Source organism: Cricetulus griseus (genome assembly GCF_003668045.3).
Source record: "Cricetulus griseus strain 17A/GY chromosome 1 unlocalized genomic scaffold, alternate assembly CriGri-PICRH-1.0 chr1_1, whole genome shotgun sequence".
NCBI classification, from domain to species: domain Eukaryota; kingdom Metazoa; phylum Chordata; class Mammalia; order Rodentia; family Cricetidae; genus Cricetulus; species Cricetulus griseus.
The window spans coordinates 201428906-201573084 of NW_023276807.1; the positions used below are offsets into that span (position 1 = coordinate 201428906).

Consider the following 144179-nt stretch of genomic DNA (forward strand, 5'->3'; position numbering starts at 1 on the left):
ACTCTGGAGACCAGGCTGGCCTCCAACTCACAGAGATCCACCTGCCTCTGCCTCCCGAGTGCTGGGATTAAAAGGCGTGAGCCACCAACGCCCAGCTGCTTTGAAGGTATTTTTAATTGTAGCATGGAAATAATCTGGTAGTTCACAGACAGAGTTTAACATTGAAAAACAGTATCTATTCCAGAGTCCAGGGATCCAATGGAATCTATTAGTGTGATATTTCCTTTTAAAGTGTTTTTGGTTTGTTGGTTTGTTGGTTTGTTTGGCTGGTTTTGGTTTTTTGAGACAGGGTTTCTTTGAGTAGCTTTGGAGCCTGTCCTGGAACTTGCTCTGTAGACCAGGCTTGCCTTGAACTCAGAACTCACAGAGATCCACCTGCCTCTGCTTCCCAAGTGCTGGAATTAAAGGCTTGCACCACCACCGCCTGGCTTATTTTTCTTTAATAAAGGGTTATGTCTCCCTGCCTTCCTAATCTGGAAATGTCATTTGTGATACGTACTGTGAGTTTGATGTAAATGCTTAGGTTAAGGTTTGTTTGCAGAAAACAGATTTGTAGCTAAACCTGTATGAGCTGTGGTTTTCCTGCTAGGCCCCCTTTAGGTCCATTCACAGTCCTGAGCATGATGCATGCTCTTAGGAGGCTTCGCTTAGCCAGCTGTCACACCTCTCCTTGTCCTCATACACTCCTGACCTAAGTGGTCCTCTTTCCCTATGCAGTCAGCAGACACCTCAGACTCTTGTCTGAATAAGCTGTGACAAACAGCTTAATCCAAGTTAGAGATGGCCTTGGAAATTAGAGCCAGATCTGGTTTTCTCCTAATTAATTCATAACATAAAATCCAAGAGCATGAGCTAAAAACTCGTTAAGGAGAAAACGCTGAAGTCACTGGGCACAGGCTTTCCCTACATATGCTGTCTTTGGATTTACTTAATATATTTTGTAGAAAACAGTAATAATGCAATTAGGGTTGATTTCTCCCATATTAAGCTCTAGCTTTGCTTTTCTAGAAAGAGGAGCGTTTGATTAAACTGCTCTTCATGTGAAGATCACACTGGATGGGGAAGTCCCATTAAGTGAACAAAGATGAATACACTGAGCAGTCAGCTGGGACCAGAGACTCACATGATGTCACACACATAACCGAGGAGAACATGTCTTATCTGAAATCCTTTGTTATGCCTGTAAGGCGGTCTGCTTAAAATGACTTATCACAGAATATTCTGGGGTGGGGGTGTCCAGCAATGGAAGTCACACAGGGAGTGGTATGTGGAATATGGTCATTTTTGGCTGACTCATATGGCACGGGTTTCCTGCAGATGAGATTGGAGAAGGTCCACACCATGGAGGAAATTAATGGGATTTCTGAACCAAGCTTTGCATGTGTGACTATATGTTGTGTATGAGGGTGTGTGTGAGTATGTATGTGTCAGTATATGTGAGTGTGTGTTGTGTATGAGTGAGTGTGAGTGTGTATCAGTATCCATGAGTGTGTGTGTAGAGTATGTGGTATGTTCGTGAGTGTGTGATTGTGTGTGAATACGTGTGTGTGTGTGTGTGTGTGTGTGTGTGTGTGTGTGGTATGTATACATGTGTGATCGTGAGAGTGTGTGTGCAGATATGTGAGTGTGTGTTGTGTGTTTGTGTGAGAGTGTGGTATGTGTCAGTGAGTGTGGTATATATGTGTGGTATTTGTGTGTGTGAGGGGGAGATTATGAGTATGAGTGTATGTGTGTGTTTGACTGTGAGGGTATATGTAAAAGAGAGAGAATATGTATGTATTTGGGGGGATCAACCCAAGGCTTTGCTTAGTCTAGACAAATGCTCCCTCACTGAGTTATACCCGAAGCCTGAGTTACTGAAATGCATTTTTTTGGGGAACAATGAAAAGAACTTAGTTTTTTAAAAAAGAAAAGGAGTGAGTTTAAGTTAAAACCTGATTGGGAAAGGCATACACGTATGGTGTTTACTAATTAGAAATCTCTAGAAGTCAATACTCCCTTTGTGGGAAAAAGACTTGTTTATTAGATTAGGTGTTACTTAGAAAACTTGATCACATAAAATAATTGCATTTTAGAAGCTGGATGTAGTGGCACATGGGAAAGAAAGAGGCAAAAGGATGAGGAGTTCAAGGCTAGCCTCAGCTGCATACGACCCTGTCTCAGAAAACAAAACAAATGAGGAAATGGCCACTTGAAAAACAAAAGACCATTATTAACTTTAGAAACAAACTAATAGGGGCCTAATAAAAGCCAGGAAGTTACTAATAAAGTTTATGAAGACAAATGGCACAGTTGCCCCATCCAGTCAGCACTGTCTTGTTCTGGAAACCCAAACATCTTTGAGCCCAAGGGAGGCCAGCTGACTAGGTGTGACACATTTCTGATGAAACAAAGGTCCCCAGGCACATCTCCAGACATTTACAGGTCAGATGTGATTCTCCTGTCTGGCAGCTCATTTCCCTTAGTGAGAGCCACTCATACTTCCTTGGATGCCCCCCCCCCCTTTTCTCATGGCCTGAAGGGAATAAACCATTTCCCTTTTGAAAGAGGCTGTAGAGAGTAGTGAGTGGCTAGGGAGAGGTCCTGACTTTTTCCTTCCTTCTTCTGCAAGTGGTTTTCTCCTCCTTAATTTACCTGGAAGCCAGAAAGACCGTCCCTCACTTCCTTCCACAGAGGCAGCCTCTGCAATGAGTCACGCAGACACATGCTCCAGCCTCCTGGGTGTTTTCTCTGCTCAGCACAGGCGGGTTGCTTAGCACCAGCATCTACAGCATCAGCAGACTCCTCCAGTTTCCCAGAGCAGGTCTAGACTACGCCCTGGTGCGATGCCCCCACTCCCCCCCAAAACCAAGGCACAGTGTCCTGCCGAGTGGGAGGGAATGAGAATAACTCTGTCTGATGAGTTTATTTCACAAGAGTAGCAGGGCTGTGAGTGTGTGTGGTACTGCTTAAGACTGCATTACCAAACCATCACCACTACTCCATCTGTTTCTTTCCTAAGACTTTTCAAGTTAGCTCTCACACGAAAGTCTTCAATCCGTGCTGAATTAATATCTTATATGTGGTATAAGGCCAGAGTCCAGTTTCATTCTACTGCATGTGGTTATCCAGTTAGAATTTACACCTCGCCTTCTAGATTGCCGTTCACGTTTCCATAGATTTTTAAAATCTATGCATCCATCACTATTTTTTTTTCTCAAGGGACAACATCTAGCATAAAGGTTATCAGCCCCGGTCCTTCGAAGGGGTCTGCCACACTTGGGTGTGCCTCTCATGTGTGCCTGTGAAGGAGGTGTGTCCTGAGTGAAGGCTACTCAGTCTTCAGGGCCTGTCTGAGAGGGGAGCAATGTAGTTCTCGTGGAGAGGGGTTGTTTTCAGGGAATAAGCTTGGCTCCTCAGCCGCCTCTTTGGCATCTCTGCACGCACAGATCTCTCTCACCACTGTGAGGACCTCACCATAGCTGAGCTCACCCTCCTGCAGTGTGAGCTCAATAAGCCTCTTTTTAAATAACACTACCTAGTCTCAGCTGTTTAGTTATAAGTGGGAAACTAACCCATTCTTTTTTTCTTCCCTCGTGAGGCACACCTTCCTCTAGAATAATGATGCAAGTAGGAATAATAAAAAGCATTGGTTACTCACATGTCTGTGTGAGTTCATTCGTTCATTCACAATACTGCTTCCCCCCAGTTAATCAGCTAAAAGGGGAATTTTATCTTCAACCCCCCCCATACACACCTTCCTCCCTTTTTTCTTTTGAGACAAAGTCTGTGTATCTCTAACTGGGTTCAAACTTGCTATGTAGCCAACCGTGGCCTTAACTTCTGGAACCTCCTGCCTCTACCTCCCAATTATGTAAGCCACCAGATTGGTTTTATGTGCTGTTCAGGTTTGAACTCAGGACTCCGAGCATGCTAGGGAAGCGTCCTGGAAATGCTCCACATCCCTACATTCTTTCTATTTCTTAGACAGGCTCTCACCATTGTTGTCCAGGCTGATTCGTCTGCTCTCTCCGCCTTGGACTCTGACCTGCTTCCTTTTGTCTTTTCCTTTGTCAAGTTCTGGGGATAAGTGAACAGATGGGGACAAATGCTGCTTTAGGGATAAGTCCATATTCCACGGAGGCCAGGCCTGGGTGTGAGGCCACCATGGTCACTCTGAGGCAGCAAGTACCCCTGACAGACCCAGGATAGAGGACCAAGCTCCAGAAGGGGAAGTAGGAGGTCTAAAGATAGACTCTGCACCCAGCTGTACCAGAAAGAGGCACTAGGATGTGTTAAGAATCCCGAGATGTGCTGGGACCCGCCCTTTAATGTTTATTTTTAAGCTGGTCAGGCATCAGTACTTGCTTTTCCAGGCCAAGAAACACTGCTGTTAGTATTATCTGAATAGCTGACTTTTAAGGGAAACCTGAAAAGACTATAGTGCTAAAAACCTCTAACTTTTTTCTTCCTGTGACTTCTAACACATGTGTGCACAAGGCAATTCTGTTTTAGGGAAAGGTGAGTTGGCATAATTTTATAATCTAATTGAATTAATTAATTCCATTTAACAACAACAACAACAAAAAAAAAAGGAGATGAGGAGGAGTTGATATGGGCTTTTACTATGTGGCCTCTTCTTGGGGACTTGCTTTGCAGTCCAGGCTGGCTTAAACTTACAAATCTTCCTGTGTAAGACTTCCAGGTTCTGTGACTCCTGGTGTCTGGTTAATAGCATGTATGTATGTATGTATGTATGTATGTATGTATGTATGTATGTACTTGGCTATTCTGGAATTCATTATGTAGACCAGGCTAATCTAGAACTCACAGAGATCTACCTGCTTCTGTCTCCTACATTCTGGGATTAAAAGCACTGGGCTACCATGCCCACTGAATAGCAGATATTTAAAATGTGGATGAGTTACCAATATTGGGGCTAATACTTCAATTGTCTGTTTATAGCTTTCAAAAATGTGATGTCCTTAGAGGGCCAGAGTCTGGCATTTTTATCTTGGAAGCATCTCTACTACATAGAAGAAATAGGTAGTTCTAAGTTTTGTTTTGGAGCCCATTGTGGTGATACACCAGCAGGCCCAGCCTTGAGTAGTAGAGACAGATGGATCATGAGTTCAAAGGCATTCTCAGCTATGTAATGAGTTCCAGGCTAGCCTGGGCTATGGGAGGCTGCCTAAAACAACAGTAACAACAAAAACAAAAACTAACCAAGAGCTGTGTTTACCTCTGATGTTCCTTTTACTTGAGTTATATTCAGAATTTGTATGTCATTAATATCTTGTTAATCATTCATTTGGCCATGAAGAGCTCAGCTGTTATTACATGTCAGACTCACGCCATCCAGGCCAAAAGGACTCCTCTGCTACGTTCCTTCTGACAGCTTCCTCTATATTGTGCAGCTAGCCATGCCTCTCTTGTTGGTTTCCATGCTGTTATAAAAGTTGACTTGAGACTTGTGTACAGGATGTCAGAAACCGCTCTAGCTAAGGCTTGTTCTCTAACAAATCACCTGACTGCTTCTGAAACCAGGAGAGGCTTTTGTTATCATTAGGAAGCTGGGGTTTCCCCTTCCCATTATCACCCACTCAGTATCTACTCTTTTTAGGTTGTCCAGTGCTTCATGAACTCAAATCTTGTGAAATGGTACTCCTCTGCAGACTGTGTGGCCCACCTCTTGACAAGATGATTTTGAAAATACACTGGTCTGGGGAGATGGCTCCTGGTTAAAAGCACTCACTATACAAGTGTGAGGATTTGAATTTGGGTGCCCAGAAACCCTTGTAAATGCTGGGTGGACATGGAGGTCTGCATGTAATTCCAGCCTTGGAAACTGGAGATGAAATTACTGCAACAAGCTGGCTGGCAAGGTGAGCCATACTGGTGATCACTGGGTGTGATGGAGAGACCCTGCCTCCATCACACTCAGTGTGGAAGGATGATTGAGAAAGATCCATGATATCATCCCTGAGCCTCTATATGCACAGTGTATGAATACACACACACACACACACACACACACACACACACACACACACACACACACACACACACACACACACACCTGTATATACATATCTTCATATGCACACCACAAACAAATGGAATAATGGTGGAAGACTTTCATTTATGACTCACAATTTGCAATTTAGGCCATGCTATCAAAACAGAAATTCCTGTAGCAAACTTCTGTGGTTCAGACAGGTAAGGCCGCATTCGAAAAAAACGGTGCTTGGTGGTCCACACCTTTAATCCCAGAACTTGGGAGGCAGATGCAGGCAGCTCTCTGTGAGTTTGAGACCATCCCTAGTCTACATAGTGAGTTCCAAGATACCCAAGGCTAAAAAGTGAGATCCTGTGTCAACAAATAAATAAATAAGATAAAACCTTAAAAAGTCTGATTCAATTTACCAAAACAAAACAAATTCTATTATCCTCCAAAGAAGATCCTTTCTTATAGAGACAACAGACATTTGTAAAGAAGGAAGGTGAGTCAAAAGGGAAACAACAGTATTTTCAACAAATAGTTCACAAGTATTTATATGCCCACAAATTAAATCCAAAAAACTCACCAGGGCCAGTTATTATGGCTCAGTTGGTACAGTGCTTGCCTACCATTCCTCCCTGGGTTCGATCCCCAGTATGAAATGCACCACATAGGGTGAGTGGTACCTGCCTATAATCCCAGAATTTGGGAGGCAGAGGCAGGAGGATCAAAAGTGAAAGTCTTCCTTGGCTACATTGAGAGTAGAGGCCAGCCTGGGCTAGATGAGCTAGCTCCAATGTCAAAATAACAAATACATCTCAAAACAGAAGAGCACATTTGACCAACTCCTTATATCAATGGACAAAGATTAGCTTAAGATAGGTGTTAGACTCAAATGAGAGAAATAAAAATATGATTCTTTTCTTTCTTTCTTTTCCTGAGACAGGGTCTTGCTACGTGTCCCAGACTGGTCTCAGATCTACAATCCTCTGCTTCTGCCTGCAGAGTAGACCCATCATGGTGGGGTGTTGTACTGTGAAGCTGTGAAACTTTAGAAAGGACACAGAGACCTTTCTCATGAACTGAGGAGAGGCAGCTATTTTTAGGTAGGAATCAGAAAATAATGACATCCCCCAAAGAAAACATTATAAATTAGGCCTCTTCAAAATTAAATATTTCTAGTTATCAGAATCACCCTTAAGAAAAACAAACAATCCACAACCTAGAAGAAGATATGGACACATATCCAGTAAAGGGTTCGTTTCCTGAATGGATAAAGACCTCTGTTCCACCGGAGAACGAATTCAGGAATGGAGACAACCACTTTTTCAAGAATGGGCAAGCATGAGACACTTCCCATGGAAAGGCACCTGTGTTGTCAGCAAACTCCTGAAAAAGATGCCCAGAATCCTTTCTCACCAGGGAAATGCAAATTATAGTCACTTCACGCCATTAGGGTGGCTAAAATGGAAGAAGACTGACAAGCTCAAATGTGGGTAACCCAACAGTGTCTGAGGAGACATTTAAAACAGTGCATCTGAGCCAGGTGGTGGAGGCTCACACCTTTAATCCCAGCACTCAGGAGGCAGAGGCAGGCAGAGCTCTGTGAGTTCCAGGCCAGCCTGCTTTGCAGAGTGAGTTCTAGGTCAGGCTTCAAAGTTACACAGAGAAACCCTGTCTCGAAAAAAACAGTGTGTCTGTTACCTCCCAACCGTTGAACCTCCTATTAGGGGTAAGTTCTTTTTCCTTGATGTCACAAAGCCAGGAAGATAAAATGAAGTTGGGTAGTGCAAGTTCATTCAACTGGCCAAGGAGTGGAGGAACAGCAGGCAAGGCCCACAACGCCTTCTCTAGCTCTTGGAGGAAGGGACGCTGTAGATACAAAGCAGAAGATGGGGAGGGTGGGCTGGTGGAAGAGAGCATAGGCCCTTCTTTCCTTGGTGGTAGGGTCATCTGCAACTCCTGTTATGGTCTGGGGTTTCTTGTCCTGGCAGCTGGCAGGTGTAGTGACTTAAGATGGAAATTAGATAAAAATGAGGTTGGAAGTTATTTGGTGGTCACTCTGGCCTCATCTTACATCCAATTGGTTTTGCCTAGGCTACCTGAAGAGGAACTTCTGCCCTGCAGACAACTTGTCCTCAGTGTAGGCAAGATTAGGGCAGGGTAGAAATCCAGCCAGCTCACCTAGGCAAAACTCTGTAGTCGGACTTTCTTTGGACCACCAGTAACCAAATAGTAACAGAGAGACTTCTTATTAAGTGTGAAAGCATTGCCTTAGCTTAAGGTTACTCCCAACTAGCTCTTATAATTTAAATTAACTAGTTATTATTAATCTACATTCTGCCTTCTGGCTTGTTACTGTTCCTCCATACTGTACATCTGGTTGGCTCTGTGTCTTGATGGCAAAATTCACCCCCCCCCCAGATCCTTCCCCCAAGTTCCTCTCTCTCTCCCTGGAAGTCCCATCTATCCTCTCCTGCCGAGCTATTGGCTGTTCAGCTCTTTATTAAACCAATCAGAAGTTGTCTAGGCAGGCAAGGTAAAACAGTGACACATTTTCATACAGTGTGATCAAATATTCTAAAACAGGACACAGGTAACATGTCCATTTTAGAAAATGTTTAGGGCTTTGATGTAAAGCAAACATATATCTTCCTCCCAATTTACAGTTTTCATTCCCAAATGAAAACACATGGAGATATACATACAGGGGGAGAGAGGGTAGGGGTGAAAGAGGGTAAAGAGAGGAACAAGTGAGAGATAGAAAGGACAAGGGAGTGAGAACAAGCTTGGACAAGAGGTTTTAATCATAACAGGCCAGATTGGAAGCATCTGGGTATCAAAAGCACAAAGCACAAACGATGATCATTCAACAATAGTGGGTAAGTCTATCAAATACACTGAAAAAAGAATGGAGACAGGGAATACTTGGTAAAAGAAACCAGAGACAAGAACTCATACAATAGGAAGATGAAGGCAGATGAAGGAGATGACCTCATAGTAGTTGCCTTTGGTATGAGGAAAAATGACTAGGAAGGGACTCTGGGGTACTTTCTGGGGGGTGAGAGAAATACTTAAAATAAAAGTGAGCAAATGAGTTAAATAGATTTTCTTTTCTTTTTTTCTTTTTCTTTTCTTTTCTTTCTTTTTCTTTTTTTTTAATGAATACAGTATTCTGTCTGCATATATCCCTGCAGGCCAGAAGAGGCACCATATCTTATTATGGATGGTTGTGAGCCATCATGTGGTTTCTGGGAACTGAACTCAAGACCTCAGGAAGAGCAGCCAGTGCTCTTAACCTCCGAGCCATCTCTCCAGCTCCCGTTAAATCGATTTTCAAAGGTGAAATACAAATGACCAACAAGCATGAAATAATGAATAACATAGAATAAAATTACAGAATTCATTTGGAAACACAAAAGACTCCAAAATAACCGAATCACTCTTGGAGGAAAAGAACAAAGCTGGAGACATTAAACTATTGATTTCTAAATATACTACAGAACCACAACAAAGCAGCATGAGTCAGACACGGAGACCAATGGGTAGACTAGAAAATCCAGCAGGGCGGCAGCAGCAGCAGCGCACACCTTTAATCTAGTACTGGGAAGCAGAGGCAGGCAGATCTCTGTGAGTTTTGAGGCCAGCCTGGTCTCCAGAGTGAGTTCCAGGACAGCTAGGGCTACACAGAGAAACACTGTCTCAAAAAACTAAAAACTAAACTACATAAATAAGGAAAGAAAACCCAGACATGAGCCTAGATGTCTACAGCCAAGTGGTGTCTACAGAGGTGTCCAACACACACATCTGAGACAGGACAGCACCTTCAAAAACAACGTTGCTGGAAAACAAGATGTCCCATTGCCACCTTGCTTTTGACTGGGATATTTTAAAAGAGCTGTCTCCCAGGTCAGTCTAATGCTTTACCTGGTCTATTGTAGAGACCTTCACCTGTGTGTTTTATTTGACTATGGAGAGCTTTGTTTCCTTTTCAAAACAACTCTCTTTGCTGAGTCTCCCAGTGGCGCCCAGTATCTTCATCACTTCATCGAACTGCTGGTCTGTGTTCGTTTGTATATTGTTGAGTTGTTCTGTCGTAATTGATACTTAGACATATGGTAGATAGGAGCTGTCTGCAGCTTTTGTGGGGAAGTCATCTTAGTAAGTGGTTTTCTGATGAAAGTCTGTCTTGGAGCATCCATTCATTAGGCAGTGTTGGCTTTGGAGAATAGTCTCTTACAGCTTTCAGGGTTGCTTATTAGATTTTAGACACAGCACAGATGTAATGTGTTGCTAGAGGGACCTGATGCCGCTATGGACTCTTCCAGCAGGACTTCTTTTAAAAAATATTTTTATTAATTTATTTTTTACATTCCAATCCCAGTTCCTCCTCCCTCCTCTCCTCCTGCTTCCCCCCACCACCACCCATCTGCTCCTTGTAGAGGGTAAGGCCTCCCCTAGGACGTCTACTAAGTCTATCCCATCATCTCCTTGAGTCAGGACCAAGGCACCTCTCCATCCTCCACACCCCTGTGTCTAGGCTGAGCAAGGTATCTCTCCATATAGAATGGGCTCCACTAAGTTAGTCTGGGCATTAGAGTTAGATCTTGGACCCTGACAGTGGCCTCATTTATTGTCCCAGTCACATCATTGTCACTTATATTAAGGAAGTCTAGTTTGGTCTTATACAGGATCCCCATTTGTCAGACCTGAGTCACTGATCTTTCACTAGCTCTAGTCAACTGATTCTGTGGGTTTCTCCATCATGGTCTTGACTCCTTTGTTCATATTATCACTCCTCCCTCACTTTGATTATACTTCAGGAGCTTGGCCCATTGGTTAGTTGTGGATTTCTGCATCTGCTTTCATCTGTTTCTGGAAGAGGTCTAGCTTCTCTGGGGTTGTGGATTGTAGACTGGGTGTCTTTTGCTTTTTGTCTGGTATCCACTTATGAGTGAGTACATACTATATTTGTCTTTCTGGTTTTGGGTTACCTCACTCAGGATGTTTTTTTCTAGTTCTGTCCATTTTCCTGTGAATTTTAGGATGTCATTGTTTCTTACTGCTGAGTAGTACTCCATTGTGTAAATATACCACATTTTCTATATCCATTCTTCAGTTGAGAGGCATCTAGGTTGTCATTGGTATTTTTGATCTTAGCCTTTCTGATCAGTGTAAGATGGACTCTCAGAGTGGTTTTGATTTGCATTTCCCTGATGACTAAGGATGTTGAGCATTTCCTTAAGTGACTTTCTACCATTTGAGATTGTTCTGTTGAGAGTTCTCCATTCAGATCTATAACCCATTTTTCAATTGGATTATTTGGTAGTTTGATGTCTAGTTCTTGAGTTCTTCGTATATTTTGGAGATCAGCTCTCTGTCAGATGTGGAGTTGGTGAAGATCTTTTCCTATTCTGTAGGGAGCTGTTTTGTCTTGTTGACTGTGTTCTTTGCTTTACAGAAGCTTCTCAGTTTCAGGAGGTCCCATTTATTAATTGTTGATCTCAGTGTCTGTGCTACTGGTGTTTTATTTAGGAAGTGGTCTCCTGTGTCTATGTGTTCAAGAGTATTTCCCACTTTCTCTTCTATGAGGTTGAGTATAGATGACTTTATATTGAGGTCTTTGATCCATTTGGACTTGAGTTTTGTGGCAGGCACTCCCTCCCTGAGCCAAGCTGCCAGGCCTGCCTTAACACCTAGAGACCTGACAGAAAGATACCTGACCCAGAGACACCAATGAGGAAAGGACATGCAGCAGAGTCAGACGCCTAAGCCAATAGGACGCTGGGAGGGGATATAAGGGCAGGTCCTACTTCCTGATTAAATGAGTCTGCAGCATGCTCTGCTACTCACTGACTCCCAGGGTCCGAATCCTTGGTGCTGTGTCTTCTCACCCTCTTCCCCAAGGGTGTCCAAGTAGGGTAACCCACAACATTCTGTGAATAATTACGTTGGGATTTTGATGGGGATTGCATTGAATCTGTAGATTACTTTTGGTAGGATTGCCATTTTTACTGTGTTGATCCTACCTATCCAAGAACATGGGAGATCTTTCCATTTTCTGGTATATTCTTTAATTTCTTTCTTTAAAAACTTGAAGTTCTTGTCATACAGGTCTTTCACTTGTTTGGTTAGAGTTACCCCAAGATATTTTATGTTGTTGTGGCTATTGTAAAGGGTGATGTTTCTCTGATTTCTTTCTCATCCCATTTGTCGTTTATATATAGGAGAGCTACTGATTTTTTTTTTTTTGAGTTAATCTTGTATCCTGCTACATTACTGAAGGTGTTTTTCAGTTGTAGGAATTCTCTTGTAGAATTTTTGAGGTCACTTATGTATTCTATCATATCATCAGCAAATGACGAGAGTTTGACATTTTCTTTTCAAATTTTTATTCCTTTGATCTCCTTTTGTTGTCTTATTGCTCTAGTGAGAAATTTGAGTACTATACTCAATAGATAGGGAGAGAGTGGACAGCCTTGTCTTGTTCCTAATTTTAGTGCGATTGCTTTGAGTTTCTTTCCATTAATTTGATGTTGGCTGTTGGGTTACTGTATATTGCCTTTATTATGTTTAGGCATGTTCCTTGTATCCCTATTTTCTCCAAGACCTTTATCATGAAGGGGTGTTGAATTTTGTTGAAGTCTTTTTCATCATCTAGCTAGATGATCATGTGGTTTTTTTTTTTTTTTTCTTTCAGTTTGTTTATATGGTGGATTGCATTGATGGATTTTCATATGTTGAACCATCCCTGCATCTCTGGGATGAATCCTACTTGGTCATGGTGGATGATTTTTCTGATATATTTTTGATATTGGTCTGTAATTCTCTTTCTTAGTTGTGTCTTTGTGTGGTTTGCATATCAGGGTAACTGTAGCCTGATAAAAAGAGTTTTTCCTTCTGTTCCTATTGTGTGGAATAATTTGAGGAGTATTGGTATTAGATCTTCTTTGAACATCTGGTAGAAGTCTGCACTGAATCCATCTGGCCCTGGGCTGTTTTGGGGGGGGCGGGTTGGGAGACTATTGATAACTGTTTCTGTTTCCTTAGAGGTTATAGATGTATTTAAGTTGTTTATCTGTTCTTGATTTTTTTTTTTTTTTTTGAGACAGGGTTTCTCTGTGGCTTTGGAGGCTGTCCTGGAACTAGCTCTTGTAGACCAGGCTGGTCTCCAACTCATGGAGATCCGCCTGCCTCTGCCTCCCGAGTGCTGGGATTGAAGGCATGTGACACCAATGCCGGGCCTGTTCTTGATTTAACTTTGGTATATGGTACTTATCTAGAAAATTGTCCATCTCCTTAAAGTTTTCCAATTTTATGGAGTACAGGTTTTTGAAGTATGACCTGATGATTCTCTGGATTTCCTTAGTCTCTGTTGCTATGACCTCCTTTTTTGTTTGTGATTTTGTTATTTGGATATTCTCTGTTGTTTGGTTAATTTGAATAAAGGTTTGTCTGTTTTGCCGAATTTCTCAAAGAACCAACTCTTTGTCTTATTGACTCTTTGCACTGTTTTCTTTCTGTTTTATTGATTTGAGTCCTCAATTTGACTATTTCTTGCCATCTACTCCTTCTGGGTGAATTTGCTTCTTTTTGTTTTAGGGCTTTCAGTTGTTCTGCTACTTCACTAATGTGCGTTTTTTCCAGCTTCTTTATGTAGGCATTTATATATGCTGTGAACTTTCCTCTCAGCATTGCTTTCATTGTGCCCCATAAGTTTGGGTATGATGTGAGGTCATTTTCATTAAATTTTAAGGAAGTCTTTTTATTTATTTCTTTATTTCTTCCTTGACCCAGTGGTGGTGCAGTTGATCATTGTTCAATTTCCGTGTGTTTGTGGGCATTCTGATATTAATGTTGCTATTGAATTCTAACTTTAAGCTGTGGTGATGTGATAGGATACAGGTGTTTATTCAATTTTTTTTTTTTTTTTTTGTATCTGTTGAGGTTTGCTTTGTTACTGAGTGTGTGGTCTATTTTTGAGAAGGTTCCATGAGGTGCTGAAAACAAAGTATATTCTTTTGTGTTTGGGTGGAATGTTCTATAAATGCCTATTAAATTCATTTGAGTCATAACTTCTGTTAGTTCTCTTATTTCTCTTATGGCAGATCTGTCTAGTGGTGAGAGTGGGGTGTTGAAGTCTCCCACTATTAGTATGTGGGACTTGATTTGTGACTTAAGCTTTAGTAATGTGTCTTTTACAAATGCAGAAGCCCTTGTGTTTGGCTCATAAATGTTCAGAATTGAGATTTCCTCTCGATGGATTTTTCCTGTGATGAATATGAAATGCCCTTCTTTATCTTTTTTGATTGATTTTAGTTTGAAGTCTATTTTGTTAGATATTAGGATAGCTACACCAGCTTGTTTCTTAGGTCCATTTGAGTGGGAATTTTTTTCCTAACCCTTTACTCTGAGGTAATGTCTGTCTGTGAGTTTGAGTTGTGTTTCTTGTATGCACAGAATGATGGATTCTGTTTCATATCCAGTCTGTTAGCCTGTGTCTTTGAATTGAGACCATTTATATTAATGGATATTAATGGCCAGTGATTGCTAGTACCTGTTATTTTTGTTTTTGTTCTTGGTGATGGCATTGTGTGTTCAATTCCCTTCTTTGGGGTTTGCTGCTATAAGCTCATCTATTTCCTGTGTTCTTGTGGATGTAGGTGATTTCCTTGGGTTGGCAGTTTCCTTCTAGTACTTTCTGTGGGGCTGGATTTGTGAATAGGTATTGTTTAAATTTTATTTTATCACGGAATGTCTTGTTTTCTCCATCTATGGTTATTGAAGCTTTGCTGGGTAAAGAAGTGTGGGCTGGCATACATGGTCCCTTAGTGTCTGCATAACCTCTGACCAGGACCTTCTGGCTTTCATTGTTTTCATTGAGAAGTTAGGTATAATTCTGATAGGTCTGCCTTTATACCTGGCCTTTCTCCTTTGCAGCTCTTAATATTCTTTCTTTATTCTGTATGTTTATTGTTTTGTTATTATGTTGCCAGGGGACTTATTTATTTATTTTTTTTGGGGGGTGTCCAGTCTATTTGGTGTTCTATAAGCCTCTTATATCTCTTTAGGTTGGGGAAGTTTTCTTCTATGATTTTGTTGAATATATGTTTTGTGCCTTTGAGTTGGACTTCTTCTCCTTCTTCTGTCCCTATTATGCTTAGGTTTGGTCTTTTCATGGTGTCCCAGATTTCCTGCATGCTTTGTGTTAAGAATTTGTTGGATTTAACATTTTCTTTGACTGATGACTCTTTCCTCCAGATTATCTTCAGTGCCTGAAATTGTCTCTTCCATCTCTTGTATTCCTTCCCCCCCCCCCAGACAGGGTTTCTCTGAGCCTATCCTGGAACTCGCTCTTGTAGACCAGGCTGGCCTCGAACTCACAGAGATTTGCCTCCCTCTGCCTCCTGAGTGCTGGTATTAAAGGCGTGCGCCACCAACGCCCAGCTTTCTTGGTTTTCTTTAAGGGATTTGTTGGTATCTTCCAATTTTTTGTTTGTATTTTCCTCCATTTCTTTAAGGGATTTTTTTCATTTCTTCTTTAAGAGCTTCAATCATCCTCATAACATTTTTTAGGTCATTTTCTTCTGCTTCATGGAATGTTTCTTCTGTCTTGGAATGTTCAGGTCTTGCTGTTGTTGCACTACTAGTTTCTAGTGGTGCCTTACTGCTCTTTATATTGTTGAGTGTGTTCTTACCTTTTTGTCTATGCATCTCTTCCTCTAATTTGTATAGGTGGAGCTTGTGCTTCAGGGGTTCTCTCTTTCTCCAACTGGTATAGTTGGGGACTGTGGCTCTGTTGACCACTCCTTCAGGCACAAGTAGAGCAGAGCTTCTGGTGAATGCTTTTCCTGGTGGAAGTGGACTGAATGCTCAGGTGGTCACTCCTTGAGGTACAGGCGGGGCTACAGCTCCAGTGGATGCTCCTCCTTTTGGAAGTGTAGATGGGGCTGAGGGTCCAGTGGTCGATGTAGTAATGGTATCTCCAACTGAGAAAAGGCAGTTGATGCTGACTGGGACGTAGGTGCTCTTTCCCAGAGGAAATTTTTGCAACAGTTTCTGGAAGCTACTGCTGGAAACTGCTGCTGTCGTTTCACCAGGCGATCACTCCTTGATCCTGGGCCTGAGGCTGGGACCTCTCTCTGACACTGCTCCTAGGTCTGGGGCTCATGGCTCCCTTGACACTGCTCCAGGCCTGAAGCTTAGGCTCCCTCTCCCAATGTGACTTCCTAGCAGTCCAGGCAGGTGTGGTGTAGACAACAGTGGGGGTTGGGTCATCCCAGGGGAACGGTGGCCCCTTTGAGGTGATAGGGAAGTCTTGGGTACTGTTTATGCTGCTCTTGTATCAATAAGGGTCTCTGGTAGTACAGCCCTGGCACTGATGGGGAGCCAGTGGCACTTGATCTCTGATGGGCTGGTAGTGCAGGCCCAAATGCTGCCAGGGTGGGGGACTGGGGAGCTAGAGTTACTTCCTTTTGGTACTCGTACATTCCTGACAGCAGTGTTTAGGTAGACCAGATACCTGGATGGGGAAGTGGGAACCACAAAGGCAGGGTGGCAACAGGAACTGGTGTCCCTCACCCCTGACTAGGAGCAGGACTATGACTAATGCCTCATAAATCTCCTGGCAGGGGCCATGCTTTTGCTTGGCTTTACCTCATCCTTCAGCTAGTGTCCCTTCCTAGGAGTGAGTATGTGCTGAGCACAGACTGGGCAAAGTCGCTCTCTGTGCCCTCTAGCTGTGCACATCCAAGGATAGCTGAAGATTTGCTCAAGGTCTCCAAGTGTGCACCTGTGAGCAGGCCATCAGCAGGAGCTGCTTCTTGGCAGCAATACGTGCCTGAACCTGGGGTGGGGTGCGGAAGGTGGGAGCATATGGACCACAAGCACACCTGCTCTCAGTCCTGGCACTGGTACAGTGACACACACAGTTGGCTACACCCTTATCCTAAGAGGGCAAGTACCCAGATGTCTTGGTTCTCAACGAGGGTGTCCCCTACAAGGCAGCACACATACTGGGCTGAGGTCTCAGTCTTTCTCCTGGGTAGCTAACTGTCCCTGGAGCCAGAACAGTGAAAGCTGCACTGAGACCCCACAGGTAGGAATATGCAGGGGTTTCTGGCCAGAAGAGACACCTAAGCTCAGATCATAAGCTCAGTCATCAACATGGTTTCTAGCTACAGCTCCTGCTGTGAGGGTGGAGTCCAGTGGGGGATGACGGGAGATCTTTCCAGAGGCCAGACTGGTGCTCGGAAATCAGGGTACTGACCCAGGTGCACTGACTGTGAGCCCATGAGGAACGGACCCCTGTCCCCTTCCTGGGCTGTGGAGCCCTGCGGCGGTGGATGCCAGGCTGTTTTGTTTTCCTTTCTGTGCTGTGGCTCTGATTCTAATCAGGTTTGTCTGCTGATTTGTGTTCATCTCAGAATGCAGCCATATACCTTAGTTTGGTTCCTCCTTTGAATTTGGAGATGAGTGTTAGTCATCTCTTTTAGCCATCTGTAATTTTAAAAAAATGTACTCCTAAATGCCTTCAGAAATCCTTTGCTAATGAAGGCACGGCTTTCAGATGCTTGTGGAATGGGTGTGCTACAGTCCCATGGAAATTTCACCTGGGAGGAAGTTAGAAAAGGGTTTGTAGTGGGCTCCTCTTTGGGACTTTAACTTGAGAATAAATGCCTCCATTCAGATGAAAGTGCAGTTTTGTTTTCCTAGAACTCACTTTGAAGACCAGGTTGGCTTCACACTCAGACATTTTTGCCTGCCTCTGCCTCCTGAGTGCTGGGATTAAAGGCATGCACCGCCTTTTTCCATAACAGGATAACCCACAAGATCCCTGGTTTTTTGTTTGTTTGTTTGTTTTCCTTGTTTGCTTTTGAATTTAACTTATGTTTTCTGTTGGAAGCACCTGCCTCCAAAGAGCTCTGATTGGGCTATTATTTAAATTAGCTCAATTTCCTGACTTCAAAACAGTAGCAGAGAGGGAAGTCTAAGATTTTTGAATCTAAAAATAACAGAAAAACAAAATATTCCTAGTTGGCTAACAAAAAGCCAAGTATAAAGCTGTGTTCAAACTCGGGCCTGAATGCATTTTGCTCTGAACTAGCTTCTGGCTAGTTCTGGGATGGAACCCAGGACCTTGAAAGAGCTAGGTTCTCAGCAGATACACAGACCTGCAGTCAGGATGCTTTCTTACAGCTGATCGATTCTCTTCTTTGTGTCTGGGTCCTGGCCTTCCTTCACTCCAGAAGTTTGTGTTGAGCCACTTCTGCATGCCCGGCTGTCAGGCCCTGGGCATGTGTGGCCTGGAGGTCTGCTTCCTACTTTCCTGGTGGAGATACACTGAGTGGATAGTAATGCCTTGCAGGACACCTCATGGCGGTTGTCAGTGACGGTTTCTTAAGACGTCATGAGCACAGAGCCTGTCTGGTGATGAGAGCTGTTTTTTCTAGGTTTGATTTCTTTTGAGTCTACATGGAATGTGCTAGAAAGAGCTGGCTTTGAAGACTTATTTATGACAGTAGTCTTTCTCAGTCACCTCAGAAGTTTCCCTGAGCAAAAAGGACATGACTTCTTTTAGAAGAGCAGTTAGGCACAGCTGCTCTGGGTCTAAGGTCCCTGCACCCTCCTCCTATTGTGAGATTCCCACGATGCTCTGTCTCCTGGCAGGGCTGTGATCCCTTCCCCTCTGCCCCCCGCCCCCAGGATGCACTCTTGGGTGTGATGTCCCTCATCCTCAGTGGAGAGTGTCTCTGAAAAATGCAAGCTGGCTTTCCCACGGGGCTCCTGCTGCATCTTGCTTCTGGAGCCTCTGCTCGAGGCTCCTGTATCTCAGTCATAAGAACTTTCTGGCTGCCTTGTCTTTGATGTTCCTTCACCACCTCTTAAAACCACAGGCATTTAAGTTGACTCGGGTTATAGCTGATGTTCACATGGATGGACGATTGAGATCGGCCTTGTTTCTCCAGGATGATTTTTTAATGGCTCCACTCCCTGGAATTCTGGTTTTCCCATCTGTACTTCAGAAACAGCTAAATTTAGCTGCATTTCAATAACTCAGACATTCCTCACTAGTCCCCATAATTTCTTTTTCTTTCTGTTCTTTCAAGTGTTCACTGAGGTTTTGAGGGCTATTTCTTGAGATTCTCCATTTCCTGGGGGATGGGCTTTGGGTTTGCTTGTTTCCTGCCATCTGGTCTCCATACCCTCCCTGCATGGCTTCCCTTGGGTCATTGGTCACAAGTGTCCCCTTGGTCACACAGTTTTCCCAGGGCTGTGCCTCGTGAGCACTTATCGTCCTCATCACAGCTGTAGTTAGTCATTAACGGCCGGCTGTGAGGCTGTGACAGGAGTCACACTGCAGCCCTTCTTACAGTCTTTTTGTCTCTGAGCCGCACAGGCTTTCACAGTTTCTCCTCCTGCACACACGCAGAAATTTATCAGAAAATTTCCTTGCTTCTTTCCCCACCTTCAGTGGTCGTGACATATTTGGGTCTGAATGCAGAGATCTTTGGGAGAATGAGCTGAGATCTCTGGGAACAAAGTGAACTGGCTGCTTCTTTAGTGACCTGTGACCTTGCTTAGAGACGGCACCCAAATAACCAGGTATCAAAGTTACTTCGTCCCAACCCATTCAGAAAAGAGAACTGCCTAACCTACTGCCACAGGCCAGGCCCTCAGGCTTTGCTAGGACCCAGCTTCTCAGCCCGGTTGCTCAAAGTATCAAAGAGGAGGGGTTCTAACCACACTTCATGGGTTTAGAAATAATTTTTGTTCAGAGATCAACACAAGCCGTTTTTAGGGTTAGAGGAAATGCTGCTGGACCCATGTTGTTCACTTAAACAAAAACCCTAACAGAAAGTGCTTACAGGACCTCCATTTGTCTTAAGTAGTGGAGATGAAAGGGGACATCTGTCCAGTTTCCTTTTTAAAGATCTTCACAGGGAGAATTTGGGGCATGAAAAAGAGGTCAGGCTCCCAGTGTGGGCCCCATCCACCATACAGCAAGCACTGCCTGGAATTCAGTTATACTTTCTAGGGCAAGAAGGTCCCCCGAGCTGTGTGAGAGGCTGCAAGAGATGTCAGCAGTTTCAGTGATTTCTCAGCTCTGGCTTAGGTGGTTTTGTCAGGTTTGTGGTGATTCCCACATCGCTTGGGAAGACAGCCACTGTATGTTGAGGCAAAGTTTGAACTTGTTTTCCCAACGGAGTCAGCCGTGCTCTTCCGATTGTCCTGCTGGTCTGTGACTTTCGTGGGGTCTTGATATAGCCTGTGAGTATGAAGCAAAGCAAGGACAACTGGACCTTGAAGAACTGAACCCCTGATCCCAGGCTTATTAGCTAGCTCTCTTCCTAAACCACAGCAGTCAGGCAACCCACTGATTAGAGATTCACTTGGAAGCAAAGGCCAGAACTGGGAAAAGGCATCCAGGAGCAGAGGGGCTGCTGCTGAGAGGCACTCACTTGCCCTGGTCTTTGGTGACTTAGTGCCACTCTGTTACATAAGGGACATCAGAACTAAAAAGTCTTTCAGTATGGTTTGGAGGCTGTCAAGATGGTGAGTGGGGTGAAATGCCTGTCACTCGAGCCTAAGAACCTTAGATTCTGGAACCCATGTAAGGGTGGAAGGGGAGGACTGTCAGGTGCTCATCCCTTCCTTCTCAACAATAATGAAAATTCAAAAGCATTGTCCTCTACAGTGACAAACACTTGCCACTTCTCATTTGCTTCACAGTTTGAAACCCTGAATGTTTAAAAGCTAACCACATTATGCTTTCTGCCAGCTGGAACATGTAATTCTTGGTTCTACTGTTACATATCTTTGTTTCCAAGTCATTGCTGCTTTATGTAGTGAGCTCCATGGGTTTTTTGTTTGTTTTTTGTTTGTTTGTTTGTTGTTTTCTTCAGCATTAGACATTGAACATAGGACTCTGCATGTCAGGCAAGCACTCTACCACTGAGCTACATTGCCAGTTTGCTCTTTTTCTTTCCCTCCTTCCTTTTTTGGGGGTGGGTTTGGGGTGGGGTACAGGAAATGGGGAAGAGATGCCTAGTTAGCTTAGGCTGATCTTGAACTCCTGATCCCACTGTCTCTACATCCCAGGTGCCAGAGTCACACAATTACACACAGGTGTTCAGAAAGTCTGATTTGCTCAGGCTGGCATTTGTGATTCTCCTGCTTCAGGAGATGGGATCACAGACCCGTGCCACCGCACGGCTCTGCATGTCCTAGAGCATGGTTCCCGGGGAGCGTGAATATGCACTTCCTTTCTTCAGATACATACATTCCTAATAATGGGGTCGAGATCCTCGGCTGTGTGCGTGATTTTACCAGGAGACAACAGATGCTTCTAGTGATACTACAATTTAAAATTGCACCAATAAATATCTTTATCCTAGCAACGCTTGACACTGTCAGATCCTCACTGTTACTAATATGATAGGCAATAGACTACAGTTGGTGGCACTGGGGATGGAGCAGTGTGGTAGAGCCTGTGTCTATTGCATATCTGGGTTGGTGCAGTCCTCAATACTCACAAAGTGCCCATTTTCCAGAATACTGTGAAGTGGGCAGCTTTTCATTTCAGGCTTCCACTCTTGAGAAGTGACTATCTTAGGGTTTGGTCCATTTCCTTTTGGACTGGTCTGTGTGAGCACAGACACGTGTGCTTATGTTTATAGTGTGAGTGCTTATCTTCAGTCAATTATGTTACAGTACCTTCCCCACATTTTTTTTGTTTTTGTTTTTTTCAGGTTTTCGAGACAGGGTTTTCTCTGTGGCTTTGGAGCCTGTCCTGGAACTAGCTCTTGTAGACCAGGCTGGTCTTGAACTCACAGAGATCTGACGGCCTCTGCCTCAGGAGTGCGGGGATTAAAGGTGTGCACCACCATCGCCCAGCTTTTATTTCTTGTTTTGAGACAAAATTTTACTACACAGTCCACGCTGGCTTTAAATTCATCATCTTCCTGACTTTTTTTTTTTTTTTTTTTTTTTTTGCCTTAAACCCTATAGTTTAGTGTTCCTCACAATGTAATTAGCTCGCACTGTGTACTGTCCACAGGATCTTATACCAATATACTTTAACTCAGACCATGAGAGCATTTTGCTGTACAAATTTCAGTCCTTGATCCACCTGGAACTGATTTGGATAACTGCATAATTAGATGAGGTTGTGGTCCAAACCCTTTAGGGAAATCTTTTGTGATGATCTCAGAAAGAAGTTCCTCTGCACACAGTTCCAAGTCTTTCGACTCTTTCAGTGTCTCTATCATCTGTGTCGACACCATGCTTTTTGTTGTTGTCTGTGGTTTTCTTTTTGAGTCAGAGTCTCACTGTGTAGCCCTGGAACTCACTATTGTAGATCAGACTGGCCTCTGCTTGTTAGGGTGCTGGGGTCAAAGGCAGGCAAGGTGTGTACCACCACACTCAGCACTTTCTGTGTTTTTCTAACTTTTAATTTTTAAAGTTAGGATATAACTTATTCAAACTGGAAGGTGGAGTTGTTAATGGTATTTTTGTATCCATGTTTTATGCTTTGTTCTCACTCCTGTCCCGAACTGCCCTCCCTCAATAGGGCTTTATGTTAATTGCTATTTGGCAAAGCTGGTCCCCTCTGCTGTTATTTCTCTGGAGCATTTTGGCTCTTCCAAGTGTTCTGAGTGCTGAGTTCGTAATTAGGCAAGAAGCTGAAAGGCTGTATGTATAGCTATGAGGAGGATTCAGAGTGGATGTGTTCACCTAATTTTCTTGGAAGCTTAGAAACCTGAGGTCAGAATTCCATGCTCAATGTTTTCTTTTCATGAACTGGCCACATTTGATCAGACATGACTTTAAACTTGTTTGGTTCATTGTGCTGTTTGTAATCACAAATTTAATTAACATTGAGCTTGGACCTGTTCCCGGAGCAGTAATATGAATAATGCCTGACCAGTGAAGCCACAGGAGACTATAATTAGATCTCATGAAATAATGGTCTCAAATTATTTTTAAGTGCTTGTAATTTTTAGTAATACTTAGGCCCAGGCACAAACAACCAAAGGGAAACTGAACTGGGAGTGAATCTACTAAGAGAAGGGGCACTTGACATGTGTGTGCTCAGCCTGGGAAACTTTATACTGTTTAATTAAGTAGAGGAATTCTGCACAGTGGGAAATACGGTCACTAGATAAGCTTCTGGCTTCTGTTTCCTGTTCTGGGTGGCTCTGCAATCCACTGAGAGTTTCACTGCCCTTACTCTGATTTCCCATTTCCTGTCAATCCCCCGCTTCTTGAGCTGCCAGATAAAGACTCAGTTAATTTGCTGAACAGCTCAGAGCTCCCAGGAAGGGACAGCTTCCTGAATTGCTGTGTAAAGGGCACTGGTGGTTCTTCTGCAGAATAAAAACTGGATCTGTTTCTCTTATACCAGCCTTTTAGGTCTACCCCCATAAAGCAGGTCAACTCATCCTTGCCTCTGTGCTGAGGCTACATGGCTACAAAGAGAGGAGGTGGTACAGTGGCCGCCACCACAAATGTGTTTTGGACATGGCAAAATTTAGCCAGGGTACATGGTGGTTGGGCAGATCATGCTCTCTGGACAGGCAGTCCCGATATGTGATGTGAAGCAAAGGGACAGATTTAGAAAGCTCTCTCATGTTAAGGACAGTCCCGTGTTCCAAGTGACTTGGATACGGGCATAGAACAGAGAAGTGGAAAAACATGCTTTACTATTGTGTTCACTACCGCTAGTGTTCACACCAAAACACCAAACCCTCTTTTAGTTAAGGGACAGGACTGGGGAGGCTGGCCTCATCCTTCCTTATTACTGCTAATTTTTAAGACTTATTTTTTTTTTTTTTTTTTGAGACAGGGTTTCTCTATGTAGCCCTGGCTGTCCTGGACCCTGCTCTGTAGACCAGGCTGGCCTCAAACTCAAGAGATTCACCAGTCTCTACCTCCAAAGTGCTGGGATCAAAGGTGTGTGTTACCACTGCCCAGCTTAAAACCTTTTAGTAAGACATAAACCACAACTAAACAACACAACAAGAAATGGTCTGCCCTGTCTTTGCCTTTTGGACGTGTGACATTGGAGAGTTAAAAACTGCAAATGTCTTTCTTTCAAGGTTACAAAGAAGTAGTTGGTCAGGGTTGACATGACTGTCAGGAGCATCTAACAGGCCACCAGCCTGTGGACTGAGAACAAGATTTGGATGGAGCTCGGCTAGTCCCTGTTCCTGTGCCTTTGTGAACTTTAATCACAGGGAACACAAACTCAAAGGTAGGTTTCTGGGCATCCTAGCCAGTGTTCTTGCAAAGTGCCTTTCCTGTTTGAGGCTGCGGCCCATAGGCTTCTCTGGGGCTCAGGTGGCTTGCTTTCCTCATGACTGGACAGAGGGATAGGAACCTGGGCCCCAGTCAAGCTCTGCCCTGGCATCCATTAAATACAGCTGGCAGCTCAGAGAAGGCAAAGAGCACACTTGGCTCCAAGGCAACTTAGAAGTATTAGGAAGAAAAACTACAAACAGTAAAATTTCTAAAGGCAGGAAAATTCAGACAGGCGAAGAGTAGGTGCAGGGCTGGGGATAGTACGGACGATGGGGTGAAATGTCAAGAGCAGCAGTTAGTTCTGACCCATGGGTCTTAACCCTTTAGGGGTCAAATGATCTTTTCACAGGGGTCACTAAAGACCATCAGAAAACACAGATATTTCCATTATGATTCATAACAGTAGCAAAATTATAGTTATGGGGTAACAATAAAAATAGTTTTATGGTTGGGGGTCAGCATGACACGAGGAACTATATTAAAGCGTCACAGCATTAGGAAGGTGGAGAACCACATTAGGTTTAGGTTTTTGCTTCATGTGTATTAGAGAAAAAGCAATAGGCTGACAGGGTCAAGGGAAGGTACACAATTCAAAGTTTGGAGTCTAAATGGAGAACAGCAAAGAATGCACCTTAGAGACAAAGACTTCATCTGGGACCTGGTCTAGCACCGGTGGCCATTCTAACAACACAGAGGTAGGTAGTGTTGAGAGATCAGAAGCACAAAAAGAACATGTTAAATAAAAGGTTTTGCTTTTATTTAAAATAAAATGCATTTATACAGTCTTTAAGTCATGGATTATTGGACAATACTGGTAAGTCTACCCCTTCTGGCGCCCTCTGGGCTTGTGAGCTAGGAGTTTTCTAACTAGCACCAATGCAGACTGTAACAGCGCAACAGACCAGAGCACAGCCAGTCCAGGGGCAGAGCTAAGGGCATCACGGCAAGTCATGACCATCATGAAGGCATTCTTAATTTAGCAGATACTGAAACTGCATATTAATTATACACTTTAAAAGCATTTAATTAATGCAACGATGCTACATTTAAGCCATTTCCTAGTTGTGAATAGTTTTTAAAAAACTGTACAATTTTATAAAATTTGTGTTTGTACATTAGTTACACAAAATGCATACTTCATAGAACTTTACTTCATATTGTAACACAAAGGTTGCATATTTTAGGCAGATAGTGAATATGCTGGTGAATACTAAGAGTGTTGTAATACAGTATGGTGTAAAAATAAACACAAAACAATGTACAACATGCTTATTCAAGGACAAACCCAGTCAAGCACAACAACAGATCAACAGCACTTCCTTCAAGGTCAATGACATCATCGAATACCAAGCATCTACTGCAGACCCGATTTTATATTAGGAGAGGGGACTGATTGGCTACCAGAAGTAGGGTATTTTAAGAGAGGGCATCAAATGAAACATACATTAAACACATGCATTATACATGATAAATAGACTTCATATAGGTTACACCCTGGATAACTTGGTAGTAGATGGCTTGTTTCTTAGTTTGGCTAGTGTCAATCAGCGACAGCTGGCTCCTGATTCACCCATTACTTCAGATTTCAATTCATGGCCTGAGGAATGTTCGGTATTCCACAGTCCACATACTGCATCACGGTAGCAGATTAATAACCGTGCTTGTTAGTGCACATATTAACCGGTCTGATAAGGCAAAGAGTTTTCATGATAAAATGATAAATTTCAAGCTTACTTTATTAAGCAGCATATAGGAAACAATAGCTTTAAAGTTAAATATTGTTATGGCTGTGGAGTTTCATTACACAGTTTTCCTATTCACACCCAACCACTGGTGAGTTTGTAAAACATCTCCTCATCTAAACTCTCATTCTGGTCTTTTGCACGAGTCGAGAGAAATATGTAACCACCAATGAACTCATGGACCACCTTACAGTCTACTTCAGTACAGATGAAGGACAACCGGACCTCGTCTGCAAACTCCACAGTGACCTGGAACAGAGACAAAGAATCATCAGTGTCCCCAGGAGCTTCTGTAAGTTCATTTTGTAGGTGTCCACTGAATTGCTGCCACTCCCCAGATAATTATCCAAGAACAGCAATAATGTCTGTGTAACTAACAGTAAGAAAACTGAAAACTGTATCATCCCTTCCCCCATTCCTTTAGTTTGCAAGTTCTCAAGGGGTTTAAGCCATTAAGTTCCCAAGTGGTCTATGGTAATGCAATTATTGAGAATGTCTTTCTTCAGGTCCTGGGAGAAAATCTACTTCCTGTGTTTTATTTAACATTTGCTCCAGTATTTAACCTTTAGGTATCATGTTTAAATATTTCAGAAAGATGAGTTTTTCTGTTAGCAACTGATACAACATATCCAATCTGCCAAGCCAAACACCTCTACCAGGTAAGACTGTTTCATATGATGTCCATGTGAAAAAGAAAAAGGGCACCATAGTGGCTACATAGTGGTACATGCACCAGGATTCAGAGACCAAAAACAAACTGTTTGAACACTGAGCCAATCACTAAGTGTGGGCATGGATAATAACCATGTTAGGCTTTGAGATGAGGATAAATGCAAACATTTAGTGTCATGCCTGGCCCAAAGAGGCATGGGACACAAACTCTGCTGCTATAAGGGATTTAGTTATTATGGAGAGATAGCATCATGGTCTACACTTGAATCCTAAGGATTGGGCTTTTTTTTTTTTACTATTCATATTTTAAGACAGTCTTCCATAGCCCATGCTGGCCTCTAAGTTGCTATGCAGTGGAAGTGACCTGGCACTCTGTTCCCTCCAAGATGCTCCACCAACCAGGGCTTCAGGAATGCTAGGCAAGTGCTATCCCTAGGGCTTTTTTTTTTTTTTTTTTTTTCTGTTTTGTCTGCATACATGTCTATGAGGCCAGATGAGGGTGTCAGATCCCCTGGAACTGGTTGTGGGTGCTGGGAATTGAACCTAGGTCCTTTGGAAGAACAGCAAGTGCTCTTAGCTGCTGAGCCATCTCTCCACTCCAATTTATTTGTAAACAAACAGAGACTACCCTGTGCAGAGCCTCATTTGGATGAGGCTGGAGTCTTGGAAGCTTGGCTTCCTACCTAATGGTGGCCTTTGAAAGCTTGTTTGAAGGTTGTAGAGCATGGGAGCACAGCTGCTCGTATACCCTTGGCAGAAAGAAGGCTGGCTGTATTCTCCCACTAACAAGTATGAGAGGTGAAGGGGGGCACCAGAACTCACTAGCCACACAAGCCGAATGCGCCCTAGCAGTTAATGGGGGTATAAAGTATCACAGCCAAATTACCTCACATAACCCAATCTCCAGGATTTAAGACTCCCCCTTTTTGTTTTTCTGAAGTGTGGGGGAACAAATCCAGATCCACTGAACTATGAGTGCACCCTCAGCGGCAGAAACCCATTGCTAGTTTACCATCTTGATCTCCCAGTTGACATTCCACTGCTTCATGTTGCTGAACCGCCATGTTTTGATGGCGTCTCCCGTGCTGGCGTCCATCCGAATCAATCTGTTGTATGCAATTCCAATAAGTTCTTCTCTCTTGCCGCCTTGGAATCTGTAATTTTGAAGAAAAACCCCTCAGAATAGGGGAGGGAGGTTTTCCCCAACCCTAAGAACAACTGAACAAATAAAGATAGAAACACGATACTCTGAGTTGTTAATGAGAAAATGAACAGCCTAGAACAGACCATTTTGAAGTTTTGCTGTAGAAGAGGTTAGTGTGTCTAATGAGCTTTGCTTTCCATGTTTAAGATGTGAGTACATGAAATAGGTAAACAACATACAGAGATTACAGCAGCACACTGACCTCGCAATGAAGTGTGTGATGCCGAATTCAGGCAGAGACTGCCAAGCTTGAATGAATCTCATCTTGGCTTCAATCAGACTCATTTGGGCTACATTCTGATGGGCCTCCAATATTCTTGCTGTTATCTAAACACGATCAAGTAAACAATTAGATTATATCTTTTGTGATAGAAACAAGATAAAAATCTAATTATGTACCCCATAAGTCATATTGAATTGGAATTAAAAGTATCCAAAGGTTCATTTGGGCATTTCAATAAAGCAACAATGTTAATTTCAGCTTTGTGTATCACACAAGAAGCATTGTTCTAGTGTATGACTAGCAGGATTGAGAAATGTTCCAAGTGGACAGACACTGGTGAGCGATGACAAGAAAACACATTCAGATGCATATACAGATGCTTGTTGAAGTTTAGCAACAATATGCATGGGGCTCCAGTCTAGAGACCGAACATGAAAAGATAGTGAGTGCCATCCATGTGTCTATTATAGCAGTCAACCAGAATTGAACTAATTTATCTGTATGCACTAGGATGAATTCTCCCATGGTGGGGTAAGGGACCAGATAGGAGTGGCTTTGAGTGTGGCTTTACAATGTTGAATTTCTGTCTCTTTGTAAATATCTCCATATTACCAACTTACCAAATCTCTTACATAGCCTGGCTGTAGATGGCAATGCGAGGAAAGAAAAAGGGAGCAGAAAGAAAAAAAAAGAGGCGATCAGGAAAACAGCAATGAAGCAAAGAAAAGGTTGCAGCAGCTGCACGCCAAAATTCCAGCAGAAAACCATGCAGAAAGAAGACCACTCAGGTGGAATGCAAGTCAATGCAAGAATGAGAATGAAAAGGAGGAAGTAGCAATTACTATCCATTCAAATACAGAGAAGTGCAACACTGCAGATGTAAGTGTCACTCAGATTAAAGATGGAAGCTCACAGAAGGAAACGGGCAAGTCCCTCTTTCTCCCCTCAGGTGCCAGTTCTTATGGTGAAGGTAAAGCTAATTATTTTAGTAGCAAAATAAAAACCACTAATCAAAAGCCATGACAGCTTTCTCAGGTTTAGTAAGATGACATGGCACATGCTCAGCTCCTCAGAAGGGAGCTAAGGGCTGCATTAAGAGCTCAGCGACCACACTGTTCCTTTATTTGCACAAAAGGGCTGCAGGCCCCAATTACCATCTGCTTTTTGCATCCTTTTTCCTGGAAGGAGAAACAAAAAGTTTGCCAAACAGGGCCCTAGGAGCTGTGGCCACGCATGTCTTTTCAGTTTGGGATGACAGAATAATTCTTTTATTTACAGTTAAAAATTCATACCCACTCAAAAGAATCCTGGAAAGTTTAGCTAATATATGCATAATTAGGGGAAGAAAAGCAGATTAAGTATCAGAGACTATGCTGAAGGAGCCTCCGCTGTGGCAGGGTCCCCTGCAGCCAATAATCTATCTTATCTCCTGCCTGGAAGCCATGCAAAGGGGATAAAGCTCAGAGGCTACTCAGACAGGTCTGAGTATTTTACTCAGTAAGACCAAAGCCCGGAACAGTCCTTAACCACAGGCCATACACTGATTTCCTGACACTGACGACAGACAGAGGATTTTAGGTCACATTTTGTCTACAACTCAAAGACAGAAAACTATCATCTCTGGATACCTGACATCAAAATAACAGAACCGCTAAGGTTTGAAATCATTTGAAGGTAAATGAGTTCACTTACAGAAACTAGTCTCTTGGCACACAGCTCTTCAGTGAGTTGGAAGAAAGCCGGTGCCTCCTCCCCCTCCTTTCTAACATATCTGCATTCCACAAGGCTCCCCGGGGCGGGGCAGCATGTCCGCCATTCCTCACCACTCACTCCCAAAGCCCATGACTCTGGGGTAAACAATGTCCCTGTCGAGGAAATGGCCTTAACCACACAGACAGACCATTCCCGATCAACGTTCTGAACATTTCTGTGGAAAGCGAAACTGTTTCAGATTCATTTAAGAAAACTATGCTTAAATTTAAGGAAGGTAATGCTCTGTTTAATTTGGACTTTAATGTTTTAGAATGATTCCTTAAAGATAAAAACAAAGCTCAATAAAAATGACTTATTTATTTTAGAGGTCTTCTCTGCTCCCTGTCCGATCTGAAGCCTTTCCTTTTATGGCTTGCTGTTCAGTGTAGAGAATCCTAGGGGCTCTCCAGTTGAATTTCCCTGCTGAGGACCTTGTGTGGTTACCAAAGTGCCATTTTCCTGAATAGCAAACCTTTTATGGTATTAATTTCCAGAACAGGAATTCCAAAGAGGGTGGACAAAGGCCATAAATTTTAAGTTAAAATTCATCAAACTTTGTAACTCTGTGTCAGATTTGTTAGGTTCTATTAGTGTTAAGACAGTGATGGAGGACAAACTATCTCTACCACGTAACATTTTATTTCTAAAAGCCAGTTAATCTACCTCAGCTATACAAGTATTAAAGATACTCTGGGGAAGTGCTGACGTGCTTTTCTGTCATATCCATAGGGAACCAAAGAATCGGGGCCCTTAAGACTGGTTCAGTTCTTGACAGTCCTTTCTTTGAGAGTGACCTCGTGGGGTTGTGTAGAATAAACAGGCTCTTGGCACCGCTTCCCAGTATCTAGCCTATTAACTTTATAGAAGATTAACAACCAGTTTAAACTGACCTCCCCCATTTCCTGTTTTATGTTCTACAACGCCGGTAACTTTCATTTAAGAGCAGAAACAGTATTTAAAGCATGTGAGTAAAATTATAAAACCAGCAAATTAAGTAGAACGAGATACCTGTTTGTTCTTATACTTCTTTAGGTATCGAGGGGATACCAGACACTCAGGATTGATGTCGGTTGTGATCTGTTCTGGGATTAGCTGGGGATCTGGGTTCAGATGCTGCATCTTCAGGAAGGAGAGAATGTTCTGAACCTCTAAGTTGTAAGAACTGTCTGCCATGGTCTTGCCTTTGGAAGCTAATCTGCAGGCTGCCATCCAGTGTGCATACTGCTTCTCCTGTGGAAAAGAAACGCGGAGGGATGAAGCCACATGGTGCTCCGGACCTAGGTATACAATGTAGGGACAGCTGGCCAGCTCTCACGGGAGTTAAAGAAAGGTGAGGTTTAATTGGAAAACTTACATTATCACAACGAAGCCAAATTTCATTCATGCCCTCTGCAACCGGAATTAGGAGTTTAATGTTAAATTTTTGGCCCGAAATGTTCACATCTGGGGTAACTTCACATCCTGTAATAATAAATTTAATTATAAAAGTGCATAAAGGAAATCCTGAGCCAACATAATAGCCTCATTTTGTGAGATTTTATTTGCTGAACTCTGCCACAATATTTTAAGAACACCTTCATCCGGTGGAAGGTGACCAATGCAGCTTTGGTACTGAAATGATACTCTAGAGCTAAGGATTCAGAAATACATACAGTTATGAACTATAAGAATCCAAATGGCCACTTTGTTTAAAGTGCTAAAGGAAAGAGTACTTTAGGTAAAGAGTTCTCTCTTCTTTCCAGGGACATTACTACATACCAACAGTTGCCCTTTGTAGAACTTTTCAAACAAGGGGGAAGTTGTGTGGTGAAATTAAGACAGACGTGTGAAGATACACAAATCTGACTGGTTTCTCAAGGTGATTTAGAGCTCATAATTCTGTAATTATCCCCCAAAAGATATCAAAAACGGAACCATGGATTTGCCTTGACCCATTCTCCACATTTTAACTATTCTCTCCCTAAACCCTGTTCTATTCCAACCTCATATCCCTTTTCTTCCCAGATGCACCAGCTCGGAGTGTCTGCTTGGAAGGCTCTTTCCAGCAGCTGGCTGGCTGTCTTTGCTCCTCAGGCAGGCTTCCTGCAGATTTATTTTATTTACTTTGGTGTTCAGGTGGAACCCAGGGCCTCTCACACATTCCCAGCACACCCTTTACAAGTGAACTCTACTACGATCTCTTTGCATCTTGAGCCAGACCCCATTTACACAATGACACTCACACCCTCACTTATGGAAGAATAAAAAGCATCAACTCTCACCAGCTCCTTCCTTCTGACTCTTTCTAAATCACCACCACCCAAACTGGCAGTGATTTCCAAAGGGTGCTGGGAACTGAACCCAGGGTCTCACACATACCAGACAAACACTCCTAAATACCACTTCCAGTTCCCCATATGGAGAGGTAAGACTCCTTCCACCCGAGCCAGGAGAAAGAAATGAAGTGACAGAGACCACCAAAAATGCCAAATGAAGCTCTAGCTCCAGTCACAGGCCTGAATGAATAAAAGATCCAGCTAGGGGCTGGAGGAGGCACAGCTCAGCAGTTAAGGATACATACGGACAGGAGGCTTGCAAAGAATAAGAATTCAGTTCCCAAATTACTGCCTCTTATTCCAGCTCTGGTGGGTTTGATACCCTCTTGTAGACTACTCAGGTACCTGTACACACACACACACACACACACACACACACACACACACACACACACACACACACACACACGATAAAGCTTTAAAAAATATTAAGTAAAAAAAGAGCACTAACAGCTCAGCCCTCACTGAAGAGTGGCCCAGGCTGCAGCTGCTCAGTGAGGAGACTCATGCCTCCAATTCCAGCTGGAGGAGAGAAAAGTAAAGACAAAAGAACTGGATGAGGAAGTGGGAGATTGGAGCCACCTCCCTAAAGACACTGTGCCAGGGAAATAGGTTAAAAGCTCTGCAGTAATCAAGGGTGAAGAATCAGCAGCGACAAGGGAGAAACAAGAAATGCAGACACAACAGCTGCACGGCTGCAGGTGAGGGAACCCTAATGTTCTTAATGCTCAAGATGAGAAAAGAACATCATAATTTACTTGACAAGTGAGGTAAATGTCATGTGCTTCAGCTTGGGTCCGCCCAGAGATCACAACAAAATAGCCACGTACAAAGTGGAGAATCAAAAATACTGCTAAGACCCCAAAGATGTAAAGAGAGCGCTAAGTGGCCCTGCCAAGTGAAGTGTATTGAGGACCAACTGACAGATGTCTCACAGGTCACACAAGGCTCCATACCTCTCAGGTTCATCTGGTGAGCAGGTGTACCGCTGGACTCCTCTCGGCTCTTATAGCAGGAAATGGACGTGTCTTTGAAGGTGCACCAGTACTGCTTGTACCCTTTTAAAGTCAGCTTTTTAGGCCTACGTGGCAAACAGTTGAGACAATAACCACTTGAAGTAACTCTGTCAAGGCTGTTTTAGCAGTTAAATTTCTCAGTGCTGAGAAACACGGGCCAATTTTACTGGCCTTTGGCCAGTGTTTTCCTGCAGACTGTGTGTTCAAACAGCGGGAGGATAGAGCACCCACAGCCCCACACTTGTCACTTAAAGCTGTCCATTTGGAAAGGTCCATGGCCACCACCAAACCCCTGCACATGCAGTGGTGTCCACAGCATTATTGCTGCTGAATCCTCTACATCATATGTGCTCAGCATGACTGCAGTGAAAGAAGAGTCAGTCACAGCACAGACATGCCACTCCAGGGCCAAACACAGATGGCGGCACAGTGAAGGTACAGGTAACCGGAAAGCGAGGAAAAGGGAAGTTTTGAACTCTTGCCCTTGTCTCAGAAGCGTATTATACTGGGAGCTGTGGTATTTTCAGCCTTAGGAAATGCTTTATACCGTCCATTTCCCAGAGCACCCAGCAGGAAAGCGGCACCACATCTGTCTCCCAGCATCTGTCTCCCACCTGCTTCACTGCTCAGTTCTCGGTTTTGAGGATTACAAGTGGACTCCTTAAAAGTCTAGAAAAATTCACTGGGACCATACAGGAAAGGGCCCAGCAGCTTATGAACATAAGCCAATGGAGTCTGGATCTCTGAGCAAAGACACCACTTTTAACACAGACCCCTACTACCAACTGTAGGATACAATCAGCCCTGCGGATTTTAAGATCAAATAAAATAATGATTGTAGTGGTTTTGGTTTGGTTAACATGAATATCTTAGTGTTTTTTTTTTTTTTTTCCCCTGAGACAGGGTTTCTCTGTGTAGCTTTGGAGCCTATCCTGGCACTTGCTCTGGAGACCAGGCTGGCCTGGAACTCACAGAGATCCGCCTGCCTCTGCCTCCCGAGTGACAGGATTAAAGGCTTGTGCCACCAACACCCAGCATGAATATCTTAGTTTTAAGTATTTATCTAATTGGTAAATCTTACAGATTTGTTTTACAAATAATTGACAAAATTACTGTAAATTTAAATGTGAACATGACTATAAAACTGACAGCTCTTATTGTTATTTGAAGTCCCTCCCACTTTAGTACTTACTTGAAAACTTTAATATAGTCAGCAAGTTCTGGAATTGATGTAATATCACCCTAGGTAAAGAATTAAAATAATATTTTTCTTAATCTTTCAAATTTAGTTTGGTATCTGATTTTAAAAACTGCTTATTTAATATTCAAAATACAGATGCTAAAGATACTAATGATATGATCATATTACATGGTCTTGTTACAAAGGCAATGACATTTGTATAGCCCCCAAGAATGTATTGTTACTTCTAAATTATAGCTGAAATGTTCTATAGCAACATATGGAAATGTTGTAACTCATAATGGCACCAAGAAAAATGTTTCTTCAGCAATAACTCCTTCCTTAGTTTTAAAAACCAGAAGTATTTAGGGGACAGAGAGGCTCATTTCTCCTTTCTTTAGTGTATCAAGACTACTTTAGAGACTTGATGCTGCCTTTCCTAGAGGAATGCCTTCCCACCACTCACAAAACAATGTTTAGACAGAGTTTCAGTGTGGGAAGCTCTAGGGGCTAGTGACACTATTTCCTCAGGAGGTTTCCTGGGGTGGAGAGTGGGGCCCTGGGTTGATCCTCCCACCACAAAAAAAACTCTGAAAAATCTATGACAGACTTCTGTAAAGAACTGAACACTTTTCTCCACCTTCCAGGTCCCTTTTCTGGCAATGGAAAACCCAAAAAGGTAAGCTTTAATTAAAGTCATTAGCTAAAGATCCACCCTACCAGAATTGTTGATGTTTTCCCGCCTTCCAAAGTGATCTCCAGATCAGAAAGGGCAGCATCAACTTCATCAACGTCTTTGTCACTGTTGTTCAGATGATTTTCTGAGGTCATGATTGATAGTTTATTGATATGATACTGAAACCAGAATAACATGTTGTTGAAATGACTGTTCAGTTGCAGAACTTTAAGATGAAAATATCCTGACTCTATATTGGATATTTTTTAGCATCTGATTTGTAAAGATAAGGCATCTGGGGGAGGATGCTGGACAGATGATGGCTCAGTGGCTAAAAGCACTGCTGCTCTTATAGGAAACCCAAGAACAGGGCCTCGTACAGAAGCAAATCCCACTAGGGCTCAGGCCAGGCGTGAAGTCTTCTGTGGGGATGAACTCACCTGCTTGTCTCACATCCTAGAGAAAATTAACCCTCACTGGCCTACAGTCCAAATCACTTGGGGAAAAGTACTAACTACCATGATAATAACTTCAGGAGAAGCGGAAGCTAGCGCCACTCTCCCCAGTTCATAGTCTCAGCTATCTAAGAATAAGAAACTGTTCATATGTGTGAACAGAGAATGTGTGAGTGCAGTTAGACAACATATCTGTCCAGCTAGGAAACAGTCTTTGGTATAGAATTTTCTAAAGTATAAAACAGTTGCTTTAAATACACTTGGTGAGTCAAAAATATTAAAAATCTATTAAGTTTTAATGTCAAGCCTGAGAGGTTTTATGGAGAGATCAACAGAACCTGATGTTACTCTCATTATCTGCTTCTCAAAGCACAAGCGACCATGAACTTCTGAAGCATCCATCTATGTGATGTGGGGATACTCAATGCATGGACCCGAGGCCAATTACCAGTGTCCTGCATTCTAAGACTCAGTAGTAAGTGGTTATACCTTCAAGTTGGGAAAATATGACATCTTTGGTGATAACCAATGAGAACAAGGTAGGTATCACTGTCAGGCATGGCCTCAAAAGTTGAGACTATTAGAATCATGTGGCCCTCCTCTTCCCCCTCCACCCTAGCGATCCTGACTCAGCAACTCTGAGACTCAGTCTGAAATCTGCATTTTTCAAAGCACTGGACAGATCTTGACACAAAAAGGTCCTGTTATTATCTTATTAACTTGATAACTGTATTTTTTATCCACAGTTTATTCCAAATTATCTTCTTTCTTCTTGCTATAGTAAGCCTATTTTCTAGGGGATCTGGGTGCCCCAAGAACAGAGCGGTTCAAGGTGTCGGCTGCAGGTTTCTCACCATACTTTCTTTTCAATGCCAAAGAGCAGAAACATAAGTCCTATTCAGTGTGGTCACACTGGGAAGGACAACAGTCTGTCTTCCTTTTACCAAGATGGCTCCAACAGCCATGTGTGTCAGTCTTTGGATTTGCACTCCGAAAGTCCCTCCCTCCCTTACCCCCTCTCTATATATTATATGTAGATATATAATCTACCTACCTACCCATCTACAAAAATGGTCCAAGAGGGCTATGCTTTGAGGCCCTTCAATTACTGTGGATAGAATCTAAGTCTTGCTGGGATATAGCCCAGTGGTACAATGCTCACTTAGCATGTGCAAGACTTTGGGCTATGAACACTGCTATAAATCTATGGCTTTTTACAGATAGATATTGTGTGTCTTAATCTTGCTTTTGGGAAAACTTCTACCAGAAAATAATGAGTCTGTATCCAAAGTACAAAAGATATATTTAAAGAGTTGCTCAAGTAGGAGACTCACAGGGAACCGTGCTGATATTTAATTCGGGAAGCCCTCCAGATAGTCAAAATGACCCGGAAACAGGGTAAGATTCTTAACCAGCTGCTTAGTCAACTCTCTGGAATAGCTGATGAATTGGCCCCCACCCTCCCACTAGCAAGGACTTGCCCTGTGCCCTCTACTTTCCAACAGTGACCTTGGGCTGTAACTGAACTTCCTGGTGCGCTGGTGCATTTGGAAGGCCGAGACGCTTTTCTGTTCTGAGTAAAGAAGTGAAATCCTCAGGGTGAGGGCCAGCCTTGCTTCTCCCATTTCTATTTAAAGAATATCAATTGCACTGGGACCTTAGGGAAGACTAGAATCCCATTACAGGCCAGGAATGCTTGCCAAAGCCCCACTCAGGCACACTGACATCTGAAGAGAGTCAGTCTGGTGACAATGGACCTCACTGCTTCTAAGCACACTGATTTGTCTAAAGCCATTCCACTGGAGGGTGGATCAGTAATGGGAATTAATTTTTTAATAAGTAATAATATAATTCTGAAGCATGTGGTATCCAAAGCCCACATGTGGAAAAATATTAGTTTAAAGAAACATTAGCTTTCTGCTTAATAATTAATATTGTAAAAACATTTATGTTTATCCTTGTCTCTTGAACTCTTATTATTTAAAGGTGTTATATCTGCCACCGCCAGTTTGCAATGTGCCTTATCATCAATTTAATATTATTAGCATTTTATTTCTAAGAGAAAACTGAGTTAGCTTCAAGTTACTATACACTGGGGGGAGGGGAAAAGACCAATTTTTCTACAAGATATAGGAAAGTAACCAAACGCACCACTGACTCATATATGTATATATGAATATATATATATATATATATATATATATATATATATATATATATATATGTTTATTTATTATAAGCCAGGTGGTAGTGGTGCACGCCTTTAATTCCAGCACTCAAGAAGCAGAGGCAGGTGGATCTCTGTGAGTTTGAGGCCAGCCTGGTCTACAGAGTGAGTTTCAGGACAGCCTCCAAAGCTAGAGAGAAACCCTGTCTTTTGGGGAGGGGGGTTATTAATTATGTATGCAGTGTTCTGCTGGCATGTATGCCTGCATGCCAGAAGAGGGCACCAGATCTCATTACAGAGGGCTGTGAGCCACCATGTGGTTGCTGGGACTTGAACTCAGGACCTCTGGAAGAGCACCCAGTACTCTTAACCTCTGAGCCATCTCTCCAGCCCCTATTCTTAAATATTTTTAAACAACAAAAAAATAGTCATTAGCTGGGTCGTGGTGGCACACACCTTTCATCCCAGAACTAGGGAGGCAGAGCAGGTGGATCTCTGAGTTTGAGGTCAGTCGGGGATACAGTGAGTTTCAGGACAGCCAAGGCTACAATAGAGAACCCTGTTTAGAACCCCCCCCCCCAAAAAAAAAGAGGGAGAAGAAGAAAATCACGTTTACTTTTGTAAATGTCCACTTTTAATGTTTAAAAATTTTCATCTATTTAGTATGTGCATGCATGTGCCATTCATGTGTGCACATGAAGGTGAGAGGACAGCATTAAAAAAAGAGTCTCACTATGTAGCCCTAGCTACCCCAGACTCACAGAGAACTGCCTGCCTCTGCTTCCCCAGGGCTGGGATTAAAGGCGTGCCATTATGCCCAGCCTCAGCAGATTTTTGGGAGCTGGTCCTCTCCTTCCACCAAGTAGGTACTAGATATCAAACTTGAGTTACCATGCTTGGTAGCAAGCATCTGCTTGCTGGGCCATCTTGCCAGCCCCACGTGCCACTTTAACACCACTCTCCCCTTCCCTGCTAAGAATCATCCACTCTGTCTTCCTTACCTGCAAGGCTGCAAACATCATCATTTCTTCTTCAGTGCATTCAATCTCTTCCAGGAGAAGAGCCCACTTGGCCTGCTCGTAAAGCTGATTGATTCTGATAGCATCATACTGCCGAAGGAAGGAAACACGGGCTTTAACAAACAGTCTTCAATACCAGAAAGTTCTCAATGGGAACTATTCATTTCTGAGGCTGGAGAGATGGCTCAGCAGTTAAGAGTGCTACTGTAGAGGAACAGAGTTCAGTTCCTAGCACCCATGTAAGACGGCTCATAATTGTCTGTAATTACAGCTCCTAAGGGGTTCTGCTATCTATGGCCTCTGTGGGCACCTGAACTCACATACACCTAAATCTTAATAGTAAGTCTCTAAATAAAATTGTTTTATCTTATGAGTGTTTTGCTCCTGTGCACATGTGTACACTGCATGCATGCCTGGTGTCTGTTTGGTCCCCTGGAACTGGAGTTACGGATGCTTGTAAGCTACTGAGAGGGTGCTGAGAAGTAAACCCGGGTCCTCTGCAAGAGCTCTTCTTAACCAGTGACCCACCTCTCTAGCACCCCCTCCCCACCTTTTCCGCATAGCCTTAGTTGGTCTGCAACTTTCTGTTTACACTAACAAGTCTTCAATTCAGAGATCCTCCTGCCTCTGCCTCCTGGGTGTTGCCATTAAAAGCCTGCACCACAACACCCAGCTAAATACTCATGTTTAAAGCACGACAAAAAGTGAATAAAATTACATATTCATTATCAAATGGTTAATTCTAAAAAAGGAAGAGATCTATTAGTGTCAGATATGACTATAGATACATCTAATTTTCTATTCAAAATGACATAAAATGACAAGAAAATACTCAGGGATGTAGCTCAGTAGGTGGAAGGGGTTGCCTGACATGAGAGAGGATTTGATCCCTCGCACTGAAGGAAAAAAGGGGGTTGGTTCATGTAACAACTCAGTGTTACAGTTTCAGTCTAAGAAGTCTAACTTGAAGGAAGACATGGTGGTCCATGACTGCTGTGCTGGCACTGGGAAAGCTAACGCAGGGGATCCTTCATTTCTAGGCCAACTAGGCTGCCCAGCGAGGTCCTGTCTCAAAACAAAGCCCACAAAACTGGGTACTGACACAGTGTTGTAATCAGCACCCAGAGTCTGAGGGATCAGAAGTCTGAGGCCAGCCTGGGTTTCATACTAAGTTCCAAGCAGCCTATGCAGAATGGATGGATTCTGTCTCAAAGTGCAGGCAGTGGAGAAAGAGGGAGGAGAGAGGAAAATGAGAAATCTAGTTGAAAATAATTAAAATAAGGTACAAATACAGATTTTAACACTGTTATTCTAACTTGCCACAACAGAACCCAGTATGAGAGCAAATTAATTACTTTGGGAAATACCTCACTCACAGAGGAGAAATACCAAAGAGATAGGCCCTGGGAGGAGGGGCTATTTTAAATATCCAAAACAGACAGTACAGACACACTTTTGGCAAGTATATGTATCTATGTCATGAGACTGTCCATTTAATTATATTAGCAAAAAGCAACGTTCTCTTAAAATGCTAACCAAACATTCTAATCCCCAACCTACAACTAAAAGCAGATACGATATGGCCTGAAAATACAACATTTATAGTTCTATTACATGCAGTTTGCTGTATCTATGTTATATAAAGAATTATTTGAGCACACAATGAAAGATAGGACACTAGATCAGTTGTTCTCAACCTGTAGGTCCTGATCCCTTTGGGGTTTGAATAACCCTTTCACAGGGATGGCCCACAACCATCAGAAAATGGATATTTATATTATGATTCATAACAGTATCAAAATTAGTTATGAAGTAGCAATGAAAATAATTTTATGGTTGGGGGTTGCCACAACATGAGGAACTGTATTGAAGGGTCACAGCATTGGAAGGTTGAGAACCACTGCTCTAGATAGAGTAAGTACCATTCAGACATGAAGGCGACAGCAGGGAGCCAGGACAGGCCCTCTCCCCTAAAGAGGCAAACCTCTGTGCCCATCACTGGGGAGAAACAACGACAGACTTTCACTGTGTTAAATTGTAGAGGAAAAGTGAAGTTATAGCAGAGCAGACTCACCAGTCACAGAAACTAAGTAACAATGGTTAGCTATCAGATAAAATAAAATGTAGACTATAAAACAATATAAAGCCCAGTTTGGTGGCGCTCGCCTTTAATCCTAGCACTCGGAAGGCAGAGGCAGCAGATCTCTGAGTTCAAGGCCAGCCTGGTCTACAGAGCGAGTTCCAGGACAGGTTCTAAAGCAATACACAGAAACCCTGTTTTGAAAAACCAAACCAAACCAACAAACATACAAAGAGTACTTTTTCAGAAAAATATTTTGGAGCCTGTCCTGGAACTTGCTTTGTAGACCAGGCTGGTCTTAAAATAACTGAGATCCACCTGCCTCTGCCTCCCGAGTGCTGGGAGTAAAGGTGTGTGCCACCACTGCCCAACTTAGAAAACTATTCTTTGCCTTACAATATAATTGTAGATGTTAAATTTTTTAAAAAGTAACCAGTACCTTTGAAACACGTCAAAGAAATTGTAATTACCTTATCAAAAGAGAAAAAAGTTTAACCATTCTTCCAACCTAGGGAAATATTAATTTTATTCAGAATACAAACACCTTTGCCTAAAGGTCTGGGTTTTGAATATTATTCAAAACTTGCCACAGTTTCTTAACAGTCAAATGAGAAGAGAAACAGAGGCAGAAAAGATCCCGTTAGGTCCTTGGTACCTTTGGATTCAAATCAAAAAAGCTGTAGTACTTGAACCGGAGCAGCAAGGCCTCATTTTCCTTCACATCTTGTTCCATTAGCGATCTTGAGGAGTCAAGCCACCTGGATGAATTGGAGAAGAGCGCTGAGCAAAGCAAACAAAGTTAGCCAAACATTCCACACCCACCAGGAACATTCTCTGCTGTGCCTGGCCTCTTAAAACTTACCCTTGGCTAGGCCTGGTGATGTATGCCTTTTAAATCCCAGCACTCAGGAGGCGGAGACAGGCGGATCTCTGTGAGTTCAAGGCCAGCCTGATCTACACAGAGAGTTCCAGGACAGCAAGGGCTACAGAGAGACATCCTGTCTCAAAAACCCAAAAACTTACCCTTGGTTGGTTTTTGCTTTATCAAGAAGAGCTTGAGGCTTGAACATCTTTGCCAATATTTCTGGTGATGTTACCGGCTGACTGACAGCAAGTATCCCGGGATTGCCTTCTGACAGGGCACTGTCACCAAACCAAGCGGAAGTTGGTGACAAGGGGCTTCCATCATGAGCATCGTAAGTGGGGGTCATGGTTTTACTGTAAAGTCCGGGGCTTGAGTATATGCTTCCTAGTGAGTGAGAAGAGGAGGCTGTGAGGCCAGGCTCAGACTCAGCTCAGTGAGGACACACACTACGGCAGGAAGCACAATGAGCCACAAGCTTCAATCTGGAAGGAAAGCTTAGCACATTATTTACCTGCCTCAAACACAAAATAACTCTGCTCATACAACAGAACACGTGGTACCAAAGCCGTGATATGATTAAAGTGGCAGCGATTCTGAGGAGAAAGCCGCTTGGAAGGAACTAGGAAATAAAGCTCTAGCTGAAGCGCATAGACCAACACTGTGTGTGTGATTGTGGTGAGGCTCACCTTTCAGAGGACCAATGTAAAGAACATCGATGCCTATAGGAAAGGAAAGAGAGGAATTCAGAAGGCAAAGGAGAGGCAACAACAGAAGACAAAAGAATGAAGAGGAAAATAGGAAAAGGGGGAAACAGACTCGCCCCAACTGTGAACCAAGAGTAAGTGCATCAAAACCTCAGGAGCTTCAACATAAACACCACAATATTTTGTCCGATGCAAAATGAAGCTGTGCTTTGATCAAGCCTACCGTGACTTGGTTTATATACAGCTGAACTAAAGTCAGCGGCGTTACCTCATTTATCTAAGGACCCCTCAGTATGACAGGGCTAGGCATACAGCAGGGACTATGTAAATAAAACACACTAGCTAATGATATAATACATGCTCATTCACTTGAATAACAGAACTAAGGCTATCAAAGACACCAAGTAAAAACCTGTCTAACTTTGCCTGTTTTGTAAGACAGGGTCTCACACCGTGGTCCTCATACTTAGAGCGATCCTCTTGACTCGTTCTCTGGCTAAGATCATGCTTTTAAAAAAGAAAACATGCAATTGCTGCCACACTGTCACTGGATGTGGAAAGAAGAGGATTAATAACTCTCCCGGTTGTCTAACTGAAGGATATATGAGCACAGAAGCAGTAAGAATGCACGTGAATGGAAAGGACTTTTACTGAGCATAGTGAATCTTGTCAGCCATCCATATCTGACCCAATAGCCCTGTGTCCTGGGTTGTCCATCGGAATGCTATGGGGCCCAGAGTGGAACTATGAACTCTGCTTCAGCCTTTAAAGGAGATCCTGGGACACAGTTCTCTAGCGGAGTGAGTCATTGTTAAACTTAAAATCACGACACTGAAAGGGCAATGGTGCCCATACTTACCAAAGGCAGGAATCACTTCTCCAGCTCATCTGGGCAGACAGTGATTCTGCTAAGGGAGTACATATAAATGCAGTATAATGGGAAAATATTGACTAATAGGCAGAAACCTGTTTACTTTATAAAAAAAAAAACATTTGTTGAATAAACCCTTCATGAAGAATGCCAGAATATTGACATTTTTTCCTAGTATGATGAACTAGAATTATTTAGAGCCAAGTAAAGGTAAAATTGACAACTCTATGAAGTTCTCAATACAGAAAGTATGTTAATGGAGCCCATTTTTAACCCTAGACTGCATTTTACTTATTATAGTTCCTATTTGTCTTATGGATACTACAGGATAACAACTCATTTAGTGTCCCAACAAATCTGTTTTCACCCTGGAGGACAAAACTGAGACACACAGGCTAAAGGACTTGTTCACAGTCAAGAGACGGCAAGCTGCGGGGCCATGACAGGAATTAGCCAGTCTCGGTTGCTTGCACACTGCCTTCATGCAGTACAACTCAGACCATTCTCAACCCATGTGTGTCTGATTGCTTAGACTCTTGGTGGCAAGGCAAGCGAAGCTTCAGTAGTTTTGTACTTATTTCTCAATTCTAGTTGCACTGCTGGGTCAGAGGGCATGCATAGTTTAAATTCCTTCAGGGCCAGCTCAAAGGCTAACCCTAACTTGTTTTTCTATTTGCCTGCTTTTATATCTATTTCAGGCAGAAGTCAAACAGAGTAAGATGAAGTAACAGATTCAGTCAGCAACAAAATATGGAGGGATAGCTTAAAAACTAAACAGAACTAGTTCAAAAGGAAAACCGTCCAAAGAGCACTATATTCTGGTGTTCTACACTACACACAATTCACTGCAGATAGTAAGTCTCGTGTGGCTCTTGGGAGGGCTGCTGTATTGGAACACATTAAATGCTTATGTGCAGGTGAGACTCTCTAACATAAGGATAATATCACTAAAGACTGAAAAACAAATAAGCAGTATCAGTCTAGGCACATGAAAAATCAATAAAATAAGAAGAGCTAGGGGCTTATATATGAAACCTCATTCTACCATTCCAGTGTTTATAGCACCTATCAAGGAAATGAGGCTACAGTAACCCTGAAATACCGTTTGTCAAATGGTAAAAAGATGTATAAAGATTCACAATACTCAACACTTCGAAGAGGGAATGTAAAGGGTCTATTCATATGTGACTGATGGGAACATCAAGTACAGCAACGTTCTGCAGTTTATGTGGTAAGATAATACCACGCAGTAGATAAGAGATAGTTTTTACACAAGCAGCTTTTGAGAGAGAGAACTCTCTGCTTTGCTATAGAAAAAGCATCAAAATACTGGTCAGTGAAAAAAAAATAATCAGACTGAAGAACAATATGCAGTATATATTAGTCTTTTATGGTAATATATTGTTTATGATTTAATAAAGCTTGCCTGAAGACCAGGAAAGCAAAGCAGCCAGTCAGCAGTTTTTACCTCTCCCAAGGCTGAAATGGAGATCCTGTCTTCCCTGTGACTGGAAACTGAATGCCAGAATCCAAGACCCTGCTCCTATCTTATATACCTCTCTGGTGCTACGATTAAAGGCGTGAACTCTGTTTCACTCGTGTGTATGTGTGTGGGGGGGGGGGTGAGCAGTTTTGCATCATCTCAGCCAGCTTTCTTATATTCTGTCACTATTAGCATAATTGGGGTTAGCAGGGGGAAAAGAGCCTAAATAATAAACTACAACTGTATTACCTAATGTTTCTGACTCTGCCGATATCTACATAAACAGGGTTTTCTCATCTTTCTCATACTCAGAAGCTATTTCTAGCCACCTCTGGATAACTGAAACAATTGTATGTCTTAGAATTCCTTGCACACGTGTAGTCACTATTGATTGGCTACTGGGCTACAAAGCTAACTCAGCTTCCCAGATTCTAGTACCCGAGACTGACAAGATCTTCCATGTTGCAGTTTTCAATGTGGGTGACCTCAAACTGTTCTGATTGATACACACACTATACAATACAATATGGATTCCTTAAGGAATTGAAATTTCTTTTTCTTTAAAGTAATCAAAGTTTAAAAAATAATGAGTAAAAGCTAGATTCTGGCCTTTGGCTACTGGAACCCTGCCTGCTAAAATGAGGGCCTTTATGTCCTCAGTAAGGAGGCAGAGGCATGTGGCTAGATGGTCAGAGCTTAAGGGTGCACTGACGGAAACCTTGGCTCTCCCTTTCCTGGGTGTCTGATTCCAGGCAACTGATTCAGTTTGAATTTCTCATGCTACCTATTAGTCAGAACAGAGGCTAGAGGTAGACATTAGCAATGCATGTCCTGTTTGGGAAATTAAGTAGCTCTAGGAGAGGCCTTCAACAGTAGCAATCTTTCAATGTTACTCTGGCTTTCCTTTCCTAAAAAGATTTCCTGAATGGGCCACAGAGATGGCTCAGTGGGAAAGACTGAGCACACATGGTAGCTTGTCTCTAACTCCAGTGCCAGTGGCTTTGACACCTTCTTCTGGCCTCTGTGAGCCCTGCACACACATGGTGTTCGCAAAACATGCATGAAGGCATGACACCCCCCCCCCCACACACAAAATTACATAAATCTCAAAATGAAAATAAAAATTCAGGTCTCTTGCAAAGCTGTCCAGTAGTGTCCTTAGGACACTCAGAGATGTCTGAAGGCAAGCTTGAGGGGAGAACTGAAGAATGACACACAGTCCAGAAATAAATAGCAGCTGTGGTCAGAGTGGAAAGGAACTAGCCAGAAGCTGGGGGGGGGGGTCATGAATTCTAAACTAGAGTGAAACCCCACTTTCTCCCACTGCCCCCAATATAAAACAACAACAAAAAACAACAAAACAAGTGACTCTGTACACCCAAACTATTCAAGCCAGTATAATTGTTGGAGTAAAGTTGGAAAATACAAATGCAAAAAGAGTCTAGGTCAGCTGAGTTAATTGCTCTGGGTATATGATTAAAACAAAAAACAAAACAAACTAAAACAACGTCCCCGATGGTGTGGCAGCTCAGGCCTGCAGGCTGCAGAGGGTTAGGGCTACCACTGAGGTATGTGTGAGATCAGAATGATCTGCACAGCAAGGCTCCACTCACCTGAAACAAAACTAACTTACTGAATTAAGTGAGGAACAGCAATTACAAAAGACTGTGAATAAAGAGATGTAAAAATCTGGACTTTGGTGACTGGAGAGAGAGCTCAGTGCTTCAGAACTCTTTACTGCTCTGCTCTTCCAGTTCCTGGCACCCATGCAGGGTGGCTTACAACCAGCAGTGACTCTAGGCTCTGGAGATCTGACTCAGTGTTCTGGCATCTTTGGGCATTGCACATGTGTAACCCCCCCCCCCCACACACACACACACTTATATAAAAGGATTCAGAACTCTGGCCAGCAGACACATACTAAAGGGCTTTTAGCCCTATATTAAAAAAAGTGAAAAAAGGGAGTATGTATGTATTTATACTTTGAAGACATTATTTGGCCCAAAAGTATCCCTCATTTTGGTTGGAAGAGATCTTCCACAGTTATCTGCTAACACTGGGTGACTTCTGGGGCCACGCGCAGTCCATGTGCTCACCTGAGCTTTTAATCCCAGCTCTAGATCAGAGTGCTATGACCGTCTTTATAATATGCTAGAGTGGCTAAAGCACTCTGAAACTCTCTCACTACATCACTAATTCATAACAAAAGGAATCTATTCAGGCACAGGCAGATGGAAGCTACACGGTGGCTACATCCTCTCTCTGGGAACACTCCTCACAGTACCTGGGTAAGTTCACCAACCTGGAAGCCCCAACCACTTTTCTTTTGGGTTTTGAGAGGCTTAATTACAAAGGCAGGAGAGTTCCTGGTTATCACCATGGTTTTGTTGTGGTGTTGTGACTGTTCTTCAGGGACAAAAGGGGTGAGTTTGTCCCAATGTGGTGGCATTAAGAAGTAGTAGTACTAGACCCTTAAGAGACAGTGACTAGTCCTGAGTTATTCAGGCCACTGGTGCACCGCCTCCAGAAGGAAATGAGATAATGTTTGTAGAATTCTGGGAAGTTCTTTTGAGGGGGTTGTTTTAAAAGTCTAACCCCTTGAGTCTTACTCTGGTATCTTTTCCTTCATGCATGGTAATGAATGTCATCAGCCACAAGATCTTTAACCATGTTTGCATCATGCCCTTGAACCACCACACTATCAGCTAAAAAAATGTGTTTTATGAGCTACCAGCCACAGGTATTTCATAACTGTAACAATGCTCAACTCAGCCTCCAGCCCTTTTCCCTTCCACAAGATGTCTGGGAGGTGTGGGTGGTAGCAAGCCTCTAATCACAGAGTTGATTTATCAGATAACCAGTCCCATCCTTTAGGACTTCCCAAAAGTTACCTCATTAGCACAGACTCGGTATGGTTAGAAGGTGCATGCTGTTGCACAATCTCCTTTGTGGCTTTTATTACAAGAGTTTTAGTGCCTCTATCAGAAATACGGACGGAGGACCAACATGTCTTTTTAAAACTTATGTCACAACTAGTCTCTTTTACTGTGTGTGAGCTACCACCCATTTCCTCCTCCAAAATGATTAGAAATAAACTCAACAATCTTTCTAAAATCTTTTCTTTGTAAACAATTCAGAAACCAGTTGTTCTATAACACATCCTTTGTGCAAGGAATGCACAATTATTAGGAGACACAAATCAGTATATTAAACACCAAAGAGTCTAAAGATAGGAGAATACCCAATTCAGCTTGGGGAAGGAATGGGTGGGATTGTGAGATCGCATCTCCAAAGAATGACTCCTAAAAGAAAAAGGTAGGGATGCAAAGAGACCAGGATATACACACCACAGAAGAGGTCTTAAGTAATTAAGTAAGGTTTTAGGTACCAATGTATCAACAAAATAGTGATTTTTTCCCCAACAGTCTACCTACAAAAAAGCTTTCAATTTTTGCAAACTAAAAAACTAAGTCCAATTATGGCACTATCCTTTCCAGACCTGAGCAAAGAACCAGGTTTCTTCTTCACTGATTCAGTTACTAACATATGATATGACCAGCACAGAAGAGGACCTACATGGCACTAGTATGACTGAGAAGAGAGGGTGAAGAGGGCTGGACCACTCTCTGGACCTATATGCCTCATGTACCCTTAACAACACACACACAATGCAGGGCCCTCACGCTCTGCCTTTGTTTAGTCAGGGTCTCACCTGATCCGGGAGTGATAAGCGGTCCTTCCAATTCAAGTGCTTCATCTTCAGACTGGTCATCTAGCTTTTTCTTTTTTTTCTTTGTGGGATCTCTGGGTTTTTTTAAGAGAGAAAGTTCTTCAGGGTGTCTTATATCTGTTAAGGAATGGATTAAGTGAAAGAAGTTAGCACAGTAAGTTTACTTAATCTACTGAGATGTGAATTTGCCATTTCCTTCAGCCTATGTGGATATTGGTGTTCTGCCCAGCACTGATACCACATGAAAGAGTGATGGATGACATGCTAAAAATCCCCAAAAACTACAGCAAGAGGATGTTTGGCTAGTTTACACAAGGCCCTGGGTTCCATTCCAGGACTGGAGAAAACAAAACCAAAAAATCTACTCTACGCAAAGCACTCTTAATTCATGACTAGCTAACAATGTGATGGCCTCAAAGCGGAGGGAGAATACACTAGGGCACAGAAGGGAAACCCACTGGAGTAGATGGTTCATGCTTTTAATCTCAGGAAGGTGGATTATGTGACTGTAAGGCCAGTTTGGTTTCCATAGCAAGTTCCAGGACAGCCAGGACATGTCTAAAAAACACTTTTCAAAACCAGAAAGAAAATCCTAGAAATTTTATTCATATACTCATTTTTATTTAAGAATTTATATTATCTGGTATCGATCATTCTCTGTCATAAGATACATGTGGTACATGAAGCATGTGTAATGATTACATTAATGAACAGGTATTTTCTTTTAACTTTATGTGTATGGCTATTTTGCCTGCATGTATATCTGTGCACTGCTTATGGGTGAGTTACCCTATGAATGCTGGGAATTGAACCCTAGTCCTCTGGAAGACCAGCCAGCGCTCTTAGCATGGGCCATTTTTCCTGACTCAAGCTGGTATTAGATACAGTATATTTTCCAGAATTGCAAGACTCAACATTATCCCTTCCCCCAAATCAAACCTCTGTCAACTCAACCCATGGTTGATAAGCAGGTTGAAAACTGTGTGTGTGTGCATGCGGACGCACACCTGTGAGTGCATGTGTGAAGACCAGCAGTCAGTCAACATCAGCTATCTTCCTTAATCGTTCTCTAACTTATTTTTTCTACAATACAGTATTTTTATTGACTTTTTGAGAATTTCACAGCATGTACCCCAAATCACACTTACTTCCTAGTCCACCCAGATCCACACACCCCATCTTTGTGACTCCCCCCACCAGCCAAAAAAGAAAAGAAAAAAAAGTCACAAAAAAACACAAACAAAACAAAAAAAAAAACCAAGTCCAACTTGTGTTGCCCATGCATGGTCAAACTCGAGGTAGCCAGCCCCTTAAAGAAAACTGATTCCCTACCTGCACTCATACCAAAAGCCCTCAAATGTGGAGAGCTACACGTATTGCTTAAGAAGGACAGTGGAAGTCTGAATGAGCTCCTCCTGACAACATCACATTTTGAACACCTGGTCCCAGCTGGTGCCTCTGGTGGAGGTTGCGGGCCTTTCGTGCTGTGGAGCCTTGATAAAGGACTGTATCACTTCGAGGCGGCACTCACTGAGGGCTTTGAGGGTCTACAGCCTTGCCCCACCTCCAGCTCCCCCTCCGCTTCACGTGTGTGTAAAGATGTCATCAGCCAGCCTCCTGATTCTACCATCCACCAGGCCTGCTCCTGCTGCCTTGCCTCCCCGAATGATGGACTCATCCCTCTGGAACCATAGCCAGAATAAATGCTGTCATCTGTAAGGTGCTTTTGGGCATGGTATTTTGTCACAGCCGCAGAAAAGTAACTAATACAGATACAAACTCTCCCATCCGCCCATGTATTGCCTTTGGAGCTGGAGAAATGGCTCAGCAGTTAAGAGCTGTTCCTGTTCTCATAGAAGACCCATGTTTAGTTCCCTGTACCCATACTAGGTAGCTCACAATTACCTGTAACACTAGTTCCAGGAGATCTGATGCCCTCTTGTGGCCTCTGATGGAACTGGCACACATGTGATACATATACACATATGCAGGCAGGCACTCACACATAAAATAAAAATGTATAAATCTTCCTCTGTAATTCTGATTCCAGGGATTTATTTAATATCTTCTCCTGGCCTCTGAGGGGACCACATGCATTTGGTACACAGACATATGCAAAGGCAAAACACATACAAATAAAATAAAAATAAATGAATTTTAAAAATTAACCAACCTTCTCTTTGAAAGGTACTGTTCAGAAAATAGAGAAGCAATATACTGACATAAAATATTTGCAAGTATATCTATAAAACTTGTATTCAAAATATATGAAAAATATATGCAACTCCAGAATAAGGCCACTGGGCTACCAACTGGGACAAGCCCTTCATCAAAGAATGGCCCAGAAGTACGTGAAAAGATAATGAATCACCACTCATCAAAGAAAAAAGTGAATTAAACTATAATGAGGTAGCACTATACCCATCAAAGCAAAGCACCTTCAAAAACACACAGGGTGGGAACTATGACACACGAGGAGAGGGCCATCCATCTGCAGCTCACATACCTAGCTAGCTGGAATGGGAACTGACAAAGTATGTGGAAATGGTCCTTCAGTTTCTTATAGTTTAAACATGCAGCTAACACAAAATTGGATAGCCCAGAAAGTGAGAGGAACATTTACAGCACTGTGCTCATAAAACCCAACTGGGAGTAGCTCAAGGGGATAAGCAAAACATGTGGAACTTGCATATCACTGGAAATAATGCTCACACAATGGAGTCCATTCATCAGCAGAAAGAAGCAACCTATTGACACACAGAATAAAGTCAATGAATCAAATTATGTGGAAGAAGCTAATTTGAAAGGAGAAAATTCACGATTAAAATCTATGATTCTACCAGCAAAATTCCACAGAATGCCAACAAATCTCAATGATGGGGGAGAGCCACTGAGCGCTACCAATAGGGAATCTGAGAGAGGATGGAAACATGCAGAAGCATGGCCCGGGCTGTAGCGTGAGTTCCAGAGTGAGACCCTCTCAAAAGAACCAAACACTGGCCAGGCGTTGGTGGCGCACGCCTTTAATACCAGCACTCAGGAGGCAGAGGCAGGTGGATCTCTGTGAGTTCGAGGCCAGCCTGGTCTCCAGAGCGAGTGCCAGGATAGGCTCCAAAGCTACACAGAGAAACCCTGTCTTGAAAAACAAAACAAACAAGAAACCAAACACTTCAAAGTCTTACATTTTAAATGGTTACAGACAGTTGTATATTGGTTGCATCACAATCTATTTAATTAAAAAACTAAAGGGTCAGGTATGTCAGTGTAGGCGTTTAATCTTAGCACTGAGGAGACAGAGAACTCTGTGAGTTCAAGATCAGCCTGGTTTACATAGCGTGTTCCAGGCCATCCACAGTTACCTAGTGAGACCATACCTTAAAAAAGAAAAGGCAAAGCACAGAGAGTTGGAAAAGCCAAAAACGAGGAAAGAGAGCAGCAGAAAGCAGGCTGTCACAGCCGGCTCAATCGCAGTACCAAGGACTTTCTAGTGGCAGTTTTCCAGCTTCAGGAGCTCACAAAGCTACATCTGACCCTCTAGGAAGATTCAGGAAGCTATTTCAAGGAAACAAGACATTAATATCTAAGGGCTGAGAGACACAATTAAAAAAAAAAAAAAAGACTTATTTGTTATGTATATAGTGTTTTGTCTGCATGTTTGCCTGCAGGCCAGAAGAGGGCATCAGATCTCATTATAGATGGTTGTGGGCCATCGTGTGGTTGCTGGGTATTGAACTCAGGACCTCTGGAAGAATGGTCAATGCTCAACCTGAGTCATCTCTCCAGCCTGAGAGACACAATTTAAGGTAAGAGACACATAGCCAGATTACCTGAATTCAAACCCCAGATCCATGTTTACTGGAACGCAGGGAAGCTACCCGGCTCTCGAGGGTCTGGGCTTCCGGGGCTGCTATAAAAATTATGGGACAAGAACTATTTTGCCTTAGACATTTTACAAGTCTCCTTTTGTCCATGAAACACGCATTCCACAACTCCAATGGATACCCTGCAACTGCAGATGGTATCAAATTCTAAGTACATATTCCTGTACATACATATCTATAAGAAAACATACTTCTAAATAAGGCACAGTAAGAGATTAAGTGGCAACCAATAACAAAACAGAACAATTACTACATAGACTCTAACAAAAGTTACATACAGTGTTGCCAATATCTGTGTTTGTTTTCCTATGGTATCTGAGATAGTTCTTCAAAGGCACTTTTCAGGCTTCTTTGCCCACCCAAATTTCCAGCATTGTGCCTCTTGCACTCTGAGACCACTAAAATAAAGGCTAAATATGAACTATGACAACTGAGCTGGAACCTTGATGGCTCTTGGGTGACTAAGAGCAGGGGTGTGTATATACGGAAGACACATTGGGCAAAGGGTCATTTACCACCAGTGAGGCAAGATGGGACTTAACTACGCTGCTCAGAAGGGTACAAAACTTACAGCTGTCAATTTCTAGAACTTTCTATTGGATATTATAGAACTGTGTCTGACCACTGGTAAATGGAATTTTGGGAAGTGAAACCACAGGTGGTGTGGCAGAATCACCTCATGTAATGTTTTCTTCTATTGTAAAAAAAAAAATACATAGCTGTGATAAAATTTGAAAATAGAAAAAGTATGAATTATTTATGGTTTTTTTTTAAAGATTTATTTATTATGTATACAGTGTTCTGTCTGCATGTATGCCTGCAGGCCAGAAGAGGACACTAGATCTCATTACAGATGGTTGTGAGCAACCATGCGGTTGCTGGGAATTGAACTCAGGACCCCTGGAAGAGCAGTCAGTCCTCTTAACCTCTGAGCCATCTCTCCAGCCCTATGGGATTTTTTTTCTGAGACAAGATCTTGCTGTGTAGATGGACTGTCATAGAACTCACTATGTAGACCAGGCTGGACTTGAATGCAGAGATCCACCTGCCTCTGCCTCCCTTTAAGCCATTTTCTTATTGAAGCATAACTATGTAGATAATAATTTCAACACCTATATAGTATTCTGTGTAAATATAATGACCATTTCTTCTAATACTGATGTCATTATAAATAATATTTCTATGAACACCTATCTTTTTCCATACCATATTTCCTTTGCAATTCATTTTTGTGAATTACTGGATTATTACTAGAGCCATGCTAGTTTTAAGATAAAAGTGAAACAATAAGGCATGTATCTTTTCTTTTCTTTTTGGGTTTTTCAAGACAGGGTTTCTCTGTGGCTTTGGAGGCTGTCCTGGAACTAGCTCTTGTTGACCAGGCTGGTCTCAAACTCACAGAGATCCTCTTGCTTCTACCTCCCGAGTGCTGGGATTAAAGGTGTGCACCACCACTGCCTGATTGTATCTTATTTTTAAGCTGGCTTTTAACTCTGTACCTAGCTGAGGAGGACTTTTAACTTCAGGTCCTTCTGCATCTTCTGCCTTCCAAGGGCTGGATGATGGCAGGTGTGACAGCTACTTGTAACTGTTAACTTGACACAACCTAAAATTGCTCTGGTTTCTCTTTAGATTGCTGGGTTTCTTTTGTTTTTGTTTTTGTTTTGTTTTGTTTTATTTTGTCTTTTTAGAATAACCTGGGAAGAATCTCAGTGAATGACTGTCTGTATCAAGCTGGCCTATAGACATGTCTGTGGGGAATTGTCACAATTGATGTGGAAACACACAGCCCCCTGTGGGCAGCACCATTCTCTTGGTCTGGGTCCTGGAAAGTCTCATTTGACAGGGGCTTAGTATTTAGAATATTTAAAAAACTCAAGCATTAAATGCTTCCCTTAAATCATCCAATCAAAAATGGGCAAATGAATTCCATAGAAGAAATACAGAGAGGGCTGGGGAGGTGGCTCTGTGGTTAAGAACACTGGCTGCTTTTCCAGAGGACCTGGGTTTAATTCCCAGCAGCCACATGGTAGCTCACAGTCTGTAACTCCAGACCAGAGGATCCAATGTCCTCTTCTGTTCTCCATGAGCACTGTTCACATGTAGTATATAGACATACACAAAAGCAAAACAGACACATAAGATAAAGATTAAAAAATTCTAAAGAAGAAATAGAGAGAGCCAATAAATATTTAAAAAACATTTACTGTCATTAACGGTTAAAGAAATGCAAATAAAAACTACATTAATGCCTGGACAGTGATGGTACACACTTTTAGTCCCAGCACTCAGGAGGCAGATGCAGATGGATCTCTGTGAGTTGAAGGTCAGTCTGGTCTACACAAAACAAAACCCTTACATCAAAAGTCCCATCTCATCCCAGTGAGAATGGCTATCATTCAAGAAAACGGATGTAGGGATAGAGAGATGGCTGAGCAATTAAGAGAGTACTGGCTGCTCTTCCAAAGGGCCCAGGTTCAATTCCCAGAACCAACATGGGCATGGCAGTTTATAACTGTCTGTATAACTCCAGTCCTAGGGGATATAAACCCCTTCTGCCTTCCGTGAGACAGACATGGCACACAGACATACATGCAGGGAAACACCCACATCCACAAAATAAAATAAAAATAATAGAAAAAAGAGGAATCCTTATTACTACCGGTGAGTGTGAACTAACGCAGCCACTAAGGAAATCTGTTTGGCGCTTCTCTAAAAACTGAAAATAGAGCTCCCATCTGATGAAGCTATAACAGACCTGGGTATAAACTCACAGGGTCTTTTAGTAAGACAGCATCCCACAGGGGTGTCTGGACATCTATGTTCATTGCTATGCTATTCACTATAGCTGAGATTTGGAACTGGCCTAGATGGTCAGCAGGTGAATGGATAAAGAAATTGTGATATATAAATACAGTATTTCATAAAAGTAGAAGGAAGAGACTATTGGGGGAGGAAAAACAAGGGTCAGCAATGGGGTAGAATATACGAAAAAGAACACATATGCAGGAAAATGTCATATGAAGCCCAATACAAATAGTGATACCAATAAAAAGAATACAGCATATGCCAGTTACATAACTAAAAAGCTAAGATTCCTTCCTTCCTTCCCTCCCTCCCTCCCTCCCTCCCTCCCTCCTTCCCTCCTCCCTCCTCCCTCCATCCTTTCTTTTTTGGTTTATCGAAATAGGGTTTCTCTGTGTAGCTTTGGAGCCTATCCTGGCACTGGCTTTGTAGACCAGGCTGGCCTTGAATTCAGAGATCCGCCTGCCTCTGCCTCCTGAGTGCTGGGATTAAAGGTGTGCACTACTAACTCTCGGCATAGGGTTTCTTTTCTTTTTGAGACAGGGTCTCCATCACTATGTAGCCTTGGCTAGACTGGAACTCACTATGTGGACCAGGCTAGCCTTGAACCCATAGCGATCTGCCTGCCTCTGTCTCCCAGTGCTCTGATTAGAGGTGTGCACCACTATGGCTGGCTCTTCATTCTTATATACTCAACATGTAGCAGTAACTCACCCTTACATGTGGCTTTTGGATTACCATGACTGGGTATGTCTAGATACCCAAAGATATTTCAGGTAAACTTTCTGATCTGATTAATACAAATGAATCATCACCATTTCCCAGTCTACTTTTCCTTTTTTCATATGAATGTGTCATGTGCATATGTGTTCTCATACGTGTGTGGGCATGCACCATGTATACACATGCATGTGGAAGTCCTATGTTTGTGTTGGGAATCTTCTTCCACTGTTTTTCTCCCTTATTTACTGAAGGAGAGTCTCTACATCAGAACACATAGATATGACTAGTCTCACTAGCCAGTTTGCTTCAGACCTCTGGTCTCTGCTTGCCCAGTCTTGTAAAAGACAGTCACCAGGCCAACCCAGAATGCAGATGGGTTCTGTAGATCCAAAACTCTAGACCCTCCTCTGCTGGTGCAGCAAGTGCTTTCCACTGCCAAGCTATATTCACAATCTCACAGACTTTTGAAGGACCAATTTAACATCTGAGACCTTATATGGTGGTCTCTCTTGATTGTCACTTTCATTGGCTAGAGAGCATGGACGTATGAAGACTAGCTGCAATAGGTTGAAAGAAAAGGGGAGTGGCACTATTAGGAGTGGCTATGCCGGAGGAAGTGGGGGTGGGACTTGAGGTCTCTCTTGCTTAAGCTGTGCTCAGTGTTCTGCTGCCTCCTGATGAAGATGTAGACAGCATCAGGTCTGCCTGTATGGCCTGCATGTTCTGCACTATGACGACAATAGATTGAACTATAAGCATGCCGCCCCAATTAAATATTTTCTTTTATAAGACTTGCCATGGTCATGGTGTGTCTCTTCACAGCAAAGAAAACTGTACGACACTAGTAAAGCACTCCTCTGGGTCTGTATGTGAGGCCATTGCTGGAGAGGATTAACTAAGGAGGAGATAGCTGCCTAGAAGGAGGATGGTAACACCCCACAGCCTGGGGGCCTGAATGGAATGGGAAGAAACAAAGGAAGCCCACTGCATAGGCACTCTCTCTGCTTCCTGGTGCTCGAGATGTGATCCACTCTGCTCCACCATGCACTCCCTGACACAGTGGGTCGAAACCTCTAAAATTGATGTCCATCCAATCTTTCCTCCCTTTAAGCTGTTTCTCTCAGTGTGGGTCACAGTTGTCACAGTAACTTTAACATACATAAATGTTTATGAACTGCACTTTAATTCTCAGTGCACCCTTGGTTTTAAGTGCTACCACTGCCATGTCTGGAGAAGAGAAGAAAGTTCAAGCTGGGCTGGAGAGATGGTTCAGCAGTCAAGATCAGACACTGCTCTTGCCTCAGAGGACCCACGTTTAGTTCCCGGCACCCCAGCACACAATCACCCTTAACTCCAGTTCCAGGGGGATCTGACATCTCAGGCCTCTGAGGGAGCCTATACTCATGTGCACATACCCCCAAACAGACAGACCATATACAGAATTAAAATAATAAATAAATCTTTTAAACAAAAGCTGGGCATTGATGGTGTACACCTTTAATCCCAGCATTTAGGAAGCAGAAGCAGGCAGATTTTTTTGAGTTCGAGGCTAGCCTGGTCTACAGAGCGAGTTCCAGGACGGCTCCAAAACAATACAGAGAAACCCTGTCTCAAAAAACCCAAAATAAATAAATCTTTTAAACAAAAACTTCAAGCTTCTACCTTGCTTCAGTACTGGGGGCAGGGTAGTAGTGGTGGTCTCTCTCTTTCCTCACAGTTGTTTCCCTTAGAGAAATTACACTAGTTAGGGGGAAAAATTCAAAATATTGGAGGACACAAAATCAGTCTCAGCTGAGCTGTGACACACTTCCATTAGCTCTCTGTGTCACTGCCCAGCTGGGCGAGGGGAAAACAAGCACGTCATTTGAACTCTTCTCTAGTGTTTCTGGAATGTTTCCTGGGTCCTGAGAATTTCTGTACTGCACAATTCATACATTGATATTTTTGTCCCTAAGTCATTTCCTGTCCAGCTCATAAGCCAGCTATGAATGTAACTAAAGCAACAGCAAAAAAATACTATTAACTAACTTTTCAGTCTGCCATAAGCAGGCAAGTAGCTGTTAACCAATGCAAACTGTTTGTCAAGTCAAATACTAAACTATATGCTCGGGGACCTCCCTCTCTAGTGCACAGGTGCTCAGCACTCCCTGTAGCTAGTTCTTATCAAAGTTCTATAGGTAAGGCTTTTTTTTGTTTGTTTGTTTCAGCTGCTAAATTTATAGCACTTCTTTACAGTGGCAATGAAATTCTAATAGTTTCAAGTAAGAATGTCAGAGCCATAGTTCAGCAGTAGAGTTTTTGTTAGCATGCACAAAACAAACGATATAGGAGAAGCATGATACTGAGTACAGAGTAAAGCTACCTCAATTCATATGGTAAGAATGACAGAAAGACATCTGTGAGATGGACAGACATCAAAGAACCAGCAATTAAGAAGTTTTAGATATCAACAATGGGGATGTATCCTCACTGCTCCATTGAAGTTCAACTGCATTAACAGCCAACAGTCTTAAATTTACTGATCATCTGTGCAACAAACACACAGGGGAGATACAAAACACTGAAAGTGAAGATGTGGTGCCACAGTGAACAACCCAATAGAAGAGATGTAGTCAGTAAGAGGGTCAACCCAAGGACACTGCCCAACAGCACCAAAGACAAATGAGGAAACAAAGGGAAACTAACATTTCACACAAGAAATAGGCCTTGGGCAGGAGTCTCCAGAACAATGGATGGAAATAAATCCCAAACCAAGGACATTGCTATGAAGCTTCAAAGTGGAGGAGAAAAGACCTCATAAGTTTCCAGAGAGAAAAAGCCATTCACAAAGAAGAGATGAAAATGAAACTTTTTGGTATTACCAAGGCTTAGTAACAACATGGAACCCACCAGACAACTGAGCAGACTTCCAAACTCAGGGGTTAAAGTAACTCTCAATCCAATAACTATTAAAAGGCAGAATAAAGTCAGTTTCAAATTAACATTTTAAAATTATTTATCGTATTCACCCTTTTGATGGGGAAAGTACTTCTGTGTATGTTTATCTTATTGATTGTTGAATAAAATACCGTTTGGCCAATGGCAGCAAGTTAGACAGGACTAGGAGTCAAAGAGGATTCTGGGAAATGTAGTAGAGAAGAGGTGATCCAGGCTGGAAGTGACATAGCAAGGAGACTCATTTAGCAAGGAGAAACAGGAGGGGTCCCCCTTTTCCCCTTGGCGGCTCCTCCAGTGGGCACAATGTGATCCACCAGCAAGGAGGGATGCCAATAAGGCATCCGGATAAGTCTTATAAAATATATAGATTTATGATAATTGAGACTGAGGTAACAGATGAGAATCCTAGTCATTGGCCAAACAGCATTTGAACCTAATACAAGTTTCTCTGTGTATTCATTTGGGCCCTAACTCGGGCGGGTGGCTGGCATAAAGCGCACATGTGGCGGTGGGGCTCGGCGGCTTTTGGCGGAAAGATTTATCGTAACACCCTTCCTTTACTACAAAGATGCTCTTTTACTTTTCCACCCTAGGAAAACCAAGGAAGACAATGCAGGGATCAAATGTGACAGAAGACATTTCAATTCGTCTGTATGTGTGTATGCTGCATGAGTTTATATGCACATGCCTGCAGAGGCTAGCAAGTGACCAACCCCTGGAACTGGAATTATGGTTGGTTGTGGAGCACCTAATGTGGATGCTGGAAACCAAACCCAGGTCCTCTGTAGAGCAGTAAACATTCTCAATCACCGAGTCATCTCTCCAGCCCCTTAGGAAAACAATTTAAATGTTTCTGCTTAAGGAGGGTACCAGAAGGAACAAGAATGGACGAAGAAGAACATTCAAGAGGCTGCTTGGAATAGCCATGAGGAGACAGAGGCAAACTGATTATCAGTGCAGCACAGATGATGTAGAAAGATTTGCACACATCTGGAGGCAAGGTCAATATTTACATGTAATGAGTCATTTTCTAATTCTGCAACAAAATGCTTCACAAAAGCAAAAGGAATGGTTTGTTTGGGCTCATGGTTTGAGGACATGGTCCACCATGACACAAAGGCATGGCAGCAAGAGCATGAAGAGGAATGGATGCTCTGTTCTGCCTCCGTTTCTCTTTTTTGCTTAGTTCAGGACCTCAGCCTATAGAAAGGGACTGTACATAGTTAGGGTAGCTTTTTCCATCTCAATTAATCTAGACAATCCCTCAGACATGTCTAGAGATTTGTTTCCATGGTGATTCTAAGGCACACCAAGCTGACAAGATTAGCAGTGCTAAGGGTGACCACCCTGTTCCTGGTATACATACATCTGGGTGGTTGATGGAGCCTTTTACTTTGGGGGTTGGGTGGAGGAAGAGGTAGGGGAATGTGAAGACTGGATCTGGAAGGGAATACCATGAGCATGGCCTAGAACATGTTCAATATTATGTATTATGTATATGAGTGCTTTATCTGCATGTACAACTTTAGGCCAGAAGAGGGCCTCAACTCAGATCTCACTAGAGATGGTTGTGAGTCACCATGTGGTTGCTGGGAATTGAACTCAGGACCTCTGGAAGAGCAGCACTCAGTGATCTTAATCACTGAGCCATCTCTCCAGCCATGAACATGTTCAATTTTAAATTTCAATGAAAGAAATGACTTTGCATCTACAAATGCTTTAATGAACAATGATGGTTTTCTGAAAAAACAGAAGGCTAAGAGAAAATCTTCTGATAAATTAAGATGGAGGGTCTAATGAAGATGGAGTGGCAAGAACTTGGGATTTTCTATCCTTTATCTGAACAATAATAAAGGAAAAGCCGAGAGGGTGAATATGGCTTTACTGATACCAACAGTAAAGGAAAAGCCAAGATGATCAATATAGTTTTACCAGAACCAATTTACTAGATAAAGGTAGCTGGGGCCAGGAGGGGCAGAGAGAGCTGGCTCTTGCTGAGTTGAGACACTGGAGATGGAGGTCAGGGAGGCCAAGATGGCTAGAGGAGCTCTATTTACAGAGGTGTCCCAAGGTCTCAGAGATGTTTCCTGGTGTCTGGCTGAATTGTGACCCGTATCTGTGAGCAGAAGCCACTCAAGACTAGGAAACAGGAAAGGATCCATAACTGAAACTGTGTTGCCACCAGGAAGAGTGGAAGAATTCCCAAAAGACAACACCTTAGGAGTTACGCTAAACTGGTCCCATAACTATCCTAAAAACAAAACCTAAAAGACAAAACAACACAAAAAACAACTGATTTCCTTGCAATCTGACTGCTGAGCAGAAAAAAAGTGGGGTCACCACTTAAAGGGGGGGGGATACAGCTACCAACAATACCAACCACATTAAATTAATAAAGCCTCACACACAAGCAAATATTATCTCATAAAGAGGCAGGGAAAATACAATCTATAACCACTAGCAAAGGAAAAGGAAGGGGAGGAGACAGGAAGGGAAGCAGAAATTACCCCGGTGAACATCAAAACCTATGTGTGCCACTTTCATTTCTGTTGCTGTGGTAAAATAACCCAACCAAAACAACTTACAGAAGAAAGGGTTTATTTGGGTGACACTTCCAGGTATCTCAGTGACAGGAACTCAAGACAACTGGCCCTGTTACACACACACAAAGATAAATGAATGCACCCACGCTGCCTGCCTGTAACTAGCTTTCTTCACTCTTTACAGTTCAGAGCTCAGTTTAGGGAATGATGCTGCTCACAATAGGCTGGGCCCTCCTACATCAATAAACAATCAAGACAATCTTCTACAGACACACTGACTCTGACATTGCTGTCATCTACAAAATTCTTGCTCAAGAGCTGCACAAATCCAGTTACAAAGTAGTAAAAAAAAAAAAAAAAATCAAAGAAAAAAACCTAATAATGTTTTAAGTAATGTGTCTGTGTTCACAGCCATCCTGGAACACAAGTACAGGCTGAAGGTTGGACACTATTGCAAGCAATTACTATGAAGATGAAAGCGGAAACAGCTAGTAAGTCACAGGTGGAGATAACTACAGTCACAAAGGACTACTAAAACCCTTTCACAGAAAGCAATGGAGGGGACAGAAAGAGAAAATAGAGTTCACAATTGTTTTTCATATACATTTAACTTTTCTATTTCAATAACACTTCACAAAAAGTTAGCCACACACTGAGAAACACTTTCAAAATACGCTCAATAAAGTTTCTACATCCAGAATATGCAAAGAATGCTGGTAGTTCAACCAGACAGCCCACTTATAAGAGAAAGGCAAAGAATTCAAACACATCTCACCTGTAGTTCCCTGTGTGTTGCTTTGACAACAATAGCAGAAAGAAATAATGCCAAGGAGCAAAGTCTTATTTCTGCTTAGCATCACTCCGCCAGGGTGGCGAAGGACGCATAGTGACAGGAGCCTGTGTGGGGTCTAGTCAAATGGTGTCAGGTTTGAAGGCAGAAAGGGCCCTGGAATCAGGCTTGCTCCTAGTGACCTACTTCCAACAGCTAAGAGGTTCCAAAGGTTCCACAGCCTCTTAAAATAGCATCACAAGCTGGGGAGCAAACTTCAAAACATGAGCTGTGGGAAACATTTCAGATTCAAATCATAACATCCCCCCAAGGAGCTAGACACGAGCAATCAATCACTGGACTCTGATCTACCAGAATGCTCCAATAAACTGTCTCAAGGTCACACATCTCAGTTACTTCTGTGGCTGTGAAGAGACACTATGTATGGCCCAGGTGTCTATTGAAAAAAAGCACTGAATTGGAAGCTTGCTTAGTTTCAGGTCTGGCCCATTACATCATGGCAGGAAGCATGGTGGCATACAGGCAGGCTCTGGAGCAACAGCTGACAGCAACATCCAGATCTGTAAGTAGAGAGTGAGCCTGGGCCTGGTATAGGCTTCTAAAACCTAAAAGTGCACTCCCAGTGACATACTTCCTTCAATAAGGCCACACCTTCCAATCCTTTCAAATAGTGCTACTCCTTGGTGACTAAGCATTCAATATACATGAGTCTACGGGGACCATTTATATTCAAACCATCACTTTACACTTCTCAGTCCCTACAGGCTTGTAGCCATATCATAATGCAAAAGTTCATTCAATCCAACTTAAAAAGCCCCAGTCTTTCATAATCTTAACACTGTCTGAAAGTTCAAAGTATCTTCTGAGATTCAAGGCAATCTCTTTAACTGTAATCCTCTATAAAATCAAAAAGCATATCAAACCAAGCAGTGCTAGTGCAGACCTTTAATCCCAGCTTTCAAGATGCAGAGGCAGGTGGACCTTTAAGACGAGGACAGCCTGGTCTACAGAGTGAGTTCCAGGACAGCCAGGGCTACACAAACCCTGCCTCCAAAAACGAAACAAAAAGCATATTGCATACTTCCAACACACAATGGCACACTCATTACCATTCCGAAAGGGAGGAAGGGGGGCATAGTGAGGACCCAAGTCCAGAGCCTAGCTGCGAAGACTCCACAAATTCTGCAATTCCATGTCTGATGTCAAAGCACTCTTCAGATCTCCAATTCCTCTTCAGTTTGTTGATTGTAACACACTTGACTCTCTCGGGCTGGTTACAGACCTGGTCTGCAGCTTTTCTTGGCAGGTATCCCACAAATCTAGTATCCCCAACATCATGGGGTCGCCACTGAAATCCAGGTTTCACCTTCACAGCTTTATATAACGGCCTCTCTAGGTGTCCATGAAGAGACACCCGACATATGCCTGGCATCAGTGACTTTCCTTAGCCACAGAAGGAGATTCCATAACCCCTGTATTGTATCCTTGACTCTAAAGCCAGAACCATATGAGGAAGCTGCCAAGTTCTGCTGCTTGGTGGGGCTGGAATCTGGCACCCTGTTCAATTACATTTGCATCAGCTTTGCTGTGTGTGGTTTCCTTCCTGATCTAAGATTTTAATTCCTTTTCACAATTTGGAAGCTTAGCTGGATGGGGTCTTGCCCTGAGGTCACCACTCCCTTTATGCCATTTAGCATCAGGCTTTTCTTTAATCTTGTTGTCTCTGAGCACTGGACTTAACGCCATCACACCTCCTTGAGCTCCTTTTCTCCTCAAACTGTACGTTTTAAATTTTTCCTTGCTCAGCTTGCTCCTTTTCATTATAGATCTTCAAAACAGTGGCCACTAATAACTACATAGCACAGTCAATACTGGGCTGTTTTACAATCTCCTCTGTCAAAACCGTTAATCCAAAACTCTTCAATTTTGCTTCAGGCAGATTTTTGGGACAAAAGCAAAACCCACCCACATTCTTTGCCAAAATATCACAAGAATAGTCTCTAGGCCACTTACTAATACTCTTCCCCTCTGAAACTTGAGCTGGACTGACATTGCTCTCAGCACTACTGTCCTTGCTTTTACTAGGGTGGACCAATAAGTCCCACTTGAAGTGTTCAGCCACTTTGTTAGTTCAAAGTCCCAAAGTCTTCCATATTCCTCCAATAAACAGCATGCTCAGGCCTGCCACAGCAATATGGCAGTCCCTGGTACCAACTTCTGTCTTCTGTTAACTGTTCTATAGCTGTAAAGAGAAGCCACAGCCAAGACAGCTCTTATGAAAAAAAAAAAAAAAAAGCATTTAATTGGGGGTGGGGGTGGCTTGCTTACAGTTTCAGGTAGGAATACTGACAGGCACTGAAGCAATAGCTGAGAGCTATGAACTGATCTATAAGGAAAGAGAGAGCACACCTGAGTCTAGCATGCATTTTTGAAACCTCAAATCCCACTCCTATTGACACTCTTCCTCCAACAAGGCCATACCTATTTAAACAAGGCCACACCTCTTAATCCTCCTAATCCTTTCAAATAGTGCTACTCCCTGGTAACTATATATTCAAATATATGAGCCCATGGGGAAGTATTCTTATTTAAACCGCCACAGGTAATCCTAGCACTCCGGAGGCAGAGGCAGGCAGATCTCTGTAAGTTTGACAGAGAGAGAGAGAGAGAGAGAGAGAGAGAGAGAGAGAGAGAGAGAGAGAGAGAGAGAGAGAGAGAGAGAGTTAAATGAAATTCAAGAGTTTTCATATAGTCACTCTACTCAAAATATCATTTGATCTTTGTATTTTGTTCAGTTTGGCTCATTACAGACTTAAGAAAGGAGCATGTGGCAGAGCTGCTTATGGGTGAATTCACTAACCATTTCTCAGCCCTCTTCTCTGCTTGTCTCTAATATAAGAAAATTGCAAACATTAACATCTTTCTGCTTCTCTAGTCTTTCTTGCAGCTAAGACTGGCCACATGACACAGGTGGACAACGAGATGTGAGGAGGACTCTGGAATGTTTCTGCTTCACCTATCAGCCAAGTTGGAAAGGCAGCTCAACAGACCCTACCCTGTTCCCTGAAGGGGGTCTGTCATGATTGGTTTTTTAAATCAACTTGACACAAGGGAAAGGAACCTCAAGAGAGAAAATACCTCCATCAGATTGGCCAGTAAGCAAGTCTGTAGGGGCATTTTCTTGAGTAATGATTGATGTGGGCAGGCCAAGCCCTCTGTGGGTGATGCCTACCCTGGGCCAGTGCTCCGTAGTTGTATAAGAAAGCAGGCTGGGTGAGCCATAGGAAGCCTGCTGCAGCACTCCTCCCTGGATGGCTTCAGTATCAGTTCCTGCCTCCAGCTCTAGCTCTGACTTCCCTTAGTGATGGCGTGTGACCTAAGAGCTGTGAGCTGAAATAACCCTTTCCCCAAGAAGCTTTTGGTTGTGGGTGTCTAGCACAGCAACAGAAACCCTTACTAATGCAAGGCTTTACAAACAAACACGAGGCCATACCCACATCAGAAGGGTGGAAGGGCCTGTCATTGGGAGTCACGTTAACTAATTGGTTTTCTCATATAACTTCTCAAGGTGTGAAAATGTAAACTTGGAACAAAGCTGAGTTTGGATTTTTAGTACTTAAGCTAAAATAAACTTATAAAGAACAAAATATACTGGAAAATAATTTGAAAATAAAGTAACAAGAAGCACTAAATAATTTTTAGACTAAACAAACTCTTTGCCGGTAGAAATAAAATAAAGGGCTGGAGAGATGGCTCAGCAGTTAAGAGCACCGACTGCTCTTCCAGAGGACCTAGGTTCAATTCCCTGCACCCATATGGCAGCTTGCATCCATCTGTAACAGTAGGCAAAACACCAATGTACATAAAATAAAAATCTTTTTTAAAAAGGAACAAGCATAGAGTATAGAACAATGATCTAACTGATTCTTCATTCCCTTCTCATTCTTACAGGGGCCCCTCCAACCTGCTCTACTGTCACTGTGCATGTGTCTCTATCAAACACAGGTGCTTCTCCAGGGGCAGGGCAGAGGGGAAAACGGGAATGTGTTAGCGTGTGCCTAATAGTATCACCAGTGGGAAGACCTGAACCCCAGTCTTAAATTAACACCAGCATAACACACTGTGAGCACGGAACACTGTCAAACTGGGAGCACATTTGTGAAGTCGGCACACCAGTGTACAGGCTGGATAAGGAACTCAACATTCTCTGCCAACAATGTTTGCTTAAAAAAGGAGGAGGCAAGTCAGCCAGTCTCATTTAGTCATTACACAGAATTTGTATAAGAATTAAATTACAAAAGAAATCATTTTTACCAATTTTAAAAGCAAACAAAGAAAGCTTGCAAAGGCTGTCAGTGTTAAGCAAAATCAGGTAATTTCCTGACTTTTCAGTAGCTGGCATCCTTCACGACACTCCGGACTCTGATGCTAACTACGCTTGGTAACACGGGCCATGTCATTTTTCTTCCTTTTGATTCTACTTTTCTTACAGTGATCAAGAGCCAGAAGAACGAACCCAGAAGAGTGCAACTAATGAAACCACAGTGACCAGCACTTAAGTGAATTCATTTAATTTGAGGAAAATTACTAGGCTTGAATATTAAATGACTAACAGAAGAAAATCATTCCCGGGAGTAGTTCCGAAGTGACTTCAGTGTTTGGTGTCCAGTGGTGGAAAGATGAACAGAGTGTCTCCACATAAGTTAGCTCAGGATTAGCAAGCACAAGGCCGGCAGAAAGTATTTCACCCCCTGTGCAGATCTTTCTAACCCTGCCTTGTCATCCAGAAGCAGCCTGACAACGCTAAGCAGGGCAGCCTGGCTATGCTCCAATACAAGTTTACTTATAGACAGGGGAATTTAGGTTTCTACAATTTTCACGTACTCAATATTTAGCTTTTTAAAACCTACAAAAGCCTAATCACAATTCACTCATAAATGATACAAATGTAGGTAGGCACACTGTTCGCCACCTGATTTAACAACTGCAAATCAAGTATGCACGCTTTCCTTCCCAATTCACACATTAACATTTTATAGTATTTATGGAATATTTTTTACTTTATTTATTTATTTTTAAAGATTTTATTTATTTATTATGTATACAACATTCTGCTTCCATGTGTATCTGAACACCAGAAGAGGGCACCAGATCTCATAACAGATGGTTGTGAGCCACCATGTGGTTGCTGGGAATTGAACTTGACCTCTGAAAGAACAGTCAATGCTCTTAACCTCTGAGCCATCTCTCCAGCCCTGGCATTTTTTTTTTAGCAAGAAGAACAATCTTCAATTACTACTTACTAAATAAATTAAACAAGTAGTTATTGAATTACTTAAGGCCAAGTACTGCCTTGGTTATTTTTATAATCAACCTCAACTCCACAGTGATTTAATTATATCTTTAAAAAAAAAAAACAACATTTATTTGCATTGGTGTTTTGCTTACATGTATGTCTGTGTGAGGGTGTCAAATCTTGGAGTTACAGTTGTGAGCTGCCATGTGGGTACTGGGAATTCTAATCACAGAGCCATCTCTCCAGCCCCCTTAATTACATCTTTAAGTCTTAGCTTCTTCTGGGTCCCTCCAAGCCTGTGGACACTATGGCTTGAATATGGGATGTCCTCTACACTCATTCTCCGGCTGGTAGTGCTAAACACAGCTTGTGGGGCTTCTGGGACTGGGGCCAGGCCCAGACTCTGGGACAAGAGTCTCATCTCAGAACTCTAAAGATAAGAAATCCCAGAACACAGGTCCAGCAAGTCAGACACACACATGGCTGAAAATGGCACGGTATTAACAGTAGTAAAGGTGTAACAACAAAGGCGAACACGCACACAGCTGTATTTAGGAAGGTGGAGAAATTTAAGTATAGAAACTTAAATACACTACTACATTTACTGTCACTCACTAGAAAAGAATGTGGAAGGAAAAATGAATGCCTAAGACATTCACAGAGTAAGATTTAGTGACAGCACATGGATGATAAAGAGGGAATATGAGCAAAGCTATACTATGAAGAGTTCTAAAGGTCATCAGGGCATGCGGGACCTTCCCATTGCGCTACATATGACGTAGGCTTCCCTGACCTCCATTTAATTACATTTTCTGTGTTTTCATGAGGCAAGGTATTAGGAATAAAATATAGGTGAAAAGTTCCCAAATACAATAAAATGTGAGCTCAATGTAAAACACCAGGAACAACTCAATAATATTGTTATTGCTGTTACTCAACATGACTAAAGTCTAATTCATTACAGTAAGACAAGATGAGGGACAAGATGCACAAATGAGAAAGAGGGTGAATTATAAGAGGTGTGATTTATATAAAAAGTGAAAATATAAATTAAGATTTAAGACAGAGCTCAACAATGATATCAGATAGATTACAAAAAAAAAAGAAAGAAAGAAAGAAAGAAAAAGAAAAAGAAAATCAACAGCATTTCTAACAGCAGTAACTGATGAGGAAAAAATAAGACTGGGAAATGGCTCCGTGGATACAGCATAGAGAAGCTGCTAAACTCAACCCTAAGCCAGACATGTTGGCACTTATTCCTAGCACTTAGGAAATGGGGCAGAAAAAGTAGGACAGACAACCAACATACTCCTATCATCTTTACACCAATGAAGACTTCCAAACCCGAGTACACATATGCACATACCATACACCACACATAAACACATTACACAGGAAATGGCCTGAACAAGCAAATGTGTAGCAAATCAAACTTTTGGCCAAAGTTACTTTTGGGAAGGGGCCATTTGCTGTGTTATGTCTACAGTCTTGATTCTTCTGTGACAATATGTTCATGAATTATTAGTGTCACCTGAAAATGTAACATGTATAAAAGAGTTCTAGTTCTAGTTGGAACTAAAATCTGGAGAATCGCTGAATGTATCTAAGAATTATGTTCTAGCAGTAATGACGAAAATTCACATTTTCTCTGACAGCTAAATACTTCCTGTCATACATCATAACCAGGTCAACCAAAGTAAAAGGCAATCCACATCTTGTTTCTGAGAGTCCAAGGTATTCACACTGGGTGAGGAAGAGTCCTCACAGTTTCCTCAGGAGCAGGCAGGCCTTCGTCAAAGGAAGTGACACCATCTCTCTGACTTACTAAAATCAAAGTGACTTACATGACGGAAATACTGGAGAGCCACAGCCCTCTGAAAACAATACCTGCTCCCTTCCTCTCCCTCTGACAGACAATGCTGTTGGGGCTGAGGGTGTAGCTCAGTGGAAAAGCACTTGCCTTCTATGAACTGAGGCCCAAGGTTCAATCCCCACAACTATCAAATAATAAACTTATCAGAAAAAAACTTTTATATAATAAGAAACATGATATGATTCTAATCAGGGGGAAAAATCTAATCCTTCTTATTCCTTCTTAACCCAATACTTCTTTATCTAAAACTAACATTAAAAACCACAAAAATAGGGCTGGAGAGATGGCTCAGAGGTTAAGAACACTGGCTGCTCTTTCAGAGGTCCCAAGTTCAATTCCCAGTAACTACATGGTGGCTCACAACCATCTGAAATAAGTTCTGGTGTGCTCTTCTGGCCTGCGGGAATACATGCAGGCAGAACACTGTCTGCATAATAAATAAACCAAAAAAAAAAAAAAAAACCTATGGAAATAGTAATTTTAAATACAGATGCACACAGGGTTCATCCCAAACCACACCCCAAGGGTAAGCTCAATGCCACGTCAGTCATATGTGCATCATACTTTAACGAAGGGCTAGATACTTACTGAAAGTCTTGCAAATGTCAGACACAGCTTTGAAGACTCGGTCAGAGAAATTCACTTTCACCTTCACATACTTCATGTTGGGAAGCTGCAGCCGGAGCAGTTTGTGCTGGGGGGTGAACTGAAGCTTGGCATCTGCCTGGATGCCATACTTATCCAAGGTCCAGTGCGTCTTAAGCAGCCACGTTCTCTTCTTTTCCCACCAGAGAGCATGGTCAGACCAATCCTTTTTTACATCTATAAACAGTAAACAAGAAAAATGCTTTAAAAATTAATACAGAATAGCTGGAGAGAAATTAAAGATAAAACAAAACAAAACTGGATGCTTAAGAAAACGAAGAGACTGTGAGAGGTACAAAAAGTACAAACGGCAAAGAAAACACTTTCTGTATCCTCAAAACCCAGCACACCAAGCCCAGGAAAAACACCCAGGGTCAGACAGACAGACCTGGACCTTGGAAGACAAACAGAAACCTGGGACTGGAAAAAAAAACTGAGTGGTGGAATTGTAATTCAGCTTTGAACATACAACATAATTTCCATAATATACATAAAAAAGTTCATTTCTGAGCACACACACACACACACACACACACACACACACACACACACACACACACACACGAAGGTGGGGGCTGGAGAGGCGGCTCAATGAGTGGTTAACCACACTTGCTGCTCTAGCACATTGGCTCCAGGGGAATTTGATACCTCTGTCTTCTGTGGGCACCAGCATTCATGTTCACACACACCCATATAATTAAAATAAAATCAAAGTCTTAAGAAGAAGAAACAGTAATGTGTTTGTTAAGACAGTAAGGGTAGGACATGGATGGGGAATCAAAGTGAATGAGGGTGACATTCTAGGTGAAGAAAGCTTGGAAAGAACTTCAGAACAAATGTGAACAGCCTGTAGCCCAAACTTGTTTCCCAAAAACACCCTGGGAAAGATAACTCAGAGAACTGTCACAGTTAGTGTTTCCATTGCTGTGACAGAAAAAACATCATGACCAAAAGTGACTCAGAGAAGACAGGGTTTATTTCAGCTTACAACTCTCAGGTCACACTCTATCACTGAGGCAAGTCAGGGCAGGAATCTGGAGGCAGGAACTCTACAGTAGAGGGCATGAAAGAGTGCTGCTTACTGGCTTGCTCCCCATGGCTTGCTTTCTTGTACAAGTCAGGACCACCTGCCCAAGGGTGGTATGGCCCACAGTGAGCTGGACCCTCCTACATCAACCATCAATCAAAAAAAAAAATGCCCTTCAGCCAATTAGATGAAGACATTTTCTCAATTAAGATTTCCTATTCCCGGGCTGGAGAGACGGCTCAGTGATTAAGAGCACTGACTGTTCTTCCAGTGGTCCTGAGTTCAATTCCCAGCAACCACAAGGTGGCTCACAACCACCTTGAATGAGATCTGGTGCCCTCTTCTGGCATGCAGGCAGAAGACTGTATACATAATAAATAAGTTAAAAAAAAATTCCCTATTCCCAGATATGTCTAAGTTTGTGTCAGGTTGGCAAGAACCAATCAGGATAAGAATCACACAGCTCAAGTTTTTTTCTTTGAACATGGTTCAGTACACATATATAGAAAACATTAATATCTACAAAATATTTTAGTAGCTTTATAAACCAAGTACAGAAGATTTGATTACAATCAAATAAGGGAAACAGTAACAATAAACTTGTAACAGGAAGATATACAACCTAACTTCAGCTAGTATTTATAGTAGTATTTACAGAAAAATCTTTTTAGATTAACTATAGTAAGCTTACTAACTGCCAAAAAAGGGAGAAATGACTAAAAGAAAGCAAGAAAAGAACCAAACAAGTACTCTAGATGAAGGAAGGTCCAAACCAAAGAGAACTCTCCACCACCAGCAGCGAAGAAACTGACTTGAACATCCTTGAAATGAAAATGGCTGAGACACTGTGCTGGGGTGGGGGTGGGGGGTGGGGTGGGGGTGGGTGGGGTTGGGGGGTGGGGTGGGGGGTGCTGGCAGTTGCTGGCAGGGAAGGGAAGGACACAGCATGTGGCCAGTTCCTAACTCACTGCTAATAACCCAGCCAGAGTTGACAGCAGTGGAGACACAGTCACACAGTCTCTGTCTATAAGACAGTGGGGAAGTGTTATCTTATTCAAAGCAAAGATGAGTCTCCAAGTTATTTCCCTACCAAACTGTAAATTACATGTTTCTTTATGTTCTTGTTTTTACATCCTAACCAAAGCTTCCCAGACCTCCCTTCTTTCAAGCCCCCCTGGAAATTAAATTAAATAAAAAGGTTTTTTCAACATTTGTTTTGCCCTGGGATAGTCCCATCAATCACGGTGTTGGGAGTCCACCTGCAAACACACGTGGAACTACGGTTTTGCAGCCACCCTGTTATATATGTAGTATTCACATCTTAAGTTATTTTCCAGGACAGAATTTGACACCTTTTGGAAGTACCAAGTTCTGAACCAGCTTAGAGCAGACAGCTGAAGTTGGGGCATACCTACCTACCTACCTACCTACATACATATTTATTTTCTGGTCATACATGCTACTTTTCTCTTTAGGAACAGAGATTAAGATAAGCAGAAGGCTGAGTTGAACTGATTTACTTTTGGGTATATACAATCCTTCCTCCCCACTCCTCTACCCAGACACTTCTGTAAAGATGACATCACTGTTAAGGACACGAAATCATGTATTTCCAGCAAGCAAAAGAAAGGAGGCAAAGCTTATAATAAAAGTTACTCTGGGGGTTAAAGAAATGTCTCAACCATTAAGAGCACTTGTTGCTTTTTTGCAGAGGGCATGAGTTTGATTCCCAGCACCCACATGGCAGCTCACAGAGATCTGTAACTCCAATTCCAGGGAATCCACTGCCTCCTTCTGGCCTCTTTGTGTACCAGGAATGCCCATGGTGCACACACATACATGTAAGCAAAACACCCATACACATAAAATAAATACAAACAATTTTTCTTTTAAAGTCACTGAGCCAGGCAGTGGTGGCCAGGCCTTTTAATCCTAGCACTCAGGAGACAGAGAGCAAGTAGATCTTGAGTTCAAGAACAGTCTGGTCTATAGCTCGAATTCCAAGACAGCTAGGTCTACACAGAGAAACTCTGTATCCAAAGCCCCCAAATTAATTAACTATTAATTAATTTAAAAAATCACTCTAATTCCAAAAATCCAGAAGATCTGGGCTCCCCCAAAGGTAACTTTGTGACTTGTTTATGGAATAGGGGTAGGGGGTTCCAGGAAGAGCACTGCAGGGAGGGTGAGGCAGCTGCGAAGGGAGGAAAAAAATGGCCACCCAGTCACCACAGTCCATTCCTTCTGAGAACTATCCAAGCAAGGAAGAAGAAAAGGCCTAGGCTTGGTATTTCTCTACTTCCTAGGTAAAGCATTGTTCTGGGGTCATTAAATGCCCAGAATGTCCTGGCAACCTCTCTAGTGTGCCTAGGGCCATGCACTCCACAGGCACACAGCAGGTCCAGAAATCTCTGTGCTTTAGCAAAAGCAGCTGCCAGCGGCATGTCAGGAATCTGTCCACACAGCTGCCGGTGAACAGGGAGTGGGGGCAGCTCCTCAGCACCTGCTAGCAGCCTGAAGTAAATGCTGACTGATGTGAAATGCAGCTGCTCCACAGGGGCAGCAAGGCAGAAGAGGTGCTTTCAGCCATAACAAAGGACAGACTCAAACAATGTCAAATGTGGTCCGGAGTAAGTGCTTGACAGAGAGGCCTGAGGAGGAGGGATCTGAAACAGAAGCTACACACAAATTTTGGCAGAGAGGCAACTTGTTCCCAACCACAAAAGTTACAAGTGGTCAAAAATTGCCCCTCTGAAATAAGAAGTAAGATGGAAAGCTAGAGATTTCAGTGTCCATAGGTAGTTGTGTGAACATTCATCTGTTCAGACACTCTGATGTGTCTGCCTTCAATAGCAACGTCATCCTGACGGACAAGCTGTGGCCCTCCCTCCTGAAATACAGCATTGTGCGGGCTGTCCGGGAACACACCACATAAGCAATGTTACAGTAAACTTCATCAGATAAGGATACAATACAATCTCATCTGTCCCCTCCCATGATGGGCTGTATCCTTAAACTAGAGTCAGAATAAACCCAGCCTCCTTTAAAAAAAGAAAAAAACAGAAACCCACCTCCACAAAACCCTCAATTCTCCATCAACCAGTCTTCAGATTGAGCCCTGGGCACAAACCTTCCTGGACACCCATTTTCCTTGTTTCTGGTTCCCATCAGACACACACATAGCACATGGTGACAAGGTCTGGAAGAGGCACAGCGAACACAGTAGCACAGAAATAAACCAAATGTCTTTATAAACCACAAGTGGATCGCTGTTCTTTCCCTTCAAAGCCTGCTCTTCCAATGAGACCCAATTCTACCTGGCTCTTCCATGCAGGAGCAGCCTGCCTGCATCCAGCAAGGGTAAACTGGACAAGGACAACACGAGATACAAGGACCAGAAACCCTGTCTTACCGTTGGCAACACAGGAGATACACCCTTGTGTTTTATCCTGAGCTTAGATTTCCCAGCCCCTATGGGGGAGGGCAAATGTAGCACACCTATACTCAGCACTGTAGGGAAAAAACATTGCTGGAGGTCCCTGGCTAGCCAGTCTTGCCAGAGTCAGTGAACTTCCGGTTCAGTGACAGACTGTCCAGAAAAACAAGGTGAAGAGTGATGATTCAGTGTGGCAGTGCACACCTTTAATCCTAGGACTTGGGAGGCAAAAGCAGGCAATCTACACAGCAAATTCCATCCCAAGACAGCTAAGGCTACAGAGAAAGACTGTCTTAGTTTGGGTTACTATTGCCATGTTGAAGCATCATGACCAAAGTCAAGCTGGGGAGGAAAGGGCTTATTTGGCTTACATGTCCACAACTACAGTCCATCACCAAAGGAACTCAGGACAGGAACTAAAAAAAGATGGGATCCTGGAGACAGGAGCTGATACAGAAGCCATGGAAGGGTGTTGCCCACTGGCTTGCTTCCCAGGGCTTTGCTCAGCCTGCTTTCTTTCTTTTTTTTTTTTTAATTTATTTTTTTATATATTTGAATTACAAACAAGATTGAATTACATGACGATCCCAGTTCCCTTCTCCCTCCCTTCCTCCTCTACCACCCCCCCAACTAAAATCCTACCTGTCATACGTCCTTTCTTCTAATCTACACCTCACTCAAAATTTCTGCTTCCTCATGACCTCTGCATCCTTCCTTTTCTTCCCTTCTCACTCCCGTAGCTTCCTCCCCCCATCTTCCCATGTTCTCGATTTGCTCAGGGGATCAGCCTGCTTTCTTACAGAACCCAGGACCCTCCATCAATCACTAATTAAGAAATGCTCTACAGGCTTGCCTGCAGCCTCATCTCATGGAGACATTTTCTCTACTGAGGCTCCCTCCTCTCAGATGACTCTAGCTTGTGTCAAACTGACATAAAACTACCCAGGACAGAAACCTGTTTGGGGGGAGAGGGGGAGGTGATAGAAGACACTTGACATTGTATCTGGCATGCATGCAGCACCTGGCTTGAGAACACACACACACACACACACCCCAAAGCATGCATGCAGCACCTGGCTTGAGAACACACACACACACACACACACACACACACACACACACACACACACACACACACACACACACACACACACACACACACACACACACACACACACACACACACACCAACCAAAACAAAAAGAAAAATGGTGTTGGAAGGTGGACAGAAGAATTGTGGAGCCTGGGGCATATATTTCAACAGTGGACACTCTAGTATTACAGGAGTGTGTGCTACAGCATCTGTGTGGAGCTCAGAAGACAATTTACGGAATTAAGGATCCACCTTTTGTGGGTTCCCATGACCACAGAGCCATCTCCAAGTCCCTCCAGTAGCATTCTTAAGGACAATAGGCTACCAACCAAATCCATTGCTACAGAGTATCAAACAGCATCTGTCAAACAATGCATTAACAAATATCTGTTAACCTGTGTGCCAAAAGGCACTGATCCAATGCTAGAGATGGCTGGTGCTAGATGAAACCAAGCTGTGGCACCTGAAGGAGACTGATGACCAGAAGGCTGCTGTCAGTAGATGACGAGCCCAGGCAGCAGGAACCTTGTTTGCTGCAGAAAGCTGTCCAAGTTTTACTGTGAGTGTGAGATATGCCACTTAGTGACTTTCAGTCCGGTCAGCATTGCAATTGCCCGAGCTGCATTTGTAAAGGTTTTTTTTTTTTTTTTTTTTTTTAAGTCTAAGCAATTTTTAAAAAATATTGATGTCTGGACCCATCTGCAACCCAGAGCTATTTTATTTGTGGATAGATGTCTATACTGGCTTTGGGTTTGGTTGGGGGTGGGGAGATAAAGGTGAGTATCTCCTACCACTACCTTAAATCAGCTATGTCAAATTAGGTCTGGAACTGTTTTTTAAGCAGGGTGACTTGTGCTTCATAACAGACTATAATAGTGTTCACCAAGAGAGTGCAACGTAAACAAGAGCCCAGAGGTGAACTGAATACTGATGGCTGGGCAAGAGCACAAGGAAGATACGATGGCTTTGATACCCTGCTATGGTGAGGGGCAGGGCAACGGTGACAGATGGTCAGAAAAGGGATGGCAGGTCCAAGGAGTCCTTTAGTTTGGGTTTTCAGAAGGGAAGGACACTACAGCATTATTTTAACAATGACTGGAATGACCAACGAGCAGTCTCCAAGGAGCATCCCACAAAACTGGCTCCTTCTGACAGCAACTGAACACATCCACTCTATACACGAAGACAAAAGAAGGTTTCACATCCAGAGTCTGAGAATGGCACACTAGTTGACAAGCAACCTCACAGACAAGCCCAAGAACCAATGCTCATCAAAACTCGGGGAGAGGGAGGTCTACCTGGCTGATGACAGGCTTCAAGATGAGAAAGGGAGACTCACAAAACAGTTTTCAATGAAAGACAAATCAAGCCGCCATGCTGTTGTTAGTGACTGAAAATTTACTTTTTACTATTGCTCCATTTAAAAGAACTTGTTGTCAGTAACCAAGCACCTATGCCTCATGGTAAATGACTGGATGTTTCCAGATGGAAGGAAGAAGGTTTACTATGTAAGTTGTAAAGTTCTAAGGAAGTGATTTGAGGTATGTACAAAATGAGACTTAAAGATTATACATATGTCGTTAAGACTTCAAAATTCAAAGTTTAACATTAATCAACTAAGTTCTGATAGATTGTTAATCTGGTCTTGATAACAAAAGCAATGGCTATTATAGTCACAGGCTCAAAAATGTAAATTGTCTTGGGTTGTTTTCTAAATAGATATAAAAGTGCTTTTCTCACTATGCCAAAAACACCACTGTCTGCTCTCTCTATACCAGCCCTTAGGATAGAGGACATGTCTATCCCACGACCATGTTTTGGGTCCTCAAGCTCTCCCCTTTGTTTTCTTCTCTGCTGAGAAAATTTCTTACTACAAATGAATGTTTATGCTTCTATTATGCTGGTAACTTTTCAAGATTTGTTTTGCTATAGCTCAAAGGTGTGAACCTACTCCAGCTGCTAACTGCTTATTCTACAAAAAGGATTTCAGTGCAGATTACAGATTACAGTAATCATGCTAAGAACTCTGTGTGTGTGTGTGAGAGAGAGAGAGAGAGAGAGAAGATTCCCACTCAGCTGACAGACATCATCATTCAGGAATCAACTGCAGAGCCCACCAGTGAGCCCTAATCATGATGAAAACCAGTGTGAACCAGGCCAGCCAATGTAACTGCACATTGTTTCTTCAGGCTTGGTCTGCAAGCCAGATGCTTCTGATGGACTTTCCATGTCTCCTGCCATTACCTGACTCCCCTCCCCCTCCCCACCTTTGGCCAGCATTCCAGCCTTTCTGGGCCCTCCCCAGCTGTGAGGCAGCCAGAGCTTATCCTTTATCATCAACAAAAGGCTGGCAGGTCAGGTGTAAAGAAAACTCCAATTCCCCAAACTCCAAGTCCTTGCGAGTAGGGACTGAGGGAGCCAGGTGGCTAGCACTAACTTTGATATGCTGATGGGCATCACAGATATGTCAATGAAGAACCATATATGTCCCTTCTGCCAGAGGTAAGGGAAATGACTCCTATTGGATGACAGGAACCTGTTTTACAAGTTCCTGAGGAATGCTGGCTTTTTTCTAGCCACCAGAAATCCTTCTAGAGCAAAGTTTGAATGGGCCACGAATGATACTTCTGGATATATGCACTGCCCTTGGAGTTTGAAGAACTGGAATTTCTTTGGGGTCTGCCAACCAGTCTGATTATTGACTGTAGAGAGGACGGCAAGAAGGAGTAGAGGAGAACCACAAAGCTCCCACATTGACTGGTGCACCTGAACATTTCCAACAGAAAACGAGCCACTTAGGAGTGAGAAAGAAGACAGGCAGGGCATCAGAGAAAGAGAGTTATTTAATAAAGTCTGCAACTAAGAACAGAACCTGCCTGCAAGATATACTGGTGCCAGCCAGGCATGATGATGCACACCTTTAATTCCGGCACTTAGGAGGCAGGGACAGCCTGGTCTACATAATGAGTTCTAGGACAGTGCTACATAATGAGACTGTCTCAAAACAACAACACAACAAACAACTAACCATCCCCCCACCCCACCCCACCCCCGAGCAAACAAAAAACAATCAAAAAGATATACTGGTGCAATAGTGGCACAAATATTGGAGTAACCAACTACCTCTTGGTTGGATTTAAGGCTTACTGCTTGATACAGAACACACACCTGACACTCATTAAAAGTAGCCAAGAACTTGGGGAAAAAAATAAGTCGTAGTCTTAGGTGAAAACCTACTACTATTGTTCTGCTAAAGGAACTCGGCAATAAAACGACACCTAGTGGCATCCTGCTATACCCACAGGTCAGTGCTTCGCTCAGTCCTCATCTGAGAAGCCCCTCTTTCTGTAGCTGGGACTAACTGAGAGACCCACACTAGACAATGTGCAGAGGGCAAGGCAAAAGACTTTGAAGTACCTAGTCCTATGTGGGATGTTCTCCTCAAAGCCCTATTCTCAGGGTTCAGGGATCCATGCAGAAGAGGAGGTGGGAAGATTCTTAAGAGTCAGAGGTGGTGGATGACTCCAAGGAAACAGTGTCTTCCAGACACACAGAACCAATATGCATATGAACTCTCAGAGGCTGGCAGCACTGTATAGGTTCAAGCCAAGTGGAGCCCCAGCATTGAGAAAGGGGAGTGAGCAATCAACTCTCCCATCTTCACCTTCCAAGTAGCTGTAGCTAGGTACTGCTACATAGCCTCACACACGGCTGGGTACAGCTATTTCTGACTTCAATATCAGAAATTAGATTTCGTGTGGGAGTATTTAGTAATATATATTTATATATTATATACATACAATATGTATACTATTAAAAATAAGTAGATATCTTCCAAGTCACTCCTCTCCCTTAAGACTGCTCATCAGTAACTATATTCTTGAAAGAACTCCAAATAAATTCCTAAATTAACCTTGTTCTAGAAGGAAAAATGTTCCTTAGAGGAACAGAATTCGACAGTACATCTCTAAAATTAAGTTTTTATAATATAGTTCTATGAATGTACCAAAAACAGCATGAAAATTTTAAAGAAAAGAATGCTTAAAAAAAAAATACAAAAACTTCAACTTGTGGACCCTGCTGAAGCTTCATCCAGTACCCAGTGCTGTTATTTAGCAATTAAAATGAAGAGAATTACCACTGAAGTATGCAAATACTGGATAACACTGACCCCAGTCTACATCTACCTCAGCTTCCTAAAAGTAGACTACATGCATTGTGTGATACACATTATTTCTTGTTTGAAACCTGACAGCGCTCTCCATGTTCCTCTCAGGTTTTTTTTTTTTCCTGCCCAAGTATGACAGAGGGTACTTTAGCAGCTGTTATCTGTCCCTTACTGCCCCTTCTTGCACTGCCAACCTTCACGTCATAACATTTCTAGCTCCACCCCAATACCACAGGCCTCAGGGACAGGAAGGCATTCCACTACTCCTTTTAGGTTGCTCCATTTGGCCTTAACCTCACCCTATAGCCTTGGTGGTCCTTGGACTTTTGAATATTCAACCAATGGTCCACTGGCTAGGATAACAGGATTGTACCACACCAAGACTCAGTTTAGAAACCTATTTTTACAATCTACCTTAGTTAACTTTTACAATGCAAACTTCATCATTTTACTTCTAATGAAAAACTTGAAAAGTCTCTGTGGGCAACGTTTAAACTCCTTAATGAGTTAGTTACACAAGTCTTTACTGAGTGAGGGCTCTTCCATCCAAGTCCTTTGGCCCACTTTATTCAACAACACGCTTTTGGTCTCCTTGACTTGAAACCTTTCCCTTTATCTCTATCCCCAAACCAGTCAACAACTATCATTCCTGTTTTCCCATGACTCTTGTCAACGCAGCCAAGTTCAGCTTAGGGTTCAGAACTCTTCAAGTGTGCTTGTATGTAGATGTTTGTATGGCTGCACATGCATGTGACGTCAGAGTTTGATACTTAAGGGTGTCTTCTTTAACTGTTCTCCTGATGTGTGTGTACATGTGCGCACGCTCACGCATGCGTGTGTATGTGTGTGCATGCATGCACATGTGTGCACTCACGCTACACAGAAGTCACATGACAACTTTCAGGAGTGGGTTCTCTCCTATCACAGGTTTTAGGAATCTAACTGAGGTCTTCAGTCTAAACCATACAGTTCATGGTTTCAGCTAGACTGCCTGCCCATCAAGTCCAGGGGTTTTCCTGACTGCCTCCCCAGCACTGAGATTTTAGGCATGTCCCCAACATGGGCCCAACTTTATGTGGGTTCTGGAGAATCAAACTTGGGTTCTCATGCTTGAACAGCAAGCGCTTTACTGGGCCATCTCCCCAGTCCAGAACATGCACTCGTGGCATGGAAACAGCCATCTTTTATGCTGTGGTAACGTCATCCTATTTTCTAGATGTGCATCAACATTTTACTCTTTATATTCTTGTTGCTATTGGTGGTGGTGAATTTTGTTTTTTTTTTTTTTATTGTTGTTGTATGTTTTTCCCTTGAGACAGGGTCTCACTGTGTAGCCCTGGCTGGTCAGAAACTCAATATGTAGATTAGGCTGGCCCCAAACACAGGGGTCTGCCTGCCTCTGCCTCCCAAGTGCTACTCTTTGTATTTTCAAAGTCATTCTGAACCTGTTGGTATAGGCCTGCACTCATAGCTACTTGGAGGCAGAAGGATATCTATCAAATTCAAGGCCTGTCTGCACAACTTAGTGACAACCTGTTAAAATAAAAACATTTCTAAAGCACTGTAGCGCAGTGGATGAGTGCTTACTTAGCAGAGAGAGGTCCTGGGTTCAATCCCCAGAAGCCAGGGCAGGACAAGGGGGATCAGTATCATGAAGTATTTCTGAGATCTTTTTTTTTTTTTTTTTTTTTTGGTTTTTCGAGACAGGGTTTCTCTGTGTAGCTTTGGAGCCTATCCTGGCACTCACTCTGGAGACCAGGCTGGCCTCGAACTCACAGCAATCCACCACCAACGCCCAGCTGAGAACATCTTTTATATACATGTATGTTTTGTTTTGGGGGGACACGGGGACATTTTCACCTGGTTACACGTCTTCTCTTTATGTCAGTAAGTTCTGTCTTTACCAAGTTCCACTGGCTGCATGTGAGTCTCCCGAATGGCAAGAGCACCCAGGCACCCACCCAGGGTGAGCTCCCTTTGCAGGAGCTCCAGTTGCACTGGGTTTGAGCCTCACATCCAGTGTCTCCCTATTGCTACTCGTTATACTTTTATCTCCATTAATCAATTTCCTCTTTCAATTTTCCATTCATATAAAGTATCATAGAAGTTTATCACCTGGAGACAAGAGGCAATACAAGTACACATTTTGTTGCCTCAGTATCCTCAGAGCCAAAAAAGTGCCATGACTGACATCACACAGTTATCATGACTGAAGAGCTAGTGGCACACTGTACGTCACGGAGTCACAGCTCAAGTAGAAGTAAGCAAAATGTGACTTGTGTTGTTGGGCAACTGGTGCAATTTAAGTTACAGTAGCAAAAGTGGACACTGATGGTAAAGCAATGTTTTGAAAAATCTATGTCATTTTTTAAAATGTTCACTTATTGGCAGAAATAAGAAATGCTTCCAAGTTTGCAAACCACTCAAACTGCCAACACATTTCAATTAAAGCCTGGCATTCGATTAGTGAAAGACTACTAGTTTACATTAGGTTTCTGAGGTTGACTGATGGGGACATGTCCAATGCCGGGAACTATTTAGAAACTGATATGGAATGAGGATTTGGATCCCTTCACACTCAAATGTGGAAACCCTACTCCCCAGGGTATCTGGAAACGGGGCTTCATGGAAGAAATCGGAACAGAGGGCAGAGCTCTGCTGGTGGCATTGGGAACCCCAGAAGTCAGGACAATGCTGGGAGCCCCTACCTCCAGAGGAAAGAGACCAGGCTGGCTGAGACTTCTCAGTTACTGGAACTATGAGGACTAAATCTTGCTCTGAAGACACACAGTTCTGGATATTTGTTACAATAAACAGCAAAACAAACTTCTAATAAGCAAACACTGACTAATTATTATTTCTTCTACATAAGTAACAAAGATTTGGAATTCACTCTTCAAAATAAACCCAGCACTTTGAATTACAAGTTGGAGGCCAGCTGTCTTGGTTGTCATTGTCTGTTTCGGCCTCTCTCTCCACAGTTTAACAGGAACTATAGTTATCTAAGAGGGAACCACAACTGAGAAAATGTCTCCATAAGACTGGCCTGAGGGCAACCCTGTGGATTATTTTCTTGGTTACTGTTTAATGGGAGAACACAGCCCAAGGTGGGTGTTGCCACCCCTGGGCTGATCGGCCTCAGTGCTATAAGAAAGAGACTGAAATACCAGCACTGGGGAGGCAGAGTCAGGTGGATCTCTGTGAGTTCAAGGTCAGTCTCACAGTCATTCATCTGGTGGGTCAACCTGTAGAATATTAGCTGTCATCCATTGTACTCTCTGTGGCCCCAGGAAGTTCTCTACAAATCCTTTCCTATATTCCAGGCCAGGTCTCCAGTACATATTCCTCTATTTTATTTGCACTGACTTTTGCTACATTTTAGTAGTTACTATGTAAAGAATATTTTTCTTCATGACCGAAAGTGGAATGATAGTAAAATGTTGAGTTAATTTTATTTATTCCAGTATTAAGTGGGTAAGTGGAGAATAAATGGAGTATAAAAATAGCATTTTGAATTCAATCAGGTTTTCTTCTGATAGTCTATCTCCTACTCCTCTAGGATAATCTATAATACACCATGACACTGCTATCTCCCACCCAGAGTGTCTTTCTAACTTTTCCACGGACCGTCCTCAACTAAGGCCAGCCACTAGTTATACTTCTAAGTCTATACCATCTCCCTATACCAGGGCACAAGTTATCTGGCATTTATTTCTTAGCCAGGCTACCAACTCAAAGTAATTTATTTCATTTTGTTATCAGAAAGCAACTCCCAATGACAACAGGAAGGACATATTAAAATAGCACTTACCCCCCCCCACCTCCCGCCATGTTTGCTGTTGTTCCTGGGAGACATGAATTCACATACTTCATCCCATACCTCAATAACATGATGCACCATGAACATATAGAATGTATATGTGATGGGATGTTTTGTAACCATCATCATCATCATTTAAGACATTTATTCCCCAAACTCAGTAAAATAGTAAACTTCAAGGAGCCTTAAGAAATTATAACCATCACTGATACACTGCTCTACCCCTAGGAGGTAAGTACATTACTACTCCCACTTCGCTTACAAGACAACTAAGGCACAGGGGCACTAAGCAACAGTGTGAGACCATAAAACAAATGTTATCAAGCTAGTATTCAAACACATGTGGTCTTACTTCAGGGAAGTAATCAGACGTCACTCTATTAAACAGAATTGGTGAAAATAAAAATCTTCCAAAGTGGTTTTGACAAACAACTAAATCAAAGATTTCTAATTAAACACTACAATCATTATATTTTAAACTATTTCTCACCTTCGTGCTTCTTGCTTGCACATTATTTTTCTAAGACAGGGTCTTACTATGTAGCTTTGGCTGGCTTTGAACTTGTTACGGAGAGCAGGCTGACCTAGAACTCAGGTTATCTGCAAGCCTCTGCCTCCCGAATTCAGGATTAGAACTGTGTGCCATACACTTGGCTGAAGGATATTTTTACTGACTTTCTACTGACAACCACAGATATTTAGGCAATATACTAACTTTAAGAAGTAGGTGTGAGGGCTGGAGAGATGACTCAGGGGTTAAGAGCACTGACTGTTCTTCCAGAGGTCCTGAGTTCAATTCCCAGCAACCACATGGTGGCTCACAACCATCTGTAATGGGATCTGCTGCCCTCTTCTGGCTTGCACTGTATACTTGATAAATAAATCTTTAAAAAAAAAAAAAGTAGGTGTGAAATCTAAGTTAAGCAAAATTAAATAAAGCTAGTTTACAATACACACAACTTCTGGCCATGTCTTTTAAGTTTTTAACTGCCATCAAAAAAAAAAAAAAAAAGACATTTGTCTAACCAGAAAACTAAATTTATATAATGCCCTCTACACCAGGACAGTGTATACTGAAGCATAAAATTTACTGCTTGTAAAACATCATACTTAACTCTTCATAATATTAGTAATATTACTACAAGGTAGTACCGTAAAGCTCAATATACTTCTAATATGATAGAGAATATATGAGTACTAGCTGGCTTAACTTAATAAAAGATATCTTTAATAATCTGTTAGAAAATACTATTACTTCTCTAGTTTAGTTCTAGAGAAAACTGTGCAAACCACTAATGGTCTGTATTGTGATGATGCTTACCACTGATGATGGTACTATGATGATGCTTACCACTGATGATGGTACTGTGATGATGCTTACTACTGATGATGGTACTGTGATGATGCTTACCACTGATGATGGTACTGTGATGATGCTTACTACTGATGATGGTACTGTGATGATGCTTACCACTGATGATGGTTCTGTGATGATGCTTACCACTGATGATGGTACTGTGATGATGCTTACCACTGATGATGGTACTGTGATGATGCTTACCACCATCACAAATGTTCTAACACTCCACATGTGTTTGCTGATGTAGTCCTTCTAATCATTCTACAAATGAGGGGTACAGTCCAATGCCACACAGCTGGTCTATGGCACAGTCAGGATCCTGGCACAGGTAGCTTCATACTGTCTAAAGCTTTTAAAAACTGATACAGCAATCACTTGCCCTTTTAAAGTTATTTTTAATTTTAAGACTTATAAAATTTTTAAGTCAGAATCCCAAAATTACATTAGGAACATTATACCAGAAGGCACTTAACCAATAGAAAGCTACAATCGATAACCCAGGCACTTTATTGGTGTCTTACTTATAACTTCAGGTGTTCTATTATGAAAAAGATATTAAAAACATTATATTGATGCTTCAAAATATCAACCTTTAAAATACCTGATATATTTTTAAATTACCACGTAACATAAGATATAGAGTTAAGAAAAGATGATAAATTTAGAGATGTTTCTGCTGGTGGTTTTCAGATGGATAACCTAGACAAGTGTTAAGGTCATCCAGGGCTAGTCCTCATGTACAAAAGACAAGTCTCAATCCTATGGCCCTAACATCTGTAAACCTAACACTCAAAAAGCTAAGGTAAAGCCAGGCAGTGGTGGCACATGCCTTTAATCCCAGCAGAGGCAGGCAGATCTCTGTGAGTTCAAGACCAGTCTGGTCTACAAGAACTAGTTCCAGGACAGGCTCCAAAGCTACACAAGTGAAACCCTGTCTCGAAAAAACAAAGAAAAAAAGCTAAGGTAGGAGGCTTTCCATGAATTTAGACAACCTGACCTACACAGTGACTGCCAGGTCAACCTGGGTTACAGAGGTGAAATACTGACTTAAAATATTTGCTCTTAAGGAGACTGGAGAGATGGCTCAGAGTTTAAGAGCAACGGATGCTCTTCCAGAGGTCTGGGGTTTGATTTTCAGCAACCACGTGGTGTCTCTTACAGAGGACTCAAGTGCCATTTGCAGCACCCATGCCAGGTATCTCACTACTGCTACCTATAAATCAAGCCAGGCATCCTCTTCAGGCCTCTGCAGGCACCTGCATTACACATGCACTTACACACAGATACATACTATATACTTAAGATAAAGGAAAGCTTTAAAAAATAAAAACAATCAAAATAAAAACAGGGGATCAATCAACAAAACCCTTGCAGTGCAAGCACTCAATTAAAAAGCCAGTGGAGTATGTACTTGTTATCCTAGTGCTGGGAGGTGGGGTGGGGGTGGAGTCTGGAGATCTCTGGGCCAGGAAGGCCAGTCAGCTTCATTTACAAACATATACATACAGCAGCAAATAAGAACTTTGAAAAGTATACTACTGCCGTCACTCATTCCAGACAGTCTACCCAAAAGCAAAAGTAGTTATCAGAACAGCTAATATGAAAACACACAACAACAAACCCTGACTACTGTGTGCTGAGGACCAACCAGAACTTTCGTACAATGCTGACAGATGTGCAAAAATGACTCTGACAAGCTGGGTGGTTTCTTGTAACATTACGTGTATATTTTAGGCCCAGCAGTTCCAATTCTTATCAAAGAGAAATGTGAAACTATGTCCACACACGTTTATGGCAACTCTATTCACAATCGCCAAAACCTGCCAACAACTCAAATGTCTTCAATTACTGATAACACTATAGCACATAACCAAGCTGGGTGGTGGTGGCACATACTTTTAATCCCAGCATTTAGGAGGCAAAAGCAGGTGGATCCCTGAGTTTGAGGCCAGCCTGAGGCCAGCCTGGTTTACAGAGCCCTAGGACAGCCAAGGCTACAAGAAAAACCCTGCCTATAACCACCCCCACACCACACACACACACACACACACACACACACACACACACACACACACACACACACACACACACCACTATAGTATACAATCCATTCCATAAAAACTGCCTAAAAACTAGACATGTTCAAATTCACCAAAGGGTCCAACTGTATCAAGAAACCAGATTCAAAGAGATACATCAGTATGTTCCATCCTCAAGGCTCCCCAGAAAAGGTAAACCAGCAATTGTTTAAAGACTTCAGGCCTACTTGGGGCCTATTTTTTATTGATTATGGTAGCTTAACATGACTGTGAATTTATTAAGTCAGAACATTATATTCAAGGACTATTTTTGCTTTGTGTAAATTATACCTGAAAAAGCTTGCACACGTTAAGAAAACTAGTAGGGCTAGAAATATAATGTAGTTGGTAGAGTGTCTGCTTCACATGCAGAAGCCCTGAGTCTGATTGTCAGCACTACATTACTGAGTATACAGATGCACAGTGTAATCCCAGACTTGGGAGATGGACGAGGTAGGATCAAATGTCCAATTACCCTCAGCCACACAGAGTTCTAGGCCAGTCTTTGCTGCATGAGACACTGTCTGGAACAAACGAAAACAGTAGCAATAGTGTAAAAAAAGGGCTGATGGATTACAGTCTAATACAGTAATTCTGACAACAAACTGTATGTTTCAAAATGGATTTCTATAGTTAGTAATCTGTAATCACAAATCAAGTGCAAAATGTCACATCTAAGAACAAAATGCTGGAGAGATGGCTCAGCGATTAAGAGTAGCAGCTGCTCTTTCAGAAGACGTCCTGGGTTTAATTCCTAGCACCCCTAATCTTAGGAGATTCAAGGCATGCACATGGTGCACATATATACATAAAGCCGAAACACTCATATGCAATAAATAAAATCTTTAAAAAAGATAATAAAAGGGTTATTTTAAAACATCTTGCAGTCCCAGGACAGCCTCCAATGCCACAGAGAAACCCTGCCTCGAAACCCGCCCCCCCCAAAAAAAACCATCTTGTATGGTATTTACTTCATATAAGGCATTAATACTTGGATATTAATATTTGTATAAAATTATTAAATTAAAATCCTGTACCCATAACTGAAGGTCTGGCTCAGTGGCAGAGCGCTTGATTAGTTAGCATCTCTGAGGCCATGGTTTTGAGTCTCAGCATCAAAAATAAACAAGGAATCTGAATACATTAGCTTTTTTCCCAAAGTACTTTCATGAGTTTCGGAATAAGCTGTTTCATGTGCCAAAAAATAATTTTACTTCACTCCTTTATTATAAATGAATAGAAAACACCACTCCTATAAAACAGATTATGGAGGGAATTAATTTACCACTGGCTATAAATTTTTCAAATCCCTGAAATACCATCATCCACTTACTGGTCAATTGCATTTCAGAAATCTCAGGAAAACGGTGGTTAAATAGCTCTTTGTTACATTACAGGGGCAGGTGTGTGTTTCAAAGTGAGGGGAAGAGCAGAATGATGGCTATTTTTCTTGTAGTCTAGAAGACAGGAACACACAGTAATCCCAAACTAAACTCCTTTTGAGGTATACAATTCTCCTCTCACAAATATGAAACTAAGTATTCTACATTATACTTCAGACACCCTTCCTCCACAGTATATGACCAGAGACTTTTGATGTGGACAAAGTGTACTCACTGAATTTGCATACCACTAATAGTTTTTATAAAGCATCTCAATGTTTAATAACCCAATTAAGTCTCAACAAAACCTATGGGAATCTGTCTTTTCAATTGTTGTTACAACTATTCTTGATCATGTGCCAGTGCATATGCTGAGTGTGTGTTATGTCAGAGGACAGCTTTTAAAAGTCAGTTCTCTCCTACCATATAAGTCCTGGGAATTTTACCTGCTGAGGTACGTCACTGGATCTGTTTACTTTTTGAGACAGGGTCTCATGGAGCCCAGACTGGCTTCCACCTCACTATGTAGCCAACTCTCGACGTCATCTCCTGGGATTACAGGCATGCACCACCATGCCTGGTTTAAGAACTTTGTTTTTCCCATTTTATAGAAGTCAAGACCCAATCAAAAGACTGGATTGGTTGCCCATGGATCACACAAATCAGGAAGTGACAATGTCAGAAGCTGAAATCAGATCTGCTGGCAAACAGACAACACATTCTTTTCTTACCAATCTATGTATCCATTAGCACATAAAACATCTGAGGACAGCTGGTACTAGGGGTAATCTATAGCCAATGATGTCTAAGAATGTTATTAATACTGCTGGGTGTAGGGTGCACACCCATAATAATCCTTATACTTGGGAAGTCAAGGCAAGGCATTTAAACCCAGGAATTCCAGGCCAGCCTGAGCAAAATAAGGAGAACCCATTACAAAAAGAATATTAAAATTAAAACCTTCCCAACAGTCTAATCTGAGTTAAAATGAATTTAAAGATACAGTCTGAAAGCAAACTTAGAAAAATACCAAGCACCACACTGATACTTTTGCTTTAGAAGGTAAAGATATGTCTTTGTTTTTTTGTTTTTGTTTTTTGGGTTTTTGTTTTGGTTTGGTTTTGGTTTTTTGAGACAGGGTTTCTCTGTATTGCTTTGGAGCCTGTCCTAGAACTCACTCTGCAGACCAGGCTGGCCTTGAGCTCACAGAGATCTGCCTGCCTCTGCCTCCCAGTTCTGAGAGCCAACACCTGGTTGCAAAGATGTGTCTTAACAAGGCTGTTTTAAAGTGTGGCTATAGTGCTGGAAACAGTGTGGCTACGAAGTCTGGAAACAGACACTGTTACTCTACATGCATCTTAATTGCACATTCTCTTTCAACTCTGCACTTAGATATTTTGTATATTAAAGAAGAAGAGGCCAGTCTGGCTACAATCATTGCTATTGGGACAAGCAAAATTTGAATGTATTTGAATATAGATTTTATATAACAGATGACAGCATTAAATCAATACTAAACTTCCTGAATTTGAGAAAAACATAAACATACTCTAATCGTTTAAGAGAGAAGGCCTCATTTTTTATGCAGTATGTGTTTGAGTAAAGACAAAAGGTTATGATGGCAACAATCCACTTATCCAGCCCTAAAAGCTGTGTGTTTTCCAGCAATAAAGTCAAATGACAAAGTGACAGAGTTGAAGATTACACAGTACTCAGAGCCCTTCTTGACTTAGTATGAAGTTTTAAAGATGAGTAAAAGATTAAAGTTAAAAGCATTTTCTTTCAAATGACAAAAGACTTTTTAAAAACAACTTCTTTTGTAAATAACTGGATAACAACAAACATAGCCTTTAGTCCTAGAAATAAGTTAATTCTAGTTGCAATCTAACAGACTTACTTATTTTGTAGAAAATTGGGGCATAAAACATGGCAGAGTTAAAAAAAAAAAAAAAACCCACGGAGGAAGTACCACCTTTAATCCCAGCACTCAGGAGGCAAAGGCAGGAGGATCAACCTAGTGAGAACCTGTAAATACCACATAACGCATCCAACAAAATAGCTCATACTTTATTGAGGTTTATACAGAATATAGCAAAATGTACACTGTCCTCTATTCTTAAGCAGCTTAAATTTTAAAAAAAAAGTTTTTTAAACATGTTTTGGGGGGTGTGCATGCAACAGTGCATGTCTGAAGGTCAAAGGACAATTTGTAGGAGTCAGTTATCACCTGAGTTCCAGAAAATGACGGCACTTTGTGGTTGTCATGCTTGGCCTCGGGCACCTTTACCTACTGTGAACCATCTCTCTTGCTCAAAGAACTTGTAAGTTTTTAATCAACAGATAAAATTCAATACTAAATTCCTCCAATCAGAAACACTGAGTAAACGTGCTATCAGATTTAACTAGGATTCAATTCACTTTGTGAGTTCCCAGCTGTTCCTCCCACCTACGCAATCACTTGAAAACATGAACATGCCTGATAACCCTAACACACTTGGAGCCTTCAAAGGGGGAAACAGGATTTTCCCAGCATGGACACCATTCTACAAAATAAGTCTGCCTTCCTCGGGGAGCTACACACATAAAGACGGGAAGAGAGCTGTCCAGTTAGAGCTGTCCAGCTATGTGGCCTCTCTCCCTGTGGACACCTAGTCAACCTCTGATCTTAGTGTTTAAAGTACTTTGCATAAGAAAGCCCCTAATGTGAGCCAACTCCTTCTTTCATCTGCCACTCAATTAAAACTTATTTTTAGAGTTCCTGGAGGAAAAAACCAGCTATTTGTACTTCTGAAATGCACACTTAGAAATTACTTTGAGTAATCTGTAAGTACCTTGACTAATACTTTCGTTTAGTTTAAATCATGCATGCTAACTTCCCAACCTAAATGGATTTCCCCCATCCCCCCTTTCTGGGACCTCGTCTCATCATATAGCCTTGGCTGGCCTGGAACTCACTGTGTAGACCAGGCTGGCTTCAAACTCACAGAGATCCACTTGCCTCTGCCTCCCAACTGCTGGGAATAGGGCATGCTCCAACCTGGACCTTCGCCGATAATCTTCAATTTTTTTTTTAAGTCAATCCCATTCATTTTTTCTTTGTTATACCTGAATCCTGAAACTTGTATTTTTGATCTGTATTATCGGATTTAATTTCAGACTCAGAACTAGAAGAAATTAGTCTTGTAAGACAATTCTTCCCAGCTCACAGGGCTGCCTGCTGAGACATCCATTCAGTGAGCTCCACAATACTATAAATTCCTTACTCACCGTTGAAAGTGAATATTTTTACAAAGGCTCTCATGGAATTGTAAAAAATGATCTAAAAAGACTTTTGTAAAGTGACTCTAAAACTCAGTGAACAAAAACTCGGGCAAGGGTTAGCTCAGAGTATCTTTTTAAAAAAAGGAAAAAAACAAACATAACATCACTTCAGCATCTCTGGTCCTCAGAACCCTCAGTCAGTGCAGGCTGGAGTGCTGAATCTCACAGGTCTTCATCTGTAATTGCTTTCCAGTGGTCTCCAGAGGAATCCCATCCAATTAAGCCTCCTTTCAGAATTTATTTTTAGACACAATTATTTTAAATTGTATCCTTTTATATTATTTTTATAACCCTTATCCTTGCTATAGTTCCATTTTTTTTCTTTAAAAAAAAAAAAAAAAGCCAGGTATGGGGATACACACCTTTAATTCCAGCACTTGGGAGACTGAGGAAGGTGGATCTCTGTATTTGAGGCCAGCCTGGTCTATAGACAGAGTTCCATTATAGCCAGAGCTACACAGAGAAACCCTGTCTTGAAAAACCAAAACAAATAAGAAACAAACAAGACAACAGCCCTACACATGCCAGTCATGGCAGTGTAAGCATGGATCCTATAGTGCTTTGGAGGCTAAGTTCAAGGTCAGCTTGGGCTATACAGTGAGTTCCAAGCTAACCTAGAGTACATAATGAGATGCTGCTTCCAAACAAACCAATATACATTCAACATATGCCATATATCGGTATGAAAATGCCATTATGGGGACCAGAGAGATGGCTCAGGGTTTAAGAGCACTGACTACTCTTCCAGAAGACCTGAGTTCAATTCCCAGCACCCACATGGCAGCTTATATCTGTCTGTAACTCCAGTTTCAGGGGCCCTGACACCCATGGCAAAAACACCAATGCACATAAAATAAAATATATAAAGAGAATAAAGGTAAAGCATTAAAAAAAAGAAAATGCCATTATATAACATGGCATTTACAACATACACAAGGAAAAAATTTTAAACTATGCATATTTAAAATTTTACTTTTAATAACAATTGCAGTAATATTTAAAGCATTCTTTGTGGTTTTGAAAAAGAAATAGATAGAAAACAATTTTTTACATACACTGAGGTATACAATAATGAGGCTGCTGCCTAAGATCAGCCTACTCAGGGCCAATGATAAAAGTTTCTGTCTTATCAAGATGCAAATCCCTAAAGCCCACATCATATTCACAGCATATAATTCTTGTTTTCTTTTAAATGTCTAATGTAGAATGATAAATGTACCCTACAGTAAGACGTGACTTTTCAGATATTTGAAATTAAAGTAATAAATCTAAGAATCAGGTTTTAATAACATTCCCTGAAATGCAAATGTTCTGTATAAAACACGGAAATCAAATACAAAGATACAAATGACACATCCTAAGAAAGCATGGTTTACCCTTTTGTCTTGGTCTGTATGGCTGTTCCCTTTTCTGTTCACATGCATCTTTGAGGACCTAAGGACAGCAAAAGTACCCTCTTCCCAGAGCTTCCACACTTAATACATCAAAAGGAGGGGTCATCCTGGGATCTATTAACTCCAGGGAATCATGGGGTGCCATGAATACAGTATGGGGAAGACAGCTTTGAATTATAAAGCCTTTGGTAATCATATACCCTCCAATGAGGACAAAAAGGGTGTCAGATAGGCAGTGGGAGCCTGAAGATACAAATTATGGCTGCTTGCAGTACAGTGTCATTAACTGGTCACAAAGCCTGCCTTTGCTACATGCCCAGTACTGCCGTGCAATCTGAAGACCCCAGACACAGTAGCACTCTCTCATCTCATCCCTACAATGACCTCCAAGTCTTATCTAGACTCTGTAGGGTGCTTTGATCTAGTTAGCCACTGTTGACAAGTAGCCATCAAGTCTGCCCTTTAATACCTTCTGTGATAGTGATGCAGGGCTTCAGCTGGCAGCCCATTCCAACCTGAAAACTACGGGATTCTTTTCCAATTTGACTAGCCTGATTTGTGGACATTCTTTAGTGGCATCCTACCCTATTTACCTGTCAAGTTTGCTGAAAAATGCCTCCTATTTGGAACTTAAAACATACGAGGAGTCAGTATTGGCTCAACTGAAGAAAGGCACAAAGTTCCCTGATGCCCCTTTAGGCTTTTTTTCTAGGTAATTAATCTGCATAAGCATTATTTATTAAGATTATAGTTACTCAAAAAAAACCTCAGTCCTGTCTACAAACAGCTCATCCCCTACAATTCTATTTATAATTGTGATTTCATAACAGTCAATCAAAGTGATGTAAATATAGTAGAAATCATTATTTATTCATTAAAGCCTGTTTTTTGAGAATTCCAACTTGTCTAAGTCACCTTTAACACCGGTAGGGCACCCTTTTAATCTCTAAACTCAGAGGCAGGTCTCTGTGAGTTCCTGGCCAGCCTGAGCTACACAGCCAGACTCTGTTTAAAATAACAAAAACAAAAATTAACTAAGTAAATAATTAAAAACTACAATGTATTAATAAGGTCTATTTATCACACTTAAGGAAATTTGATACAAATGACTGTCTCCTTATCCAACAAGAACCATATTGAACAGTTTTCACCCTCAAACGGAGCTGAACAAAAAGGGTTGGTAAATATTTTGCCAACAGTGATTGATTTACCTGAATCAAATAAAAACTATAAACTGACAGTTACTTGGTTAAACCAGCAAAATGGAATTCTCAAAGGCTCCTTGGGGGCTCTTTCTTGAACTGTCTCTAGAGTCAAACAATGGACCCTGTGAAGGAGAAGCCCCCTTGCAATGAGCTCCTTCTTGGTCCTTCAATAATTAAATTCGATGCAGTGGCATAAAGCAGGTTCACCTAAATGAATTCAGTCTAATTTCCCAAATTGTATCAGACTGCTATTTCACCTAAGTTCATATGGTAAATATACAGTGCCCCTCACCCTTGATAAGAAATACATTTCCCTTACTTTCCCAGAATGACCTGAAGCATGTATGCTGATCAAAACCAACAAAGCCTGTCTAAAGTGACACCCCCATACAACCCAACTCAGCACAACTTCATTATATACCGCAGCAAGCACTTTACAGCCCAGGAAGGCAGTCCTCTTTCATAAGGCTCTCCGATAAAATCACCCATCTTATTTAGTCACTTGCTTCTGCCCAGTGAAAAAGGTTTGACTGATCACAAAGTGTGTAGAGCCAAGTTTTCTCGAATATTCTGCGTGATCGCCCTTTACTTCCAATCAGAGTCACAATCAACCCAGTATCTACGTGTACTCAAATTCTGTCAACCTCAAATTAGCTTAATAAAGTGTGATTTAAAAAAAAAACAACAAAAAATAATAATAATAAAAACACTAAGTTTTTTCACGGGCTTCTTAATATAAAAACCTAAATGCTCGAAATAGCTTACTTCCAACTCAATATAGATACCAAGTTTGTCAAGAACTGCCCCACCCCTCGCAAGAGCGGATGAGTGGAACATTTCACTGCACTCCATCACGTAGTCCAGCTACAGAAACTTCATGACCGACGCCAGCTGCACATTCCCCCCAATAACCACCGTCATCAACACCCAGATTCCAGGAGGGTAAGACGTGGTAACACAGACCCGTAATATCACATTTGCAACTTTTCACCTTCATGCTCTCCTCGTTGCTTTCAACAAGTCGTCCCGGGAAGCCGGAGATAAGTATTTGATAGGCTCGAATCACTACCTTACGTAGAATCAAAATAACAAAAGAGGACGCAAAGGGGAGCAGGTCGATGCGTCCTAATACTAACAAATTTCGGGTTTTTAAGCGCAGCACATGCCGGGTGCCGGGATCTCCCAATCCCACCCCTCCCCCCGCCGTCTTTCCTCCCCACCCCCTCCTCCCATTCTGGGAAGTCTTTATTGGAGGCATCTTGGGTGCTACTCACCGAGTTTCTCCACCAACTTCAACATCACCCCTCCGATGTGCACCTCCCCGGTCACTCTCAGGGTGACATCACGGTTCAGGTCCGTGACATGGACGCTCAGTTCCCACGTCCCGTCCGCGTAGCAGCCATCTGGCATCCTTATCCCGTCCAGAGCCATGGCTCCTTCCTGCGAGCGCGGAGGAAATGGCTCTCGTCAGCGTCACTCCCCCAAAGGAAGACAAACCGAACTGACTCCGCTGCGCCGGCCGCGGCCAGGGAGAAGGCGAAGGAGCCGCGTCTACGCGCGCACACCCCAAGCGCCGGCGAGGCAGCACCCCGAGACCCTGGCCTCCGCCCGCCTAGCGGACTCAGACGCCTTCACCTGCAGCCGCTGCGCCCCAGCCCGCCCCGCCCCGTGCCCCGCGCCCCGGGTCCGGGAGACCGCGCTGCGTTCCTCCCCGCTGCGCTCCGCTCTGCTCCGCTCCTCCCGCCGCGCCCCGCTCCTCCCGCGGCGGGCACCCCTCTCCTCCCGCCGCGTCCCTCACCGTGCTCCTCCCGCCCGGCTCCCGCGGCAACAGGCGAGGCCGGCGGCGCCCGCGTCTCTGCTCTAAGGGAAGCTGCTGAAGCCCCCCTCCCGCGCCGCTGAAGAAAGAGGCCCGCAGCCCCGCCCCCTCCTCTCTGTTCTCCGGCCGGCCGCGCTCCCCGCGGGGGCGGCGCGCGCTCTGGTGGGGCCGGGGGGGGCGCGCGCCTCGGGGAGCGCCGCGGGGGAGGCGGCGGCCGCAATCTCGGCCCTGCGGAGCGCTGCCCTTTTATGGAAATGAAGGACCAGGCACAGGGATGGAATCCAACATCCGGGCTCTCCGGCTGCGGAGCTGGGGAGGGGGGCGGGGGCGCGCGCGGGGGCCGAGGCGGCGCCTGCGAGCGGGGTCTGGGCTTCGCGCGTGAGAAGCCGCGGCGGGAAGTTCCCAGGCCCGGGGACGTGTGCGGGGAACCTGGGCCCGGGCCGCGGGGACATCGCGCCGGGGAGCTAGGGAGAGGAGTTGGGATGCAGAAACTTTTACGATGTCTGCCTTGAACATCCCACAAAAGCAGGAGAAAGGTCAGAGGGGCGAATGAGTCACAAAAGTTGCCTGGCAAGCGGGGTCCGGCACCGATCCTCAGCTCCTGTTGGACCCCCCGGGCGTGGGCGAGCATTCCTAACCCCTTCAACCCAAGCGCCTGCCAGAAGCCAGAGCGTGGCCATTGCGCTCCTGCTGGAAAGGGGGGGGAACATCCCCTCGGGGCAGTAGTTTGCCCGAGACCGATTCTCTGCCCTCTCCAACTGTTGGCGCGCACTTGCGACTTTTCATCCTCAACTTAAAAGACTATTCAGTGGTTCGGATGCACGCAGTGTCTTCCTCGCTCCCCGCCACACTTGGAAGAGATTTAAGGAGCTTTGAACGGTGCTCACAAAGGGAAGATCTTTACCTGTTGAAGACTGACTAGCGATGGAGAACGGCCCACAGAGACGGCCCACTTCATCTTCCCCACTAACTAATGTACTTACTCTGTTGAAGGGAACTGTTCAGAATCAGCAAGCCAGTGAAATAGCCTTATCTAGCAAATCCATGGCTCAAAATTATTTAGGTCAGCAAGGCTCAGATAAGACACACGGTGAAAGATTCTGACTTTAAGTTTTGGAGTTCTTGAGCTGCCTCAGGAACTTCAAAAGGGATTCTACTGGGCAAATGGCCCTTTGTCATCAACACTACAGCAAAAGAAAGGGCACAGCCTCCAGAAAGGGTGGACACCCATAAGGCAGTTAAAGTGGGGAAACTTAGTCAAATGCCAGAGGTTTTGGGGTGGAAAAAGAAGGGAAATCACTCTCCTTACACTATTTATCATGGAGAAACTGATGCCTCTCGCCAGGCTTGCTACTCTATTTATTTCAACGTTGCAAGGAGTTCACTTGGAAATAAGTGTTGATTCAGGGTGGAAAAAGTGTTGATGAAAGTATGGTGTTGGAAAAAATAGAGGAGAATATTTTTAATAATGTAGAGAACTCCTTACTTGAGTAAAAAAAATCTATACCAGTCGGACAAAGTGGCTTATGCCTTTAATCCCAGGACACGGGACGCAGAGGCAGGTAAATCTCTGAGTTTGAGACCAGCCTGGTCTACCCATTGAGTTCCAGGACAGCCAGGGGTGTGTAGAGAGATTCATTCTTAAAACAAACATACAAATCTGTATAAAATTGTACATGCAGCTGTAAAATCAAGAACTCATCCATTTTAAAATATTCAGACCAAAAAAAAAAAAAAAAAAAAAACCTAGAAGGAAATCCCCCAGGTAATTAGTGAGTGCTGGGGGTCATGAGGGGTTTGGTTTGCTTTGGTTGATTTTAGTGTTTCGACAACTCAAAACCGGCGGCATTATGGACTTTATTGGCACTGCTAAGAACTGCATTCAGTGTCAAAATTCCTCTCTGTGTGATGGGCAGACTGGATAGGGCAGCTACCACATTCTTGGGCAAGAACCACCCTCCTCTCTGTGTGTGTTTGTGTGTGTGTTTAGTATCTACAAATAAGAGTTATACTATGTATGCATTTTATTTACAAATAGATTGATGTAAAGGATATAGAAAACATACCAGTACCAATTCAAAACAAATATCAGAGAATCAGTAATCTATCCCATAGAGAAATCTCATTATTAAAGAAATCCCTGTGTGGACATTCCAAGACTGCTCTTCCAGAGAACCCGGAGTTCTATTCCCAGCACTCAAAGCACAAGTGTCTAACTCCAGGGTCTAATACCCTCACACAGACATACATGCAGGCAAAACACCAATTAACATAAAAATAAAAATAAATTATAAAAAATGTGGCAACGTATAAGGATGCATAAACTAGGAGGTGGCAGACTTTAGAAGTGGCACAAAGGGGAAAAAAAGGTGTTGGAGGCTGAGAAGGGTAGGGTAGAGAATGGAAATGGAATCAGGAATGAGTCCTAGGATTATTCCTAATGACCTGTGTGTGTGTTCTGGTAAGCCCAGAGAGACTAGTTTCTCTAACATGCCTTTAGAAACAAAAATATCCATGTCCTTTCTGAATATTCCTTTTCCTCAGACAAACTTGCTGCAGTCCTCTCACACCTCAGCTTCCACATTCTAGCTATTTCCCAGTGAGCTATTTTCTGAACAACCTTCTACTATAATGTCTGCCACTTGGACAACCATGTTTCTTTAATCTACTCCAGTAAATGTTCCCTACAATTAGCAATGGGGGCTTTTAATATTGTAAATAACTGCCCCATTTAAATTATAGTTTTGCAAGAGACTTTATGCTACCTTAAAAAGCCAGCAGGATGTTGGAATGATATAAAGCACAAGGAGGCAGAGACCCTTGGCTAAATACCTTTGGAGGAATAATTAGGGTGGGTGCAGCCGGCTCTTTCATGCCTTTGCTTTGAGTATTTCAAGCTGTTGCTGCTTTGAAGATTAAAAAGGAGCCAAAACTCAAACCTTTGAAACTAGGATATTTTCCCCCTTCTAGTTCATCAAGTGAGGTATTCAAGTGCATTTCTTAAATATTTACTTCTACCTAATGTTTTCTAACATATTTAGATGAAGACTCTTATCTGAACACCCCCACACACACACATACACACACATAAGAACCTCTAAGACAATGCAATACTTGTGGTACTTACATCATGCTGAAAAGTAGCCGAGAACTCCAGTGTTTGGAAGAACAGCACAGGCTTTGAAAGCAGCAATATCCAAATAAGGTACCAAGCACTGGGCTTAGATTTAGACCAAATGATACCTCACAGATCTGTCCTCTGATGCAGCCTGGGCTTGGTAAGCCTCAGGTTGACTTCGGCTTTTTCTCTGGACCTACTTATGGTGTACTTTAAAAGTTATTCTAAAGTATTGTTACAAAATATAATCATGGGGTTGAAAGGAGAGAAGTTTCTAGTGTGAATATGTAAGATGGGGCTTGAAATTTAATATGAAGTCAGCAAGATGAAGTATAATGGATTATTCCTATCAAAATGCCAGGTAAACAGATTGCCAGGGATGAAAAGCTACCAAGGAGACAGAAACCAAGGAATGTAGGGCAGGGAGGAAGGTTACACAGCCGCTATTTTGATATAAGTGGTTAGGCATGTGTGGGGTGGGACAAGGGGTGGAGGAGGGGGACATGAACAAAACTGGTAAGCTATGAAGCAAAGAGAAATGTATAAGCAAAAGCGTAGGCCTGTGTCTACCCAGACCAAAGGAAGGGCTCTGAGATAGCAATGCAACCTCTGCTCCAAGGGAAAAGAAATATACATTCCTTGCATTTACTATTCTCATTCCAGAAAGGTTTTTTATTTGTTTGTTTATTTACTTCTAGAAAATCATCTCCCTCTGATTTAAGTTTGAGTGTTTGAACATCAGGATAGGTCATGAATCTTGACAAAATTCCCAAGGTTCACATTCGACAGCATGGTCATAGCAGTGTGGTTAGCAGTGTGGGGACTGAAATAAACGGGCAGATGCAGAGCACACCACAGTCTCTTAAGGCAGTCAGTGGCTTATATTTAAAACATTAGAAAGAGTATCCACCCAGGGATGAAGTTAGACCCACACCTCACACTACACACAGAAAGGGAACTGAAATAGATGGCAGACTTGAAATTGAAATTCTAAAACTACAACTACAACATTCTTAGAGGAAACTCAACACAAGACCGCCAAAAACCCTGGGTAAAGCAGTGCCTTGTTGGGTAAGACAAAAAACATAAGTCATAAAGAAAACTAGGTGAATTTGGATTTTACCACAAGGTGAGGGACAGGTTCATGTAAGTTTGTGGCAGAATACGGGCTTGGCTTGTGCTCCAACGTAAGTTAAGTTACCAACACTCAGATGGCAGCTCACAAATGTCTGCAACTCTGTTTCCATGAATCTAATGCCTTCATCTGGCCTCTGTGGACATCAGGCCCACACACAGTACCCAGACATATATGCAGGCGAAACACCCACACACACAAAAATTCTTTTTTGTTTTTGTTTTTTTAAGACAGGATTTCTCTGTGTAACAGCCTTGGCTGGCTGTCCTGGAACTCACTCTGTAGACCAGACTGGTCTTGAACTTACAGAGATCTGCCTGCCTCTGCCTCCTGAGTGTTGGGATTAAAGACATGCGCCACCATCACCAGGCTATAAAATATTTTTTTTTTCGAGACAGGGTTTTTTTGTAGCTTTGGAGGCTGTCCTGCAACTCGCTCTGTAGACCAGGCTGGCCTTGAACTCACAGAGATCTACCTGTCTCTGCCTCCTGTGTGCTGGGATTAAAGGTGTGTGCCATCACTGACCCGCAAATAATTTTTTTAATGTAAGGAACAAACTCTGTAGAATAAGAAAGATATTTGAAAATAATCTTTGTTAAGGAAATATACAAAATATACAATAGAATATACAAAAACCTGTTATAATATGAGATAATAGATTTATTATTACTATTATTGTCATTATTATTGCTTTATTTTTTAGATAAGATCTCACTATGTAGCTTTGGCTGGCCTGGAGCTCTCTGTGTAGATCAGGCTGACCTTGAACTCATAGAGATTCACCGGCCTCTGCTTCCTGAGTGTTGGGATTAAAGGCTTATGCCCCCATGCCTGGCAAGAAATAAATAATTTTTAATGGGCAAAGGATGCTAATAAACAATAGATATACAAATGGCCATAGGTATCTAAGAAGATGCTTAGTGTCATTAGTCATCAGGGAAATGCAAACCAAAGCTACAGGGAGTTAATACTTCATACCTACTACAATAGTTACAAATTTAAAAGATGGAGGGGAACTGGAAAGATGCCTCAGTGGTTAGGAGCACTGGTTGCTCTTCCAGAGGACCCTGGTTCAATTCCCAGCACTCACGTGACATCTCACAACTGTCTGTAACTCCAGTTCCTAGGTACCCAACACCCTCATATAGACATACATGCAAGCAAAACACTAATGCACATAATTAAAAAAAAATTAAAAGACGATGTGGTGGTTTGCATAGGAATGGCCCCCATAGACACATGTGTTTGAATGCTTGGCCCACAGGGAGTGATACTATCAGAAGGTGTGGCCTTGTTGGAGTAGGTGTAGCCTTATTGGAGGAAGTGTGTCACTGTGGAGGCGGGCTTTGAGGTCTCATATACTCAAGCTACACCCCATGTGGGACACAGGTCTCTTCTTCAGCACCATGTCTGTTTGCATGCTGCCACCATGTCCCACCATGATGATAATGGACTAAACCTCTAAAACTGTAAGCCACCCAATTAAATGTTTCCCTTTATAAGAGTTGGCGTGGACATAGTGTCGTCTTCACTGGAATAAAAACAGATGACAACAGGAGGTGCTATCTAGGATCTGAAAAATCACAATGCCTTTATTTGTTTACTTGTCTAACAGTCTAAAAATTGTTATTTATTCTTTGACAATGTGTATATAACATTCTTTGGTTATATTCACTCCCATTTCATTCTCTTATCTCTCCCAACTCCCTCTGAAATTCCTCCTTTCCAACACGTCCCGCATCTACTCTCAAGTTCTTTAAAAACTTAACCTATTGAGTTTAATTAGGGTTGCTTGTATGTACATGAATGTGGGATTATTTATTGGCACATCCCCCTTCTACTCTCAAGCTTTTTAAAAACCTAAACCCACTGAACTTAATTAGGGTTGCTTGTATATGCATGAGTATGGGATTATTTATTGGATCATGGGCAATTTGCCAGTAGCTACACCCTGAAGAAAAATTAGTCTCCCTCCCTAGCAACCTTTACCTGCCAATAGTTCCATAGCTAGGGGTGAGGCCTAATGTTTCTTTCCCCAGTCAACGATGGGCTATTGATGGTTCAATCTTATGCTGTCCTTTGCAGGTGACCACAACTACTGGAATTTCGAAAGCAACAGACGAATTAAGTCCAGATGAGTGTTTCACGACTCTCCATTCCACCCTCTGATTTCTATAGAAACTGTAGCTCAGACATATTGCTGAGAAGAATGCCCATTGGTCAGTTGCTTTGTAGCAACTTGGCAGTTACTCAAAAAGCTAAACATAGGTTTATTGTAAGGCATCCACAAAATTCCTAAGCTGAAACCCTACCTCCAAAGTAATAGTACTAAAAGGTGGAGTCTCTGATTAGACCACAGGTTCTAATTAGACGTTGATTAGATCATTGGCTCTTATACATGGACAAGGCCATACACCATCTCTGAAACAAAGGGGTTCCCACCAGACAAAATTGTACTTCCCAGCATCCAGAACTTGAAAGATAAATTCTTTTATTTATAAACTGCCTCACTGTAGTATTTTGTAGACCAAATAGGCTAAGATAACATATAAGCTCAAAAGTCTACTCCTGGGTATGTAACAAAAATGTTTAATGTACCAAAACTTGCATGCCCCAGTTGAGGGGGCAAGCTCATTGTCAGAGTGCTTGCCTTTGCATTTTCTAAGCTCTGGATTCAATCCCCAGCACTGTGAAACAAAACAAAATGGGTAAAAAAAAAAAAAATTGAAAACCCTAAAAACCAGCCAGGTAGTGGTGGTGCATGCCTTTAATCCCAGCACTTAGGAGGCAGAAGTAGGTGGATCTCTGTGAGTTCTAAGCCAGCCTGGTCTACAGTGCAAGTTCCAAGACAGCCAGGGCAACACAGAGAAACCCTGTATGGAAAAAAAACAAAAATAATAAACCACTAAAATCCTTGTATGTGAATATTCATAATGTTTTAAAAGATGAAAGTAATCTGAATGTCTTCCAAGTACGTAATGTATACATAAAATATGGTATATACATGCAGTGGAATTTTTTAGTTTTATTAGCATACATTAATTATGTATGATAATGGGTTGCATTGTGACATTTTCATACATGTACACAATGTATTTTGGTCATATTCACACATGTTACTCTCTCTGTCCCTTCTACTCCTGACCACCTTTCCTTTTCCCACCCTCCACCCCTATTGTTTTCATGTCTGTGTGACCCAGTGAGCTTACAGGGGCATGGGTGAAGGTTTGTTTACAGAACCATGGGCAATTCACCAGCAGCTACTCTTGATGGGGGATGTCCATATGTCCATTATATATATATATATATATATATATATATATATATATATGTATATATTTCTCTTATTGGTTGATGAATAAAACACTGTTTGGTTAATAGAGACAGGAAGATAGGCAGGGTGAGGAGAGAAGGAGAATTCTGGGAAAGGTAGGCAGAGGGAGCCTACCAAAGACAGATGATATGTCATCTTAGCTTTAGCTTTAGATGATATGTTTCTTAGCTGCCAAAGAAAAAATCAGGTCTGGGCCTTCTCCGGTAAGCCAAAACCATGTAGAAATAATATAGATTAGTAGTTATGGGTTAATAACTAAGACAGAGCTAGCCAATAAGAAGCCCTAGCCGTCAGCCAACAGTTTAATAATTAATATAGTGTCTGTGGTCTGTGTGTTTATTTGGGGCTGAGTAGGGACCTGGTGGGACAAGAAATCCTCACAACATACTACACAGAAGAAAATGTCTCTTTCTCTCTGCTATCTACCCATTAGTTTGTATTATAAATCTTCAGGCCTGGGGGAAGCCCCATGAGTGCCTCTCTCTTCCATGACAGGATATTGCTGTCTGGCCCATGTAAAGGACTATGGCTTCACCTAAGGGGTGGGGGAGGGGGCAACAACAAACCAACAAAAAGAACTTTGCCTGCCAAATTTAAGGTCCTGTTATGGTTTATATATGAGATGTTGCCTGCCGGCTCATATGTTTGAATACTTGATTCCCTGCTGGTAGCACTGTGTGGGGAGGTTGTGGAACTTCAGGGGTATAGTGCCTGGCTGGTTAATGTAAGCCACTAGGGTGGACTTCTAAACATACAGCCCCATGTGTTTTCATCTTGCTCTCTGCTCTCTAGTCCACACACATTCCAGGAGTCCCAATTGCACCACTCACTGTTCCCTAGTACACACAGCCTTCCCCACACTTTCAAACTTTGAGTCAAAATGAATCCTTCCTGGGGCTGGAGAGATGGCTCAGAAGTTAAGAGCATAGGCTGGCCTTCCAGAAGACCAGGGTTTAATTCCCAGTGCCTACAACAATCTTTAACTCCAGTTCCAGAGGATCCGATGCCCTCTTCTGACTTCCTCCAGCCACAGGCACACTTGTAGTGCACACACACACACACACACACATTCAGGCAAAACACCCATTCACATAAAATTTAAAAAATTACAATAAAAGCTTAAAATCCTACCAGCCAGGCACTTTGGTCTCAGTGACATAAAAGTAACTAATAATCCTAGCTGCCACACAGAACTCTAATGCATGTGAATTTGAAATCATGTCAAGTGAATGAAGCTAGATGCCCACAAAAGATGATTATGTGATTCCATTTTCATGAAATATCCAGAACAGGGGCGAAGCAGAGATAGAGAAGACTCAGTGTACACCAGCGAGAGTGAGGTGTACAGAGAGAACAGTGGACACAGTTCTTGTTTGTTTACTTGATTTTATTTTTAGTTTTTTTTTTCCTTTTTTCTTTTTTTTTTTCCTTTTTTTTTTTTTTTTTTTTTTTTTTTTTGAGACAGGGTTTCTCTGTGGCTTTGGAGTCTGTCCTGGAACTAGCTCTTGTAGACCAGGTTGGTCTCGAACTCACAAATCTGCCTGTCTCTGCCTCTCGAGTGCTGGGATTAAAGGTGTGCCACCACCGCTGGGCTCCTTTTTTTTTTTTTTTTTTTTTTTTTTTTGAGACAGGTTCTTTTTATGTAGCCCTGGCTGTCCTGGAACTCACTATCTAAACCAAGCTGACCTCAAACTCACCATAATCCACTTGCCTGCTGAGGGCTGGGATTAAAGATGTTTGACACCACATATGGCTGCAGTTCATATTTAATGACTGGAAGTTAATTGTGAGGTCTGCACACTTTTGTGACTGTGCTGTGTGCTACTGAATTGAACTCTTTACTCAAAAGAGTAAAATTTAAAATGTGATTTATGTCTTCCTAAAGCTATTGTTTTTCAAAAGGAGAAAGGAGAAAAAACAAAACTGAAAGGTTGAATTGTGAGGCATGGGCACAGTTTGAGGGCAGTGACAGAGAGGACCTGGAACGAAAGCTAGTCAATGACAGGTCATCTTATGGAGACTTGAAGCACTACACAAAGCTAGGTCTGTCCTGGAAAAGAGGGGACTGGTATAGGAGAGGGAAGAGTGAATTGACATGCTCCCCACCAGGAGGAGACAGGAAGGGAAGCCTGGGAAATGTTGGGGAGAGTTAGTAGAGTGAGGTCATCTGACCATGGAGGATAGAAAACTAAGTAAGACTCTTAGGTGGAAACCCAGAACTCTTTGAAGTTCAACGCATGCCCCTAGATCATGAAAGCAATGCTGAAATAAAATTGACCTAGTAAGAACATGCATGATGGATTGAAAAAGGTGGGTACTAGAATACAAAGCTGATTTACACCTGTTTATAGCTTAGGTGTAGGACAGGTCAACAAAACAAAACAGAAAAAACATCTTTGCTTTGGCTGCTAAGTTGTATAATAGGTGGTGTTGAAAGCAGTGGATTTAAAAGGAATTGCTGTCAATGTGCCCCCCCCCAAGGTTCTAGGCATCTCTGATGTCCTAGGTGCTGTGTTAGGCCATTTGAAATGTTCCTCCAAATAACCTGGTTTTGGTTTTTGTTGTTTTTCTTCCTTGTACTAATGATTGAACTTAGGTCTTTGAATATGCTATACAAGCACTTCACCACTGAGCTACATCCCCAGCTCTCTTTTTGTTGTTGCTGTTGTTTTTGTAACTTAGAGTCAGAATCTCACTAAATTGCCCAGAACTTGAACTTGTTCCATAGCCCTGGTAGGACTTGAGCTCATTATCATCTTCCTAGTAGCTAGGATGAAAAGACTGTCCCATACCTAGTGTGTGAGTCTCTCTCTCTCTCTCTCTCTCTCTCTCTCTCTCTCTCTCTCTCTCTCCCCTCCTCCCTCCTCCCTCCCCCCTCAGACACACACACACACACACACACACACACACACACACACACACACACACACCTATCCTTAATGGTTATAAACCGATGACCAGACAGGTTACCTTGTTACACAACTCATCCGCAAACACACAGCAAGCATGTGGAAGAACTCAGAGCATGATTTAGGTTTGAAAAAAGAAATGCTAGCCGGGCGGTAGTGCTGCACCTTTAATCCCAGCACTCAGGAGGCAGAGGCAGGTGGATCTCTGTGAGTTCAAGACCAGCCTGGTCTACAAGAGCTAGTTTCAGGACAGACTCCAAAGCCACAGAGAAAGCCTATCTTGAAAAAAGAAAGAAAGAAAGAAAGAAAGAAAGAAAGAAAGAAAGGAAGAAAGAAAGAAAGAAAGAAAGGGAAAAAGAAATGCTTCCAAATTATTACATGTGGATGATGGGAAGAGCAATGGAGACCCTGGGTGGGGAAAGCGATGCTGAGGGAAGACTTTCAGAGTGCTGGGGAAAGTTGCAGAGATTTTGTTTAAAAAAAACTTGGGGGCTTAAACAATGGCTCAGCAGGTAAGAGCTGTTCTTGCAGAGGACTTGGGTTTGAATCTCAACACTTTGGACCCCTGCAGGCATCAGGCACATACCTGATGCACATTTATTTATTTATTTATTTTTGGTTTTTCGAGACAGCGTTTCTCTGTATAGCTTTGGAGACTATCCTGGACTCCCTCTGGAGACCAGGATGGCCTCGAACTCACAGAGATCCATCTGCCTCTGCCTCCTGGGATTAAAGGCGTGTGCCACCAACGCCCAGCATGATGCACATTTATACATGCAAGCAACATACACACATAAAATTATATGCATATGAAATGTTGAACTTAGGGGTGAAAGCATTGTATCCAGTGGGAAATTCTACAGGGGAATTAGATAAGTATGCCCTGGCAATCTTCAGGGAGGATCAGTTCACACAAGGAATTCATTAAGGTAGAGGTGAACCTAATAGATGGTTCAACCTTCCCAAATGGCATGACTCCTTGAATAACAGCCTCCCAAGGGCAGAAGCAGGAAGAATAGAAGAGTCATCCAAGGTGACTGAGGACAGAGAAGAAAGGACCAAAGGGACGGGAAGAAAATGAGGTCAATCTAATGGTAGACAGAGAGGTGGGGGCAGATGGAAGCAGAAAGCAAGCCTCCATTTCAAGAAAGGAAAGGCCATCAGTGGTATCAAATGATGCTACAAGGCTCAGAAGAAAGTGGTACACTGCCCAAGACAACTCTAGAACTGATGGAACAAAAGCAAAGATGCTAAAGGGAGATTTGTTTGGAAAAGCGGAGAAAGAAAGAAATGGGGATTTGTGGGGAGAGCGGGAGTAAAATGCTTTTCAAAACAAATGAAACCTGGGTGTGAGTCAAGGGATGTATGGAGAGGTCCCAGCTAGCCAGAGGTAACACACAAACCTTCGCCAGTAAGATTGGGTGGCCGGAGGGCCCTGAACAACTTATACCAGTGGGAAGGGGCTGCAGGACAGAGCAAACCAGAGTATAAACATATTTAAACAGACAATGTGGCTACTAGCCAATGGGAGGGTGGGGTTGCTTAGGTTATTGTGTGGCTCTGATGGACTCCCTCCAGGAGGTCAGAGCTTGGCCGGGATGTAGGAAGGGAAGGATGTGATTGAAAGATAATTTCAGTACAACTAGGACAGAGGCTCCTAAAGGAAAGCCAGCAGTGACCTCACACATGCAAATGTGCCTGGCCCACGGAAGCTGGTCTGGGGACAGTGTGGAGCTCCTACTTGTGAATGATTAGGAGCTTGGGGACCTGCCTTCACACCACAGGAACTCCACCTCGGTCCGAGATGCTTGTTAATAACTGTGCTAGGCTCTGCCCTGTTTTCCAGTGTTATTCATTGTCTAGTTGGTTTCTCCCAGTTTGAGTGGTGCGCCCAACCCTCCTTTCTGAGAAAATGTTCTCTAGTCCTTTGTATCACAGTGTCCTTTGCAAACACAAACACCCATTGTTGGTCCTGAGGCAGAATTTGCAGGGCCACTGAAAGCCAAGCCAGAAAGTCACCTCCAATTCCAATTGCCCCGAGGCCAACTTATAGGGACAAAAGTGTTTTGTTTTGTTTTTAATCTGCTAGGTCATAAAGAGGTGCTCTCAGGTGACAAGAAGAGCCCAGCAGCTGAACAGTGCCATCTGGTGCCCGGGAGGTGTCATTTTGAAGCTTTTCTCTCCTTTGAACTAATCTCACCAAACCATTAAGGCTCACTACCAACTGTAATGCCAGTTCTAGGGGATCCGATGCTCTCTTCTGGCCCCTGTGGGTATCAGGTATGCACGTGGTGCACAGACGTACATGCAGAAAAAAACCACTGGACACTTAAAAATAAAAAAACAAATTCAGCCAGAGCTGGGGTGTAGTGGCACCAGACATTGACCCCAGCACTTGGGAGGCATAGAAAGTCAGATCTCTGTGACTTTGAGGCCAGCCATGGATATACAGTGAGACTATTTCTCAACTTTTTTTTTTTCTTCCATCCAGGAACTGGTGAGATGCTCAGTAGGTAAAGACGCTTGCCATCAAGTCTGATGACCTGAGTTCCATGCACAGGACCCACATGATGGAACTGGCTACCACAAGTTGTTCCCTGGCCTATGTATGCATGCCATGGTATGTGCAACCCTCTCCCCCAATAAATAAATGTAATTTAAAAAGCAGATAAGATGGAAGTTTTCATTATAATAAAAAACTGGGGAAAGATGAGCTTCTCCCTGAGATGTCATCCGTTTTAGGATGCCCTGCCCTGACAGGATTGTCATTTCCTGCTTCGGATCATCCCCGTTGCTATGCATGCAGACTGTACCTCAAAAGCAGAGAGAAAGAGCATGTCTTGATCACACGCATGCTTCTAGTACCTGCTCATAGATAATGACACCTTAAGCACGAGACCACTTAAACATCATGCTTGAATGCAATGTCTCTACTTTCTCAATTCCTTTAAAAATATTTATACTTATGTTACACTTTATACCCCCACCCCACCCCTGTGTTTGTAAGTCCCTGTACCTTTGTCTGGGGACAACGCCTGGAAGTGGGTTCTCTCTTTCCAGTATGTGAGTCCCAGGGTTGGAACTGAGGCTGTCAGCCTTGGCAACAGTGCCTTTACCCACTGAACCATCTCAGTGGCCCTCCACTTCAACCCTAGGTTACTTTTTACATTCCACCCTAAGAAATGTATCATCTTTGATTTGAAATTTGCTCTTGATCTCTGTCAATGCCCCTTTCTGAACTGAGACGGAGAAGTGTGTGCGGGGGAGGGGGGGTTATATGGGAAGGGAGGAATGGGAGGAGGAGAAGGAGGGGAAACTGGTTACTATGTAAAATTAATGAAAAAATTAATAAACATTAAAAATGAAAAACAACAAAAAATCCTCAGTAGAAGAAGCATGAAAATCAATCCACATGAACCAGATATCAAAAGTTCAAGCAGGTTGGAAACCTGTATGAGACGGGCTGGGTTTACATAGTAGACAGTCCGGCATGCACAGCTTTGTTTTGGTCAAACTCACTTCATCTCTTCACTCTTGTATTCAAATCTTGAGTCTGAAGTCCATCATTCCCTAGCTCTGCCAGGAGAAAAGACAGGATTCCTTCATATTTTCATTGGTAAAATTCAAACAATGCTGTTGCATAAATAAGACTCATGCATATTAAAAATAAGTGAAAAGCAAATACATAAAAATACGTTTTTTGAGACAGGTTTCTCTGTGTAACAGCCCTGCCTCAGCCTCCTGAGTGCTGGGACTAAAGGTGTGCACCACCACTGCCTGGCACTACTTCTTTTTTCATTTGGCAGTGCTGGGGATTGAACCCAGGTGTGTGAATGGTAGCAAGAGTTCTATGACTGAGATGTACTCGAAGCCCTGTGATTCACTGTCGTTTATTTTCTTTGATATGTGTGTGTTTTGCCTACATGTATGTGTACCATAGGAGAGACTGGTGCCCATGAAAGCCAGAAGAGGGCATCGGGTCCCCTAAGACTAGAGTTGTAGATAGATAGTTATGAGCCACTTTGTGGGTGCTGGAATTCAAACATGGGTCCTCTGGAAGATCAGCCACTGCTCTTAATGGCTGAACCATCTCTCCAGCCCCCACCCGATTCCCCCACCCCCTCTCCTTTTTCTTCTTTAGAAAAGGTCTGGCTCTGTAGTGCAGGCTCACAATCTTTTGAATGGTACACACCATTCCACCAGGCCTACTGGCTGGGTTTACAAGTGTATACCTCCACCTGGCTCTAACTTCTCATTTTTGCTTGAAGATGCTGTATTAGCCAGAGCTCTGAACCTCTGCTTTGAGTTGTCTTTCACGAGGCTTCTGTGTGGTGCCCACAGAGTATGTTAATATTGTGTCTCAGCTAAGACTGATGAGGGGCTAAGAAAGAACTGTTTCTACATCTGACAACTGTTTCCACCATTCCACTCAAACTGTTTTTAATGTCAACAATGACCTCCATGTTAGTAGGCTAATGGTTTTCTTTACCCTTCTTCAGCTGTTCTCTGACTTTTGTCATTTCTCTCTTCCAGGACTCTCATTCCTCCTGGACCCTCGACATTGCTATGTTCTCATTTGGCTGCCTTCCTCAAAGGCTCCTTCTGCTTTAGCTCACTGTAAATTCAGCTTGCTATGGCACTTCCATCCAGGATCCCTTTTTGTCATCTTCTTCTTTTTCACAACTCTTGTCTTTGACATCTCTTGTTTTGAGGCTTTCCATCTCATGCTGATGAGTCCCAGGTTCCTTGCCTAGACCTGGTCTTGGGACTTTAGAACTGTGCACCCATGTGATCATCATTCATATCATCAAATGGTACTACACACTCACTTGTGCCACTTAAAAATGAGGGGCCAAGCTTGGTCTTCTATTCTCATTTACTCCCTTTCTCCAGGGACCAACCTGATACCAAGTTCCACCAGTCTGCCTCTGGAATAGACCCTGAATTGATCCTTCTTTTTCCATCTCCACCGTCCCTCTGGCATCTAAGCTATGGTCATCTTACTATGATTGTGTGCTCTCTCCAGTAACTCTCACATTAACTGCCTTCTGCCAGTCTTCAAATGAAAGCCAGAGTTGAAAAGGACTCAAGTGATCTGGCCTGAACTGACCTCCTGACCTCTTGTTCTCCTAGTCCTCTCATACCAGCTTCCTTGTTTTTCTGTCTTGCCACACACCATTCCCACTGCCTTCGGGCTTTCCTTGCATCCTTGTGGCTCTGCGTGTCTCAGCTCAGAAAGGCTCTCCTGACAGCACACTCCATAGGAGCCTCACTTCCTTCCTGCTTACCTTTTATTATGCTTCTATTCTACCATCGGCTTCTATTGTCTTAGAAGACACACATAGCAAAATATGAAATTATCATATAGTTGTATGTTTGCTCGATCATCTCCATGCCACTCAGGTTTTCTCTGAACCCAGAACCGGAGCTCTTTAAGGGGAGGAGTCTCCTGGATCCATCCCACAGGCACTATTCTTGCCTTGTTGATAGCCACCCCAAGCAAATAGCCTGGCACATGGCTAGTGCACAATAAATATTTACTGCATGAATAAAAGATGGAAAGAGAATAAGTAAAAAGCCCGGCTGTATGCCTTGCCTTAGTTCTATGCTTCCAAGAAACTTAAACTCTCTTGGAAGGCCATTAGAACCAGGAACATAAACATCACAAATAAATATTGATGGCTTTCTCCACATGAATATCCAATAGAGTGGTGCTTCCGATGGTAGCGCTGTAAACACAGGCACTGCCCCTATCTCCTCACAGACACTGTGCTGCAGTCCCTCCCACTGCCCTTCAGTAGTTAACCCCAGCCCCTGCCAACCTAGCCTTATTGTTCCTTCTCAAATGACTTCTGGGCCTCACTGAAACTGAAATTCCTTCAGGGAGAAGCCCCCTTGCCTTCTCTGTCAACTCTTTCAAGCCCCTTGGCAGGATCTCAAGGAGGAGTCCAAATCATCATTCATCAAAGGCTCGTTAGTGCACCTGGAGCTGTAGCCGACATGTCGCCTCCTAGTTTCTATTCACGAATTCTGACTGTACCTGGGATTCTCTCCTTAACCTAGAGCTCCCTGACAGCATTTAATATGCTCAAACCTTCCCTCTTGTGCTGTCTGGGTGGAGGAAAGGTCAGAATGCCCCACCCTTCCCATTTCCCTCGCAGCTGTCCTTTTCTTCAGAGTCAAACTTCTCAAAGGCGTTTCTGGCACTGTCCATGTACTCCTTACATCTCTCCTTGCTTATCATTGGTTTAGTGCCATTGAATCAGTTTGCTCCTTACTCCACAGATACAGCTCATGTGGGGATCGTGAATTGCCCAAAAGCCACAATAATTGATATTTTAAAAAAGAAAAAAGGAAGGAAGAAAGGTCAACTTTTATCACAGGCATGGAGGGTGTCAGAGAAAAATGGCTTGCTATTGAAGTAAACTGATAAAATAGTTACCATTACAGAGGAGGGACACAGAAATGTACTTCTCATCGAAGGAAACACAGCCCAGGTTTGAGCTTGTGCAGCAATGGTTACAGCAAGTCACTGTTTGGACTGACCAAACCAGAGTGCAGTCCTTGAACTGATGCCATGAAATCATCTTGAAATGGAGCAGCTTTCTGAAAACAGGACTCTCACAATTGTAATGACCCATTGACATCAGCTAACATGAAAATTCCCTGTGAGTCAACCCTATATAAACAACTGTGGGGCTGGGGCGTTGCTCACTGGTAGAACACCCTGAGTTCAATCCTCAACAATAATAATAATTAAATACTAACGATGGCCCGGCGTTGGTGACACACGCCTTTAATCCCAGATCACTGTGAGTTCGAGGCCAGCCTGATCTCCAGAGCGAGTGCCAGGATAGGCTCCAAAGCTACACAGAGAAACCCTGTCTCAAAAAAAAAAAAAATACTAACGATATTTATTGAAGTATAACATTCAAATTTTTTGAATTGATTCTGGAAAAAAAGATTAGATCTTTGTGGTGTCTATTCTTGGTTGTAAACTTGACTTCATCTGGAGTGATATATGGGGGCACACCTGGGAGAGGTATTTAACTCGGTTTGAAGTGGGTGAATCCACTTCTAGTTCAGACTGTGGTAGGAAGACACACCTTTACTCTGGGCCTCACCTTCTGCTGGAAGCCTATATGCTGGAAGAAGGAAGCTTTGGCTCTTTGCCTGCTTGCTCTCGCCTTGCTAGCAAGTCCATTCCTTCACTGGCATTAGAGGCTACTTCTTCAGGATTCCAAGATATCCTGCAGACAGCTGAGCCATGCAGCCTTGTGGACTGAGCAACTACTGGATTCTTGGACTTTCCATTCATAGCCAGCTTTTGTTGGATTAGCTGGACCACAGCCTGTAAATAATTCTAACAAATCCCCATATATATATATATATATATAATATATATATATATATTATATTAATTCTATAAGTTCTGCTACTCTTGAAAATGCTAGTAAAATCTTTCAGCACTTTTTTTCTAGTGGTGTTGTATTTCTTTAATCGGCTTCAAATGAGTAAGAGTTATGAAAATGAGTGGATAAAAGAAGATAAGGACTGTGTTACACATACTTATCTTGGTGTACTCTTGTCTCCCTAGTAAATGTGTCCAACTTTCAGATGGGTAACAGAAATGGAGAACATTCTTCCTGCATTTGTTGAGACTCAGTTTCCATCATTTCAAACAGGCCTAGTGCCAACACAGCACATTTTGGGGTGGCATATTCTGATCCCTCAGAATTCAGACATATTATGGCAGTATTGAACCCCAAATAAATAGCCAGTAAATTAAATAACATTAAAGTTTAATGAATGTTGTCCTACAGTCTCCCCCACTGCCCTTCAGCAGTCAGCCTTGGCCCCTGCCAACCCAGTATCATTGCTCTGTCTGCAATATACTCCCATATATTCAGTGGAAATTCACTGCCAGTGTCATCATTGACCTCACGGTGGCTTTTCCTGGAGGATGTCAAAGGGAATTTTCAACTTAAATTTTTCTGGACCTTTTGACAACTTTTGGTGCTGAAAATCATCTTTTCCTTACAAAAGTTCTGTTGGCTCCAGTATCACTGTGATCCTCTGGTCCTCCCTCAATTCTCAGATCCTTTACTTTATTGTGACCAATTTGCTGGAGTTCTCGCGTCATTGTCTGAAGCTTCCCTTCTCTTGTCACTCAAGAGTCTTTTTCTAGGGGTAGCATCCATGGTACCACACACCAGCTCCATGTTAACCATCCCCTAAAAGGAAACCACTAGGCCGGATCAACTAGATCATCCACTCACTTTCTTACTGGAGTGTGTGTGTTTGTGTGTTTACCTGCCTGAATTTATGTGCACCATTTGAATGCAGGAGCTGGAAGAGGGAGTTGGATATTCTGGAACCAGAGTTACAGGTGGTTGTGAGCTGCCTTGGTGCTGGGAATCAAACCCCAGGTCCTCTGCAAGGGCAGCCACTGAGCACTCAACCTCTGAGTCATCTCTCTAGTCCCATATTCCTTTCTAAATTTTCAAATACATCTTAGGGTTTGTTTTTGTTTTTTTTTAAAACAGGGTTTCTCTGCATAGCCCAGGCTGTGCTGGAACTTGCTCTGTAGACTAGGCCGGCCTCGAATTCACAGAGATCAGCCTGCCTCTGCCTTTTGAGTGCTGGGATTAAAGGTGTCCACCACCATGTCTAGCTGACATTTTTATTTCAAAACCCCAATATTCCTTAATTTCCATCCTCAAGGCTCACTGAGTCTCTTTGTCAGTCTGCTCACTCATGAAGGAGGTGATCCTGAGGAGTCACTGAAAAGTTCAGGCATTATGCTGGCCTGCCCCTATTACCTGGTGGAACAGGCAGTACCCTGGTCAGCCCAGGGTTCCATGGGAACTAAGTCTGCACGCAGGTGCAAAGGACCCCTTTAAAAGACGGATCTCTGCCCATGTACGCTGTCTCTACACTTCTCTCTCTTTACTCTCTCTCTACTCCTCTCTCTGCTCTCTCTTCTCTTCTCCCACCTACACACACACATTCTCTCTCTGGCAACCAGCCATGGTGGTCAGCCATTACCCCTGTTCCTCTTCTCTCTTAGTTTCCCTACTCTGCCGGGCCTAATAATAAACTGGTTAACATGTCTCATCCGTCTCTTTTCTTCTTTATCTTTAAACAAAAATCTAACAGTCACAGATGACATTGTATGTCTGAGAGGAACCAAAGGAAGCTCAGTGAGCTGAGCTTTCCCTGGGGCACTAGCTCAATACAGCAAGAACACCACAGCCCAACGTGTGCTCAGACCCCTCATAATCTGGCTCTTCAGGAGCAACTTTGGAGCTTTGGCCATGTGGGTTTTGCTTCTTGGCAAAATCTTTAAAATAAATAATAGAAAAGCCCCAATAGGTTTTCCAGTCTCTCCCCCAAACCAGAACAGGATCATTTCCTACATTAGGCCAGCTAATGTTTTATCTGATTTAATTTTTAATATTTTGGATAGCGACTCTCGAGATTTTTCCCGAGGAGGCCATTTCATAATTCAATATTTCTCTCCCAGATAGGGAGTGTTTCCAGTAATCAACCCAAATGTTTAAATTTATTTTGTTCTCTTGGAGATGAAGTACTTCCTCTCTGTGAAAGGTAAAAATTTCCAAAGATGGTGTTGGTATACAAGAGGTCCCTAAGGGGCAACCTATTTCCTTAGTCTGCTCAAGGAAATTAATATCCTCAACCAATGGTTTTTATTGCTGTTCTGTAAACTTATACTTTCCTCTAGTCTCTTATTATCTTCATAAACTTATTACTTAAAAAAAAAGATGGTTATGGACCAGATGGGCAAAGTTCTGTCTTTTCCTTGTGTCCACTTCCCTCCTTTCAGCAACTTGCCTGCCTGGTGGTTAGTTTTCTCTCAAACCACCATAAAATGACCCTTCAATTTCAGAAGGAGGCACTGTCTTTGTAGATCAGGAGTTTGAGGACATAGCAGGACAACTCTGCACTTGTGAGTCATACATACACACATATATACAACTGTAAGCTATAGATATAGTAATTAGCAAATTATTAATATTGCGTATGTATGTGAAAGGCAAGGATGTTTAATCTCCCCTGCAGAAAGAATAGCTACATGGAAAAAAGCCCCGGGGCTCTGCAACAAGTGAAGGTCAGATTAGGGATCCACCCACAGAACAGACTGCAACATTTCCAGAGTGTGTGTGAGCCTGAAGGTTCCACAAACTGTTCAGCACCGTTCATCCCACATTTCAGCCTTTTTAATTCAGTTCTCAGTGGTTGCTCTAGGTTCTGCTTGCTCTGTGTTGGTGAGGTCTGGGCACACTACCAAAGCACCTTCTGCTGAGTAACTTAAAATGCAGGAGTTAATTGCCCATGGTTTGGGAAGCTAGGAATCCAAGGTCAATGTGCCAACAGAATTGGTGTCCAGTCAGGTCCTGTTCCTCACAGGTGTGACAGCGACCTGGTAAAACATAGCAAGGAAGCCCTTGGGGGCTCCATGAAGATGGAGCTCTTGTGACCTAATGATTCCTAAAGGCAGCTTGGACACTATTATACTGGGTTTAAATCTCAACACACGGGTCAAACTTTATCTGAAATGCTTGGAATAAGACATTTGCATATTTTGCTCCTCCTCCTTCCTCCCTCCTTTTCTTTTTCCCTTTCTCCTTTCTCCCTCCCCCTTCTTTTCCTTCTCTGCCTCTTCCCTCTCCCCCTTCTCTTCCTTTAGATTTTTCTATATTGGCTTACAAGTTGAGTATCTCCACTCCTTGCCCCCCCCCCATGTAAGATCTAGAATATTTGTTTTTAAGCTGAATTTAGGTTTCAGAACATTTTCCATTTTATATTTTTAGATTGGGGATGCTAAGGCTGTGTGAATGGGGGCCTTACAGACATTCAGGTCACAGCATTACCTGTGCTGGAAAATATTTTGCTTCACATTGCGTGTTCCCTCCCAGTGCTCTCACCGACGCCAAATTTAGGTAAAGGTCTTGGTGTTTATTTAGTGCAACCTCCCACACTGTTGGAAAGTGTCCTAGTGAGCTTTTCTGTCTCTGTGATAAAACATTAACCAAAACCACTTGGGGGGGGAGGTTTATTTTAGTTAACAGATTAGTCCATCATTGAGAGAAGCCAGGGCAGGAACTCAGGCAGGAACCTGGAGGCAGCCACTGAACAGGAACACTGCTGACTGTCTAGCTATCCATGGCTTATTCAGTTTGCTTTCTTCCACAATCCAGGACTACTTGCCTGGGGGTGGCACTGCCCAAAGTGGGCTGGGCCTTTCTATTTAGATCATTAAAGGAAAAAAGAAAGCTGTACAGCAGCATTCCAAACCTGTGGGTCTCAAGCAACAGAGTTGCATCTCAGATATTTACATTTCAATCATAACAGTAGCAAAATTACAGTTATAAAGTAACAATGAAATAATTTTATGGTTGGGGATTACCATAGCATGAGGAACTGTGTTAAAGGGACACAGCGTTAGGAAGTTTGAGAACCACTGCCCTACAGACATGCCTGCCCTACACGCTAATCTGAAAGAGGCAACTTTTCAAATGAGGTTCCTACTGCCCTGCTGACTCCAGTTTGTGTCAAGCTGACAAAACAAGACAGCACAGAGAGTGAGCTGAGGCTTTCAGGAGGAGCTTCTCTTGGTAAATAACAGGCAGCAAACACGGCATGCTGTTCCAACCTAACTGAACAGGAATGGGGAAGGAAAATGACTTGTGAATGTCTTCTGGTTTGCATTTAGTAGTTTGCATCATGTGGGGTGATTGGGTGTTATGCTTTAATTACAGCCCTGATTGGTACCAATAGTACATGACTTGGCCAGCTGAGGGAGCCTGCTGGGTGTAGGCCTGCGTCAAGAGCATTCTGGTATGACAGAAGACAGGGTAGTGGTACCATGGCAGCCTCTCACATATGCTAGGAATAGGAATAAGGATTGCTCTGTCTCTTTAGCTACTTCTTTTGTTGTTCAGACAAGGTTTCAGGTAGCTGGACAGGTCTCATGTTTGCTGTGTAGCTGAGGATGACCTTGAACTTCTGATCCTCCTTCTCTACCTCCCGAGTGCCAGTCACCAATACTCTCATTGTATATACTTCCAGCCATTAAAGTAGGAATTATAAAAACAAGTTGTCCAATTGAAAGACCCCCGAGGCTCAGGCCCCCGGGATCTTAGCCCAGGACCTCGAGACTTCAATCACCAGGCGGAGGCAAAAACTTGATGCAAACAGCATGAGGCTTTATTGCAGTTGTTTAATGAGCTAACCCCATGTTAGCTCGGGCCTTTCATCCACCCACCATGGCAGATGGCTGGGGAAAGACTCTGAGAAGCCATGGGACTGAGATCTTAAAGGGCAGTGTAAGGGGAGTGTCTAGGGGTATGCACAGGCTCAGGATTGGTGTGCCTCCAGGCTTGGAGGACTTGCCCTGTGGTGATTGGTCAACTGGTTGTTATGGCCCATAGCCCCTCCCAGGGTGGTTGCTATGTTCTGCGCATCATTGCTATTCACTTGTCTGTAAAACACACCCAGAGCTGTAAAGCATAGCACCGCCAGCTAACTTCTGCCAGGAGGCAGGCATCTGACCTCCTAGTGACCAAGGCAAGGTCAGGCAAGCACGTGTTAGGCTGTTATGGCTGCCGAAATGGGGAGCTGGTCCCTTCACAATCAGCTGCAGAGGTCCTGGCAGCTGGGACTTGTTTTTATTCATAGTGCTGAGTACAGGCAGGTGCTCAGCTTCATATGGGCATGTCCTGTGAATGAGTGGCCGCACTTGAGACAGTCGCCATCAGGTATTCCATAAGCAGGGGATGATGCTGTCCACTGAAAAGGACCATTGAAATTGTCCTCCCAATCAGGACACGTGCAATCAAACAAAGAGCTTGCAAACACCTGTTGGCTCCTTCCACTACTTCCTGCTTGCCAGACACACGCTAAATGCCAATGAGAGGGCCAGGCTCACACAGGAGAACCCCTAGTGAACCAGCTGGCTTTGTGGTCACAGGAAGTGCTTTCTCTTCCCAGATCTGAGGACCACCAAAGCACTTGATCCCTGTCTCAAGCCCTTACCAGGTTTTGACCTGGAAGGAATGACAAACTCAGCGAGTTGGTTTTGTGTATATAAGTTTTACTTCACACTTATGTCACACAAGCATAAGCAAACAATCCTAAGAACCCCAGACAATAGGCTCACAGCAGGGGGTACTCTCCTGCAGCAGCCCGCAGGTTTGGGCTTGGGACTTCTGTTCCTCTGGATTTTGGTGTGGTGGAATCAGCACTCAGCTTGATGGACTGGTTGTTTCAGGTTAGCGGACGAGAGCTCCAGGACATAGAGTCGTGGTACACTCTAAAGTTCCCAGTTCTGAGCTGGTCCTTAAATAGTTTGCTAAATCTTGCTAATCACACTTTGCCACACTCCACACATTCTCACTCTTTGTCTACAATGGTCGAGTAGTGGGCCTATACTCTTTTAATCTTTCTTCTGGTTACAAGGCTCCTTGCAATCCCCAATTTGCTTCATCAAGACACCAGGTGAGAAAGCTACCCTGCTGTCTGTTCCCAGGCTGCCTCTGAGGAGGGGACCTGGATAAAGGGCACTTCACATCTGCCTGAAGGAAGCATGAGAGGCTTGTGCATTCTTAGGCTTGCAGAAATACCTCGAAGAGCCATGCGATGACTCAGCAAGCACATACAGCACAAGGCATGTGCTTCAAAGTCAACGCCCTGAGTCTGACTTTTCTAATCATCTCCTCTGAGCAGAGGCAGAAGCCTTTGCAAATGAAGGGGACAATACATAAACATTCACTGAAAACCAACTCCAAACTCCCATTCTGTCTTGTACTACAGTTTAAGACGAGAGGAACGAATGGTAGGCAGATACATTAACAGGATTAAGATCTAAGAGAAGACAGCACCAACCACATGATAAACACTTCAAGGGGTCAAATACAGCACCGTCTATCCGGAGTACCTTCGTCCAGGAAGTATTCCCGGGGAACTTACCTCTAGAGCAGCGGTTCTCAGCCCTTCTGATGCTGTGACATTTAGTACAGTTCCTCATGTTGTGCTGACCCTCAACCATAAAGCTGTTTTGTCGATAACTGATTTTGCTAGTGTTATGAACTGTAATATAAATATCTGTGTTTTTTGATGGCCTTTGGCGACCCCTGTGAAAGTGTTCTTCAACCCCTCCGAGGGGTCATGACCAAAGGTTGGGAACCACTGCTCTAAAAAGAGAGAGAGAGAAGAGAGAGAGAGAGAGAGAGAGAGAGAGAGAGAGAGAGAGAGAGAGAGAGAGAGAGAAACATTAGATAATGCTAAGAATGGAAAAAGAAAAAGGTGAGGGGGACCTGTAAAGCATGGGGTAAGGGGTTACGATTCAGACAGAGTGGCTTTAAGAAAGCTGTGAGGAGTACAGAGACTTGAATAAGAAAGAGACATGCAGATATTTGGGAAAGAGCATTTCTGTACCAGGCTTTTTCTTTGTGGTCACCAACCAGCTCCCAAATCATGACATGGAGACTTATTACTAGTTTTGAATGCTCAGCCTAGCTAAGGCTTGTTTCTGGATAGCTCTTAAATTAGGCTGTTTCTCTTTATCTACCTTTTGCCTCGGGGTTTTTCCTTTTCTTTCCTTCTGTATATCTTCTTTAACTGCTTCTCGAGTCTACAGGCCAATGGCTGCCTGGCTGGCTCCGAGCATCTCCCTTGCTCTCTCCTTTCTTCTTCTCTCCTTTCTTTTGAGCCTAGAATCCTCCTACTTATTTTCTCTGCCTGCCAGCCCTGCCTATCCTTCTTTGCCTAGCTATTGCCAGTCAGCTTTTTATTAGAACAAACAGGTGCCTTCAGCAGGCAAGGTGAAACAAGTGCACCACATCTTTTCATAATTAAACATACATCATTAAACAAATGCAGCATAAACCAAGGTAACACACCTTTACACAGTTAAAGTTGAAGGAACCGGCTTTCCTTTTGGCAGCCATAACAGCCGAACACGTGCTTGCCATAAACCTGCCTTGGTCACGTAGAGGTCAGATGCCTGTCTTGTGACAAGGAACCAATCAGAAGTTAGCTGGTGGCACTATGCTTTACGACCCTGGGTGTGCTTTACGGACAAGCGCACGACAATGACGTAGAGAGCATAGCAACCACCCTGGGAGGGCCTATGGGCCATAACAACCAGTTGACCAATCAACACAGGGCAAGCCCTCCAAGCCTGGAAGCACACCAATCGTGAGCCTGTGCGTAAGCCTGTGCGTACCCCTAGACACTCCCCTTACGCTGCCCTATAAGATCTTTTGGGAGCCCGTTGGAGCCGTCTTTTCTAGCCGTCCGCCATGGCGGGTGGGTGAAAGACCCGAGCTAACATGGGGTTAGCTCGTTAAATTACAATAAAGCCTCGTGCAGTTTGCAGCAAGCTCTCGAATCCGCCTGGTGATTGGGGTGACCGCGAACCTGGCCTGAGACCCCGGATACTTGAGTTTTCGGGGGTCTAACAAAGTAATATTCCACAACACATTCCAGACAGTAAAATGGTACATGCAAACATCCTGATGGCTGAACACATTTAGTGTTTTGCACAGAGGCTGAAGCTGAGTGGATAGGAGTTGAGGTCAGAGGTGTGGTAAGGGTTTGATGGTGAGAATTATCCAGTCGGGGCCCTGACTGTGGGCTGCTCAGTGGATGAACACTCATGCATTCACACAGACACACACACACACACAGGAAGGAAGAGGGAGAGAGAGGAAGGGAGGGAGGGAGAGGTAGAGATAGAGAGAGGTATCTATCTGCTAAGGCCTTAATGTGTATCAGATATACACCTCTCCAGAACAGGATTCCCTAGGCCTAGAAGCCAGACAAGCACCTGAAGGGACCAGCGCCCTGCTTTAGCAGCCATGGCAGGCTATAGTAAAGACTCAGCATGTGCTTGCCTGACCTTGCCCCTCCTCCCATTTACTAGGGGTCAGGTACTCACATGGCAAGGAACCAATCAGAAGTTAGCTGATGTGCTTATGGTAAAAGTGGCATAACAGTGATGTGAAGAGCATAGTAACCACCCTGGGAGGGCTTATAGACCATAGCAACCAGTTAACCAATCAACACAGGACAGGTTGCCCAAGCCTGGAAGTGCACCAATCCTGAGACTGTTGTGTAACCCCCTAGACACTCCCCTCACACTGCCCAATAAGTTCCCTGACTCGAGGTTTCTTGGGGTCCTTCTTCCTCTACCAGCCGTGATGAACGGATGAAGGGCCTGAGTTAAAAACAGTTAACTCGTTAAACAATAAATCAGGGTCCTTCTTCCTCTACCAGCCATGATGAATGGATGAAGGGCCTGAGCTAAAAACACTTAACTTGATAAACAATAAAAGATTCTTTGCTTTCGCATTAGAGTGGATCTCTTGGTGATTTTGGGGTTCAGAATCTGGGCACAACACGCCAACAATAGTCTCTTTAAACTAACCCATGTTCAACTATTGGTCACTGGAAGTTGCTTGCCCACATTCCATCCTTCCATATGGAAATTGGCAGAACCATAATTTTTTGATTTTGCTCATGGCTCTGCCCCACATAAGTGGTACTGAGTCTGCCTCTTGTGTTAATCCTAAAATTCACCAGAAAAACAAGTTCCACCATTTTGGCTGAATTTAACTAAGCTTTTATTAAAAATATTTCATACTGACCAAGATGCACTATGGCCAGGACCATCGCCTGGAAACTTTCTAGGTAAGTGGCACCAAGACACGTGTTGGCAGAGCTTATATGGACAAAACCCATAGGCCACCACACTTTTCCATGAGGCTTTGTTGTTAGTTTCCAAGAACTACAATTCTCAGAATCCCAGGAAGTTACCTGGTCTCTGGGCAGATGGGGCTTACAGGTTAACTTCCGGACTATCATTTGGAAGCGGCAGGTGGGTTACGGAACAGGAAGAAGCACGTGTGGGAATGTCAATGTCATGACCATCAGAAGTGTCCATCCACTTTGGAGTTTCCAGACTAATGGCTGATAAAAATGAAAGAAGTAACATGAGGGATTGGAGAGCCTTCTGGAAGGCTCTAAAACACATATAATACAATTACTAGAAACTCAGAGAGGGTGGGAAAGGCTGAAGCTCGAAACAGCCCTTTCCTCCCCCTTCTCTTTCCCCCTCCTTTGCCTCCTTCTTCATCTTCCTCTTCCCTCCTCTTTCCTCCTCCTCTCCCTTCCCTCTTTTCTCTTTCCTCTTGCCTCTTTTCCCCTCTCTTTCTCCTCACTAAACATGTTAGGTCCGCCCCTGAGGGGCCTTTCTGATTGCAGGTTTTGTTTTGAGTCTGGGCCCTGCCTGGGGCGCAAAGCTTCATGAAGACCCCTCCATCTGCATTTGAGTGTGTTCTTACAAATCCTTTCCTTAGTTCCAGTGTTAAAATGGCTCCATCCAGCCTGTTACTCTGTCCTCTGGCAAAGGTAACATGTGCCAAGCCTGAGAGCTCTCCTCACTAGGCACCCTGCCAACCAAGCTTCCTGAAAGGGGACAGCTGGGTGGAATTCCCCCTGGGCCAGATGGAACACCAGCCACCCAGAAGATACATGCAAGATAAGCCCACAGGATCCCATGCATTTTCTTCTCTGCTAGGAGGACCTCAGTTTGTTTTGTTGTTGTTTTTTGGGGCCAGGCTGTTTTGGGCTGTTTTTTTTTTCAGCCCAGTGTGACCTTGAATTCTGGATCCTCCTATCTTCAGCTTCCAGATGCTGAGGGTATAGCCAGTTGCTCATTCGGGTTCAGCTTAATTGTGCCCATCTCAGAACATCCTTGGTACTCTGGTGACGGGGAGACCTGCTGAGCTCATGTCCCTTTTGCAAACTATGCTGTATTAGCATTTAGGTAAAATTAAAATTATTCTCGATGCTCACAAGGACCAGAATGGTTGAGTGTCTTCCCTGCAGGGGAGCTCCGGAATGCCTTGTCCAAACGACCTTGGCTGACCCTACAGCGTTTACACTTACGCTGCCTGGTCAGTTAAAATGAAATCATATTTTGCTGTATCAGCCAATATTCTTATGGATCCATGCCCAGAAATGAACTCATAAAGTTGAATAATTTTTTTAGGCCACCAATCTACAGTGTAACAACAATTTATCCTTTAGCAAATGTCATGTGTTGGTTGGCTTGGAGATTAAAACTTCATTGAAATGAGGTATGAATTCAGAAGTTAAAAGAATTATATGTTGAATTATATAACACCATAGGAAACGAAATAGGCATCCCTAAATAATTATTTTTTGTAATTTATTTTTATTCTATGTTCATTGGTGTTTTCCCTGCATGTGTATCTGTGTGAGGGTGTCAGACTTTGGAGTTACAGACAATTGTGGGCTGTCATGGGGGTACTGGGAATTGAACTCGGGGTCCTCTTGAAGAACAGTCAGTGCTCTTAACCGCTGAGCCATCTCTCCAGCCCCTAAATAATTATCTTTTAAATATTAGAAAGAACTCAAATGATGGGGAATGTACTGTGTATGTTTATCTTATTGATTGTTAAATAATATACTGTTTGGCCAATGAGACAGCAAGTTAGACGGGACTAGGAGTCAAAAAGGATTCTGGGAAATGTAGTAGGGAAGTAGTGATCCAGACAGGAAGTGACATAGCAAGGAGATTCATATTTAAGTGAAGGAGAAACAGGAAGGGCCCCTTTTTTCCCTTTGCCTCCTCCAGCAGCAAGACGTGATCCACCGGCAAGGGAGGACGCCAACAAGGCGTCCTATAAGATAAGTCTTATAAAATATATAGGTTTATGATAATTAAGACTGCGCTAGCAGATGAGAATCTTAGTCATTGGCCAAGCATCACTGTACCTAATACAAGTTTCTTTTCTTTTCTTTTTTTTTGGTTTTTCGAGACAGGGTTTCTCTGTGTTCCAAGTTTCTGTGTATTCATTTGGGCCCTAACTCAGGTGGGCGGCTGGTGTAAAGCTCACACATGGCAGTGGGGCTCAGGCGGCTTTTGGCAGAAAGATTTATCGTAACACTCAAATGTCTACCAGTAAATTTGATTGCATATGCCATGTTATATCCACATGCTGGAATACTATGTAGTTGTACAAAAGAATGAGAAAACAACAGGAAAAAAGTGAACAAGTGATAAAAGATATCTAAAACATACTAAAGCAAAATTCAGAAAAATATTCCATGCTTTGATAAAGGAAGAAGAAATGAGAGGATGCATATTTGTGATTTTCTTGCACATCCATTAACTAATTCTGGAAGTGAGTATATTTAAAAAACAGGAAACAGTGGCTACCTATGAAATTTAGGGAGTGAGAAAACTGGAGACAAATTTGGTGCAGGTTTTGTCCTATTTTTACACATACTGGTTTTAACCCAAGAGAATGTACTGCTTATTTAAAAATCTAAATTAAAAAAAACACTTACCTGTATCTCAGAGGCAGGTCCAAATCAGGCCTTCAAGGAGCCTTTGTACCCAGAGTTCCCTTCTTTAGGCAGTCCCGTTAGGTACAGTAATTAGTAGGCATGGTTCTTGTTGACTTTGCATGGAAGAAGTACAATGAGCTAAGCAAACAGACCACAGTCAGTCTGCCCAGAAGGTCTTCCCCTGAGCTCCTCAAATGACCAGTTCCATCTCACCATGTTCATCTCAGTGCCAGTTCTCACCTTCTGTAGACACTGCTTTTGACCATTCCATGCCAAAGCCGTTTGTAGAGGGTCTTTCTCTGTCCCACCTGCCAGCTCTTAAATAACCACACAGAGTCTTAATTATGAAAACTTAGCCAATAGCTTAGGCTTGTTTCTAACTAGCTCGTTTAACTTAAATTAACCCATTTGTGTTAATCTATATTCTAGCACATGGCATTACATCTCTTCCATCTTGTACTTCTTGTTTATTCTCCGTGTCTCCTGGCACCTTCCTCCTTCTTCCCAGTGTTCCCTCTGCCCCCAAATCCTTCCTACTATTGGCCATTCAGCTTTTTATTAAATCAATCCAAGTGACACATCTTCACAGTGTACAAAAAGATCACTCTACAACAGCCATTGGCAGTTATGTTACTAGTCAACTGTTCTTTAGAGTATGCATTGTTATTTGAGAGTATCTTTAAAGTTTTAAATAAAAATTTTAATTAATTAACATTTTAAATTGAAATTTAATTGTATTACATCTCCCCTTTCCTTCCTCTAGTCCCTCTGATGTCCTTCCCTCCAACCCCTACCATGTCCCCACCTACTCTCTAATTGATGGTTTCTTTTATTTGACTATTATTGTTACTCATACATGATGGGGGGATGTCCTTCTGTATATGTGTTTCTCTTATTGGTTGATGAATAAAACACTGTTTGGCAAATAGAGGCAGGGCTAGGAGATGAGGAAAATTCTGGGAAGAGAGGTGGAGAGGCCTCCAAGAGACACCATGTAGTGATGTGGGAAGAGAAGAAGCAGCCCTCTCCTCCCACATACTAGGCTCTTTTGGGAAGAGAATGAGGAGTGTTGGTATCTGTCTTCTTTTCTCAACTTTATCTTTATTGCTGTGGGAATGGCAGGGCACTTGTGAGCTAAAAGCCTGGAACCACTAGAGACTATGTTCAACAAGCATTTACAAAGTACCTGGGAAGAGACTGTTGACACTGATAATCATCAATCTCAGTACTGGTGTGGTGGGCATCAAGGGATGCGCATGCCTGTAATCCCAGTGTTTGGGAGAAGCATCGTTGGATGAACCTTTCTTAATGAATATGAACCAATGACACCAAAGAAACAATTGTGCTTAAATCGAGCTCGGTGAACCAGTGAGCTCAACTGTAGTTACTTACAGGAGCGCTGGTGAGAGATGCTTACAGGAGTGTGAGCAATTTAGAGGTGGCTGTACCACTGAGGAGGACACTCCCTCCTAGCAATTGTCAACCACTTACAATCCTCAGGGATCAGAGAGACCTGGTGTGAGCCATGCTTGAACCCCTCATGTGCCCTGTGAGCTGATGCTTGTTAGCCCCGCTCACCTTGTGAGCCTGGTGGACCCTCTCTCCCATGAGGCAATATTATGGGTCCGATCTTGTGGGGGCCTTGTGCAAGTAATCACGGTGGCTTGTTTTCAAAACACCAATGGCCATGTCATACTTGGAAGACAGTGTTCTACAACCAGTAGACAGAAGGATCCTACAGATCAGCCTGGGCTGCACAGTGAGACTCTGTCTCTAAATATCTAAATAAAAGGCAGTCTCAGATGTCCAGAAAACCACAGTCCAGAAGAAGTCAAGAGCAAGAAAACAGTGAGCTACCTAGCAGAGTATGCGCAACACCCTGTGTGGATACAGAGACTGATGCCAGCCTGGGGAGGTGGTCGCATATGGGTGATGAGGCATCTTAGTGGAGGGCAGATGTCAAAGAATGGGAGAAGTTTTGAAAGGCTACCAAGAGTTGGGTGAAAAGGAACATGGAAGGAGACTCCAGAGAGAGGACCACAGAGTCTCCCTGACAGTGATGGTGGGGGGGAACAACAGAAGGCTTTGAACACTGGGCTGAGGAGCTGAGCCTGATGGAAGGCTAAGGGCATTTAGTATTAGGTTTGGGTGGTGGAGAGGTGAAGTTGAAGCTGTTGAGAACTTCCAGGTACCATTAGAGGGAGATACATTAATTGGCCTTGACCTATGGCTAGTGAATGCTATTGATTGCTCTAAATGTACAACCACTCACTGGGGTGTGGAAATAACAGCATTTGCTGTCATTGCTTGCGAGCATGAGGATAAAACAATATTATATCCTCCAGATTGCTAATGGGAAACAGATGGTGCTCTCAAAGGACAACGGTTCCAGGAGTGTTTACTTGAGAAGGACAGTACCAAGGTGTGGGTCTAGCATCTTTAACAGGGATGCTGTGGTAACTTGGGTCTGGCACTGGCAAACTGATGTCACACTCCAGGAGTCTCAGACACTGGCAGGGCATGGAAATAGGCGTCCAGAGTAGAGGGCGTCACATAAGGCAAGTCCAGAGGAGAAGTTGTAAACAAAGGGCAGGAAACCACCAGACAGTGTAGTGGCTCACACTTGTAATCCCAGCACTCAGTAGGTTGAGGCAGGAGGATCATGAGGCCAGCCTGGGCTCCATAACAAGGCCAGTGTCAACCAACCAATGGAAGGAAAGATTGTACTTCATTTTCTCCATCCTCATGCCTCAGGCAGTCCCAGAGCCAAGAGGTCTATGAAGTATGTCAGTCTTCAGGGTGCAGAGGTTGGAGGATGAGCTTTGAGGGGCAAATTAAAGATATCTGGCACAAATATTATAGTTAAATTTCCTCGATGTATCTATCCTCTCCAAAAATGCCCAAGATAAAGAGTTTACTGGGAGATAATTGACCTCACAATGTGTAATGGCTCAAATACTACATGCTTTGCTTCTTATTCACATAGAAGTCCTAGGGAAGCTCACAGATCAGTGTGGGGTATGGTGGGGTTGGCTACAGTGACACACTTCCTCCAACAATGCCACACCTCCTAATAGTGACACTCCCTATGGGAATCATTTCTTTCTTTCTTTCTTCCTTCCTTCCTTCCTTCCTTCCTTCCTTCCTTCCTTCCTTCTCTCTCTCTCTCTCTCTCTCTCTCTCTCTGTTGTTATTTTTGTTTTTATGAGACACAGTTTCTCTGTAGCTTTGGAGCCTTTCCTGGAACTCACTCTGTAGATCAGGCTAGCCTCAAACTGACAGAGATCCGCCTGCCTCTGGCTCCTGAGTGCTGGGATTAAAGGCGTGCGCCACCACTGCCCAGCTGGGAACCATTTTCTTTCAAACCACCACAGTGTCTTTTAGCATAATAGGTTCCTACTAAGTAAGAAACTTAATGCTTTAAATTTTTTATTTATTTAGTTTAATTTACATTTTTTGTATGTGAATTAGTGTATTCATGTGTGGGGGCCAGAAAAGAGCATTGGATTCCCCTGGAACTGGGGTTTCAGGCAGTTGTGAGCTGCCTGACACAGGTGCTGGGAACTGAATGTGGGCCATCTGCAAGAGCAACATGAGCTCAGCTAAGTCATCGCTCCAAGCCCCAATAAAGATCTTGATTGGACCGAATGACTCTGAGCAGTCTTTGTGAACTTTGTGTGTAATTCCTAACAGTGAAGATTGTTAAGTGTAATGAGATGCCTGGAGCACATCCTGGGGCATTAGCTGTGAGTATGTGGGGGAGCCTGTGTAAGAAGGCTGTGAACTTACTGTGAACTATGGATGGGGCAGAATGCAGAAAACTCACGCTTACAAGGTGGTCTTCTAGGAAGAATTGCATGAACTATGATAAGTGGACGAACTTGAAAGCAAGGACATGAAGGGAGTACCCCAGCATGTCCATATTACCTCTGTGGGAAAAGCAAAGGCCTGGGAGGAAAATTCTTGGCGCTCTTCACATGATCAAAGATGATGAGATGCAACTCCAGGTGTATTCCCTGGCTGTACTTGTGTTTGCTTAAGCCAACTGTAAACATCACTTCATGTTTTGCTTGCTTTAGTAATAAAAATGAGAAGTGCTTTGTTTGTACTACTTTTGCGCTCAAATACTTGGGGACCCTTGGTGCTCCGTGCAGGTCTTTGGAATATTATGCAATCATGGAGAGTTAGCTTTGCTGGCCACGGAGTGGGTGGAGAAGCATACGATTCTATTTTTTAAAGCATTGTAAGAATTTTGAATTGTACAACTAAAGATTGTACAACTCTAAATTTTATAGCGCCTTTCTCTTTCTTTACAGCGAGAACTCTGCTTCCAGTTGTGCCCTCTCTTTGCATGGTTGTCGTCTTCTGTAAGATGTGGGTACTCCAGTCAGGTCTTTGAAAGTGGCTAAGAGCCCAACAGGGATAGATGACAACAGCAGTCAGAAGAAAGTGCCAAGGTAGGAGGAAAGCCTAGACTGCTTAGATGGACTGGAGCTGTAGACCGAGAAGTGCAATGAAGCCATTAGGGTCCACAGTCAGAATCAATCATCGATGGCTTGTCCTCTGTTAGCATCTCTGCTCCCTCCTCCTCAGCTCCAGATGCACAGTCTCTTTCCTGTGGGCCCTGAGGTCTGTTCTTGTGACCATCAGAGTGACTCACACAAGCACACTCCCACACAATTCTGACCCCATCGTTACAGTAATTTCCCTGTATGATGGGCTTTTTCCACAGCCTCTAACAGATTAGAAAGCACGTGCAGGCAACAATTTGAATGAAAGAAAGAATGAGCCGTTATGTACGTAGCTTTAGCTTGAGTCTCTCAAATTATTTCCTGGCAAGTATAATAATCATTATCTTTAAAGGAGCATTCATACACAAGTCTGCTTCAGATTTTGTGTCTAGGAAAAAGCCCAAACAAGCCCTTTATTAGTTACTCATGCTGCGGCGGTGGCAAAATGCATGGAAGACAAACTCCAGGGAAGATGGGCTTGTTTGGAGTAGAGTTTGCGGGATATAGTCCATCATGGTGGGGAAGGTGGCCCAATAAGTAGTTTGTGCGGGCAATGGGAGGCTGGAGCAGCTGGTGATGTTACAGAGGCAGTCAAGGAGCCCTGGCTGGAACTGGGGCCCAGAGGCTCAGTCCCCTCTGGCCCTCCATTGGTCAACCAGGCTCCATGTCCATGCCTAAACGGTTCTGTAGCCTTCAAACACAGTGTGATAGCTGGGGCCAGCTGTTTAAACACAGTGTCTGTGAGAGACATTTCACATCCAAACTATAACCATCCCCAGATGCCTGTGTCCTGGGGCTGTTGTCCACCCCACTTCTTTTATTAAAGAATGTACCTGTACCACTAATGATAATCGTGTGCCTTCTTAGTGCTGGGAACCACACCAAGAGCCTTGTGCATGCTGGTCAGGCGGTGTGCCACCAAGGGACACCCTCAGCCTTGCCAAGCACTCACTTTGTACGAGGCTGGCCTTGAACTCACAGAGACCTGCTAACCTCTGCCTCCTGAGTGTTGGCATTAAGTGTCTAGTCTGCCGTGCCCAGTGCCTGTCTTCGTTTTCATTCACTCATGTTAAAGAGGAGGAAAGCACAGTTCTACAGTCCAAAGTTATTTAACAAAAATTAAACACATGGAGATGGAAGAATTGGATTTGTACCCAAACTCCCAGTGGTAGCAATGTAAAAACTCTAAAATCTCACAGATATTTATCAAACTTATCCACAAATCCATGTTTCATTTTCATTATGTGACTGTTGGTTAGAAGGTATTGTCCAGTACCGGTTGACAGAGCACAAGGAAGCTCATCCACTGTTTTCTCCTTAATGAAAGGAAAGGCAAAAGCTAAAAGTTCACTCAAGGACTGGCGACATGCCTCAGCCAGTGACTGCACTTGCCCCCAAGGCAGATGAGCTGAGCTCAAGCCTCAGGATCCACATCTTAGAAGAAGAGAACTGATTTCCATAGGTTTCCTCTGACCTCTCTCTAAGTGCACTGTGACGCACACATGCCCTCTCCCACAAACAAACAAATAAGTTAAAAAAAAATCTCACAACGGGGCACCTAATTTTTGAGACCCCCCTTCCCTACTAAATCTGAACAAGACTTTGCCAAACCGAATACAAAATAAAAACCCTGCGGAGACACATTTCAAAATGTTTCCTTCCTACTTTCGTTTCTTTCCTCTTTTCCCTCTCATCAGAGCCATCAAATGATATTTTTCTGGATATTTTGAACTTAAGAGTTCTAAGCATGTAGAAATAGGTTGTTTAAAAAAAGAAATCTACCTACATAGTTAGCAATATGAGCTTTGGCGGCGGTGGGGGGGAGGGGGGTGTCCCTTCAGGGTGGGACCATGAAGAATACTAGAGTCACTTATACTAGGAGGTGACAGTACAGTGTCCCTTAGCTGGGGTGAGACTCATAGCTGAGAACAGCACTGAACTATTCTGTCTGTCCTGTTTCCAGAGGTCAGGCGGCAGAAGTCACAGAGTTGTTAGGGATACATTCTCTGGGGAGGCTGGAGATCAGTTCTCTCCATTGCCTCTGGCAGCTTCTGGAGGCCCAGTCTTCCTGCTTGGCAGTATAGATTCATGATGTCTGCCCCATTCTCTTGGGCCACCTTCTCTTTGTGTGACTCGGTTTCAAAACGCTGTTTTCTGACAAGGACACCAGTCACTGGATTTAGACTTCACTGTCATTGAATCTCAGTGCCAGGAACCCAGTAAAAACTGTTCTGTCCAGTGACCAGCCTCTCCCATGCTCCTGGTGCCCACTTTAAAAGATGCTTGGCCCGAGGAACAAGTTCCTACTCCCCAGCAGAAGCAGCAGAATAGTAAGATGTTTAGGGACAACAAGCATGCAACAAATTGAGCACACACAGTGTAACCAGAAACCGAAGCAAAAACCATCCTGCTGTGGCATTTCCTCCTGCCCTCTATCCTAGCAATGGTTTTTAAATTTACTCCACCCAGCCTGTCATTTATTTACCCAGAATACCTCTTTGATTTCAGTTGTATCTAAGGGCCTTTGGAAGTCATGACAAGATTTGGAAATGAACTTCAAGTGTGTTGACCTGGTGCTTGCTTGTTCCCACCCCCAAACAGTAAGCACTCATGGCAAGAACTCAAGGTGGCCCACGGAGACAGCCATCAAGGGCCTGAGGCCCTCAGTCTGATAATCTACAACGGGTGGATGAATGAACCCTGCTAATAGCCATGTGAACTAGAAGCAAATCCTCCTCCGGTAGAGCCCTGTTGCTCCCCTCCCCCACAGCCCTGCCTGGCACATTAATGACAGCTTTGTGTTACAGAATAAAAGACCCTGAAGGTGCACATTCCCAGCCCAGCCATGGGGTCAGCACTACTGACTGCCAGCTAGAGAAAGCTGGATTTACATGCTGGACATAATATAGTCTTCAAGAAGAAAATGTTAGAGACTGTTTTCACACTTTCAAGGAAAATGTTATCTAAATGCTAAGCTTTCTAGATGCCAATGTTGAGATTCAAAGACTGGTACCCCAAATCAGCATGCTTTCAGATTTAACTTTAATTTTAGTATAGCCGAGACCTCACTGCTCTCCTGCCCCTGTGAGATTTTGTCTTTCCTTCTTTGCAGTGTGGGGAAGGCTTGCTTGCTGCAAGTTTCCCTGTGTGCCTTTGATGGGATCCAACATCATGAGGTCAACGGTTCAGCAACACCTTTCCTAGGAATCTCACATTCTTGGAAGACTGCCTCATTTCATGTGGAAGAAGACCAAAGATGACCAAACAGACAGTAGTCACAGACTGTCACTTGTGATCAAACTTCACTCTCCCCAGAATCATTAGAGAAAGCAATTTGTCATTGCTGAGGTTATTGGGCACTTGCTTTTCTTCCCTGTGGTCCTTTGCATGGAAGCACAGAAGGTTTTTCTGCTGCTATTTGCTGTTAGTTTACTTCATAGAGTCAATTTCACTGAGATCCAGAGAGAGATGGTGTAGGGAGCCGTCCCTGCATTCTCCATTACAAGATGGCGCCTGCATCCGGCAGGCACCGAATGTAAACAAGATTATTGTGCAGGCGCTGGGTAAATTTCCATTCCTTGATCTCTGCCTATTCCATGGCGTCATATGGCCGGATGAGCTGCAGCCAATCATGGGGTGACATGTCCAAGGCGGCGGTTGCCCTCCTTTATTAGGGGACGGGCTTCTTGGTTCAGGGTCTCCGCTCTGGTAAGCTTATGCTCCACTCTCAAGATGCATTAAAGCTTGTCTACAGAAGGATCCGAGTGTCCTACGTATGATTTCTTGCTGGCGAGAAATACAGAGAGCGCGCGGGACAAGATGGCCCATGCTTTTGCCCTATGCTAATAATGAAAAGACAAACTTGATGGCATAAAACAAAAAAGACTTCTGTATGAACTTAATGCAGAAAGTAGGATGTAAAGAAAAAAACTGGAAAACCTCCAATATTGCATTGACAAAGGGTGATTTCCTTATAGATATTGTCCAACAGCTCAAAACAGCAAAGTCAATAGGCAGAACCCATGTCTTATGGGACAGATGCAAACAGCTCTCCGATATAGGCAAGACTGCTCCATAAGAAACCAAACCAAAACTGCAATGAAATATACCTTACCATTAAAAATTACATTTCCTTACTCATTTTATGGTCCCTCTGTTCTGTATGTGCACACTCTTGAAAGTGCACATGCCACAGCACTCTCACAGAGGACAGAGGACAGCTTGCAGGAGTAGGTTCTGTCCTTCCACCACCTGGTGCCCAGGGGATGGAATTCAGGTCACACTTGGCAGCAAGTGTCTTTCTTTCTGCACTGAGCCAACTCCTGGCTTCTAAAAACCGTTTTGAATCTAACAGCTGGCAAATGTGAAAGAGTTAGTCTATCCTGTGCTAAGGGATGGGAGAGAAAGATGCTCCCCTGCACGTGGTTATAATTTGACATGAACTCAGCGTAGGGCAATGTGATAGAAGAGCTGTGAAAATACCAGAACTGAGAATCAGGGGTGGCGATGCCCGCCTGCAATCTCAGCACTAGGGAAGACGAGGTAGAGAGGTTGTCTCACTTTCGGAGACCAACCTGCACTCCATAGCAAACACTAGGTCGGCTGGGGGACATATCGCAAGATCTTGTGGCAAATAACAAAAGCAAAAAGAGTTAACGTTGCATAGCAAGCTCCACCCCAAGAGTATATCCCTCTATAATAAGCTTTCAAAGATAGTTGCACAGGCCAGGCAAGATGACTCAGCCGCTGAAGTCACACCATTGTCAAGCCTGATGACCTGAGTTCTACCCTCTGAACCCACAATGTGAAGGGAGAGAACCTACTCCCCAACGACACACACACACAGTTTTTAATAAGGAAAAACTAAAAATAGACAACACATGTAAACAAGGTCCTGCTTAATTTCTGGCTAAAACGAACAAACAAGGCAATTCTATTTGTGCTGACAGGTATTTTCAAAGCATGCTCGTGTGTGCATGCACGCTACTGTGTGTGTGTTTCCAGAAGGCAACATGTGTAATACTTTTTATATTTGCACAAAAACCTAACACATTATAGGCATACTTGTGTACTCAGATACTATTTCTGTAAAAATAGATGAGGAACTAAGAGGCACCTTAGTTTGCTTCCAGATCAGGGAACTAGACGCCCGGAGTGGGTCGACACTAGCTGGGGACTTACTTCTTATTTTACAGGGTTTTGACTATTTTGGGTGAATGTTATGAATAAATTCCCTGTTCACAATTGTTAATGAAAGTGGGTAATGTTTTGACACCCAAACGCTCTGTCTAGAACTTCAAAAGAGGGGCGCATTTTCGGGCAGACACAGCCAGTGAATAGCCCTCTGTGCGTAGAAAAGCAGAGAACTGCCCACTGTATTTTTAAAGCGCAACTTAAAATAGAGCGTCGCGGAGCTCCCGGCTCAGCCCTGGTGATTGCTGGTTACAAGACTGTCAGGGATCATTTTCCAAAAGCCAATTTGCAATTCCCTGTAACCCAGAAGTTTGTGTTTCCTGTGCAGATATTTAAACTCTAGGGAATGTGGCAGGCTAGTGGGAAGTTCAGGGCGGCAGTCCCCAGACAGCTGCTTCCTCATTGTCCTCGGCTGGTTCCCATTGCCACTTTCCTCTTTCTGGGTCCCGCCTGTGAGGGTTCTGCAGCTGTGCCTGCCGACAACCCCGCCCCTTCCCTATAAGTCTGTAACAACCCTAGCTGGCACCTCTGCAGCTGTGACTCATTGCAAATGCCTGGCATTCCGGGATGTTCTGCTGGGTTTTGGGTCTCCCCTGTGGCTGGAAGCACTACGCAAATTGAAGGGGAGGAGAAACAGAGGCCCTAAAGCTGCCAAAACATTGTGGGGATGAAGGAGAAACTGTTAGGAAAGCTGCAAAGCGCTTGTGCAGGAAGAAACCCAGCCAGTTGGCCTTCTCCTTTCCTCAACTGGTCCGCTGGTAACTGGAGCCAGAGCTGAGCCCAGTAAAGATCCATTCACAAACAGGAGCCCCACCCTCATCTGGAGAACATCTCCCAGTTGAAGCTAGTCTAGCAGGCAGAAAGGAAGACCTCCTTTGTATTTAATAGATGTTTTTGCATCCTCCACCATTTTGGTGGTGGTGAGGAAACCCAGGGCCTGGTGCAAGCTAGGCATGTGCTCTGTTGCTAAGCTTCATAGCAGCCCTGGTCAAAGCCTCTCACATACCTTCTCTTTACCTCTTACATCTCTTGATTGTCAAATGTCACCAAGAAGCTTTTTAAAAAGGGAAGTCATGAGTGCTATGTGTGTACCGACTCTTTTCATGTTTGTGTCTTAGGTTTCTGTTATGGTGATAGAAACAATGACGAGAGACAATTCGGGGAAGAAAGACTTTATTTGTCCTGATCACAATCCTCCACGTGCAGGAACTCACACAAACAGGAACCTAGAAGCAGGAACTGAAGCAGAACCATGGAGGAATGTTGCTTACAGCGTGTCCTCTAGGATTCTGTTCAACTACCTTTCTTTTTAAATTTTGTATCACATAGGTGCAGTACCATCAGCGGCCAGAAGAGGGAAGTAGATCTCCCTGGGCCGGGAGTTTCAGAGGGCTGTGAGCTGCCTTGTGGGTGGAAATGGAACCCAGGTTCTCTGGAAGGACAAGCAGTGATCTTAACTTCTGTCAGCTCCCAGGGTCACCTGCATGGATGGCACCACCCACAGTGGGCTGGGCCCTCCTGCATCAATCACCAACCAACAAAACGCCCCAGAAACCTCTCTACAGGCTATTGGCATTTTCTCAATTGTGATTTCCTCTTCCCCGATGATTTTAGATGATGTCCAGTTGACAGTTTGACAAGGCCTGTTTTGCCTGTCCCTCAAAACTTACGTTTATAAACTACCCTCAGGGTAGTCCATCAGCATCTCTCCACTGTCTTTTTCCATTGAGCTCTGATAACTTGATCTGCCTGAGAGTCTGAATTCTTTTTCTTATTTTTAATTCCAGTAGCTATTATACCAAGATATGTCTCAACATTGAATGTGCCTCAGTGACTTTAAACACTGTTATTTAGTGTGTGTGTGTGTGTGTGTGTGTGTGTGTGTGTGTGTGTGTGTGTGTGCGCGCGCGCGCGCGCGCTCGCGCGCTATGTGTGCCATGGCATGTGTGTGAAATCAGTATATTTGTATGTCAATTCTCTCCTACCTTTACATAAGTCCAGAATTTGAACACCTGTCACTAGGGTGGCATGGCCAGCTCCTTTACCCACTGAACCACTTTGCCTGCCCTTTCAATTTTTTTTGAGACAAGGTTTCACTATGCAGCCCAGGCTGCACCCGAAAGCATAATCTTACCACTTCAAGCTCACAGTAAGCATGTTACTTTTGGGGGATTCTTTTAGATATGGTCTTGCTCTGTAGCTCGGGATGGCCTGACTTCACAGTACCCTTGCCTCATCCCCTTGAGGGCCAGGTTTACAGGTGTGAAGCACTACACAATGTGTTCTTTATTTCTTCAGATTCTCCTGCCTGTTTGGGATTAGATTTGTCTATTTCCATTGCTGCAATAAAAAACAAACAAACAAAGCAAAATAAAAAACTAAGGGTGAGAAACACACTAAGGAAAAAAGAGTTTATTTTAGCTCAAGGTTCTAGAAGTTCGAGGGTGTGGTGGTGGCATTGACTCAGGAAAGAAGAGGCCACCTGGCAAGACAGGAGACTGGAGTGAGGGGAGGGGCCGCCAGCCCTCACTCTTTTTATGGGTTCACCCCTTGTGATGACTGATCTTGGGACTCAACTTGACCACATCTGGAATCAACTAAAACCCAAGCAGCTGGACACACCTGTGAGGGATCTTCTTTTTGTTGTTGTTGTTTTTTTGGTTTTTTGAGACAGGGTTTCTCTGTGTAGCTTTGGAGCCTATCCTGGCACTCACTCTTGTAGACCAGGCTGGCCTCGAACTCACAGAGATCCGCCTGCCTCTGCCTCCCGAGTGCTGGGATTAAAGGTGTGCACCACCAACGCCCGGCATGAGGGATCTTCTTGACCAGATCATTTTGGATGGAAAGACCTACCCTAAATCTGGGCTATACCTTCTGGTGGCCATCCACATAAAAGGACTTGGGGGGGGTTGCTGTTTGCCTGCTGGCCCCCACTCTCTGTTCACCTGTCCTGTTGCTGAGGCATTTTCTCCCTAGTAGTAGCACTTACTTCTTCAGGACTCCACCACAGACTTAAGGCCAGCGGCTCTCTAGGAATTCTTTAGATCCAGCACAAAATTGGTGCTGCTGAGACATGCTATCTCATGGACCGAGTAACTACAGGGTTCTTGGCCATTCTGCAAGAGACAGATGATGTTGGACTACCTGGACCACAGCCTGTAAGCCATTCTAATAAAACACACACACACACACACACACACACACACACACACACACACACACACACTTACTTCCAGTTCTCTTCCTTTAGAGAACCCTGACTTAGCCAATATACCACTTTATTCCTAGAATAAGCTGAGTGGTCCTACAAGAATTACCTTAACTGCTTCTGATGGCAGGCCCTGCATGAAGGGCCCCTCCACAAGCACAAGCACCTTCTTTTTTTTAAATATTTATTTATTTATTTGTTTATTTATTTATTGTATATGCGTGCTCTATCTGTTTCATGCCAGTAGAGGGCACCAGGTCTCATTACAGATGGTTGTGAGCCACCATGTGGTTGCTGGAAATTGAACTCAGGACCTCTGGAGGAGCAGCCAGTGCTTTTAACTTCTGAGCCATCTCTCCCCCTCCCCCTTCCTCACCCCACCCCCAACAAGCACCTTCTTACAGGTCCCATTCAACACTGTAGACCAGATTTCCCTCACGTGACCTGCTAGGGGACAAACCATATCCACTGGTAGCAAAATGTCTGCCAGAATGTTTGAGAGGAAAGTTTTTCAGGCCTTCAGGGTTCTCAGTTGGGGCAGACACTTGAACAGAAGACAGATGAATAAGGGTGAAACAATCCAGGTTCAAAACCTGTATGCCTTAAATATGAGACACACTCAGAAGAAAGAGTAATTTGGGAAACCAGGCTTTGATCCCAGGCTTAAATAAAACCACCTACTTTAGCAGAGTGGAGTGTGGGAAAAGCTGGGACTTGAATTCAGGACATCAGGAGGAGCAGGCAGTGTTCTTGACTGCTAGACCATCTTTCCAGCCCCTCTCCCAGATTTTCGGGGATCTAGACTGATGTGAAATCAGGGTTCATGGCTTTGATACTGAAGAGAACGTGAGGATTAGCCAGTTTACGAAGGAGAGTTGGAGAAAGAGAAGAGGGGGACACTCAGAAGAGAGGCGGCACACCTGAGCTTCTCTAAAGAGAGTTGAAGTTCCTCATCTTTTCAAAGCCCTGTCCGACTCTGGTGGGTTTTGAGGTTACTATCTCATTGCTGGGTGCTTCCTGAAGGGCGCCTGGTAGGATTTCAATCCAGGTGAAAGACATAGAAGGCAGAGAATCTCCACTGTGATAGTCGGTGAACAAGTTCAGTTTTGTCTGAGATTCTCAGGCCATTTCTAGGAATGGACTGAGGCCTTAAGCTCTCTGTGAATCTAGAGCTCACATTGTTTTGGCTTGGCTGGCAGACAGCAAGCCCCACCAGCCCTGCCATCTCTGCCCTACTCAGTTCTGGGGTTCCAGGCATGTGCGGTGCCACACTTAGCTTTTCTATGGGTGCTGGAATCCAAACTCTTAACCTTGAGCCATCTTTCCAGTCAGTTTATTTCCCTCCCTTCCTTCCTTCCTTCCTTCCTTCCTTCCTTCCTTCCTTCCTTCTTTCCTTTCTTCCTTCCTTCCTCCCTCCCTCCCTCCCTTCCTTTCTTCCTTTCTTTTATTTTTTAATTTTGTTTTTCTGAGACAGGGTCTCTCTGTGTAGCCCTGGCTGTCCTGGAACTCACACTGTACACTAGATGTTGGTTTTTGTTTAAATTAGATATAAAGAAAAAGAGGAAAGGCGCAAGATGAGACCTATTGACTAGTTTATTATATGCCCGGCAGAGTAGGGAGACTGAGAGAGAAGAGGAAAAGGGGTAATGGCTGACCGCCATGGCCGGTTGCCATAGAGAGGCAGAGAGAAGAGAAGAGAAGAGCGAAGAAGCAGCAAAGAGAGTAGAGAGCAAGTGTAGAGAGAGTGAAGAAGAGGCAGAGAGAGCATGTAGCAGGGAAGTTGGAACTTTTAAAGGGAAGACTGCGCACAAGTCCGCGCACAAGTCCTCACACAGGCTGTAAATGCATGGTGGGTGATGTGAATGACATAGCATGTTTTTCTGTGCATGCCCTGACTGTTGTCAGGGGGCGGGTCTGTCTCTTAAAGAGATAGAGCTGATCAGCATTAAAGCCTGAAACTTTCACTAGGCTGGCCTCAAACTCAGAGATCCACCTGCCTCTGACTTTTGAGTGCTGGAATTGCATGTACTATCACTGCCTGTCAGTTCATTTCAAGACTCAAATTCAAACCTTTCAAAAGCATAAGGCAAATTGCCTTTGCTCCCACAGAGGGTACCTTCACTGAAGAGAGGTGGCCAGGACATCTAGCTCCCCCATCTAGAAAGCCATACTCAGGATATGAAGGAGTAAGTGCAGAGATCTTTGGTCCCAAGGTGAATTAGCTCACATCTAGCTTCGGCCTTCAGGGACATCCTGCTGCCCTTGTGGAGGGCTTCATGTAACTTTTCAACATTACACTGTGAAGGCCCCAGACACAGAAAATGTGAAATGTCTGTCCTGATAGGAAATCTCCTGATATAAAGAGGCAAATCCAAAATAGTGGCCAGCTTGGTGAGTCAGACTTCCGGCGCTACGATAGAAGCAGCTATGGAGTTCTTTGAAAACGAGAAGAAAAAAGGATGAAAATCAATAATGCTTGTCCAACAAATTGAGCACTTACAGACAGACACAAAAGCATGACCCTAAAAGTAACTTGGATCCTGTCATTTGACACTGCCGTCTGCAGAGCCTCCTCTGCTGGTTTCCATCTATCTGCAGATACAGTACTTCAGGACACTGGGGAGACAGGAAGGTTGTAAGAACACCCCTGCCCCCCAGACTCCAGCATCCTCCTCAGACAGTTCCTCGCTGCTGTGGGACAGTATCTCATTAGCTGAAAGGGTCAGCTGATCTCACCTCAGAACCCCTCATTTGTACATCAGCTGCAGGATTTGGGACACCATAGTTATTCAGAGGACTTCTCTCTGACTCTGTCAGGCCACCTTGGCATCCTCAGGATCCTCTCCCACCCTGCCTTTCTAGTTTCTGAATCCTTACCTGCACATCTTTCAGTAGAAAAACTATAAGGTGTCTGTTAGCATACCGTGTGATGAGAAGGGGGCTTTTATTTCTCTGCTCTAAGAACAAACCTGAAAACCTTGTTGCCTGATGGAGACTAATCTTGATTTAAAGCCTGCCCAAGATGATGTAGCCTTAAAAGATGTCCCTGAGACAATACATGAGGCCACTGGCAGTGGGTCCAAGATCTAACACTAATGCACAGACTGACTTAGTGGAGCCCATTCTATATGGAGAGATACCTTGCCCAGCTTAGACATAAGGGTGTGGGGGTGGAGAGGTGCTGTGGTCCTGCCTCAAGGAGATGATGGGGCAGACTTAGACTTCCTAGGGGAGGTCTTACCCTCCCTGTGGAGCAGATGGGAGGAGGGGGAGAGTAGAGGGAGGGAGAGGAGAGGAGAGGAGAGGAGAGGAGAGGAGAGGAGGGGGAACTGGGATTGGAATGTAAAAAAAATAAATTAATAAAAAAGTTTAAAAATGTCCCCCGGTCTCACATGCATATAATATTGGATTGCCAACAAGTGCAGAACTGTGGCCATCATTGGGGAGGAGCAAACCCTTTTCTACCAGCAATTGGGTACCTTTTTTCATGAGATAGAGTGGAGGGTTGACCCTTACATGGGCAGAATGCTCTTGTCTTTATTTCCTCACCCTCCAACACAATAAGCAGGTTAATAAGACAGGACCAATACAAAGGGAAACCAAATCTGTCAATTTTCACAAGATCTGAGAGCCAGAAATTCAATGGTGATTCCTTGCCATCCCACAGACCCTAATCCAGCCAGTTAGCTTGACTCACAGTGACACAGCGGGCTTGTAGTAATTGACTTCTGCCATTTATTTACTAATTGAGACAGAGTTTGGTGAAACCTAGGCTTGCCTCAGACTCGCTAGATAACCAAGGAAGACCTTGTGTTTCTGATCCTCCTGCCTCCACCTCCTGAATGGTGGGATTACAGGCATGCACTACTGCGCTACCCTGTCTGTGAAGTGCTGGTGAGCCAAAGCAGGGTCTCCTGTATGCTAGACCAGCACTCTAATGACTGAGGTGTACTCCCAGCTCCTCGCTCTCTCTTTGACTCCATTGCATCCTGATTCACAATTCGTCTGCATTCACCATCTAAAGGGAGCCAACATGTACTCAATGTGCTTCAAGAGTAGTATGAGCTTCCTTTAATATTTGCCAAGGTGTCTTGTCTCACTTAGACAATTTGGGCTTGACTGAAGATCCCTCTTGCTCAGTATGCAGATGATCTCTTACTCTGAGAAAACTGGAAAGGCAGAATAAGCCATTGGAGGCCCGATGATGTCTGGAAGGCCCGGCAATATAAGCAGCCCGGGAGCTAGCTCTCTGAGTGGATGGGGAGAAGGCACTTCAGCATCGGTGAAGAAATGCCATTGCCCATTCTTTAACGATGGATTTTGAGGTGTGAGTATCCAGGGTGTGCTAACAGACTCCTCCCTCACCTTGCTAAACACTGCCTCTGTCTAAATTTATTCTTTAATATTGAGTGTGTGTTGAGATAGACTCTCACACAGGCTAGTATGGAGCTCACAATGCAGCCCAAGATGGATGTGAACTTATGGTGATCTTCTAGCCTTAGCCTCATGAGCACTGGGATTACAGGTGTGACCATTCCCAGGCTCCTTATTTCCTGCTGGCACAGTGGCAAAGGAAAATGTGTGTCACTTCCACTGATTCCAGCTATGCCTCTGGGTCTGTCATTCTGTTGGGCACAATCTGGAGGTCCTTCAGGTTCTTCACTTCAGCGAGCACTGCTGTGATGGGGGATGTCCTTCTGTATATATGTTTCTCTTATTGGTTGATGAATAGAACACTGATTGGCCAGTAGAGGCAGGAAGATAGGCATGGCTAGGAGATGAAGAGAATGCTGGGGAGAGAGGCAGAGAGGCCTCGAGTAGACACCATGTAGAAGCCAGGAAGATGGGATGCACCAGTGTTCTCTGGTAAGGTAAGGCCATGTAAAATATGTAGATTAGTAGTTACGGGTTAATAATTAAGAGAGAGCTAGCCAGTAGGAAGTCCTAGCCATTGGCCAAATAGTTTAATAATTAATGTAGCATCTGTGTGTTATTTGGGGCTGAAGGGTGGCAGGACCTGGTGGGACAGGAACGTTCATCTTCACTCCTGCTGACAATATCACCTCATTCACCTCCATATTAAAACCGGTATTGCTCAGTGTTCAGCATTTTGTGTGTAGATAGCTGCTGCATCTCTTGAGGACCATAGGTGTCAAAGACCCCAACTTCACAGCCCAACCTAGATCCCTCCACCCTTTCCCCATCATTCATAAGCTCACATGCAGTGGATTGTATGTGGCTTGTCACCCCAGGGCTCAGCACTGGGCAGTTGGTTCTTAGAGTAATCATATTTATAAGTGGTGGGCCCTTTAAAAAGGAAGTTCTAGCCAGGTGGTG

At 43.3% G+C, this 144179-nt stretch overlaps 1 protein-coding gene across 2 annotated transcripts; it reads right to left on the reverse strand.

Moving 5' to 3' along the window:
* Positions 1–25023: 25023 nt before the first annotated feature.
* On the reverse strand, positions 25024–96105 carry Fermt2 (fermitin family member 2). 2 transcript variants are annotated; one of them, XM_027389287.2, is made up of 16 exons: positions 96013–96105; positions 95489–95654; positions 69874–70107; positions 48420–48554; positions 42336–42368; positions 41808–42033; positions 41440–41542; positions 38687–38794; positions 35108–35242; positions 34400–34449; positions 33148–33272; positions 31231–31337; positions 30885–31106; positions 28104–28228; positions 27710–27851; positions 25024–26274 (listed from the first exon to the last, which is right to left on the reverse strand). In XM_027389287.2, exons 2-16 carry the CDS (start codon positions 95643–95645, stop codon positions 26101–26103), a joined length of 2076 nt encoding a protein of 691 aa, XP_027245088.1. In that variant the 5' UTR covers positions 95646–95654; positions 96013–96105; the 3' UTR covers positions 25024–26100. The 2 variants fall into 2 exon arrangements, with proteins under 2 accessions (XP_027245088.1, XP_027245089.1); XM_027389288.1 differs by lacking the exon at positions 42336–42368 and having other exon boundaries at positions 25415–26274.
* Positions 96106–144179: the final 48074 nt, after the last annotated feature.

Coding starts and splice junctions, on each gene's coding strand:
- Fermt2 (XM_027389287.2), bottom strand. CDS start 95,645: ATGGCTCTGGACGGGATAAGGATGCCAGATGGCTGCTACGCGGACGGG. Junction 41,543..41,807: donor AAAGCAAAAACCAACCAAGG/GTAAGTTTTTGG, acceptor CAATTCATCCAG/GTGGCTTGACTCCTCAAGAT. Junction 31,338..33,147: donor TCACCAGATGAACCTGAGAG/GTATGGAGCCTT, acceptor TTATTATTACAG/GATGTGAAGTTACCCCAGAT.